General features: G+C 38.3%; 1 protein-coding gene across 1 annotated transcript; it reads left to right on the top strand.

Annotated features, from left to right (window-relative positions):
* Positions 1 to 36,655: 36,655 nt before the first annotated feature.
* LOC140623585 (rho GTPase-activating protein 20-like) lies at positions 36,656 to 112,648 on the top strand. The gene is made up of 13 exons (XM_072810032.1): positions 36,656 to 36,660; positions 37,529 to 37,578; positions 39,696 to 39,810; positions 50,688 to 50,855; positions 54,421 to 54,570; positions 57,075 to 57,116; positions 57,745 to 57,826; positions 63,665 to 63,725; positions 66,266 to 66,454; positions 68,031 to 68,200; positions 71,040 to 71,149; positions 108,494 to 108,973; positions 111,394 to 112,648. The coding sequence occupies exons 1-12, from the start codon at positions 36,656 to 36,658 to the stop codon at positions 108,729 to 108,731; spliced, it is 1,380 nt and encodes a 459-aa protein (XP_072666133.1). The 3' UTR covers positions 108,732 to 108,973; positions 111,394 to 112,648.
* Positions 112,649 to 142,804: the final 30,156 nt, after the last annotated feature.

Raw genomic sequence — 142,804 nt, 5'->3', positions numbered from 1 at the left:
ATATATATTGAGGATTGCTAAGTCTTCTTCTTGGATAGATCCTTTAAGTATGATATAGTGTCCCTATTCACCTCTCACTACAATCTTTGGGATAAAATTTAGTTTATCTGACATGACATAAGGATGGCCACCCCTGCTTTCTTTTGAGGACCATTTGAATGGTAAATGGTTCTCCAACCTTTTATTTTCAGGCTGTAGGTGTCCTTCTGTCTAAAGTGAGTCTCTTGTAGACAGCAAATAGATGGGTCCTGCTTTTTTATCCAGTCTGCAATAGCGCCTTTTGATAGGGTCATTGAGCCCATTGATGTTCAGAGTTACTATTGAAAGACATGAGTTTAGTGTCATCATGATAGCTATTCAGTACCTGCTTTTGTTGATTATTCCATTGGACTTCCTCTGAAAGAGGAATTTTAAGACTCCCTCTTAAAATTTCTTGCAGAGCTGGGTTGGTGGTCACATATTCTTTGAGTTCCTGCCTGTCTTGGAAGTTCTTTATCTCTCCTTCCATTCTGAAGAAGAGCCTTCCTGGATATAGTATTCTTGGCTGCATGTTCTTTTCATTTAGGCCCCTGAATATATCTTGCCAACCCTTTCTGGCCTGCCAGATCTCTGTGGAGGGGTCTGCTGTTAATCTAATATTTCTCCCCATAAAATTTAGAGATTTCTTGCCTCTTGCTGCTTCAAGGATATTCTCTTTACCTTTGGAATTTGCAAGCTTCACTATTAAATGTCGAGGTGTTGAATGGTTTTTATTGATTTTAGGGTGGGTTCTCTCTATTTCCTGGATCTGATGCCTGTTTCCCTTCCCAGATTAGGAAAGTTTTCAGCTGTGATTTGTTCAAATACATATTCTTGACCTCTGTTCATTTTGCCGCCCTGGAGAACCCCAATTAAATGTAGATTTTCCTTCCTCAGGCTGTCACATATTTCCCTTAATCTATGTTCATTATCTTTTAATTGTTTTTCTCTTTTATCCTCAGTTTCCTTCTTTGCCATTAACTTGTCTTCTATGTCACTCACTCATTCCTCCACCTCTTGAAACCTTGTCGTTAGGACGTCTATTTTGGATTCCGTCTCATTTAATTGATTTTTAATTTCTGCCTGATTAGATCTAAATTCTGCAGTCATGAAGTCTCTTGAGTCCTTTATGCTTTTTTCTAGAGCCATCAGTAGCTTTATAATAGTGCTTCTGAATTGGCTTTCTGACATTGAATTGTAAACCAAATTTTGTAACTCTGTGGGAGAAAGGACTGTTTCTGCTTCTTACTTTTGAGGTGAGTCTTTCCTTCTAGTCATTTTGCTCAGTGCAGAGTGCCAAAAAACATGTTGTATTGGGAAAAGGAGAAAAAGAGAGAAGAGAAAGATGAAAAGAAAAAGAAAAGAGAAATGAAAAAAAAAGAAGGAAAAAAGAGAAGAGAAGAAAAAATAGGGCGGGAAGCAAACAGAAATCAAAAAACAAAAAACAAGGGGGAGTATACTCTCATTCTTCATTCTGTAATTCTCGTGATTTCCCCTGGGACTTTTCAGTGCTGCTTGGTCAATAATTTGTTTATCTCTTGTGGGTCTATCTGGTCTTCAGGGGATGGGTCTGCTGTGCCCTGGATTCAACTCCAGCAGTAACTATGGAGGTCTCAGTCTGCAGGGGCCTGGATGCTCTAGGGTTGGGGGCTGCCAATCTGCTCAGCTCTGGCCATCCTGGAGGCTGGAGCGTCCTTGCTGTTCTGTGCCCTCGCACCCTCTGCTTGTCCCGGTGGGGAGCGCCAGATCTTGGGATGTGTCTCATGTGCTCTGTGCTCCCTGGCCTGTGCTGTTGGAATCACGCTCCCATTCATGCAGCTCTCTCTGGGTGGAGCATCTGCCCAAGCTGCCCCGGAGCTGCTCCCAGGGCTGGGCAGCCACCTCCACAGGAAGCCTCTGCTGGACCACCTCCAAGCTATTCCCAGGTCCAGCCAGGCATGTGCTGCAGTCCTTTAGGGAGCTTGGCTGTGAGGTTTGGGGTGTTCTCCTAAGGGCTGAGGTCCTCTGTTAGTATCCCTGGGAGCCTGAGGGCATCCCTGCCCCTTCTGGGATCTCTCTCTAACTCCCTGCTAGTGCCTTTCCATCTGGGAAGATTGGTGAAACTACTGCTTCTCAGACACGGGGCTCTCCTGTACTGGCGGCACTGTCCCAGACCTTAGCCTGGCTCCTTATGGAGCTCCACCCCCTTGGATGCCTTTTGTCTCTTTATTTCTTTTTCTGCCCATCTTCCTCCTTGATAGAAGCGTGCACTCTTCTCACTGTAGCATTTCAGCTGTTCTCTCTTTAAATCTCAACCCTAATTCATAGGTTTTCAGGATGATTTGAAAGTTATGTAGGTAATTTGGTGGCGTCAGGTGACTTGGGGATCCTACTCTTCTGCCATATCGCCCCTGGATCTGAGAGAAACACTTTGGATCAGAAACTCTATTATGAGCTTCCTGAGGACACTCCACACCATTTTCCATAGTGGCTGTTGTAAGTTTCATTCCCACCATCCAGTGTCAGAGGGTTCCCCTTTTTCTCCACATCCTCACCTATGAAGGTTTTAAAATCTAGCAATTGCACCAATGTAATTTGGTATCTCATTGTGGTTTTGATTTATATTTTTCTGTTCACAAGTGATGTGGAGCATTCTTTCATGTGCCTTGTGCCTTTGGCCACGTGTAGGTCCTCTTTATTGAAATGTTTGCTCCAATATTGTGGGAATTTTCATGAGCTATTAGAATATGGCTTTAAAATATAGTAGTTAAAATGAAAGATTTTAAAAAGATGTGATAAATCAATAATCTAGGTTAGACAAGAATTTTAAAAATTGGATAATTTTATCTTGAAATAATATCATATCATAAAAGGAAAACCTTGAGCTGCTTTGCTATGTTCCCCTGGTGCTGGAAGTTCCAGTTCTGTTTGGTCAGGAAATGTGCTGGTCACCTGTTCTTCCAGGTGATCCTCCTAGGAAGGGCCTGCTGCACATATTCTCAGGGGTCTGTGCCTGGGTGCTATTGCAGCGAACTTGTCAGGGTGTTAGGCTCATTGTAAGCTGTTTGCTCTGTGGGTGATTTGTTCCCTGAATCCTTTCATATATTTTCGGGGTGAGAGGAAAAAAGACCACAATCGATCTCCAGCCCTGGAGATGAGTGAAGTGGTGATTGACAAATCTGCAGACTCCAGTGATGCCTCCTACAATTCTCTCCTAGCAGACATGGGGGGACACTGAAATGTGCAATGTTTACATTTCCTCAGGGAGAGGCTTTGCAGCTCTTGCTCTTACCCCCTCTTCCTGGAGGAAAGGGAAGTTTGTCCCTTTTTGTGTGGTCACTGGTCCCCCATAAGGAACGATCAACCTGTCCAATGGTCACACAATCTGCCTCCCAGAGGAAGGGGGAAGATGTGTTCCAGTCCCTTGTATGGACCCAGCATGGACCATGGTCTCCTGGCCAAGCATGAGACCGTGGATAATGGCACCTCAAGTTGAACATTCTCCCATGCTTGCTGATCCAAACCCATTTCCCTGAACCAATACATGGGGTCTGTGCTTGCTCAGGTGCTTGGGTACTTTCTGGCTTCCAGGAATATTGAGACTCCACTCACTTACCTGTGGTCTGGGCCCTTTCACTTATGGCAGGGCAGGGAATTCTCTGGAGAAACACATTTCTAAAGGTCCAGATTTTGAACATCAGGGCTCTTTCATTTTCAAGCAACTGGCTTACACATGCTACCTCCAAGCCGCTCATTATCTTCTGATTAATCCCTTCCATTTTGCTTTTCCATTCCACCAGACAATTTTTTTTAACTTTTCTATTTAGTAGTATCAGCCATTCTTGATTAGATTTCAGCTTGAATTCTCTGGTGTTCAGGATGGCTTGATAGTTATATAGCTAATTTTAGGGGACTAGCTGACATTAGTACCTCTACCCCACCATCTTCCATCCATCTGAAAAAACAATTTTAAGGGCTTCACCCAAAGTTATTCAGATGGTTAGTCCATGAAACTGTCATTTCCCAAGAAATTCAAGTTTCTTTTGCAAATAAATTCACCTTTATTTAGTATCATCCAAACTAGAGACTACGAAGCTGTCCCTCTTTAAGTGAATGAAAAAGAATCTTCAATGTAATTTCTACGAGGAATTGTTATTCTGTAATAAAAAGAGATTGAGCCTTGGAAAGCCTCTATGTCTCAGTTGGTTAAGATTGTGACTCTGGATTTTTGTACAGGTCATGACCTCAGGTTCTTGAGATGAAGCCATGTGACAGCCACTTGCTGTGCTTGGATCCTGCTTAAGATTCTCCCTCTTGAAAAAACATGAGAGACAACTCACTCTGAGAAACAAACTAGGGGAACTGGAAAGGGAGTTGAGCAAGGGATTGGGGTGACTGGCTGATGGTCACTGAGGGGGACAGCTGGCAGGCTGAGCAGTGGGTGTTATGCTATACATTGGCAAATTGAACTGAAACAACAAGAACGAAATAAATGCTACACTATGAGATACTCAACCTGGATGTTAAAGGACCAAAATAAACTATTTTCCTGGAAAAAAAAGAGATGTCTCTTTGAGTAGCTTTTTATTACAACCAATTCTGAATTTTTTAAAATTTTGTTAAAGTTGGAAAATCCTAGAGTTCCATTGCTCTTTTTACATAGACATCATAAGGTCCCTTTTAGTGAGGTGTCAGGGTAGTTTTTCATATTTCTCTCTTCCTTTAGAAACATCTCCAGTTGAAGAACAGACAAGGCTTCTAGGAACATTTGAGGAACATTTGCCTTAACTTGGTGGTGAAAAACTTGGGTAATATCCTAACTGTTCTTTAAGATGTTGCCATCTCTGCATGTAGTAAAGTAGTGCCTTCTAGTCTGGGTGCTGAAATTCCTAGATTTATGGATATTCCAGCTCCTAATTTACAGTGAAAGAACCAGGATTACTGAAGGGAATGGACTGGGTAACCATCTTTGCTACTGTGTACTTGCACCAAGGGAACTCACAGGATTCTGAAAGCTTTTCCTATTTAAATGGACAACTGAAAATATTTTCCTCTCTTTAAATAGGTTATATCCTAAATAATGAACTGTGTTCCAGCAAAATTGTAATTTCTTTGAACTCTATATTACTTCTTGTGAAGATTGAGAGCAAATACATGAATACATTTCATATTCTACAGTTTTCTTTTTTTGAATATGTCATATACTTTGAATCATGAACCATATTACTTTCTCAGACTCATCTCCTTCATTTTGATGAATACACATAGCATTCATTGAGATCTTTTGGATGGCTTGAAAGCTCCATTATTTTTTATTTCATTCTTGTTTTATTATTTTCTTCTTGAAAGAGGGAAAGAGTGTTTCTAGTTAGGGTTACGGATAGATGAGGATGAAGGGAATCTCTTAGCAGGATCCTTGCTCAGCATGGAGCCTGATTAGGGGCTTGATCTCAGAAGCCTGAGATCATGAACCAAGGAAAAATCAAGAGTCTGCCCACTCCCATTCTATGTATATGTTGTTGACCATTAATTTTCCATTGAAAAGGGGATCTTGTAGGTAACTTTCCAGGTCAGTCCAAACAGCTTTGCTATTCAAAATGGGTCATCTGAATATCAAACCATGAGTGTGTATAAGCTGATAATGGACAGGTAACACCAGGTCATACCTGCATCTAAAAGAATTCTATTAGCATATGAATACACCTTGGCTTTTTTGGGGGGTTAGGGGGTTAGAAAAAATTCCAGTGTATGTCTTCATTAAGCTCAGTTCAATGTTTCAACTGTTTACTCTTTCCTCACACCTGGCTATGGGAGGGGTCTATTTTTAGAAGCACGTGGCACTTTGATGCTTCAGATGAATTGTTGCAGAAAGTTAGGTATCTGGAGAAGGGGAGGAGTGGGTAGGAGGTGCAAGAGGAAACAAAACAGGATAATAAGATAGAAGTGGAGAAAAACAGCTAGAGGAAGGCGAGTAGGAGCATTTACTAAAGAGGTGCCTCTAGTTTATTCTTCCCTAGCATTGTCAAATTGTTCTTTAGCTTTGGCCAAAAAAAAAATGGTTAATGAAACAAATTTGATGCCTATTTCCTTTGTGAGGCCTCAGTGTATCAACCAACGGTGCTGCCCTTTCATCCTCCTTCTTTTTTAAGAGATTTCTCTAGGGAATTAATTTGTTCAGTTCTATTAATCCAGAGTTGGCCTTGAAGTCCCAAAACACATTGGTGAAGTGGTGTGGATCAAGAATTAAAATCGTGAGAACCAGACATAGGAGAAACAAACATGATTTCAGGTAGAGGGGAGGATTCAGGTTAGTTGGTCCCAAGACAGCTAGTAACATTTGATGGAATTTGTGTACCTCATTCCATGAGTCCCCCAAAATTACAACTGGTCAGCACGGAACAAACAGCTAATGATGTGTCCACCCCAGCAGGCACAACCTCAGAGTGAATACTTTCAGGACACAAAACTGAGATAGTCAGAGAAACTCAACTGATGGGATTTCTGAGCCTCAGAAAAGTTCTTTTTCAGGGTGGATGCCAGTCCTGTGAGATCCTCACACTCACTGCTCTGTGATGCTGGCTCAGTGAAGACTCATAGGGCACTATTCCTGCTTCTATGCTCAGATGCTTCTTCTTATGACACACACCAGTTTTACACAGCACAGCGATGCACAAAATGGTAACCAAAAACAGCATAAGGGGACCTAAAGGAATAGTCTGATTCCATAAGAGTCCAAAGAAGTGGGAACAAAAATGGTATCCAGGTGCCATACTGAGTACAAGCTGTCTAGGAACTGCCTCAGAGAACACATTTCAGATTGAGGGCTCCCTCTTCATGGGAGGGCTCCTCCCATGGACTCGATAGCTGCCAAGAGCAAGGCACAGAGGGCCTCTTTGAGTGCCCTTGCTCAAAGCAATAGGATGCTCTGAACATGTCCCATGGATCCCTTATGATGAACGATGGCCAACTAAATGAAAGTAATTAAAGAATATTGACTCAGATCATGTTAGAGCAAGGGAGTCAGCCACTATTATTTGTGTTGAGCAGAGCCCCAGCATCAGACTGAAGGGTGCAAACTCACTGTAGGGTTTAAATGGAAGGCTTCAGTTATGCCTTGATGAGAAGCTATTGTATGCAGAGGGTATAGAGAGCTGTCCAGAAGTGAGGCACCATATGTAATTGTGAATGATGATTCTTACTGATCGGTGGTACTAGGTAGGAACTTGGGACAAGTGTTAGGAAAGCTCTCAGTTATTCATAGTTCTCAGTGTGACAGTGGTTATGGTGTGGAATCCTGAGCCTGTGGCTAGAGTGGTATAAGGTTATTCGGTAGAATCTTGAATCAGGTGGACCAAATATTCTGATGTAAACAAACACCAGGTGCTGGGTACAGCCGCCAAACATTCTACGCTCTATCTGATATAAACAAGGCCTTCTCCCTTGAATAACTGCAAGATAATGAGCTGGTTCCATGATTGGCTGTGGGTCAGAAATCTCTCTGAATGAACTATCTGGCTATTATTTATACTTTCAATTTTCCAAGTTCCCTGGGGACCTTCTACTAGGAGAAGGCTAGGGAAGTTTTTGGGCTAGGAAGAAGAGAGAGATTATACATTTAAAGATCCCAAGTTGTCAAGTGCTGGATGACCGCAAATGCTGCAAGATGAGAATCCTCCATAGGAGCATATCATTAAGAGAGACGATGGTGGTGCCTGGTGACTTAATAGATCAGGTTCTTATCAAGGAATTAGCTCATGTCCTGAACTCAGGGTGCTGGTTTGAGCTCAATAGCAGGATTTGCAGCCTATCTTCATGGGGTTCTCTCACACCTTCTGCCCCACCCCGCAAAAAACAGAGTCTCTCTATCTCAAAATGTAACAAATGACTACTTACAAAACAAAATAGTATAAAATGAATGACAGGAAATAAGTTACATATGAAGTTGATTTAATACTGAGTCTCCACAGTCACCAAAATAATATTCCTTGTGCAGCAGCATACGAACGGGGATGGATGGTCTGATGAAAGAATAGAGGGCAGTTAAGGGTACAGGAGGATGAGTCACAGCTCCTAGGATCTATGTCCTGAACCCCAGAACTCAGTTTTGCCTTCTGCTCTAGTCTTCTCATCCACACATACCTAGAAACAACATCCTTTCAAATCTATGATGGGAATGGCCTTGAGTCTCTGTGCTTTCCCTGGTCTCATATTCAATATCCTGAACCAGGAAACAAGGCCTGTCATCCCATTCTTCAAAGAAGCCAGCAAATTTTCTATGACTTTCTCATCCCACGTTATGATCCCTCTTTCTGCTCACTCCTGCTTCACTCTCTTGTTTCTCCCAAGCATTAATTGCTCATTTCTCTTCTCCTTCACCTCCAAAAGCCATTATATTCTATGGTGAGGGAATGCTTGAGATTGATCAGCTTCTTATGCGACCCTCCTTAATCAGTTGATCAAAGATCCAATACAGGAAACGCTGGAGTAGTTGCAATGGGCTGCGGGCCTATGGGCTGGGGTTGCATGTGGTCATGAGGGTGCCATCTCACTGGGCTATGTTGACTGCTTTGTGCTTGGGGTGCTCTTAGATACTTGAGACAAGCTTAACATTTATATATATTTTAAATGCTTATTTATTTAGTTTTATGTAAATTCAATTTGGCAACATCCAGTGCTCATCTTATCAAATGCCCTCCTCTTGGCATTTAAGAAATAGGGAAAGGCATTATGAGGGAAAGGAGTGGAATTGAGTGGGAAAAATTAGAGAGTGACACAAACCATGAGAGACTCCTAAATCTGGGAGACACTGAATCTTTAGAACAGCCCATACATATTGTAGCCCACAGAGGAGGTGAATGTGATGGTAGAGGTAAAATATCTTCCCAATATCCTTTAGTTTAAATCTGGGATTATGGGTTTTCCAAAGCAGATGAGGCCGCATCAATACCAGCTCGAGCCAGCATTTGCCCTGCTTCTGAAAGACTGGGCCATGGGCTCCAGGCAGGCATGAGGGAAAGTCTGAGGCTGGTCCAAGACCCTGGTATGGGGAGCAGGCCCTGTACTGTGTGGTTATAGTAGTGAAATCAGACAGGAACAGAAACCCTGGCCGCCCTGCCTAGAGCCTGTCCTAGGCCTGGTCAGACCAGGAGACTCACTCTGCAGAACCTTGAGCACAAGTGTGTACCACCCGACCAGGAGCTTTCAAATTTTCCTCCAGATTCTGTCCACCCAGCGATGGCCTAAGGTGGCTGCACTTGAGCCTCTCTCACAGACAGGCAAGTACAGATTTTATTTTTGTCCCAGGACTGAGGATTGTGCAAGGAAAGGAGGAGGGAACTGAGCTACTGACCGTACCTCCCAACTCACTTCTGCTGGAACCTGAGGCATGTGCTGGGAGGGAACATTTCTATGATGTCCATCCCTAGAGTGCCCTTACACCCCTGGCCAGAACTGAGCGTAGCCCGACACTGCTACGGTGTGACATATAGGTGCAGAGGGAGTGGGTCTCTAGCTCTACCAGTACCTGGCAGCAACAGAAACACCCTTTGTGCAAGTTCAGAATGGTATGGCAGTGTGTATCTCAAGAGATTGGATCCATCCAAGACCAAAGGCAATCACCTGGAACAAAAGCTCTCCTGCTCTATTCCTAAGAAATTCTAACCAAACATAAGTTAGGACTTTAGTGCTTCCCAGTGACAAAGGGAGCGGGATCTGGTCTTCAGGAATGATAATTAAATAAGAATCAGAAGAATATGACCAACTCCATAACCCAGGTCAGAATGTTTCTTACTATTTTACCAAAGTAACCTTGTTATTTATGATACAATAGACTAAAGAAGAGCACCTTTGTGTCTCAGTAAGTAAATTTTCTGACTGCAGCTTAGAACATTATCCAAAGATCTTAAGGGCAGAACTGTGTCAGACTCTGTTCAGTGTGGAGTCTGAATTTCCATCTCCCTCTGCCCTTCATCTCTCTCATATAAATACATAAATATATAAATAAATGATATAGATAGATAAATACAATTGCATTCCTATATTAATCTTTCTGATATCATCCAGCCCACCCTCAGTCTAAAAATAGCATGTATAGAAAAAAAAATAAAAAATAAAAATAAAAATAGCATGTATAATCCACCTCCTCCCAGGGATGCTCTCCATATTTTCCTGCCTCATTGTAACACCCTACCTAAGGATTCTTTTTCTTCAGTAATTGCATCCTCAATAGTCTCCACCGCCCAATCTTTAGAGACATAGCATGAGAAGGTGATTCGAGAGTGGGGCCCTGTATTCCTGCTACTCCAGCTAAGGCCAGCTTGGGAACAGCTGTCAACACATGCTCTCCCTCCAGATCCTCCGACCTTCTCTGGGCTTTGCGAGTTATAGCCATTCAACAAGACATTGGACACAGTTGCAAATATTCCTTGAGAGAAAGGACCCCCTCCACCTGTCATTTCCCCATTTCCATAGGATCATGATAGCTCTCACTTGGGCATGGATCCCCCTGAGTTCCACCTGTGATTGATGATGGACACACACTGGGTTAGAAGGTTTTGTGAGCAGCTGCTGTGTCAGACTCAGAGCAGCTGCCAAGGAGAGCCATCTGTGATGATCAAAATCATCTGTGTTTAAAAATACTCTACTGGACACCAGAAATGTGGTTGTATGATGAAGGATGGAACATGTAACTTCAATGACTTTAAGTAATTTCAACATATGTAGACATGTCTGGCTATTGGCCGCCTCCTTAGATAGCTCAGGTCTATCCAAAAATGAAGCAGCTATGCCATCCCTGACCCCGGATTCATGAGTGGAATTTGCTGCCCTGACATGATGGTTCATTTCCGTTGGTCTCTGGGCTCTTATCCATCAGGTGCCTAATCACTACGTGAGGTCCTGGCAACACTCAGAAAAGAATGTCCACTCTCATGACCCAGAGGAATCCCAGAACGTGCTGATGGTGGGCAAGGACAAGACTATGACCCCACACATCTGTGCTGGTCATATTCAGATGAATGAGGCAGAAAGGGGACACATCACCCTTTTCAGGACCTCACACTTTCCTTCCTTATACAGGCTAGAGCCTGGGTAGGTACCTAGTTTAGTGTGGGGCCCAACACCCCAGAAAAGCTGTGCACATACTTTGCAACCTGGAACTGGATCTCTGTCCAGGGATTTTAGATCAGGGACTTCTCAGGGCTAAGTAGTGTAGGGACAAGAAATGAGGGACGTTTTGCTGATGACTTTGCAGGGACAAATTGTAATCAGTGCTTTTGTCATCTTGAGTATGAGGACACAAAGTTTGGACCTGAGGAATCTAAGAGCATTTCAGGGAAACACTCAAACTGATGTCCCGTAGACCATAAAATGGAACTGCACAGAGTACTTTGACTCTGGAATCAGCCTCCATCCCTTGGCTGGGCTCAGTGAGCACTGGAGTCCATGTCCTTCCACTTCCTCTTACCTCCATGGACACAAATTTGTTACATGAATGATACATCTTTGCTTGAAAATAAATGACCATGGGTTTCCACCTGGAAGACTGCTTTTCTGGTGGTCACTGTTTTGTGTATATTTATATTGGAGTTTGATTTGCCAACATATGGTGTAGCACACAGTGCTTATCCCATCAAGGGCACCCCACACTGCCTATCACCCAGTAACCCCATCCTACCACCAATTCCCCTTCCAATACCCCCATTTGTTTTCCAGGATAGGAATCTCTCATGTTTGTCACCCTCACTGATGTCTCCTACTCATTTTTTTTGTTTTTCCCTCTACACCTGTGATCCTCATTCCAGTGAGAACCCAGAATCAGATTGTTGCTCCTGACGAAATACAGGAAGAGCCCAGTTGCAGAATACATACTGCTTTCACAAGTTCGTGAGGCCACCTGCAGGTACAAAAGAGGACACCATGAGGCTCAGCTCCCATTATACTGTCTGTCTGAACTGATTTTAAAGCTCCCGATGACATAAAGAAGCCAGATGGAACATCATGTTTGAGATATTGGTGCCCAAATAAATGACAGGACAAATGGAGGAAGTTGCTTTTCCTGAAGGAGGTGTCACTACCCATGACCCAATCACCTAGACACCCCACCCACTTCTCTTCCACTACCCCAAGTTAATTTCTCAGAGTTATCTGTCATGTTTTGTCACCACCACTGATATTTTCACTTATTTTCTATCCTTTCCCTTTATTCCCTTTCACTATATTTTACATCCCCCAAATGAATAAGAGCATATGATGTTTGTCTTTTTCCGATTGACTTACTTCACTCACCATAATACCCTCCAGGTCCCTCCATGTCAAAGCAAATAGTGGGTATTTGTCATTTCTAATGGCTGAGTAATATTCCATTGTATACATATACCATATCTTCTTTATCCATTCATCTTTTGAAGGACAAAGAGGTTCCTTCCACAGTTTGCCTATTGTGGACTTTGCTGCTAGAAACATTGGGGTGCAGTTTACCCAGTGTTTCATTACATCTGTATCTTTGGGGTAAATCGCCAGCAGTGCAATTGCGAGGTCATAGGGCAGATCTATTTTTAACTCTTTGAGGAACCTCCACAGTTTTCCAGAGTGACTGTATCAGTTCACATTCCCACCAACAGTGCAAGAAGGTTCCCCTTCTCCACATCCTACTCAACATTTGTTGTTTCCTGTCTTGTTAATTTCCCCCATTCTCACCGGTGTGAGGTGGTATCTCATTGTGGTTTTGATTTGTTTTTCCCTGATGTCAAGTGATGGTGTGCATTTTCTATCTGTTTGTTGGCCATGTTCTTTCTATATCTTGGATACTAGCCCTTTGTCTGATAGATCACTGGTAAATATCTTACCATTTTGTATCTTGTCTTTTACATTTTTTGACTGTTTCACAGTGCAAAAGGTTCTTATCTCTATGAAGTCCCAATAGTTCTCTTTTGCTTTTGTTTCTCTTGCGTTCATGGATGTGTCTTGCAAGAAGTTATGGTGGTCAAGTTCAAAAAGCCTGTTGCATGTATTCTGCTCTAGGATTCTGATGGAATCTTGTCTCACTTTTAGATTTTTCATCCATTTTGAGTTTATCTTTGTGTATGTGTAAGAGAATGGTCCAGTTTCATTCTTATGCATGTGGATGTCCAATTTTCCCAGCACCACTTATTGAAGAGACTGTCTTTTTCCAAAGGAAAGCCTTTCCTGCTTTGTCGAATATTAGTTGCCCATAAAGTTGAGGGTCCACTTCCGGATTCTCTATTCTGTTGCATTGATCTATGCAACTATTTTTGTGCCAGTATCACACTGCCTTGATGACCACAGCTTTGCAGTACAACCTGAAATCTGACATTGTGATGCCCCGAGCTCTCGTTTTCTTTTTCAATATTCCACTTGCTCTTTGCAGTCTTTACTGATTCCACACAAATCTTAAGATGATTTGTTCCACCTCTCTGAAGAAAGTCCATGGTATTTTGATAGGAATTGCATTAAATATGTAAATTGCCCTGGGTAATATTGACATTTTCACAATATTAATTCTTCCAATCCATGAGCATGGAATAGTTTTCCATCTCTTTGTGTCTTCCTCAATTTCTTTCAGAAGTGTAGTTTTTAGGGTATAGATCCTTTAATTCTTTGGTTAGGTTTATTCCTAGGCATCTTATGCTTTTGGGTACAATTGTAAGTGAGGTTGACTCCTTAATTTTTATTTCCTCAGTCTCATTGTTAGTGTATAGACATGCCACTGATTTCTGGGTATTGACTTTGTATCTTGCCACACTGCCGAATTGCTGTATGAGTTCTAGCAATCTTGGGGTGGAGTCATTTGGGTTTTCTACGTACAGTATCATGTCATCTGTGAAGAGGGAGAGTTTAGCTTCTTTGCCGATTTGAATGCCTTTTTTGGTTGTTGTTGTTGTTGCTTAATTGCTGCGGCTAGGACATCTTGTACTATGTTGAATAGCAGTGGTGAGAGTGGACATCCCTCTCTTGTTTATGATCCTAGGGGAAAGGCTCCTAGTGTTTCCCCATTGAGAATGATATTCACTGTGTGCTTTTCTTAGATGGCTTTTAAGATGCTGATGAATATTCCCTCTATTCCTTCACTCTGAAGAGTTTTGATCAGGAATGGATGCTGTATTTTGTCAAATGCTTTGTCTTCATCCAGTTGGAGGATAATATGGTTCTTGTTTTTTCTCTTGCTTATATAATCAATCACATTGATTGCTTTACGTGTATTGAGTCAGCCTTGAATCCCAGGAATAATCCCATTTGGTCATTGTGAATGATCTTCTTAAAGTATAGTTGGATCCTATTGACTACTATGTTTTTGAAAATTTTTGCATCCATCTTCTTCAGGGATATTGGTATATAATTCTCCTTTTTTGGTGGAGTCTTTGTTTTTGAATTAAGGTGATGATGGATTCGAATGGAGTTTGGAAGTATTCCAAATATTTCTATCTTTCTGAACAGCTCTAGTATTATAGATATGGTTTATTTTAAAATGTTTGATATAATTCCCGTTGGAAGCCATCTGGCCCTGGAGTATTGTGTCTTGGAAGATTTTGATGACTGCTTCTATTTCCTCCCTGGCATTTGGTCCATTCAGGTTTTCTATTCCTGTTCCTGGTTTGGTAGTTTGTGGTTGTCCAGAAATGTGTCCATTTCTTCTAGATTGCCTATTTTATTGGCGTATAGCTGCTAATAAGCTTTTAAAATCATATTTATTACCTTGGTATTGGTGGTGATCTCTCCTTTATCATTTATGATTTCATTAATTTGAATCTTTTCACTCTTCTTTTTAATAAGGCTGGGAATGGTTTATCTATATCACTAATTCTTTCAAAGAACCAAATCCTGGTTTTGTTGACCTGTTCCACAGATTTTGTGATCTCTATTTCATTGAGTTCTGCTCGAATCTTTATTAACTCTCTCCTTCTGCTGGGTGTAGGATCTATTTGCTTTTTTTTCTCCAGCTCCTTTGGGTACAGAGTTAGCTTTTGTTTTTGAGTTCTTTCCACTTTTTGGATGGATGGTTGTATTGCGATATATATCCCCCTCAGGACTGCTTTTGATGTATCCTAAAGATTTTGAATAGTCGTATCTTCATTCTCATTAGTTTCCATGAATCTTTTTAAATCTTCTCTAATTTCCTGATTGACCCTTTCATGTATTAGCAGGATGGTCCTTACTCTCCATGTGTTTGAAATCCTTCCAAACTTCTTCTTGTGATTTAGTTCTAGTTTCAAAGGAGTATAGTCTGAAAATATGCAGGGGATGATCCCAATCTTTTGGTATCGGTTAAGACCTGATTTGTGACCCAGCATGTGGTCTACTCTGGAAAGAGTTCCATGTGCGCTTGAGAAGAGTAAGTAATCAGTTGCGTTTGGATATAACGTTTTGTAAGTATCTTTGAATTCCATCTGGTCCAGTGTATCATTTAAAGCTCTTGTTTCTTTGGAAATGTTGTGCTTAGAAGATCTGTCTATTGTAGAAAGCACCGTATTCAAGTCGCCAACTATAAGTGTATTATTATCTAAATATGTCTTAACTTTGGTTATTAATTGATTGATATACTTTGCAGCTCCCACATTTGGGGTATAAATATTTTTTTAGGGCTATAAATATTGATGATTGTTAGGTCCTCTTGTTGGATAGATCCTTTAAATATAATATAGTGTCCCTCTTCATATGTTATTATAGTCATTTGGATAAACTTTAATTCATCTGATATAAGGATACCTGCCCCTGCTTTCTTTTGAGGACCATTTGATTGGTAAATTGTTCTCCAACCTTTTATTTTCAGGCTGTAGGTGTCCTTATGTCTAAAATGAGTCTCTTGATGACAGCAAATAGATGGGTCTTGCTTTTTTATCCAGTCTGACACCCTGCGCCTTTTAATGGGGTCATTAAGCCCATTCACATTCAGAGTTACTATTGAAAGATATGAGTTTAGTGTCATCGTGATACCTATTAAGTCCCTGTTTTTGTGGATTCTTTCCTTGCCATTCCTCTTTGTAGTACAGAGTCCCCCTTAGTATTTCTTGCAGAGTCAGGTTGATGGTCACATATTCTTTCAGTTTCTGCCTATCTTGGAAGCTCTTTATCTCTTCTCCTATTCTGAATGAGAGTCTTGTGGATAAAATGTTCTTGGCTGGATATTCTTCTCATTTAGGACACTATATATATCTTGTCAGTCCTTTCCAGCCTGCCAGGTCTCTGTGGAGAAGTCTGCTGTTATCTTAAGGCTTTTCTCCATAAAAGTTAGGGATTTTTTGTCTTTTGCTGATTTAAGGGTCTTTTCTTTATTTTTGGAATTTGCAAATTTCACTATTAAATGATGGGGTACTGAGCGGTTTTTGGTCTCTGGGGCCTGCAGTCCTGAAATGCATTTCTAAGTCTGCCCAGCTCCATCCCCGTGGGGCCGCTACCTGAGATGCTGGACAAACTGTTCCAGGAGCTGTGCAGCTCTTCTGCATGGAGCTTTTGCCTGAGCCACCAGCTGAGCTGTGTCCATGTGTGGTATACCTTAAACAAATGTATCCTTGGGGGTCATCTTGACCCAAAAGTAAAAGCAGTAGTAACGTGGGCACCATAGTGGTTCCTTTGCAAAGCACCTCCCTTTGTCTTGGGTCATGTTTTCAAGCTCCTGAGATACATTATATTATGCATACATCAAAATGCACACTAATGCATAGCACAGAGCAGTCCTTAATATTAGTGGTCAACAGCAATGATAATAATATGACCAAATCACTTTGTACTTTGTGGTGAATGTTGCCCAATAGTGTAGGTATGAATAATTGTGGAAATTATGTGCCAAAGGATTTGGTGATAGGAAAAATGTTTATATTATATGCTGCATTGTGACATCAGACTAACTCTAATGTCAGTAGTGAGGTCTATTTATTAAACCACAATAATAGTTTTATGTGTTAATATTTAACATGGACTAATATATCCAAATGCTATCTTCTCAACAGCTACCATTTAATCTGATGTAATTAGATTTCTCAATATGTTTTACTATGCCAGACCATTTAAATTTAAATTAAGATGTTCACACATGAAACATAAGGAATATGGCTTAGTATATATGGTTTAGTATATTTTTCTTTACTTGGCAGCCTAAGCAAAATGTAATAATGATTTTTTTTCAGAGAGAGGCAAAGAGTTAGTGTAAGGAGCAGAGGGTCAGAGGGAAAGGAAGAGAGAATACTAAGCAGGCTTCATATTGAATATTGGTGAATCTGATGACTTTGAGATCATGACCACAGCTGAAAACCAGGAGGCAGAAACTTAGCTGGCAGAAACATGCAGTAGCCCTAGAACAATGTTTCTTGAGTCAATTTAATGAATGATTTTTTTATTGTACCTTCCATTGACTCATTGGATGGGTGTATTTTTCTTTTTCTGCAAACTTGAAATATTTTCACCCACTTTTCAGGCTAATTGTATCCAGTTGATTTCATAAATAGTTTTTGTTTTGGGCTTTTAATTGTACATCCTAGGAAATGGATGAGCATAGAAAGAGCTGTTGACATCTTCATGTTAGAAGACAATCCAAAATGATTGGTAACATTATCAGAGTTCAAACTATTGATCCCATTACACATCATTGTCTTGCAGAGCCACCTGGCTCAGTAGGCTGTACAAAGGCTTCGGAGTTGCAGTATTCTTAAGGTAGCCAAACAAGAATATAAACTGATAAAGTCAGAATGAAAAACAACATTGAGTGCCCTCACAATATTTAAAAAGATCTGTCACATTAATCTAGAAGTCTTAGGTTTGGCAAATAGACTTCAAAGTGTTGAAATCTGATTTTTACAAAGGTTTCTGCACATGTAGTGCAATAGCATTTACAACGTTGGAGAAAAAAGAAACAACATCATGTTCATTGATGAACAAAAGGATAAAAATTAATTTATCTCTAATAAAATAATGAAATATTATTCATCTCTAATGAAATATTAATCCATGTTATGAGAAAGGAAATCTCAATAATTGTAATGACATGCATGCCTATGGAGGCCATTATGTAAGAGAAATAAGCAGGCAGTGTAAGACAGATACTGCATGTTGGGACATATATGGGGAACCTAGAATAGTCAATACACAGCATCAGAGAATAGTATAGGAGCTAGAAGGAGGAAAAGTGGGAAATGATGCAGGTAGGGTACAAACTTCAATGATGCAAATTCAGAATGTTCTGGATTTCTATCTGCAATCAAGGGCCTGTAATTAACAACACTGTATTATAGGCTTGAAAATCATGAAGAGATGAGATGATATCAAATGCACTTACTGTCAAATGGAAAGGAAAATCGCTAGCAGACACTGTGTGGGCATATATCTTTCTTTAGATGAGACAATATGGAAATACAGAACAACATATTAATTGAGATCTGAAATCATTGTGTTGATGACTTGCCAAGAGTTACAATATGATGAGTAAGGGGTCCAGGAGAGGAGTGGGGTTGAATATGTGTGTAGAGAGTACCTGAATACCTGAGACCTTCCAAGTGTCATGGAGATCATGCTCTGCACTCCTGGTCCAAAAGCTGCCTCTGCCTATGTCTCAAATCTTCCTGCCCTTGATTCTCTATGGAAGACATTTCACAAACTGGGGGACTGCCTGAGCCAAGAGTAAGGTCCATATCCTAACTCAGTCATCTAACTCCTGGTTTCAATCCCTGACCCAAAACACAAAGCAGTTGACCCAAAGTAAAGATGTGGTATGGCGACAGTCACCCAATTGTGGTCAACCTTCCCCAGTGTAAACACTGCCAGCTTTCTCACACGGAGTCATCCTGGGCACCAGTGGACAACCCTCAATTACAAGTGGACTGCTCCCAAGCTGACGTAGAACCCAGGACGTTCCAAGAATGCTGTCCAATGAGGGCTATTCCAAGAACTAGCTTTCCTTCAACTGACCAAACATGATGAACAGTTATTCTGAATTCATGACATTCAAGCATGTTTTAGGCCTCAGAGTGATGATGTTATCAGACATACTACCACATGTGTCTCATAATTTTTTTCCTTATAGAGGCTCCATGTCCAACATAGAAACTAGACACATGACTCTAGATCAGGTGTCACATCCTCCACCAATGATCCAGCCAGGCACTTGCCATTCTGCTGAAAATTCTGAGTATTTTTGTGATATGTCCTGAAGTCAGATGATGCCATGACACTGATTGAACAGGCATTGATTAGCTCTGTATCTCAGCTGTACAAGAGAAATCAATGAGGTTGGTGGATAACAAGCTAACAAACTGGCCATTGAGTCTAATCTTTCCTTGTCCCAGGGGTAGAGTCACAGGATTTCAGTATTACTAGTGCTCCCCATACATACGATACTATCAAATACCATGAAAGAAACTCCTTTATTCTGAGCAGATCAAGGTCACTTGCTGAAGAACAGCTCAGCACTGACAGACATCAACTGTGTATCTAATCGTGCCTCCAAGCACTCAGAATCTTCAAAATGACACAACCATGGATTTGAATTGACCACTATCTTAGCTTTAAGCTGACCATAGTCATGTTTTGACTGACCAGTGCTATAATGCAGAACTTACCAGGTTTCTGTGTCCTTTTCCTATTAGTGACTATGACAGGATCTGTACTACTACAGCTCAAGAGCTCCCCTGTGCTTTGTAACCACTGAGATGATGTCATAATGACAGTGTTGGGATTTCCCTTGGTACAGGTGGTTCCTGACATAGACTCAAATGCTAAATCTCCTTTGCATAGTAAGCAAAGATCCCATGCCTGACTAATCACTGCAGTTTAGTTCTCTAATTAGAATATGAGCTTTGGAACCACAAGCTTCAATTCATATCCTGGATACTTAAAACAGAGTTCATGACCCTCATCACTGTGCCTCTTTTTCTCCTTCCTCCTGAAGAGGAGGAAGAATCAACAGAACATCACATATGTGTTTGTTGAGCATTGAATGAATAAATGTTTGGATAGAGATCAGGAAGGTTAAGTAGAAGCTAAATATCCTCTCTGAAATCTCATGTTTCACAAGTTCCAGAGCTGGATTGAAATCTGGCAGTCTGATTTCCTAGACCATTACCCTCTAAGATGAAAGAGGTTCACCTAAATACAATATTTTACCTTAACACAAATTAGTAGTGACAGAATTAAAGGCGTCAGGAAAAAAAAAAAAGCTATTGCTCCCTCCCTGAATATACTCTTGGGAACCTTGATCAAAAATATACATGACTCTCCTGTACATCCTTCCACCCCCTTCATTGGAAAAACATTAAAAATTGTTTTTTATATATTAAGCACTATGCACAGTATGTATCCATGAAAATAAAAATGACATGTAATAATAAAAATCAATAACCTTTCTGAGGGTTTTCACACATTATTTTGAATTATTCTCACAACAACATACATGGCCAGCATTGCTTGTACGTCTACAGATACAGATGCACATAGAAGATGCTAGTAGAGTGTGAAGTTGGCACTTGAACTTAGTTCTTGAGACTACAGAGCAGTATGGCCTGGGCCCTTAGGGAGGAGCAGCTAAGTATAAAGAGGCAGACACAAAACCAGCCAAGTAGAATTCATGATCAGTTAAATAATGGAAATACTTATAAGAAGTGATTAGAGTCCAGAGGAGCTATAGATAAGATTTCACAAAAGAAGTGGTGCTTGAATTGAGTTTTGAAGAAAGACTAGGACTTCCAGTTCCATCCACGTTGAAGCAAATGGTGGGTATTTTCATTTCTAATGGCTGAGTAATATTCTATTGTATACATAAACCATATATTCTTTGGAGGGTATTATGCTGAGTGAAATAAGTCAATTGGAGAAGGACAAACATTATATGTTCTCATTCATTTGGGGAATATAAATAATAGTGAAAGGGAATATAAGGGAAGGGAGAAGAAATGTGTGGGAAATATCAGAAAGGGAGACAGAACATAAAGACTCCTAACTCTGGGAAATGAACTAGGGGTGGTGGAAGGGGAGGAGGGTGGGGGTGGGCGTGACTGGGTGATGGGCACTGAGGGGGGCACTTGACGGGATGAGCACTGGGTGTTATTCTGTATGTTGGCAAATTGAACACCAATAAAAAATAAATTTATTATTTAAAAAAAGAATAATGATTGAAAAAAAGAAATGATTCAACCACTTTGTCCATGTAAAAAATTAATACGCAAATTGAATGTAAATATAAATAGTATCCCTATAATAAATAGTTACAAGGATATGAAATCTGTAATATATTATGATTCAACTTTTCATTCTGATGTATTTCACATATACGGATAGCTTAGAAGCCATTAAATACATTTTTCCTTCATTTTACTTTGAGCTGAAGCACAAATTTAAACATATACCCTGATCACATGTAAACAGTGTCATCTTCTGGCAGTTGAAACTATTTGTATATTGACATACAATTCATTATGGATTGTACTGCCATTTTCTTGACAAATTATGTGTACAGTTTAATGAATAAAAACCCTTAATCTTGGGGCATCTGGTTGGCTCAGTAAGTTAAAGTTCCGACTCTTGGTTTTGGCTCAGATCGTGATTTCAGAGTCCTGGAATTGAGCCCCCTATGGAGCTCAGAGCTCAGTTCTGAGTTGGCTTGAGATTCTCTCTCCCCTCTGTCTACCCTTCCCACTCATGCATGCTCATAAATAAATAAATAAATAAATAAATAAATAAATAAATAAGTCTGGGGGTAATAACTTTAAACTAAAATCAGTTGATTTCTTTAAATAGCCTTTAAAAATAAAAGCATTCATTACCATGTCTTTAAATTGATAAAATTTAAAAAGGGACTAAGTCATGAACTCTAGATTCTACTACTAAATCTTCTAACTAGATATTGAATCTTAAACTAATCACATGTCTCCTCAGGACCTCAGTCTCCTCAACTGAGGAAATAAGACTGTTCAACCAAGTCATTAATTAAGTTTCTTGCAGTCTAAAGTTCCATTTGATTTTAGCTTTAGAAATTTCATTTCTGGTTTTAGCATCCTATTACTGAATATAGGCCTGTTTATGACACTTTCTCATAGTTATCTCTTTTACTTATGCGGTTTTGTCTGGTTATGCTCTCTGCTTGAATTTTCTATGGAAATAAATCTTAATTTATATTTATCCTTCTCACTGCCCAAATAGCCTTCTCCTACACAGTAGAAAGACAGCACTGAATTGTAAATAAAACTAAACTGAAGTAACTGAAAACAAGTTTTTAAAAACATTCATGATGATTTAAATAAGATGTCAATGTCAAACAGAGCAATTAAAATAGCAAAGACATCTCTCAGGGATGCCTGGATGGCTCAGCAGTTGAGTGTCTGCCTTTGGCTCAGGTCCTGATCCTGGGATCCGGGATGGAGTCACATCAGGTTCCTTGTGGGGAGCCTGCTTCTCCCTCTGTCTCTGCCTCTCTCTGTGTGTCTCTCATGAATAAATAAATAAAATCTTAAAAAAGAAAAAAGAAATCTCTCCAAAGCTTCTGGAATCTTAAGTGTTTACAAAATAAATAAGAAACAGAATAGGCTCAAGTTTGGGCAGTTCTTCCTAACATCCCCATAGATTTTACCAACACTAGCCTGTATTACAGGCTTGTCCCCTTGGATTCATTTGGTGTACCCTTCTTCCTTTGAGTCATTAACTCAATTTTCAAAATATCTTGTTCTAATACACATATACCTTCTTATTCAAACTCTTTGGCATCCATCTGTCCAGGCTCTCAACTTCCTAGGCCTGCATTACTAAAATATCCATTATGGTTTCATGCTTTTCTAAAAGTAATGTAAGGATCATCTGGGATGCTGGTTAGAGCATGTCATCATCTATACCAGCACTGTTGACAGGAATTTCAGATGAGTCACAAATATAATTTTAAATATTCATGTAGTCAGATTAAAAAACTAAAATGAAACAAGTAAAATTATTCTGATGCATGTGAAAATATTATTTCAATATGTAATCAATTAAAAACCATATCAGTGTGAAACTTTACATTCTTTTTTTTTATATACTAGTCTTTGAAATTTGATATTTTTATAATTGTAGCATATCTCAGTTCAGACAAGCACATTTCAAGTGACTACGAGCCAGCTGTGGCTAGTGGCTATGGTACTGGACTGAATTAGATTTGGAGAAAAGAGAATAAAAGTCAGGAATCTACATATAGCAAAATACCCAAGTGATTCTTTCACACTCTCAAGTTTGAGGACCACCACTCTAGACTGACCTATATACAATCCACTCTACAACACTACCTTTAATTATGTCAGTTCTAAGAGCCTAGAAATCCCTGGTACATCCAACTAGGGTGGATATTTGAAGCTCTCAAAATGTGGCCTCACCTCATCCATCCAACCTGCTCTCCAATTTGAAAAGGCCTTGAGTTCTTCCATGAAATTTTCCTAGGAAAATAGTCAAATGATCATTCATTCAACAAATATTGATGGAGTACCAACTAAATGTCATCATGGATCCTCCATGGCAACAAGGAAGATATAACACAAATCATTACAGAAGTATTACAATGTCATCGTTTTCATTGTAACAATGAAAGCATTGCTTTGAAATAGTGCTCTGAAATGCTAGGAGAATGCATAAGGGTAGGATCTTATAGTCTGAGAGGCCAAAGGAAATCTCTAAAATACAGTTACATTTAAGTAAAAATCAATCAATCAATCAATCAAGTAATTTGAACAGGTAGAAATTTATAGGCAGCAGTAAGCACATTATGAAAAGCCCTGAGATGGAAAAGTGACTAAAGGAATATGCAGATTGGTAAAGTAATCTGAAAGACAGCCATAGAGTTAGGCAGGAGCTGGATAAAGCCAAGTTTATAAGACTTCAATTTTTGTTTCTTTTCAAGTGTGCATATTTAAACAACACTAGATTACAAACTCCTCAAAAGGTACAGACTGGTCTTCTAAACTTAAATATTTCACATCTCCTCATAGTGCACAAAAAAGTATTTAATAAGGGATGTCTTGGTGGCTCAGTGGTTTACTGCCCACCTTCAGCCCAGGGCATGATCCTGGAGACCTGGGATCGAGTCCCATGTTGGGCTCCCTGCATGGAACCTGCTTCTCCCTCTGCCTGTGTCTCTGCCTCTATCTCTCTCTTTGTGTCTCTCATGAATAAATAAAATATTATTTAAAAAGCATTTAATAAATACTTCTTCTATACATGAAAAACATATTTTGCCAGGCTTTTAAATTCTAGAATCTCAAGGAATGGATGCATTCCTAGAAAGCCACAAACTACCAAAACTGGAACAGGAAGAAATAGAAAACCTGAACAGGCCAATAACCAGGAAGGAAATTGAAGCAGTCATCAAAAACCTCCCAAGACACAAGAGTCCAGGGCCAGATGGCTTCCCAGGGGAATTCTATCAAACGTTTAAAGAAGAAACCATATTCTACTAAAGCTGTTTGGAAACATAGAAAGAGATGGAGTACTTCCAAAATCATTCTATTAGGCCAGCATCACCTTAATTCCAAAATCAGACAAAGACCCCACCAAAAAGGAGAATTACAGACCAATATCCCTGATGAACATGGATGCAAAAATTCTCAACAAGATACTAGCCAATAGGATCCAACAGTACATTAAGAAAATTATTCACCATGACCAAGTAGGATTTATCCCTGGGACACAAGGCTGGTTCAAAACTCGTAAAACAATCAATGTGATTCATCATATCAGCAAGAGAAAAACCAAGAAACATATGATCCTCTCATTAGATGCAGAGAAAGCATTTGATAAAATACAGCATCCATTCCTGATCAAAACTCTTCAGAGTGTAGGGATAGAGGGAACATTCCTCGACATCTTAAAAGCCATCTACAAAAAGCCCACAGCAAATATCATTCTCAATGGGGAAGCACTGGGAGCCTTTCCCCTAAGATCAGGAACCAGACAGGGATGCCCACTCTCACCACTGCTATTCAACATAGCCAGAAGTCCTAGCCTCAGCAATCAGACAACAAAAAGACATTAAAGGCATTCAAATTGGCAAAGAAGAAGTCAAACTCTCCCTGTTCGCTGATGACATGATACTCTACATAGAAAACCCAAAAGCCTCCACCCCAAGATTGCTAGAACTGATACAGCAATTTGGTAGCGTGGCGGGATACAAAATCAATGCCCAGAAATCAATGGCATTTCTATACACTAACAATGAGACTGAAGAAAGAGAAATTAAGGAGTCAATCCCATTTACAATTGCACCCAAAAGCATAAGATACCTAGGAATAAACCTAACCAAAGAGGTAAAGGATCCCTACCCTAAAAACTATAGAACACTTCTGAAAGAAATTGAGGAAGACACAAAGAGATGGAAAAATATTCCATGCTCATGGATTGGCAGAATTAATATTGTGAAAATGTTAATGTTACCCAGGGCAATGTACACATTTAATGCAATCCCTATCAAAATACCATAGTCTTTCTTCAGAGAGTTGGAACAAATCATCTTAAGATTTGTGTGGAATCAGAAAAGACCCCGAATAACCAGGGGAATTTTAAAAAAGAAAACCATAGCTGGGGCCATCACAATGCCAGATTTCAGGTTGTACTACAAAGCTGTGGTCATCAAGACAGTGTGGTACCAGCACAAAAACAGACACATAGATCAATGGAACAGAATAGAGAACCCAGAAGTGGACCCTGAACTTTATGGTCAACTAATATTCAATAAAGTAGGAAAGACTATCCACTGGAAGAAAGACAGTCTCTTCAATAAATGGTGCTGGGAAAAGTGGACATCCACATGCAGAGGAATGAAACTAGACCACTCTCTTGCACCATACACAAAGATAAACTCAAAATGGATGAAAGATCTAAATGTGAGACAAGATTCCATCCAAATCCTAGAGGAGAACACAGGCAACACCCTTTTTGAACTTGGCCACAGTAACTTCTTGCAAGATACATCCACGAAGGCAAAAGAAACAAAAGCAAAAATGAAGTATTGGGACTTCATCAAGATAAGAAGCTTTTGCACAGCAAAGGATACAGTCAACAAAACTCAAAGACAACCTACAGAATGGGAGAAGATATTTGCAAATGACGTATCACATAAAGAGCTAGTTTCCAAGATCTATAAAGAACTTATTAAACTCAACACCAAAGAAACAAACAATCCAATCATGAAATGGGCAAAAGACATGAAGAGAAATCTCACAGAGGAAGACATAGACATGGCCAACAAGCACATGAGGAAATGCTCTGCAACACTGGCCATCGGGAAATACAAATCAAAACCACAATGAGATACCACCTCACACCAGTGAGAATGGGGAAAATTAACAAGGCAGGAAACCACAAATGTTGGAGAGGATGCGGAGAAAAGGGAACCCTCTTACACTGTTGGTGGGAATGTGAACTGGTGCAGCCACTCTGGAAAACTGTGTGGAGGTTCCTCAAAGAGTTAAAAGTAGACCTGCCCTACGACCCAGCAGTTGCACTGTTGGGGTTTACCCCAAAGATACAGATGCAATGAAACGCGGGACACCTGCACCCCGATGTTTCTAGCAGCAATGGTCACAATAGTCAAACTGTGGAAGGAGCCTCGGTGTCCATCGAAAGATGAATGGATAAAGAAGATGTGGTCTATGTATAAAATGGAATATTACTCAGCCATTAGAAATGACAAATACCCACCATTTGCTTCGATGTGGATGGAACTGGAGGGTATTATGCTGAGTGAAATAAGTCAATCGGAGAAGGACAAACATTGTATGTTCTCATTCATTTGGGGAATATAAATAATAGTGAAAGGGAATATAAGGGAAGGGAGAAGAAATGTGTGGGAAATATCAGAAAGGGAGACAGAACATAAAGACTCCTAACTCTGGGAAATGAACTAGGTGTGGTGGAAGGGGAAGAGGGTGGGGGGTGGGGGTGAATGAGTGACAGGCACTGAGGGGCGCACTTGACAGGATGAGCACTGGGTGTTATTCTGTATGTTGTAAATTGAACACCAATAAAAAATAAATTTATTAAATAAAAAAATTAAAAAAATAAATTCTAGAATCTCCAGAATTATACCAACAATTATTTACATATTCAGAAAAATGAAACCGAAAAAAATATTTCCTTAAGTGCTCAGTATCGATATAAAATTCCTCAGAAAGAGAAACAATTTTTATTTTTGTAAGCTGAGCATGTGGCTCTACCAGTATCATGCCTGAGTTCTGCCTCTACGTTCCTGGTGGAAGGAGTGAAAGATGGTGATTTAAACACACCTGTGTATACACAGGTACAAAAGAGTAAAGGGTGTAAGGAAAATATTTTACGGCTACTTGGCCTATTAGCTATGTTTCAAACTGATCAAAATCTGATAACACGGTCATAGGCAGCATTCTAAGATGGCAGAAAAATCCATGACTTCGAAGGAGCACATTTTAGATACTCTCCTCTGTTTGAGTGTGGCCAGAGCCTGTGACTATGATAGGATTCACTTCCCGGATTAAATTCATCAAAGGTTAAAAAAAAAAAAAAATCAGCTAAGGGGAAATTAACTGACTAGGTCTAACCCAATCAGATGAATCCTTAAAAGGGATCTCCATGAAGTCAGAGAGACTCGCAGTATGAGAAGGTCTATGGAAGAGCCATCTGGCTAAGGCACAAGACTCCCCTCTGGCCAACGAGCAAAACAATAACGCCAGTCCAAGAAACACAAGGTTATTAATTCTGCCAACAACCAAGGGGCTTGGACGAGAACCCTGGATCTTCTGGGTTGATGGATGCAAGCGGATGAGATTCCACTTGCAGAGACACCTGTATTTCAACTGCGTGAGACTCTTAAGCTGAGCATCCAGCTGTGTCACACCAACCCCTGATCTACCCGACCATAATAAATGTGTGTTAAGCCATCAATTTGCGGTCACTTGTCATGCGATCATAGAACAGTAAGACACTAGGGCATTTCTCATTTAAGCAAGTAGGATAGCATGTCTGGTAGGTAGTTTTCGAGGCTTGAGTTTTACAAATAATATTTCTAGCTCCTTCAAGGACTACACTGTTTTTGCAATTGACATGGATTGTGCGCTCTCTGCCAAGCTTCTCATCCTAACGTAAAATCAGTGAATTCGTGGGTCAAAATTCCCTGACAACTTCTTCACTGTGTCTGGGCCTGTTTGGTGGGGGAACTTATTCCCGAGCAACTTATTCCCGGGCACAGAGGCTGCCCCTGCGGCTCCCGGCTGACAGCACAGGACAAGGGCTGCGGCTCACCCCTTTAACCCCAACCCGATTCCTTTGTTTTTGAAGAAGAATTTATTTATTCATGATAGACACACAGAGAAAGAGAGAGAGCGAGGCAGAGACACAGGCAGAGCAGAAGCAGGCTCCACGCAGGGAGCCCCACGCGGACTCCACCCCTGGGCTCCAGGGTCAGGCCCAGGCTGAAGGCGCCTCAACCGCTGGGCCGCCCGGGCCGCCCCCAATTTCTTAAAAGCTGCGCGGGCAGACAGTCACCAGGCCCTCTCAAGCTGTGCTCGGTGCCACGCAGGCGGCTTCTTGACTGGCTCGAAGCATCTAAGCAAAAGTTTGCGGGGGGGGGGGGGTCCCTGGGGCCACGTTAAGATGCAACCGGCGCGCAGTTCACATCACTTTGAAAATAGCTTTGGGAAAAAAAAAAATGAAAATCGCTTTGAAACTGCCGAACCGGGATCCTGGGCCTCACTCCGCAGGCCTCGGAGCGGGCGTCAGAGCCAGGTTTTGCAGTCCTCTCGCCTCAGCTGCGGCCCCGCGACCACAATTCCAGGTGCCCGCCAGGACCCTTCGAGCCCCGACAGCCCGGAAGCGCCTGACCACGCCTACGCACTGCGCCTGCGCGAGGCGCCCCCCTCCGGCGAGCGGGGAGACTGGCGCTGGGCGGGCCGAGAGGCTCGTCGCGCCTGCGCGAAGGCCCCGGGGAGCAGCGTCGTTACTTTCCAAAGGACTGGCGGGAACCGTTGGAGGCTGTGCGGTCGCCGTCTGGTCTGCCGGGCAGCAGCGCGCTCCCTCGTCCCTAGGCCTGGCCATGGCGCCGCAGCTCTCCCGCGAGCAAGGCATCACCCTGCGCGGGAGGCGGAAATCGTGGCCGAGTTCTTCTGTGAGTCCCCCTCCCGCAGGCCAGAGGGCGGGGACAGCTGAGGCCAGCGGCCCTGGAGGCCCGGCCGGCCCGGAGGCGGGGGCCGGGGGTGGGGGCGGCTCTGCTCCAGCGCCCGCCTGGCTGGGGAATCTAATCTAGGCGCCTTGCTCCTGGGGGAGCGGGAAGCCCAGGTGCTGCCCGGCCTGCCTCGCGCCGCGCCCCTGCACCAGCAGCAGCCTTGCGGGAAACTGCGGATCCCACAGGCCGCCCAGCCTGGCCGCCCGGCACCACCCCGAGCGGTGGAGCCCAGTGCACTTTGAACAGCCCATCCACCAAGCTTTGATTCCGGTACTGAGGGCGATGGGCTAGATTTAGGAAACTCTGTCCTGGACCAGGCCGTGTTTGTACCCTCTGATAGACTCTGGCAGGAGAAGAGGAGGGAAAAGTGAGGGAGAGGCTTGCTCTGGAGCATCCGACCGGTTAATCAATCAATTGCTAATCCAGACGCAAAAGCCTATTTCCACACCCTGTGATCACGTAACCTGAATTGGGGCTTGCATTACCCTGAGCTTGTAGTTCTACTTTGACGCTAGGTTAATGCAGTTTGGCATTTTTATTTCCGCATAAACGCAGGTATCGTGTTCTTTTGATTTAGAAGCAACATTTTTAAGGATTTTCGGTGGCACTTTTCACCTACTCTGCTTTCAGCAAGACACGCACAAACTCACGTTTAGGCTTTTTCAGTTTGACGCCATGACTGAAACCGCAGCCACATCTAAATAGGCTTTATTTTCCAGAGTTACAAAGTGGAAATAACTTTAATATTCCTTTTGTTTTCAGCATTTGGCATCAACAGCATTTTATATCAGCGTGGCATATATCCATCTGAAACCTCTACCAGAGTGCAGAAATACGGACTCACCTTGCTTATAACAACAGATCCTGAGCTCATAAAATAATCATGTAGTGGAACAAGTGAAAGGTATTTAATTGTTGAAAACCAATTTGAGTTTTGCAGGCCTTCTTGGACCCGTACTTTCTGGCATCTTGGTGTTCATTTTTCAGCTCTATACAAAGAGGTGTAGAACACTGCAATCTCAAATATAGTGATTCTCCATCGGAAGGAAGCAAATAAGTTGAAAGAAAGTCCACTCTTCCCTACCACATTTTGAGTGAGTTAAATACGTTGATGTTAGGAATCTGATCTGGCTTCACAAAACAATCTCTATCAACTCCCTTTGAAGTGATTTTTGCAGTTCGTGTAGCCAGGTGGAACGAGTTGGAATTTTACATAACTATGATGATGTTTATTATTGGAGAGAAATCCACTATATATTTTTCACATGATGTATTTTCTATAGCTGCCTAGAATTCAAAACCATCATTATTTTAAGATAAAAGAAAATGAAATTGTATCCAGCCTGGGAATTAAACTTAAAAAAAAAGAAAATACTACTAATAGAGTACCCAATAAAGTTTTTTTTATTATTATAAATTTATTTTTTATTGGTGTTCAATTTGCCAACATATAGAATAACACCCAGTGACATCCCATCAAATGCCTCCCTCAGTGCCCATCACCCAGTCACCCCGTCCCCCCGCCCACCTCCCCTTCCACCACCCCTAGTTCCTTTCCCAGAGTTAGGAGTCTTCATGTTCTGTCTCCCTTTCTGATATTTCCCACTCATTTTTTCTCCTTTCCCCTTTACTCCCTTTCACTATTTTTTATATTCCCCAAATGACCATATAATGTTTGTCCTTCTCTGATTGACTTATTTCACTTAGCATAATACCCTCCAGTTCCATCCACGTCGAAGCAAATGGTGGGTATTTGTTGTTTCTAAGGGCTGAGGAATATTCCATTGTATACATAAACCACATCTTCTGTATCCATTCATCTTTCGTTGGACACCGAGGCTCCTTCCACAGTTCGGCTATTGTGGCCATTGCTGCTAGAAACATCGGGGTGCAGGTGTCCTGGCGTTTCATTGCATCTGTATCTTTGGGGTAAATCCCCAACAGTGCAACTGCTGGGTCGTAGGGCAGGTCTATTTTTAACTCTTTGAGGAACCTCCACACAGTTTTCCAGAGTGGCTGCACCAGTTCACATTCCCACCAACAGTGCAGGATGGTTCCCCTTTCTCCACATCCTCTCCAACATTTGTGGTTTCCTGCCTTATTAATTTTCCCCATTCTCACTGGTGTGAGGTGGTATCTCATTGTGGTTTTGATTTATCTTTCCCTGATGGCAAGTGATGCGGAGCATTTCCTCATGTGCTTGTTGGCCATGTCTTTGTCTTCCTCTGTGAGATTTCTGCTCATGTCTTTTGTCCCAATAGGGCATGATCTTGGAGACCTGGGATCGAGTCCCACATCAGGCTCCCTGCATGGAGCCTGCTTCTCCCTCTGCCTGTGTCTCTGCCTCTCTCTCTCTCTCTCTCATGAATAAATAAATAAAATCTTTAAAAGAGAAGAAGAAAAAGAAAACCTTAAAAAACAAAACAAAACCAAAAAAAAAAAAAAAACAACAACAACAACAACTGTAAGCATCATGTCTCATTTCCATTCTCTTTCTCCCAATGAATGGATCAACCTTCCAACCAGTGGTATAAACCAGAAAGTTGGAAACTATCCCTGAGTATTTCCTCTTCCTTAGTCTCATAAGTATCCAATAAATCTTAACAATTTTAACCATGAAATCTCTTGACTCTACCTATAATGATCCATCTCTACCAATTTATCCTTCCTTAAGCCTTCAGTACCTCTTGCTTGAATTACTAATCAATTAGCGTCCCTAGATCCTCTCTTTACTTCCACTCTACTTTCCACACATCACAGCCTAAAGGATAGTTCTGAAATATAAGTTTAATCACATCACACCCTACTTCAGACACAGTAATGACTTCCCTGATTCTTGAAGTATAAGTTCTTTAATTTAGCCCATGTGACCTTGTGTGGTCTGACCCCTATGTATCTTGCACAAACCGACCTTGTTCATTCTCCCTTTCTTAATTGTATTTGTATTACCCTTTCAATCCTCTGGTCAGATACTTTTTGCTTTTCAGTATTTTAGACCTGTACCCTTTTCTGTAACTTTTTGCATATTTAATGGTATTTACTTGTAGAACTGAAGTCAAGTGAGAATTCCCTGAGTCAAATTTTCCCATATTCTCTCATTGGATCACATACTGCACCTTCTTAATATTTATTACAATTAAAATTTTACATTTATTGCTGCAGTGATTAGATTAATGCTCATCTTCTGCAGTTTACCTTGGATTAGAGTATACTGCATGTTCACTACTCTGTGCTTAGCATTCAGTACTAACTACATCTGGTACAGATACTGAGAATTGGACAACAGGAGCTAGGTTATTGTGAGGCAAGTTTTCTGTACAGGTTGGAGGAGTTCCAAAATACCAGTGGTAGAAATTTGCTAAGGGTAGAAAGTGAGACCTGGAAAGAGTTACTTTGTAATGCAGTGAACCAAAAAAGATGCTTGTTATGTATTGCAGATTGGTTATACAAGTGTTCAGTTCAGAAACTGGTGGTATTCATCTCAAATATTGAAAGCGGTGAAGTCCTTGAAAGGTGGCAGTTTTTTTTTTTTTAAAGATTTTATTTATTCATGAGAGAGAGAGAGAGACAGAGACAGAGACGCAGAGGGAGAAGCAGGCTCCATGCAGGGAGCCTGACATGGGACTCGATCCCGAGTCTCCAGAATCAGGCCCTGGGCTGAAGCCGGCCCCAAACCGCTGAGCCACCCGGGCTGCCCGAAAGGTGGCAGTTTGATAATGAGTGCGACAAGACTACAAAAGATGACAGGTAAGTATGAATTAAATTGCTTCCACTTTTCATAGATTTTTTTTCCCTAAAACTTGTTTTCTTGACTAAATGAGTTCTAACTATATTGAACTCGTTTCGTATAAGGTAGTTTGTTTCTAACTATGTTAGATCTCCCGTGGAGAAGAATAAGACTCACAGACTGTGCTCACAAAAGAGTCGTGCCTATTATGGACTTGTATAGTGTACTTTTAACATAACTGCCCTTAGTCTAAAATCCTTAAATTTCAACCTTTAGTATTTATGGTGCTATATGTAAGCTACACATGATGTATTAGGTAGGCCATTTAATGGATTGTGTCAAGGTACTTTTAACCATGAAGTATTATCCTAGATTTTCTCCTAGCTTGATATGCAGCTCTACTGTATTTCATTTAATGCTATGAACTTCCTAAGACACTCTGAACTGAAGTTCTTAGATCCTCTGGATGGGAAATACCCCTCATTATATGCTAATTCTTAGCATTGTCCTAGGCATGCTTACCTGTAAACTTAGAACTCTCTCTCATAATGAAATGTAGTTTGTTCCTGAAGCCTTTGGTCTATTTTAGAAAACGTTTAATTATAAAAACAACTTGATAGAACATCTTATTTGAAGTACTACAGAATTAGACATTTAGGTATTCCTAAAAATGCCAAAATGATTATGCCAATTAAAGATCTTAGATACTAATTGTTATCTTTATTTTACAATATGCTGAATGTTTCCTGACTTGAAGCACTTGGCAGGTTTTCTAGTCATCTGTTATTTAATGACCTGATACTAAGATCAGCCTTAAAACCTGGAATAATAAATGAAATTATGATCATTTTTTAAAAACTCCTTTTGAATGCATTACTTAATTTGAGTTTTGAAGCATTTAATCAAACAAATAATCTTACCGGTGTTTTAAATAACTTGTTAAAGCTTAAAATGAATCAACTCATTTGCTTTCTTCAGTAGCACACCCAGAGAAAAGTCTCAGAAGGCCATCCAGGATGAGATCCGCTCTGTAACCCGACAGATCACAGCTACCATGACGTTTCTGCTACTGTTGGAAGTCTCTTGTAAGTATTATGTGACTTCACATTGGTTCAGACTTGTTGTGGAAAGACTAAGCTATTTAAGAATTAACAGTTTTGTTGAATTTTTTCTTAATTATCCATGTCATGGTATATAAGTGAGAAAAACGTCATGAATCTAAAGTAATGCTGGTTGCATTTTATTTGCAAGTGCTGAATAGGGAAAGAATGAAAGTTTCCTACAGGAATGAAAGTTTCCTGATGAATATTTTGATGTAATTTCTTCCATTATTTTTATTTTCTACACATTTCCTTGTATATAATTAAGACTTACAGGTATAACTGTGTCTTTCTTTTCTAGCTTAGTTACTCCTTCATTCATCAGATATACCCTAAATGCCTACTACTGTATGCCTGACACAGTTCTGGGCATTAGGATACAGCGGTCACAGAACCAAGATGTTCTCTTTCTCTGGCTTAGATTCTGCTGTCTCGTGATTAATTATATGCTTTCTGCAAATATCTTTAATGGCTTTTCTCTTTGAAGAAAATAAAAAGCTTGAGTTTTTCATTAAGTAAAAAGGAGTACAGTATTTTCTGTACTAAAATTTCCATTGAAGAAAAGCAATTAGCTAATATAACTGATTAAAGATCAAGCTAAACTAGCTTTTCTTTTTTTTTTTTTAATTTTTTATTTATTTATGATAGTCACACAGAGAGCGAGAGAGAGAGAGGCAGAGACATAGGCAGAGGGAGAAGCAGGCTCCATACACCGGGAGCCTGACGTGGGATTCGATCCTGAGTCTCCAGGATCGCGCCCTGGGCCAAAGGCAGGCGCTAAATCGCTGCACCACCCAGGGATCCCTAAACTAGCTTTTCTGACATGATAGGTGGCTCACATGTGAGGGAGACAGGAAGGATAGTTGTACCTTTTAAAAAATAATTGTACTTTAATGATCTTATCCCCAATTTAAGTTCATTTGACCTACTGATTTATACAAAGATTTGGTTGTACCTGAAAAATGGGAAGAGTCAGGACCACAGTTTATTACCAATTCTGAGGAAGTCTGTCTTCGTTCATTTACTACTACTATCCACAAAGTAAATAGCATGGTGGCCTATAAAATTCCCACCAATGACTGAGGATGAGATAAGGACAGTGATGTACTTGTAGTTCTCAGATACGGTTTTCCTGAAACCAAGTCAACTATAGTTGATAAATTTTGTTTCACTGGTTAATTTTTAGACTGGGAAAACTTAACATTATACATCTATTGAACTGTGCACAATTGTTCCATTTTTTGTTACCTGTATGACTTTATACAGGGTTGGCATAAATTATTGCACGTTGTTCAAAAGGGAACTAGCAGATCACATCGGCATTGTTGTCAATTCCTTAAAAGTGGTAACTGTAGATGGATAACTTTTGCCATAAAGCTAAATCAGACCTTCTTAAATCAGACCTTTTGGTCAAGGACTTTGACTCTGGAATATAGGTAGGGAGATATTAAATGTAAAATACAGAAACAGAAGTCTGAATATTGAGAGTCTTTGTTTAGATTCTGAAATTATCTAATGATAACCTGCAAGTAATGAAACATTGCTCATAATAAGTCTCTGCCATTTATTTCATTTGTATATTTTCCATATTGAAAACATTTCCAATTATTTGATTTTAATTTGTTGTAGAACTCGAACCTACAAATGTATGTATATGCCACTATGTATATTGCCACTGTTTAAATTCTTGTGATACAGAACTTTTAATTTTTTTATGTTTTATAAAATCAAGCTTTAAATGATGATGAAATAAAGTTAAATATGTATGTTTAAAATTTGTCTTAAAATATGTTTATATTGGTGTGGTATTATCACATACAATAGAATGGATTCAGTATAGCAAATAATATCTTGTGCCTACTGAGGCCTACGGATACAAACTTTAATAAATCTGGAGGTACTTTCAATTTAACGAACAAGCTTTTATTATATCCCTTTAATCTTATAACCTTAGACTTAAAATAAGCATCATTCTCTGTATAAAATAATACATGTCATTTGGAATTAATTCATTTTAGCATATAGTGGACTGGAGAACTTTTCTATCCTCTTAGCCTTATTGCCAGCCTAGTTTTCCTTATTTTTTAAGGGTCAGTTTAAGGCAAATTTTTGAAGTCTTTTCTAATCTCTATTCTAAATGTTACCTTGTTTTGTAATTAAGTGCTTAATATCATACACCGCTCTAAGCTTTTTATATGAATTAACTCATTAACCTTCACTATGAAGTAAAAACACGTATAGCCTGTATCACTCATTCAGAAATTACAAAGTGAGCACCTGTTAAAGTGCCAAGTATTAGGATGAATGAAACAAAGTCCTGGTCTTTCTGAAGCTTGAGATATGGAGAGGAAAATAGATGGCAAACTTCCAGGCAGTTACTACACAGGTTTATCTCATTATGTATTTGTCTTTGTTTTTTCACCTGAGTAATCTAATCTCTTCGATCCAGTTGCCTGCTTGTTAAGAATAAAGGGCAATTCTCTCATTGCAAGACAAATAAGTGCCAGTATTTGATGACAGGTATAGTGAATGCTATAGTGAAAGCCCATTGCCTTGAGAATTGTTGAAGCTATCTAATTGAGGTCCACCCATATATGTCTTTTTCCTGAATAAGAAAAGCAGTTCTGCAGAAATGAAAATGATTTTGAATTAAGGTATGGTCAAGAGTCTGGTTTTCCAAGCATGAGGTATGTTACAAAGTGGACACTAGTAAGATTAAAACATTTAAATTCTGGGCTGTTTGTAACCTCTAAACATGAAACATTTGGTTGAGGAGAGCAGAACTGGAAGTTCAGTAAAAATATGAAGAGTTAAAAATTTTGGCCCTACTTTTGGGACAAAAGTTTGAAATTCTTTTTAGAAAGCAGTAACTGCTTTAGGAAACACTAAATGCCTCTGCTAAATAACCAGAAATAATGTGGTCATTCCCTGAAAAATGTTCACCAGTAACAACTTTTTTAATAGATCACTGATAATACTTAAATTTCTGTTAGTTGTTTTTATTCGCCAAATTAAACGATCCTAATATTACCACTCATAATTTGTGGCTTATAACACTACTGACTCCTACTAGTACATATATTGGAGCTGAGTAGGAGCCAAGCTACGAGCTTTATTGGTAAAGCTCAATTGGAAAAGCTTTGGCCTATGGCTCTAACTAAACTTGTCCTGCCCTCTTATACCTTGAAGTCCACTTTAAGAGGAAGATATTTAAACCAACAGATGCAAGAATTGCGAATGACCTATGGACAGTGGGTATTATATGTAAGTGATAAATCACTAAATTATACTCCTGAAACCAATAACACTATATGTTAACTAACTAAAATTTAAATAAAAATTTGGAAGAAAAAAAAAGCCCTACATGACTTCCACACCATGTTAAACAGAGAAACCAAGATTCTAAGAGAGTCTGATGAGCCTGCCCTGGACTCTTGACTCAGTTTTGCTTACCATAGGTAGAGGAATGGAAACATGTTCCGACTGGACCTATCAGGATCTGAAATAGAGCCCCAGAAGGGGCTGAACCACATGTCTCCAGGATTCTTCTCCCAGTGTCATCAATTGGAGAGAGGAGTCAAGCCTCCATGGGAATTCATACAGAGGTGTGTAATAGTCTCATGTATTAATTGGCTTTTGCAGCAAACAACCATAGAATAACAACTTTTTTTCCTGTAAGTCTGTGGGTTATCTGTAGTGCTTGTCTTCTTCTCATGCAAATCTGCAGGGCACATGTCTCCTTCTATCATTGAAGGGGCAATGCCTCACCAGGACTCTTAAAGCTTATCTTCAGAACTTTCACACTGACATTTTTGCCCATATTCCACTGATGCAGGTAAGTCTTAAGGCTAAGCCAAACTTCAATGGGGCCAGAAAGTACACTCTTCCCATGGACTTGGGGAGAGGGCTGTGTGAAAATCTGATGAAAGTGATAGTATACAGGAAAGATCAGGATACCTAAATAATGCTACACTGTAACGCGTTTTCCACCAGATGTCACTAATGCTACAATATTCAAGTTAAGGTAAACTTTTAACTTTAATATTCAGCTTTTCCTATTGGAAATTAACATTGGGATTTCTTGCTACAAAGATATAAAGACATCAGAGGAAGAAAACACATCACCTGTATTGGCTAGGTAATATTTCATTTAGTTTTCCTGCTTTAGTGCACAAGTAGAAATGCAGGATCAATGGACACACAAACAGCTCTACATTTTTTAAATTTTAGATGGTCTCTTCTGTCCATGATCAAGAAGCTCATTTGGCTCCTCAGCAAGCACATCAAGAGAAGTGTTTCTTCACCTTTCCTAATGGCTCCTACCCTTTTACATCCTTTTAGCAATTGAATGTCCATAACACATTACTTTCCATTTACTGTACTTTACAAAACTCCAGGTTTCTTTGGGAGCATTGTAATTACACAGTCTTCAGATGACTTTAACCAATTAATGGCAGGAACCAAAAGACAGAGGACTTAATCCTGTAACTTATCTATATCTTCAAAGAATAAATCAAGTGTGAATTTGTGAGCCGTGGTGCAACACTTTCCCAACCAGTCAAAAGAATTGTTCATTAAATAACCTGTTCCTTTTGAAGGAATTAATTTTTGGCTAAAGTTGTAAATAATAATATCTTCATCTTTTTATTAAATATGTAAAGTTCTGTTTTAAGTTATTTTTGTTCAATGTAACCATGATAAAAACTTGTGTGTTGGAATAACTATGGAATAGAAATGCTGCTAAATTTCAAATTTTATTAGTTATATCTTCTTAGAGCAGATCTTTATTTTTTATTTATTTTTGTTTATTTTTTAATGGAGTTCAATTTGCCAACATAGAACATAACACACAGCGCTCATCCTGTCAAGTGCCCCCCTCAGTGCCTGTCACCCAGTCACCCCATCCCCCCAGCCCACCTCCCCTTCCACTACCCCTTGTTCATTTCCCAGAGTTAGGAGTCTCTAAGAGCAGCTCTTTAAAGATCTTTCCATTCTTCATGAATATGGCTTTGAAAGCCAGCAGCATTAACTGATGCTTATTTAAAAAAAATCTAGTTGGGAAAGCTACTTAATCTTCATTAGAGTTGACAATCCTGTTCCAATCTGGCAAAAACATTGTATTGTAGCCTTAGCAACAAAACTATTAGAAAAAGCTTAGAGAGAAAAATGTCAAGAGTTGACCCTCTGATTACACAAGTCAGTTTATGTTACCATTTCACCTATTTTTGTGCTCTACCATTTGATCTATTTTTATACTAGAGAAACATAATTTCATTTATTTGTATAAAGTCCATTTTCATCTGCGTTTATCTGCACCGTTTTGCTAGGCAAGCTTGTTTGCACAAAGGAACACATGAGATCAAAATCTTTATTGTTTTGGCATTTTATCTGTGCTAAAAAAAGCCTCTGAGTATAAGCATGACCACTCATGCTCCACTTCCATGCAAGGGAAAGATCTCAAACTGCTTCAAAAACTATCTAGTTATGGACATACCCAGTGGATACCTAGACATGGATCTGGATTTCTTTCTGAATGGCAGTGTCACTGTCTCACATGCATTATTACTTAATCCTCACAACAACCCTAGAGGGGGTATTGTCCCATTTTACATGTATAAAACCTGAGACTCAGGAAGGCTAGGTAATTCGCTGAACTTCATACATCCAGGGTCTAGCCCCAGGCTGAACCCCAAAACCAATATTCTTTCTCACTGGTTTTCAGAAACTAGGCAACAGGAGAAGGTGCCATGCTCCAGCGGCAGGGACTCAGCCAGAAAGACTGGAATACTACATGACTCTGGAAGCAAGTTGGGGAAGAAGAACTCAACACTATTTGAGTATCGAGTTGCAATTTTTTAAAACACTTAAATTTTTTAAACACTTTTTCAAAATAAGCTTTCATTAAATGTTTATATATACATAGTATTTTGCTGTATAATAGCAGCATGCATTTTCTTCCATCAACGTTTTCTTCTCTCATTCTTTCACTTGTTTTTGTAACTACATGCTGTGTTGGAATTTGGGCTTCTTTACGGGTTGGAACCAGTTTGAGAAAGAGGGGAGACAGAAGGCGATTGAGATATATGTTATCATCCAAATTATAGAGTTTCCTAGTAAAGCTGGGTAGAGGCTTAGACCTCATGCAAAAACAGGGTTTGCTACTGCATCTCCATAAACAAGCCATGGGATGGCCAGACAACTGCAGTTGTCCTCATTCAAGCCCACTCCAATAGGGGACCAAGAAGCTCTTTAAATACAAAAGCACTTTACACAGGTTCTATAGGTCTTAAAAAGGTCTGTTCTACATTGCTTGGGATGGTGTGAGAAAGTGAAGACAGCGACCCCAAATATCTTCTCCAACACTGTTCTGTCCTCAGGATTGGAGAAAAATCCTGAGGAGTGGAATAACATGCATCCCTTCTAACATTTGCCAGCTTTTTAATTTTTTAAATATATTACATTGTGGATTCCACTGGCATCATGTGAGTTTTTTTTTTTTTTTTATGATAGTCACAGAGAGAGGGAGAGAGGCAGAGACACAGGCAGAGGAAGAAGCAGGCTCCATGCACCAGGAGCCCAACGTGGGATTCGATCCCGGGTCTCCAGGATCGCACCCTGGGCCAAAGGCAGGCGCTACACCGCTGCACCACCCAGGGATCCCCATGTGAGTTGTTTTAAGTAGCATACTCACAGGCATTTTTTTTTCAGTTTTAGTAATTATGTATGTATTTTCATCTGTAGTCAGAAAAATACCTGTTTTTTTTTTCCTAACATGTTTTAATGCATATTATTACCTGAGCAAAGATTGTAAAGTCCATGCTGAATACTTAAAAACATGTCAGTATTTGTAGAAAAGTCATGAAGGCGGTGTACACATGATGGAAGGCTGAGAAACAATGTCATAACCCTTTGTACTCAGGCATCAGAGGGGGACCAGGCAACTGTCCCTCTCAGCTGAGTGGTGCATGCTCACAGTGCTGCTGTGCTCACACAGTCCCCAAGTCTGCTTCTCCCTACACAGAGTCCTTCTGGGACTGCTTGAAGGGCATTTTGCTTTTTGCCCATAAAAGACTAGCACCATGAGTCAGATAGTACTAAGCTGAAAGTTCACTCTCTAATTCTATTTCTTATCACTAATTATGCCCAGTCATGTTGTCCAAAATAGCTCACCAGACTTTATGAAATGAATACAGAGAACTGTATCAACATTAAAATGTCCCAAATTTTAACAATATGAAACTCATTTTTGTTACTCAACTTCCCCACAAACTAAATCCCCTTGCAAATAAAAGCTCATAGAAATTAAAGTCCAAATGCTCTCACTCTCCATTTTATACAATTGGCTCAGTGTCAGCCAGAGGCTTTTACTCTGAGCCAAGGTTCCTATAGCTAAAGCTGTGTCCTGGCACAGGAAAGAGTATAGCTTCTTCAGCCTCCTCAAAGTTGGTTCAAATCTCTAATTAGTTCTAGTCTCCAAGGGGTCAGCAGTCAAAAAAGAAACTGCATATCCACTATAGAAGTTGTCACAAAACTGTGGTACCCCAATTAAGTGACTAATGTCATCTGACACTGCTATCGGCCAAAGAGCACAGCAGATAACTTAGTAGCACCTATGCTGGAGACAGCGAGGACCTGGTCTCAGTCCGGTGGCAAGCCAGCCAGCTGCACCCGCACTGAATCCACGGCCTGTGAATCTGTATGACTGAGCAGAAAGTGCTCATCAATAGTTGTGCTTCCACATGTTTAATATAGGTATTCCTTTGCTTTGGCTGTTATTGTTTTGTTTTGGTGATGTGTGCGTGGTTTCCCATATATATATTACCTATTTTCTCTCAGAGAGTGACATTTGAGACATTATTGCCTTCTTCAAAAATGTAGGTAGATATTCTGGTTTCTCCATTTCTTTGTGTCTTGTGTCTCATGTTTTGGCTACTTTGGTACAAGATGGTGAGACCACAAGTCTAGAGAAAACTTCTACTCCCAAATTCTTCCAAGTCTGTTCTCTCCAGAACAGTGAACTGGAACAGTCACTCTCCTTTATAAACACATGAGGAATGGGATAATGAACATCACCCTACTCCCTTAGTACTATGTTTAACTTACTAGTATATGACTTTTTATTTATTCTGAAAATGGTAATTGTCATCTCTCTTCCATAGACGTTTCATTCCTACCTAGGCAGGTTGAGTTGGGCCAGGCCAAGCAGTAGTTGGCCAGAATCAAGAATCTAAGAAAATAAAATACTGTGATCACAGTAAGAGGCAATGAGTCAGGATTAGTCTTTTGTCAAGGAGTAAAAGAAGGATAACAAAGTTTAGCAAAACGTTAAGGAGATTCTAGATATCACAGATTAAAGTAGTCAAAAGTTAGTATTCCAAAGAGTTGCACCATTGAAAAGATAGAACCTGAGCACAAACCAAAAAGATTCCAAAAAACTTAAATTCAGGGCAGAAACTTTTCTAGTCTCTTTTACTCCTTCCTGTCTCCGTAGAATCGGACTACTGGTGTAAGGAGAGAGATTGCAGCTGGAAAGGGAGTGGTGCCAAGAGCTGCAGCTGCAAAAAATCGAGTTTTTTTTCTTCTTTTATACTTAAAATTACTACATACACCTGTTTTAAAAATCAAGCAGTACAGAGTGATACCAAGTGAAAAGTAAATTCTCAGCCTGAACTTGTTCCCCGGCTCATTTCCAGCTCCCTATTCTTAAGTATTTTCTGTTCTCCTGGTGGTTATCACAGTACCTCTGAAATATATGTTAATACTTGATTTCTTCTTTTATCTTGTTTATCAACTTTAGATAGTGTCTATTGGAAGATGAGAAACTTATTTCTTTGATCCATCCATGTCTACGTTTTTCCAGTTACATTGCTTTGATATTTCTGGTGATTATCATTTTAAAGAGTATACTTAAACTCTATTTTGTTACATCAATTTTAGACAGTATATAATTGATTTCTTGCTATATAAATAAATAGGTGAGAAAATTCTGTGACATTATCTTCCATATCTCTCTGCTGCTTTAATATTCAGACTTCCATTGTTTCATATTATCAGTGTTAATATTAGTCAGATTCTCTTTTACAGTTGTTGTCTTCCAAGCTTTGTTTGTATGTTGATTCTACAAATTAAAATGGCATTTCTGTTATTCCAATGATTAAATTACTCCTTACTGAAGGACTAAATAATTCTATTTATTGAGAAAAAAAGGGTAACCTTAGGTCATTAAAACTGAAATGAATGTTCCAAGTGTCAAGGTCAAATGGGATTCCTTGAACTCAATCTTCAAGACTTTTTATTAAATTCAATTTGGTCGATGATACCATTAGTATACAAGAAATATTTATCTGCCTTTGTTCTTATTTCATAGCCACCTCTTTTTTGGCTTCTTGACTCTGAAGATGTTAGTTGGTTTTGTTTTCTTAATTTTTTTTTTCCGTTCTCTTACTCGTTTTCCTCAGAAGTCATAATATCTGTTCCACTTGCACCATCTCTCTCTCTCTCTCTCTCTCTCTTTTTTTTTTTTTTTGGTTTATTCTAAATTTTCTGGGTCTTTTTCCCATATATGCGAGTGATGAAAAGGGTTCATCAGCACTGGTATCATGATTTTCCACTGTGGTATTAGACCTCTTTCTTTAATGAAAAGATGGATGGCAGGGTCTTTGTACATATAAGCTAGTAGTACTGTTTTAGGGTACATTTTGGTATTTTGTTCATCATGTGTTTTTTGAAAATTGACTTCTAAAAATGTTAAATTAAAATATCATATCTTATTTACTTAGTTTTTTGATGCATCTCAAATTTTGTGTGCCTGGTTTCACTCACTGCAGTATCTCTATCTGCTTTGGGACAAGGACCTGGAAGGTTAAATGTAATTTCCAGATATGGTCAGTAGACAGCAGCAAAGGGTAGTGGAGTGAACACTCAACTGCCAAGGCCTGGGCATCCTTTTTTTCCTCTTTATAGAGATCAATTAGTGGTAGTAGAAAATCCAGAGTGCCAGAATCAGGAGAGAAATTACTCATAATACTGATCCAGGATGGGTATCAAGCTTAGAAGGCAGTGGAAATGTTTAGCCACAAATTCATAGCCTGGTATATATCAAAGAGATGTGAACCGCTGGACATTAGGCGGGGAATCATTAGACTTTCAAAGTCCTGACTCTTACTCCCAGCCTGTCTAAAGCCTAAGATCTCATTCTGTAAAGTCCCAGGAGTCTCCTATGCGTTATGATCTCATTTATTTCTCAGAACAACCCTATGAAGCAGGTGCTTATATCACCTCCTGATTTTATAAATGACAACAGTGAGGCTTCAGAAGTGTAACTAGTTTACCCAATGTCATGTAGGTAGTAAATTATGAGGAAGGATTAAAACTATGTAATTTGATTCCAGACCTCATGCTCTTGCCATTACATAATGTTTTCCAATGTGCACATGTAATCAAAGATTTAAAATTTTAAGAGAAGAAATCAAAGAAGTTTAAAAATACTTGGAGACCAATGAAAATGAAAACACAATGGTCCAAAAACTTTAGAATCCAGCAAAATCTGTTCTAAGAGGGAACTTTAGAGCAATCCAGCCCTACCTCAAGAAGCAAGAAAAATATCAAATAAACAACCTAACCTTACACTACAGAAGCTGGAAAAAGAACAAATAAAACCCCAAACCAGCAGAAGAAATAAAATAATAAAGATTAGAGCAGAAATAAATGAAATAGAAATTAAAAACAAAAAACAAGAGAACAGATCAATAAAACCAGGAGCTGATTCTTTAAAAAGATCAACCAAATTGATAAACCTTTAGCCAGACCCATAAAAAAGAGAGGGGATGCCTGGGTGGCTCAGCGATTGAGCGTCTGCCTTCAGCTCAGGTCTTGATCCCAGAGTCCTGGGATCAAGGCCTACATTGTGCTCCTTCCGTGGAGCCTGCTTCTCCTTCTGCCTGTGTCTCTGCCTCTGTCTCTCTCTGTCATGGATAAATAAATAAAATCTTTAAAAATTTTTTTTTACCAAACATATAAAGAAGAATTAACACCTACTCTTCTCAAACTACTTCAAAAAACAGAAGAAGGAAAGCTTCTGTGTATTCCATGAGGCCAGCATTACCCTGATACCAAAACCAGATAAAGAGACTACAGAGAGAGAGAGAGAAAGAGAGAACTACAAGCCAATATCTTTGATTAATGTACATGCAAAAAGCCTCAACAAAGTATTAGCCAACCAAATCCAACAATACATTAAAAAAGTCATTTACCATGATCAAGTGGGATTTATTCTTAGTATGCAAATGTGATTCAATATCCACAAATCAATTAACATCATATATCCCATCAACAAGAGAAGGGTAAAAATGCATGATCATTTTAATAGATGCAGAAAAGCATTTAAAATCACAACATCCATTCATGATACAAACTCAACAAAGTAGGTTTAGAGGGAATATACCTCAACAGAATGAAAACCACATATGAAAAAACTACAGCTAATATCGTACTCAATGGTTAAAAAGTGAGAGCTTTTCCCCAAGATCAAGAACAAAACAAGGATTTCCACTCTCACTACTTTTATTCAGCATAGTACTGGAAGTCCTAGCCCCAGCAATCAGACAAGAAAAGAAATAAATGGCATCCAAATGGGTAAAGAAGAGGTAAAACTTTTACTATTTGCAGGTGCCATGATACTATACATAGAAAACCCTCAGGATTCTACCAAAAATTGACTAGAACTGATAAATGAGTTCAGGAAAGTCACAGGATACAAACCAATATACAGAAATCCACTGCATTTCTATACACTAATAATGAAGAGCAAAAAGAGAAATTAACATTCCCATTAACAATTGCACCAAAAATAATAAGATACCTAGAAATAAGTGAAAGACATATATATATACACTGAAAAACTATAAAACATTGGTGAAAAAAATTGAAGACAACACAAATGGAAAAATATTCCATGCTTATTGATGAGAGAACAAGTATTAATAAAATGTCCCATACTCAAAATAATCTACAGATTTGATGGAATCCCTAGCAAAGAGCCAATAATATTTTTCACACAACTAAAACAATTCATAAGCATGTATGGAACCACAAAAGACCCCAAATAGCCAAAGCAATCTGAAAAAGAAAAAAAACTGGAGGTATCACAGTCCCAGATTTCAAGATACATTACAAAGCTGTAATAATCAAAACAGTATGGTATTGACAAAAATGGTATAATAATATGGTATTATGGGCATAAAGATCACCTTACAGTATCTCTTCTATTTGATATTTAGGCTGAAAACATGTGTTTGGTGAAATAGATGAAAACAGACCCTAGGGCAGCCCGGGTGGCTCAGCGGTTTAGCGCTGCCGTCAGCCCAGGGCATGATCCTGGAGACCCGGGATGGAGTCCCACGTCGGGCTCCCTGCATGGAGCCTGCTTCTCCCTCTGCCTGTGTCTCTGCCTCTCTCTCTCTCTCATTCTGTGTCTCTCATGAATAAATACATAAATAAAATCTTTAAAAAAGAAAAGAAAACAGACCCTATCACTATTATTCTATTTAGAGTTCATTCATCAAATTAAAATAAAAATGGTATTATGGAAGAAATTAAGCTTTAGCTATTACTGCAAAGGTAACTGTGACATGGTAAAACAAAGCTCCCTTTATCTTTCTCAAACTTTTCTCTCCTTTGCTTTACTATTACTACAAGGAGAAGATACTATCAAACACTGTATCTTTCTCAATTAATTCCTGAAAACCAGTGACTCACAATCCTGGTTACATGTAAGAATCACTCAAAGAACTTTTTCCAGATCTGATGAATCAGAACCTCTGGGGGAGGCAGTTTCAGAATGAGTGCCTGAAAAACCTCCCAAGTGAGTCTTTTGCATATCAGAATTGATCAACAGGACTAGATTCTAAAAGGAGAGGTTTCCCTGGCCTCTAAATCTCTAACCTCTCTAAAGGGAGATGCAGAGAATGGGACATAATCTGAGTTTGGGGAAGGTGCAGAGATAAGTCTGCCTATATTTTTTTACCTGAAATAGATTACTTTTTACCTGAAATAGATTTTGACAGGTGCTTGATGGGAGGACAGAAGGTGTTGCCCAATGAGCCTCCATGGTTCTAAATACAGTCAAGCATGGCCACACTAGCACTTGTCCTTTAAAAGTGGTGAGAAGTGGCGCCTGGTGGCTTACTTGGTTGAGTTCCCGACTCTTGATTTCAGCTCAGGGTTATGATCTCAGGGTCATGAGACAGAGCCCCAGGTCAGACTCCACACTCAGCACCATTTGTGCTTCTTCCTCTCTCTCTCTCTCTCTCTCTCTCTCTGCCCCTCCCCCCACCTCTTGTGCCATGCACTGTCTCTCTCTCTCTCAAATAAATAAAATATTTTTTAAAAATAAATAAAAGTGGTGAGAACTCTGGAGGCTACTATCTACATGCCATTTTTTTTGTGCTAGTTTGGTTTTAAGATAAGAAGCCTTAAAAAAGCCTAAAGTGGGTGGACTACCAGGACTTGTGCCCTCGCCTCTACCTAATTTACAGGCTGATTTCCGCCCCCCATACCTTCTGCCTGTGTCTCCAATCCAGCAAAATCTTCCATGTTTCTGAAACATCAGTTAGTTACATTCTGTCCCTTCAACTGACAAATGTATCTTCCCTCCCTTCCCCCTTCCTTCCTCTTTCTCTCTTCTAAGTAATCCCAAGTTATTCTTTAAAGGTCATTTCAAAAAAATAAAAAATAAAGGTCATTTCAAATGAGCTCGTCAAAGAAGCCTTCCTCTCCATAATTGAAATCAGGTGTCAAGTCCCTCTCTAAATTTCTCATCTCACTCTTTAATTTTCCTCTGCAGTATGTTCCAGAGGCTGTGTTAGGCAGTATTGATGGCATTCTCTGTTTAATTTCTGTCTCCACCTCCCCTTATTTAAATCCTGGTTTTGTGAGAGTTGGGCCTGGCTCCCTGTTGCCCAGACCTATCAAGTGCCTTTCTCCTAGTACAGGTTCAAACACTATCTGTTGAATGAATGAAGTAAATAAGAGAAAGGCTATTTTATGTCATGCCTTTTTCCCTGTCCATCCCCCAGAAAACCATTTCATTCACTTGTTCAATACAGAATTTTTTGATTCCTCTGATGTGCCAATGTTTGTGAGAATTTAATGGTAAATCAGACATAGACTCTTTCCTTGAGGTCCATAGAGTCTAGTGGGGAATAAAAGATAGGTTTTCACATGCCTGTTACAGGAGCCTGTAAGGGAAACCACAAACTTTGTCTGTAGGATCAAATTTCAGTCCTCCAGGGTTGTCAAAGAAAGACACTGCACATATGGGAAGAGTGGGGGAGGGGCCCTCACAGAAAGCTGCGTGACCTCCTGAGTCAGCTGGATTTGAATCCTTCATGTTACGTCACGGCTGCTTGGATTCAGAGTCCAACCTGTATGCGCAGGAGGCTCATCATCTGTAAAATCGTCAGTTTCCTAGTGGAAAGGGAACACTGTCTTCATGTAACATGTTTTTAACAGGCTCCTGTAGGTGCTTTGACACTGAAGGAGATGTCCAGGTGGCAAATCAATGGTTAGTATCACTAACCATTTGGGAAATGCAAGTGAAATCCACAGTGAGATATCACACTACACAGCTATCAGAATAGCTAAAATAAAAAATGACAACACCAAATGCTCCTGTGGATGAGGGGAAACTGAATGACTCATACAGTACTGGGGAGAATGTGAAACGGCACAGCCATTTTGGAAAACAGTTGGACAGTTTCTTAAAAAACAAAACCTAGCAGCTACCATATGACCTGGCTCTTCCCGTCCTGGGCATTTAGCCCAGAGAAGTGAAGACTTCATGCTGACACTGAAACCTGTACACAGATGTTTATAGTAGCTTTATTAGTGACAGCCAAAACCTGCAGACACTTCGAACTCCTTCAACAGGAAGTTAAGCAAACTGTGATACATCCATATCATGATGTACTACTAAGGGAAACCAAGAAATGAACTGTGAATACTTGCAGCCATCCAGATGAATCTCCAGTTACATCAAATGGAAAAAAGCAAATCCCCGAATGTCATAAAGTATATGATCCCATCTGTATAACATTCTTGAAATGGTAACATTATACACGTGGAGAACAGATTTATGATTGCCAGGGATTAAAGAAGTGGTGGAGGGGGAAAGAAATTTGTGTGGTTGTAAACGGGTAATAGGAAGGACCCTTGTGGTGATGGAAGTGTCTCTGGAAGACTGTAAAAAACTGATGTCATCTCTCTGTGTTATTTCTTATAGCTGCAAATGTATCTACAGTTATCTCAAAAAGATTACTTTTAAAAAATCAAAACTTGGAGGCCAAGATAGGGAAACCAGTATGTCAGTTTGGCAGTTATGACATGAGCTCTGAATCTGTGACATCATAATTGCAGTGACCAGGGACCACTGTGGAATCTTCAGGCTTCAAGCATTTGACAGTACTCTGCCAAGTGCTGTAGACTCACTCGATTTCCCGTCCCTTGAATTGAAGACAAAAGCATGTTCCCGTCAATCAGAAAGCACGCTGAGCTTACAGGTGGACATTCAAGGCTTCAGCGCATGAGGTAGTCTTCTGATCCACTATTTCTGACCATCCAAACAGACCGGCAATAACAGGAACTGTTGTTTTGTTTCCTCTAATACATAGAAACTAATTAGTAACTCCAGCACCAGCTTCCTGAAAAGCTGCTCCTGTTCATAAGATTCAGTGCTGCTGAGCAGAAGGGAGCAGGCTTTATACATCCTTGGGGGAGGTGGAGACACTTTCTTGGCTCCACGAGAGAGCCAACTCTCTCTCTCCATGAGACAGAATTTTCAGCGGGTCTATGAAAATACCTGTCCTAGTTATGAAAGAATTTTTACATTCTGTTCAATTGAGTTGTTTTACCTATTTTGACCAGGAAGTCCTGTCAGACCTCAGCCAACTAATGGCTAAACTCTTGTGTTCAGAAACTTTCTGAGGTTTCCAGTATTTTTGCTGATCTTTGAGAATTTTTACCCCAATTTTGAATATTGAATTAGATAAGATGGGGGTCAATTTCCAGGATCTTCAGTTATCTTCATTTTTATCTTAACATAAAAGCAAATTGTAATTGATTCTTCACATGTTGTTTATTTTATATTAGGCCACAAGTTGTCCTGTTTGTTGTTGTTCATTCACCTTCTTGTAATCTGCTCTACCTTTGGCTTCTTGGCTCTTGCCTACCTAATGGCTCATGATTAGCTTTGCTGCTTTCTCCACCACACCTCTAAGTGTTGGCATGCCCAAAGGCTTTGTCCTTGAAACTGTCCTCCCTCTGCATCAGTTCCCCAAGTGACCTCACCTCTTTCTATAGCTTTCTGTAACTCAGGGATCCCTGATTCTGAGCTCTGGAGCTCTGTTTTGGGGGTTGAGACTGAATTTTAGTGTTGTGTGAACCTTGACACTTGGCATTAAACTATGTTGTGTATTTGACTAGTAACTAGGGGATCCCTGGGTGGCGCAGCAGTTTAGCACCTGTCTTTGGCTCAGGGCGTGAACCTGGAGACCTGGGATCGAATCCCACATCGGGCTCCCGGTGCATGGAGCCTGCTTCTCCCTCTGCCTATGTCTCTGCCTCTCTCTCTCTCTCTCTGTGTGACTATCATAAATAAATAAAAATAAAAAAAAAAGATTGACCAGTAACTAGCTGCTCTGTGTTTGATGTGTTGCAGGAAGAGCTCATCTGTGGAGGTGGACACCGACAGCGAAAGCACTACATCATCTGAGGGTGCCACTCGTACCTTGCTCATCCATGGCCCTGTTGAGCTCAAGAGAGGCTGGAGGAGGCAGAAGCAGCAGCTTTTCTTGTACAGTGATTTGTTGCTGATGTCTAATACCAAGTAGGTGTAGCATGTTTCGTACTCTTGTGATTCTCAAGAAAATTGCCTTCCCGTTAACCCTTACTATAAGAAAACATTACATTTTTTTTTCCTTTTGTGTTTGCCAATGGTTGAATCCTTCATTCCACGAGTACTTCTGGAGGTCTTGTTTCGTGTCATGTCCCTGCAGCGAATACAATTGACAATGTGACAGGCCAGTGTCTCTCCTGCCTGGGACTTACAAATGATAAAAATAAGAGGGGGAATGATAATGATTAGTGCTGCTGATAGAAGGTGGATAGGGGGCTGTGCCGAGAGGGTGGGAACGTGTTAGAGAGAAATAGTCTAGGAGGGCCTCTCTGAAGTGGAGCATTAAAACCAAATCTATGAGAGGAGAAGCAGCCACATTCCCAGACAATGTGCCTGAGCCATCGAGGCACAGGCCTAAGTGGGTACAATCTGACCCCTCAGAGAGAGGGGCTCAGGGAAGCTAGAGCATGGGTCATGCTATCAGATATGATAACCTCAGAAAGTTTCTGAACACAAGAGTTTAGCTATTACTTGGCCGAGCTCTGACTAGAGCCTGGAGCATGGGCCATGCTATCAGATATGGTACTGTGCTCAGGGGTCTAGTCACACAGGGTCTTCACAGGCCATGGTAAAAAATGTGGAAATATTTTGCTGAAGGAGTTTTAACTAGGGGACTGACCAAATCTGATTTATATTTCTAGCAAATTTTTCTGACAGTTGGTAGATAATAGATGGATGGGTAAGCAAGAGTGGAAGCAGGGAGAGTAGTTAGGGGAGGCAATAGTCCTGATGGATGGTATCAGGTCTCTACCTTAGCAGTTTAGTAAAAAGGAAAGATGGAGCAGGGTAGCCCGGGTGGCTCAGGGGTTTAGCACCACCTTTAGCCCAGGGTGTGATCCTGGAGACCCAGGATCGAGTCCCACGTCAGGCTCCCTGCTGGGGGCCTACTTCTCCCTCTGCCTGTGTCTCTGCCTCTCTCTCTCTCACTCTCTCTGTGTCTATCATAAACAAATAAATAAATAATTTTTTTTAAAAAAAGAATAGACTATGACCCCTGCTCCCAACATTTGTAAGAGAATGCCTCTATCTTAGAACAGAGGAAATCTCCCTAGAATCCTGCAAATCTCCACAGTTCACTGGGGCTTACTTTCTGGTATAAAGGTTAAGGTAGTGGAAAGCAAGAAGGACATCCATCATGTTAATACAACTATAGTAAAGGACTATAGTTTAGAAATAAAAACTGCAGTTTTCCTCCTCTTCCTTCTTGAGTCAGTTTACAGTAGATTAACACTTTCTAATTTCTGCTGAGATAATCCAATTGGGTCAGTGATTGAGAGTAAACACAATAAGACCTTAGAAGAATCTATTGAAGTATAAAGCTTTGTTGTAACACATTTTAAAGATTTCCAAGCTAGCAACTGGCTTTATTAATATAATGCCTTGAGATTTACCTTCTCACTCCCAAGATAAATCCCATGAGAAAGCCTGATGGCTCTGGGGACAGAAATGAGGCTGAGGGTAGGAAAGATGGAAAGGTTACTTCATTGCCAAGTGGTTACAAACATGGGCTTATGAGTTAGGCTGTCTGGGTTCAAACCCCGTCTCCTGCATTTGACAATTTATTTAACCTTTCTGTGAGTTTTGTTATTTGTAAAATCGAGCTAATAGAGACCATCTAGTGTAGTTGCTTGAGGATTAAATTTTTTATATTTATATTTTTAAAATATTTAGAACAGAGCTTGGCATATGATAAGTGTTCAAAATGTTATAGGAGAGTAGAAACCACACTCTGGGCTCTAGGATAATTCCTTGGTTCAACTAATCCTGGTGCTTTATTGAACTAAGGTTATTGGATGGCTTTTTCCAGGTCAATGTATTTGAAAGTTTCCACACAGGATCTTAGGTGTCTGTATATACACAGATACCTATATTAGAAAGAAAAAAATCTGTAAAATCAAACAGATATCTATCATTCCCCTTGGCCATATATTTTTGATGTGACAATGCCTTTGGAATTACTATCTAGAAAAATGATTTTATCTGTTAATTGATTATGCTTCATAAAAATCTTCAAGTACACAGATACAGGCACTTGGATGTAATGTTGAAATAAAAAAATGTGGAAAGATGTTGGTATCCATCATATTTATATTCATTCTGTCCTAAGCTTTGAATCTAGATTATACTTCAAGTGGGCTTCCTAAAAGATTATTTTTATTTCATAAATCCCATCGAAGAGTTTTAGCTCTAATTGTTCCATGAATCAGTGGAGTCATAGGGATTTTTGCACATGAGGTGTCTTTCATCTCAGTTTAGTTCAGTGTTTTCCACATGTGTTTCTGAATATTAAGGAGTTCCAGAGTGGAAGATCCAAGTTCCCCAGGCATCCCTTATAGGACTTGTAACTATTTAAATCTCAAGCCCACCTGCGAGTCAAAGTTGTGAATTAATCAAATTAATCAATTAATTAATCAACCAAAATAAATCAATGGTTGTTTTCATCTTTGAGGTCAAAGAAGATTAGGCAGAAATTATCAAAAAGCCGTTTCACCCCTTCTGACTCCTCAGAGAAATGGGAAGTATCCATGACTTACATATAAGACCTCCGGACCACTGATCTGGAATTGATTGATGGATGGATGGATGGATGGATGGATGGATGATTTTTCAGTCGGGCTCAGTCTGTAGGCTAACAGTTTTTTCGTTTTAGCCAGAATCTAAGGGAAAATGATATGGACAAAATTTTAAGAAGGGAAATTGAAAATAACCTATGCTTTAAAGGCTAGAAAATATTTTTTTAAATTAAGGTTGAAAGTACCTTTTAAATCTTTCTGATTTAAAAAGCTTATTTTTTTTTGTTTTGACTTCATCTCTCTCCCTCTCACTCTTTAAAAGATTCATTTATTTTAGAGAGAGAGAGAGAGCAAGCATGAGTGGGGGCAGGGGCAGAGGGAGAGAGGAAGCAGACTCCTCATTGAGTGGGGAGCCCTACACAGGGGCATGATCTCAAGAGCCTGAGATCGTGGCCTAAGCCAAAACCAAGAGTTGGATGCTTAACTGACTGAACCACCCAGGTGTCCCTGGTTTGTCTCTCTTAAGAAAAAAGTTGTATAACTATATTTATAAGTCATGTATCAGGTACCTTTGTTCAGCCCTTCAAACACTTTTTGAAGTATGCAAGTCATAAATGAATAATTAACTGTAATAATAGCCATAAAAATTATGTGTAATAAGTAACAAATCCAGCAATAGCAAATGAATTAATGGTTTTCTTACAAAGCTTAAAATATACAGTGGTTACTCAACACTCACCATTCAAAAATACGGCTATTTGCTGCCATTAGAGTAAGTGTTTTCAGGTTTCCAACCCAGAGTATGCTCAACACACACATTGCAAAGGCCCATCTAACCATTTGCTGTGTGTGCACAGAGGGTAATAGAGATGCGGGAGGCATGATTTTCCCTGGAGCAGTGAGAACTGGTCTCTAATGAGCACAGCTGCTCCCATAACATTTTTGAAACGAACTAAGAGAGGTCTTGTTTGGGATCTTTCTAGGTATAAAAAAAACTTTAAGATAAAAAAGAAAATACCACTGAACACCATGTGGATTGCCAACTGCATGGATACAGTGGGAGATGCCAACAACCATTCTGGGAGGTCCTTTGTGTTGGGCTGGCCCATGGTGAACTTTGTGGCCACCTTCAGGTAAGACCGATGCCTTGGTGTCCTGTATCTACATGGCTTGAAAAGGATAACATTGTAATCTATTGTCTACCAAGCTGGTGACTCGCTTTTTGACCTCCCATGACACTTGTTTTGCCTTGTACTCTGCCAAAGAAGGTGCTTATAATCACATGGAAACAAGTAGATAATATATAGTGGGAACTACTGGAGTAATTTCCTTCAGTTTTGATCAGTGGTTTTTCAAATGGGCTCTAGTAGCCACTTGAGGAGTTAGGAGTTCTAGTTATGTGGAAGGAGAATCAACAGAGTGAGGTTCAAAGTCTCCTCTCCAAGATCCTGCCCTCTGATTCCCAGGGAGTATCTGCATTTTTAAATCACCGGAATAGATTTCTTGAGCAAGTACTATTAAAGGGTCCAATTAAATTTGAAAAATTGCTTTCACACTCCCAAGTTAATTCCCTTAACAACAGTATGTAATTATATAAATAAATTGATCATGTCATTGGATACTAGGTTGCCTGAATTGCTGTGTACAGATTATCTTAGTTGGTGACGATCTAAAACAAAAATATGATTCCATTGAGTAGAGTTTAGTTGTGTAAGACACATTCTTAGGCTGACATGAGGATGGGGAATGTGGATCTCTACCCTGGATATCCTGAGCAGACACCTCTGAGTTTACAGGGATCATGCCACACTTGCATCTCTGTTTGAAACATCCACACCCCAAGCCTCATTCCTGTTTTACACAGTTGCACTTAACACACTGCTTTCTTCTCCTCACCCCACTCCACCAAAATCTCACAGGTCATCATCAAGGTAAGACAACAAAAATGTTTACAAGTTGTTAATTTATTAATCCTATAATGCAGCTGTTGACTTTGTGAAAAAATTTCAAAGCTTATTGGGAAGAAACATGTATTTATATCCTCTCTGCAGGTCTTCTTTTCCATAAAGATCATCAGTTCCCATTGCTTATGTCTTCTCCAGGTCGCAAATGGAAGGAAATAGTTTCAAATGGGAATATATAAAGTCTTTGGTAGGGGAGTTTCCAAGACAGTTTTTTTCCCCTAATAGGAGGAAAATGTGGAAGCCAAGTTTATACATGTTATATTAGTTAAAAAGCTGTATAAATACATACAAGGCATTTATAACAACACCTGGCACCTAATGCTTTTGTTACTGATTATTATTACTGTTCTGCAGATTGGCATGAGTAACTAGAAGCTGTGTCTATGCACCTAGACAGGTTGGAACACTAAATGGGCATTCTACTTTCTTGACGCGACAGGTCCTGAAATGGTGATGGAGGGGGTGGGGAGCAGTGTTGCTGGTAGAAATATAGAATGTGACAGCCACGGTGGACAGTTTGATGGCTCCTCAATAAGTGAAACAGAATTACATCTGACCTCCAGACACATATCCAAGAGAAAGGAAAACATATGTCCATGCAAAAATTGATACACAAATGTTTGTAGCAGCATTGTTGACAATAGCAAAAGAAAGAAAGAAAGAAAGAAAGAAAGAAAGAAAGAAAGAAAGAAAGAAAGAAAGAAAGAAAGAAAGAAAAAAAGAAAGAAAGAAAGAAAAGAAAAAAAAAAGAAAGAAAGAAAGAAAGAAAGAAAGAAAGAAAGAAAGAAGAAACAAACCAAGTGTTTATCAACAAATATACAAAACGTGGTGGTACAGGAGCTAGGGACAGGAGGGAAGGGAGAGTGACTGCTTAATAGACACATGTTTGCTTTGGGGTGATAAAAATGTTCAGTCACGATGATTGCACAAAACTGAATGTACTAAAGGTCACTAATGGTCAATTTTCTTTTATGTGTAATTTACCACAAAAAAAAAAAATGCTGGTGAGTGATAAGTCCACGTGTGAATGAGCCTTAAAACATTCGCGACTTTGGATATTAAATGCTGTGAAAATTTTAGCAGAGAAAATACTGATCTTTAGTAATTTTGCATCAGGGGATCGATCTTTCTCAGAAGATCACAGTGATGAAGAATACGGTTTTTAGGAACTAATTTAACATATTACAATCTGCCATATGTATAAAGAAATAAAAATATTACAGGTGTTTTTTTCCTAAAAAGATATTCTTGTTTCTGAGCCAAGACAGTTCCATCAAAATGCTAAATTTCTTAAATATGATTTAATTTGAATGGTAATATTCTTTATATCCGAGTAGCCCTTGCAGCTGCAGGAACACTGAGCTATAATTAACCCTTTTCCAGTTCTGGAAACTAAATATCAAAGTGGTTAACAACGTGCCCGTGATCACATAGCTTGCATCACATAGTCACAATTAAGCTTTCAGATTTGAAATCAACTTCCCATTGCTTTAATACCACTCACAAAAGAGTGGAGTCCATCAAAAGCCCAACTCTAAGGGGAGTACAATTTATACATCCACATCCCTTAACAACGGGCTCCTGATATTTTTAATCTGGAATGGTGATCTTAATATGTTAGTAGGAGTATTGTACGTTCCTCAATTTTTTTCTTCTCATTTTTTAAATTGCAGTTCTTCAGAACAAAAGGAAAAATGGCGTTCTTACCTTCAAAGGTATTTTGTCGGTGTACTATTATAAGTCTTTAACCCATGATGGAAAAAATGTAGATCTCTTCAAAGCAGTGCCCCCAAACTATGTTCCCTCCCCTTAGTAGAAATTGCTACACTATCCTCCAATGATTTCTCATATAATTGTACCCTGGCCATTACTACAAATAACCTGCTCTCCTTTACATGCATATATTGCTTATTTTTTATGAAATTCTGGTTATCACTCTCATCTTCCCCCACTCTCCAACTCACGATTATAGCTAACATTATTCTCAAAACATATTAAATTTCCGTAAGTGCAGCTTACTCTACTGAGTAATGCTCAAAGCAGCTTCTCATTCCTACATTTGAAGGTGCTAGTATGCCCTCCGGTGTAGGCAGGAAAGCTTTGGTGACTGGATCTGCTGGTCAAATCTCAGATGACCAGAGTGATCTATTGTTTTCCGAGTCACAGTTTATTTTCCTGAAATATTTTTGCATGTTTCCTTCCAACCCAAAATTTGGTTTTGCTGAGCTTATTTATATGCATTTAAAAATAACAAAGTATGTTGAAAATATGAGCAACATAAATCGATTTAAAAGTAAGGTAATTTATCCTACTCTATTTTGGGTTACTATCGAATTCGATTAGGTACATCATGCTAGCCAAAGAGAAGGAGCAGCCAAAAAGCATTCACCTCAAAATCTTCACAGACGACAAGAACAGTGCCTGTGTAAGTATTTTTAAGACCAACAATTGAATTCCGAGTTCCTAATTCTGACTGAATGAAACATGGAGATAGAGGTGGAGAGACAGAGAGGGAGGAAGCAATGAGTTGGGGAGGGAGCAAGGAGAGAGCAAAAGATAGGAAAAGAGAGAGAATATTTAGAAAAGTACCATGCAGAAAAATGTATTTTCCCCCTCTACATGTACTTCTTTGTAGACCTAAAAACTGTGTCCTAGGTAATATGAAGCAAGAGGAATACATACTACAGGCTTAAGCAAGGAAAGAGTATTGGATGTTAAATGTCTATAACATTTCTCTGGATCCTTCTAATTGCTTGTAGTGGCTTGTAATACAGTGATTTAGAATCAGCCATTTTTTTCCAATGGCCACCAATGGTCTGGATTGTCTCCACAGTTCTTTATCCCCTCCATGATATTTTATTTGGTATAACTATAAACTCAGAGAAAAGTTGTAAATATAAAAGTAATACAAAAAACACCCCATATACTCTTTATCTAGATTCACTATTGGTAACACTTTATTCCATTTGCTTTATGATTTATTTTCTTTCTCTGTGTCTATTACATGTATGTGTATACTTACGTTTGAGGGTCATACATATACTATGGCCCTTTTTCCTTAAACCTGAGCATTTCTTAAGAATAAAGATATTCTACAGTTATCACCTTTAGTGAATTTAACCTTGGAATAATACTTTACTCTGCCATTCCCATTCTCATTTTGTCAGTTGGCCTCAATAATGTCTCCTTTCTAGTACAGGATCCACTTAAGGATCAAGTGTTTCATTGAGTAGTTATGTCAAATGCAGAGGAGTTTTGAAAAGTCTTTTGTTCCAAGGAATATCAGGATTGAATTGAACTAAGAGGGATGACACTTTTAAGGGATCAGCATATTTCTATTTCATTTTCTTTATACCGTGGAGAGAAAAAAATCAATTGGCCCAGTTTTGTGTGTAAAATTCGATTTCTGAAATTGTAATACAGTAGCCAAGACATTTACAATGATGAACAAGATACTTTGGGTATCTTTAAGTGGTATTTTTTGTAGTTGTTGTTATAGTTTGAAGTAGCTCTAGATCACACAAAACAGTATTTGAAGGTGGGGGAAAAAAAAGGTATTCCTGGCTAAAGCAAAAGCCATGCAAATATTTTGATCTAAGTGCTGGCTAGATGCACTGCATGAAGGAGACAGAATTCTCTAGCAGCAGAGCACATTGTCTCTGCCTTTGATATCAGTTGTGGCAGTGGTTTACATTCAGAACTTTCCTTGGAAAATTACCTTGAAATTTTTAAAAATCAACTTTATTGAGGTATAGTTTGTATGAAATAAACATTTCTGATGTTCTTCACCCATTCTTAAAGATCCAAGTTTCCCACTGCACTGTTTCACTTCATCGTAGAGAGATGATTCTTGTGCAGATGATTTCTTGTGCAGAACTGGTGCAAACAGATTTACTTAATTTCTTTTATCTGAATACAGCTTTATTTCACACTGACTCTTGAAGGATATTTTTGGGGATGTAGAATTTTGTTTGCAAATTTTTTCCTTTTAGTCCTTTAGAGATGTTCCAGTCTTTTGGTCTTGATGCTTTCTGATGAGTAGTCTGTGATTAAACATTAATCCTCAGTAGGTGATTTGTCATTTTTTCTCTAGCTGCTTTCAAGTTTTCTCTTTATTTTGGGTTTTTAGCAGTGTGGCTATGAAGTACCTAAGCATGGATTTCTTTGAATCTGTCCTATTTGACATATTCTGAATTTCTTAAATTTATAAATTTATGTCTTCACCAAATTTGGGAAATTTTAATCATTATTACATCAAATATTTTCTTCCTCATTATTTCTCTTTCTCTCCTCCTGACAGTTCCATTCTTTGTATATCAGACACTTTCACATTGTTCAGAGATCCCTGAGGCTCTGTTAATTTTTTCAATCTTTTCCCCCTTTTCTTCTTCAGACTGGATAATTACTAGTATCTATTTTCAAATCACTGACTTCTTTTCATCATCTCCATTATGCAATGTAGCCTAGTCAATAAATTTTTAAAAAATATTTTTCAGATAAAAATTTCTATTTTTAAATATTTTTCCTCTCAAAAAAGGAAAAGTCATAAATACTTCTTATTTCTATACTAAGATGCCTCTATTTTTGTTTATTGTGTCTTCAATTCTGAAACGTTCCCATCCCTATTGGCCCTAGTTATCACATAACTATCATACATATTTTCATTTGTATCATTGAGCATTATTGTAATAGCTGTTTTTGGCTAATAGTCTAAGCATCTAGATCATCTCAGGTGTGGCTTCAGCTCTTGAAAGTTGACCACATTTTCCTGGTTCTTCATATATTAAGTAACAGTTTGACTCATGAACAAAAACTAACTTTTCTTTTTCTTTTGAATTATTTCAAAAAATAGTTTATTTTTCTGAAGTTATTTGTTTAGAGACAGTTCTATCTAATGGAATTTGTCTGTTGGGAGAACCTACAACATGCAGGAAAATATACATACATCCCTTGAATTACTATTTGAATGACTATTGTATTACTTTTGGACCATCTATGATATCAAGGAATTGCATTCAATTCATAAGAAGAAAAATACAATGAAAGGACAAGGAATGAATTATGAAAGAGTTTCTTTTAACTTTGTTTTTAATATTTTCAAGGCCTGTGGGTGTCCACTTGTGCTGTTTGGATCTTCTTTATGCACTGTTTCCCAAGGACACAGGCCCCATTGCCTAAAAATGTTATAAAAACTGTATGCATAGTAAATGTTCTGGTTACATATTCTCTTATTTTAAAATGACTTTTGTAATTCAGATAGTTTCATAGATCCATCTCAGATTCCTATTAACCCCTTTCAGAAAATTTTCTGTAAACTTTTCCTAGTTGTATGGAGCAGTTTCTCAATGTATGGTCTGATAGAGAGCTATTGTAAGTATCTACTCGCTGGCAGAGTTGTGAATGGAACATAAACTTCTAACATTTCCAGTCTCATTTCCTAGACTCATTGGTTTTATTTGTCTTAACAGATTTCAACAATGGAAGTCTTAGTTAACCATGATGTCTGACACAAAGAAAATACAGACTAAATAGTAGTTTTTAAAAAGTGTTTCATAGCCAGTTCTTACTCTGATTTTACTGAAACTATGTAATTACAAAGGAACTAAGCCATAATATAAAAACACAACTCAGTAACACAGAAAGTATCTAGTGCCTTCCTTTAATACTACCCCCCTCCCTCCATTTTGGAAATAGCCTTATGGAGCTGAGGGTCACCCCATGTGCCCTCTTGGAATTCTCAGTTTTTCTCTTCCTCGCTTCAGCTGCTGTATTTTGTATGCCACAAATTCTTGGAGGGAAATATATGTTTTACTGACATGTTTCCTACTAGCTTCATGTTATATAAAAAAATGAAAATATAATTAAGGGTTCATGTTCTACACGTGCTTTACTTTGTCCTTACCTGAAAACAATCTTCACCTTTGGAGTATGGGTAATAATTTGACAACAATTATTCAGTCACATGCTTTAAATTTAAAAAAATTTGTAGCAATTTTTCTTATTTATTTTTTACACTCTGTAACTGTAACAGTGACAAATTCAGACACAGCAAATGACACTATCAACATGTTACTACCAATGCTGAGAATAGCCATAAGTTGCCTACAAACTGTTTTTAGCTTAAGAACCAACTTTGGCTTTTGAGATTTGTGTTTGTGTGTGTATGTGTGTGTTGTGCACCTCCCATCATAAGACAGCTGATTATTATAGATAACATAATCATATTTGTCCTTCCAAATTTAGAAATTATAAGGCAGCAAAGCTATAGTATTAGCTTATACATGAGTGCTATTCTTATATTCCCATTTTAAATTTTCAGCAAATTCAAAGTCATAGCTTAAAATTAGGCTATAATTTTAGAGTACAAATAACAACATGCAGTTTATTGTATATATTTTAAACACAGAAAATAAGATGTTTCTAAATTTCTAAATATTTCCTCCTCTATCGGACTCTTCTTTCTGTGTCTTCAATTCTGAAACGTTCCCATCCCTATTGGCCCTAGTTATCACATAAGGAAGGACTCAATCTGTTTAATGAATCCTAAATTACATGTTCTGTTGTACATTTTGACATAAAGACTACATGGCTACAAGCTACCTCCTTTTGATTCAGATCCTGAGGATGAGGCAGCTCATATCCTTTATGAACTGGTAAAGACAAAGACAAGTTCTGAATAAGACCATGGATCTGGGGCATTTGTACATAGCACTTTCATCGTGTTTTGGTTTTAACTGTTCTCCTTTATGCTTTGATGGTGCTGGTGTGAGTTGCTGATATCTTTTTATGAAAGAGAAATATATTTGAGGATGAGGTTTTATAAGGGAAAAAAAGGGACAGTGATAGATGGAGAGAACCAAAGGGAGCACTTGGAAAGTACGGATTCTTATCTAAAATCCTCTGTAAATGTGACATGACATAATCATAAGATTGTAAGTTCTATCTGACCCAATGGTATAATAAAGCCCTTTAAAATTTCAGAGCAACTAGAATTTGGCAGAAGAAATCAATGATTTCTGTACAAAAAACATTTAATAATACATCCAAAATAAAATTGAATTTATATTACTAAAGCACATCTCTACATACTTTTCTAACCTGTATGATATATAAACCCTAAGTAAGAATTAAATCCTGGAAAAGAGTGAGTGGTTTAAGGGATGAAGCTGGGGAGACCGATTAGTGATATAACTCATATTATTTCATGTTTGTGATTTTCTTTGCTTAAAGTGATCAATGTCACTAGGCAAAGAATTTCTATTTTAATGAGGAACTGGGGTTATTTGGCTTTATGTATACCTGATTTAATGGATTCCAGCATAGCATTTCCAAACCCTACCCTACCTTATTAGCTCTTACTTATTTGCAACACAATCTTGAGCAGATTTAGCTATGTGTGTGTGTGTGTGTGTGTGTGTGTGTGTCTGTGTCTGTGTGTATCTGTGTCTGTGCCCATCCATACCTATGATAGGTATGTTGATTTTTAATCAACAGTCAAGGCAAGCATGGTAACTATTACCAATAATTCCATTTCAAACATTTTTTGCTTTAGTCTCCTGGAAGACTCTTTAAAATAGTTCAGCAATCTTTATAATTTAGAATTGTTTGTTTCAAGTGGGATTTCCAGTATTACTGGGCAATAATTCTGCTGGGAGTAATCGTTTTCTGCATCTGACATGTCTAGACTCCTCATCCTTTCTCTCCCTAAAGTGGGGCTAGCCTGCACCAAAGCCAGTGGCTGACTTCAGTCCACTATCTCCTCAAGGTCTCTTGGGCATTTGTCTCCTTTTGCTCAGGGCTGCTGAGCTATTGATGCCTCTCAAGTTACTTTGCTCAGGATTAGTCATAGCAGAGTATACGGCTCTCTGGACAATATGCATGTCTGGGCAGGGACATTTGGAGACAAAAGCCAATGCTATCCAAGGAGTCTAGAGACAGCAGAAGAGAGGACTCTGAGATGAGACTTTTCCTCCTTAGTAAAGGGGTACAAATCTCATTTCTTATGCCATGGGCCACCCACAAAGTGGGGGGCTAGCTGTACTGTGGTTTCCTGGTCTTTATCAAAAATGACAAAAATCTGGGACAGTCTATTGGAAGCTGTGAGGGGAACTAGTTAACAAGTACTATAGCTACCTCCATGGACCAAATAACATTTATCCTGGCCCCAATTCTTTCTTTTTGGAAACACAGACATGCTAAGGAAATGTGTTCTTCAAGTACTGTGAAAGATTTGTTATGACACCTAGTTCTTTTTGTTTCCAAGGGCTCTGAGAAAGACTACCAGCTGTGGGCAAGTTCTGGCAAGGAAGAAGTTCCACTAATTGGTAAGTGTCAGGGAAAATCTAAGATGGGATTGATTAGGTTCAAAATTGTAACTCTAAGTTTCAAAGTAATGGTTGTTCTTTCTTAAGCTTCAAAATCCTTAAAAGTGAAAATCACATGCTATATTCCCTCACATGTTTATTAAATAATTACCAGGTACTGTTTCCCAGGCATTGATAACATCTCTTCATTCAGCAGCTATCATCTAGTGAGGGAGAGAAATGTAAATTTTTGTTTCTACTTCTTTTTACCTAACAAACAGAGCTGTCCTGAAAAAGTGTGATTATTTATTATTTACTTACTTATTTACTCACTTAGGTATGAAACCAAAATGGTTTGGAATTTTTCCCATACATTTATTTTTCATATTTCAATCTTGAATTCTAGTTCCTAACTACTAAGAAGCCTCTATTTTGTGAGAATCCTCTGAAATCCAGTTATGTCTCTGAATCCAGGTATAGATATGTATTTAACACCCTTGCCCTGTGCCCAGTTTTCTCTGCATCATAAAGAAAATGAGATAATCACATTTAAACTCCTCTAGTCTTCACTGATGAAATTGCCTGCACTTTGCTGTTTCTCAGTTTTTTTCCATCACTGTTCTTAAGGTTATTGATAAGCAGATTGCACTTCTTCTAAAATAGTTATTAGCACAAGTTCTCTGAAAAAAAATGTTTGGATTAGCAAAATTGTTTAGTGTTTCCAGTAATGGAAGGATTTTTAAAAAAGAAAAAGAAGACAGGATCTGTAGCAGACCTTGAAGTATAGTAATGGATGGTAATGGTGACAATAATCTCTTCTAGAAACCTTAAAGCATTCTTTCTTACATGAATTTTTTTTTATCCTTTTAATAAACCTGTGAAGCTATAAGTCTTTTTCAAATAATCTGGAAATCTAAACAACCAATTTCTTAAAAAAAAAAAAATTTCTTTCTGCAACTATATATTCCCAGTCTTAGACTATAGAGTCACAAAGTGCATCACTGAGAACAAAATCCCCCAATACCACTTCCTGTTTTAAATTAATGTTGACATCTTTGTAAAAGTTGGGAAGGGGCAGCCCTGGTGGCTCAGCGGTTTAGTGCTGCCTTCAGCCCAGGGTGTGATCCTGGAGAGCTGGTCGACTCCCACTTTGGGCTCCCTGCATGGAGCCTGCTTCTCCCTCTGCCTGTGTCTCTGCCTCTTTCTCTCTCTCTGTTTCTCATGAATAAATAAATAAAATCTAAAAAAATAGTTGGTTAGCAGTAAAAAGGAAAAAAGCTAAATACTTATATATGTTTTAATAAAGTGCATTAATTTAGACAAAATGATGTAGATGATAACTTTTTAGACTTTGAATAGCTTCACACACGAACGCAGCTCTAAGGAATCTGAAGAGCCTGTTGTTCATGATGATCCATTACAGCATTCAAAATGCATTTTTTTTAACATACTCTCAATTCTTAATTGTGGATTAACTCCTGGTTATCTTGGTTTGGTTGTATTGCTGTCATAGAAGCTTCTTTTTCCTTAATGGAGGGAAGTCCCTGTGATTCTTGTGAACATTGCATTTATGACGGATGAAAAGAACAGCAAAAGCTCCTTTAGGTACATTCAATAATATCTGAAATGACAGACTGAGAATTTTCATTCTATTCTTAAAAAATGAAATCCATATCATTGCATAGGGTCTTTGAGAATTCTCTAGAGAGGAAAAACAATTTAAAGCATAAAAGAGCAAAACAAATCACTTGGCAGGCAATTCTGGATGGCTCTGGGTGTGGTTTTCTATTCTCTAACCATCGTTTTACATATTGCTTCTGGGTTTCCCACTCTGCACACCCTTCCTTCTGATCATTGCCTGGTCAGACTCCCCTTGGAGGGAGGGCAGCAGTGGGAGGGAACCATAAAGCATAAGGGCAACCCATCCTACTACTCTAGAGTAGCTCTGGCTTGAGAATTGACAAAAGGAAATGAAAAAAAACATCTGTTCAACTGACATTATGTGGGAGAGAATAGTGAAGATAAGAATTCTTAATATATATATTCCAAATATTTTTTAAAATATTAACCAAAAATAATAATAAATAAAAAATAAAACATATTAACCACCAATGCTTATTAATATATTCACTCTGATAAGTTTGTGTGTGGACAAGCATTTCAAAGAATGAATGTAAGGCTCGACGGGGTCAAGTAATTTGCCCAAGATGTGTAGATCTAGTTAGTGTCAAGGCACAAACTAGAAAACCTTAAACATTCTCAGATAGAAACACAGCAAAAGTCAGCATTGTTTAATGCATTCATGAATATATGTATTCCAAGCAAAGTAACATGCTTTAACTTTTTTTCTCTTCTTAAAATCTTTCCCTTGGGCACATGCTTTCTGTAGGGTGTGCCTGACAAGGGTGCATATGATGCTCACTCAGGAGGCACAGCCTTCCTTATCTAGAAGTCCCAGAAAAATAGCAACATATACCAGGGTGATGCTTAGACTCATGGTAAGGTAGGTTTGATGACAGCCATCACCACCAGCCTGAATATTCAGGTTTATTTCCATACAGGACACGAACATCCCTATGGAATTAAAATGAGCCATATTCCATCTACTAAACCGCTGTCAAAGGAACCAGAGGACTCCATCTCTCCTTCCACAACTCAAGAGTCCCTCCTTCTGGAGCAGAAGATCATAGAGATGCAAATTCAGTTCATGCTGAAGCCCAGGCACCCAGCCCAGAACAAGCAAGGGAGAGGTGAGCCACTTGCCTTTCTTCAAGTGCCTTCCCTTGGCTCATGTCTCCATGCTTAAACACAATTTATGACACACAGTTTATTCTTTCTGGGTGAGCATATTGTCATCGATGAGGAGGAACAGTATAGGCAAGAACGCAAAAACTACCCAAAATCAAGCTTAGAAAAACTCAAAAATCTGACATCAAGACCCAACTCATTTCTATGAAGGTTGTTTGCTTATTTTAAATCTTCTAGGTAGACCATTATTCCTTTCTTTCCCTATATCCCCAGAGCACTTTCAAGGCTGCCCTAAGCCATGCCTTCTGCTGAGTAGTATATTATATATTTAGTTGATTGAGTTGTAGGCAGAATAATTTATATTAAAGTTTAGCAAACTGAAGTTTTAGAATGTTGAGCTTCCTAAGTGGCAGAACCAGGATGCTTCTGGTGCAGTGCTGGCACCCACATGAGTGGAGGTGGTGATGCACGCACTACTTCCCAGAAAAGCCAAGTGTCCAGGTGTTTAAGGTTATTTAGTGAAATGTTGCTATCTGTTTATCCTTCAACAGCGTGGCTCATCTGTTGACTATTAAAGAATTCAGTTATTTAAGCAGATACTTTAAGCAAGGTATCTTCAAAGGGAAACATTCACAGCTGAGCAGTAGAAACTTTGAACTCAGCTTTTCACTGCTGATCACCTCTTCTTTGGAAAGCTCTTCCTTTGATAGGGAATGTTGACTCATTAAAAATCACCTCTGAAAACTGGTGGTAAATAAATGCATTCATAACCTCTCATTGTTTTTCTATGTTTTCTTTCAAGCCTTGTACTTGTGTGTAGGTGTATATATACATGTATATTTGAGTGTGTGTGTGAGGAAGTGTGTTTCCACACTTCCTTGTGGTTTAGGCTCTTTTCAGTAAATGTTAAACCTATTTAACCGAAAACATCATCTCTGGGTGGGTTGGTGGGGTATGACAAGAGAACACAGACACCACATAGCCAGCATGTAATGACTACTTCCCAAGGACCCTGACTGCAGAAAGTCATTCTTGGAGATGGCTCAGAGCAGAGGAACCAGAGAAGTAGGGGTCAGGGAGCTTGTGTCCTTAGAGACAGATCCTTTGGATGGTAGAAGCTTGAGCACTGAGAAAGCCAAAGAGGAAATCTGAGGCTGAGGGGAGACTGGCTGTGAAAGCAGAGGATTACCACACTCAGTTTGATTTGAATACCAAATCCTTCTAGCTTTTAAAATAAGATCTGACACCTGAACCCAATGATCACACCAGTAGAAAACAAACATCTATAGGTTCAGTGCCTCCTGATGCAGTGTAACAGACAGTAACTGATGGCACAGGAAATACTGACCTTGAGTCTGATCAAGTCTCTAGGTTTAACCATCAGTCTGAAGGATATGGGCAAGAACTCATCAACACCATGAGGATGCTATTAGTTAAAATCAGAATGTGGAGAGTTGTACACAACAAATGACTCCCTTTCATTCTTCCAGCCACTACATACACGCTGTATGATGGCAATGGTGAAAATAAGGCTAAGGGAATTAAAATACACTGATCTCCCTTCTTCCTTAAATTCAGGCCAGAAGACCACGAAAAGCAGTGCTTTCAGAAACTTGGCCTTTTGGCGGCACACTGGCACTTGCCAGAACAACCTGTGCTCAGCTGCTCCTTCTGCAAAACCCAGACAGCTCTTTGGAGTTTCCCTCACACATATCTGTGATAATGACAACTTGCCCGTCCCAATTCTGGTAGGTCTCAATTTGGTCTTTTATTGCCTTCCTGAGGAGGGGGAACACGGAGAGGCCAAGTGTTCCCGTGCAAACCTACCCCCAAATGGAGAAAGCATTAGACAGCCCCTGGCTGTGGCTGAGAAGCTTTGGTAGTGTCATTTGATTTAGCTACTGCAGAGTCATGAGGCCAATATGACAGGACAACGTTTTGTCCATTCCACTTGTTTCCACAGAGACCCTTGCAGGCCTGTTCAGATCAGTCAAAATGGACTCTGTGTGCATGAATCATCTTCACATTCTGCCATTGTCTTCCTGAACTCACAGTAGTCTCAAGTCTCCTTCAACTGAGTCTACTTAATCTAACAATTGAAAACATCTTACCTAAGCATAAAGACTCATCCTGCATCAAAAATGAATCCATTAATCCTAACAGAATATGTTAAATGACAGCCACAGAGTTTAGCCTGTGTTATCTCAAATCGGTGTACTGAATTGTCAGTGTGGAAATTTACTGAGTGCCCAGTACCTCTGCAAGCACTGCACTAGATTTGGGAATGTTATGCTAGGTGCGAAGAAATTTACCATGTTAGTTACATGCTAGCTACTACCCCAGTCCTTGCATCACAGCAGTTTTAGGGGGTAGCTAGCACTATCATCCTCCACACTTTACAAATGAATTAGAAAGGTTTCACGACAGTTTGCATGTGTGCCAAATCACACAATAGATCAGAAGCATAATAGGTTTCCGATCCCTTGGTCTTTCTGACTCCAGCCTTTATTATCTTTCTATGCTGCAGGGAGAGGACATGAAGATAGAGAAAAGGACAGTGAAAGACTCATGAAGGGAATGTAATCGGAGAATAAGAAGAGAGCATTTGAGCTTGATTTTAAAAGAGGAAGGGAAATATAATAGGAATGGAGGATGCAATCACTTAAAGAGGAATCAACAAATGGGAAATGAGTATGGCAAAAAGATTTCCATACTTGGGCGAAGAGCATCTATGTACGGGAATAAGGAGAAAAGACTGGTAAAGTAGGAGATAGGCGAGGATTCCACAAAGGCCTTGAAACAGGGAAGTTTCATTTAAAAGGGTAAATTCAATGAAAAAATCTGATTAAAATAAGTGATTACAATGTTTCAGTGTATGAAGTAAGGTGGATTTTTGGGTAGAAACAATAGACATTAACTGAAGAATCTAAAAAAAAAAAAAAAAAAAACTGAAGAATCTAAATTGACTTCTGTCCTTCCAGCTCTAAAACTGTATACCATCACATTCCTTAGGTCTTTCAAAAAGGAAGCAAACTTTTGCTCTGAGCTTGGGATATGAAATGCCATATACTCTTCTTTTTATCCTACAGGATATGCTTTCCTTTATCAATTGGAAAGGACCACTCATGGAAGGCATCTTCAGAAAATCAGCCAGTATGAAATCATACAGAATCTTAAAGGGGAAACTAAATTCTGGGGATACTTTGAACTTGGACAGTGAATCTGTTCTTGTGGTAGCATCTGTTTTAACGGTGGGGAAAGTTCTAGCTTTATCCACACATGAGCACCTGAGGCTGTGATTGGTGTCTTTCATTTTGATTGCCCAAGAACCATGATAGGCATAACTGATTAAGTACTTGTCACACTGGAAGACACCTCATGAAATCAAAATTTAAGGAAGCTACTGTAGGAGTTAAAAGCCCCATACATTAGAAATACTTTGTTTTCACCACACACCACGAACCTGAAGTTTCCGTGCAAAATATTAATACTAATATGACTACTAGCAATCATATTAAATTTCAAAATTAATTCTGAAAATTCAATAGATCGACTCAAAAAATAGATTACCTTTGAAATTATACAGCTAAATGACAGATATCCAGTTCTATTCCTAAAAGAGAAATGGAGAAACAAGTGAGAATTAGAACAAAGAATTTAATCCATCTACCTTGGCACTTGTTAACAGCTCTGAACAAAACTATGATAATGCAGTAATGATGACACTCTTAGAATCAAGGTCATATTTGGTCCTTCCTTCTCACATTTGGTCTTTCCTTGTCCCCCATTATTGTTCAACTATACGATAAATATCAATAGTCCCTGACCACTACTACACTGGGCTACAGTAAAACACACCAGTAAATATATATATAGGCATCAAGAGACAGGGGAAAGAATGATGATACATTAGGTACTCGGATATCATGGTAAGTGTTGCCCTCCATAAGGTGCACACATGGAATTGACTTTTCTAGCAAGACTTAGTAGGGTCTTTTCTATTTCCGTGTTATAAGCACGGACTAGGAAGATGGTGACCATGTGTGTGTAGAGTTCTTAGACATTTCAAAAGTTTTCCCTTCCTAAAGTTGACTAATCTTTGTGGAGAATCAGACTCTGCAACCTTGGCCTGAATAGTATCATGAAAACTATCTGGAGAATTGGCCTACACTAGAAATGAATATATCCTCAGGACCATCATGAGTTTGCCATTAGACTCTCTACTTTTGTACAGTTAAGGAAAGGAAGATTGAAGCAATTATGAGAGTAGCTTTTGTAGTAGTTTGCAAAAAAGCACACAAAAGAGTAAGTGCCATATGATAGAGGGGAGCTTTGTCTTCTTTTCCACTTAAGCCTAGGCTCTGCTTTGATGATTTCATTTGTTGGAGAAAATCCACACACCTGCTTTTGCATGTGCAATAGAGAGTCAGAGCTGAGCTCCATGTTGGTCACAGTTTGGGTATCTATGAAGGAAGTAAGGACTGAACTGAAGTTTTCTACTAAGTGTTTTCTCTGTAATATTTCCAATATATATATGCTATTATATATATGTGTGTGTATATATATATATTTTTTTATCTCCATAAGGATTTTCTTCAAAACACCCAAGGAGGTATATTTTCCTTCGACCTCTATGACAAATGGCTTGGTGTTATTAATGAAGGGACCAAGGAGGAGAAAATAAATGCAGCCCAGAGGTAATGATGCAATAATTACTCTATTCTGGTCATGTCTCAGAAATATAGCCAATATACTATTAAGAATATATTGGCTTACATTTTGCCACTTTTTCCACCAAAATAATGATCAATGCCAAAGAATTTCAATTCTTCACACCCATGGAGGCCAGTTTCAGAATATATGCATGCTTTATGGCTATTATTGCTCTTCTCCTGACCTTATTAATGTGGAATCCTTAGCCATTGTACACAATCTGAATATGTAAAACTGGTAGACAAGATTCAGTGTCCTAAGAGAGACGCTAGAACATCAACAGCCAGTAGTATAACCTTGTGCTTGTCAAATATTTAGCCAGAGAGGGTTAGCTCAGAAATTGAATTCGGTGAAACATTTTTATATACATTCATGCCTGGAACTCTGCTACAGCGGGTTGTATACTAGATCTAGAATGATATTCTCTGTTCTCCGTCTCTATACTTCCAGCTTTCTAAGTGCAATAACTTGCCTTATTCAAAAGTACATCTTTCTGACTTTAGGCTTCTAGCCCAGCTGCCAAAAGCGAATGTTGTTCTCTTGCGATACCTTTTTAGAGTGTTATACAACATTGAGCAATAATCCTCATCCAATCAGATGACAGCTTATAATTTATCAGTGTGTATAGCTCAAAGCATTCTTTGTCCACCTAATTCCTGCAGCTTGGAATGGGAAGACATCTTCATAAAAAAGGTAGAGAGCTCTCATATGTGTCCCCTGGGGTTTAGAATCCATGCTTTGAATCTGAAAAGTTTAGTCGTAAATCAGATGGATCAGTTCTGAAAAGTGCACATCTTCATAGGATTCCTTGGAATGGCAGAGTTCGTTATCCTACTCTGGTTTAATATGGGAAGGGATGTTGTTAAGTGGGAAATGCAGAGCAGTTGGGTCGCTTCTTTTCCATCCAGGAGATACAATACTAGACTGACTAAACAAAAGAGAGAGAAGAGTGGTGTAATATGATAGAAAAGAACTTTGGCTCTGGAGTTTGACAAGCCAAGGATCAATTCAGCCTGATCCTTGAGCAGGGAGCTTGTAACCTTGGGCAAAGCATGGCTTCCTCATGACACAATGGTAACAACACCTAGCTCCTCTGGTCATTACTGGCACATCTTAGGTGGCTTGGGCACTATGAGCACCAATGGCTCCAAACACATTGGCCTTCCTCTGTAAGTTGTGGCTCATTTAGAAAAGTTGTGGGCTACTGTTTTGCCTCTGCTACATCAGACAGAAACTAGAGTATTCCAGGACATCCTAATGGAACTACACATGCCTAGTAAGATGATAGAATTTCCCCACAGTCATATTGAGAGCTAGCATTAGGCAAAGCAAGACATGAGAAGGGACTGCACTGTAGTAGGACAGACAGACATGTTTTCTCTCCAGCCATGTTTTTCTTAAACACACACACACACACACACACACACACACACACACACAAGAATCTCCACTTTCCAACTAAGATATTTTCTCATTTAAGAAATGTATTTCATAAGTTTTTGTTTCTGCTTTATACATTTTAATAAGATATTATACAGAAGTTACAACCCAATTGTACTGGAAACAAAATTTAAAAAAATAAGTAAATTTTAATAAATTAGGTTAATTTGAAAACTATCCTAGTTTTAAAAATGTAACCATTGGTATCACAATGTAAGTTATAAAAATAGGCCACAAATGAGAACTTTAGCCCAGTGACTAGTAGTATTTCAAATCTGTACCCAAAGTACACCGGAAAGTATCACTCTATGTTATTTTTCTTAGAGGACTCCGGTTTCTATATATTTTTATCAACTCTGAATTCTTCTTAGAAGTCTTTCACATTAATGGTTAGATCCAAGATTTATAAACAAAATGTGACTTATAGCTATGTCCTATGAAAAAGAGCACCCCATTGTTGTCTTTTTCATTACAGGTTTCTCTTGCACACTTTTTTTTTTTAATTTTTTTTAATTTTTATTTATTTATGATAGTCACAGAGAGAGAGAGAGAGAGAGAGAGGCAGAGACATAGGCAGAGGGAGAAGCAGGCTCCATGCACCGGGAGCCTGATGTGGGATTCGATCCCGGGTCTCCAGGATCGCGCCCTGGGCCAAAGGCAGGCGCCAAACCGCTGTGCCACCCAGGGATCCCTCTCTTGCACACTTTTTGATTGAAAATTGCCTCAAGATATTTGGAGAAGACATCACTTCTCTCTTGGGAGAGAATTCAATGAGTTGTGATAACAATGAGAAGGCTGCAGGTACTGTGAATAATTTAAGTGGCTTTAGCCAGATGGAGACAGCAAGGTTGCTGGGGGTCTGGCAGATACTTAGCCCTGTTCTGGAGCCCAGAGCATCCCCAGGGCAATGATTCCCAGCTGCTCCTTCTTCCGAAGGCTGGCTCACAGGTCAAGGGAGGTTTCACACTGTTGGAGACCAAAGGAAGCATAGAAACTTCAAGCAGTTTCTAACAGTATTAGGAGATAGCATGTATGATACAGTGTTTGGGAATTTTTTCTAACAAAATTTTAAATGGATGCCACTTATACATAATATTATATAGGTAGTTAAGCATATAATATGTAATTAATTATATTTGTAATATATAAATGTGCTCTGGTTGAAACCAGAGCATGAAGCTTTTAATTCTCCTCCCTCTTCTTTTTATTCAGTGGCTCTAGAGCCAACACTGGATTCACGTGCTCTGTAAAATGAGTTGAAAAGAACCAGCATCACTGAGAGAAAAGGACTTGACTTGATGTCAAACAACCTCCCCCAGAGTACAAACTCCAGTGCCCCCATTTATCAGCTATATGACCTTTGGCCAATTATTCTAGCTCAGTATCACTTTATTCATGCCTAAAATGTGGATAAAAATAATGTCTAAATCTTAGAAATGTTGTCAAGATTCAATAAGATAAAGGATGTAAAACGCATTTCTAAAAAAGCAATTAATAGAACTAGGAGAAGTTCCCCTGAGACTAGTGCGAGTACTATTGGAGCCTAGCTAATTGTAGCTAACTGGCAACATGCCATTTTGTAAAACAGAGTTTAGATTCAGAACCTAGAGGCAAATATCATCAATCCCTCCATAGTTTTGACATGTCTTCGTTTTTTCTTTAGTGTAATCCATGTCATCAGGAATTAAGAGGAGTCTAGTGTCATGTCTGAGAGTACTCTGATATAAGATAAATGTTTGTTTTTTTATTTCATCAGTGACAGAAAAACCACCTGTGAATCCAAGCACTGAGAGTGACAGTAATTTCCCAAAAGGCACAACTGCAGAATGATACCAAGTCCCCATCTGGCATGGGTCCATCCACCTACATGTCTACAGTTTACTAAGTTACTAAAGACTGGAATCTCCATATGACACTTGATACTTCTTTTTATTTTTCCAATGAATGAAAAATGAACCCCTTCCAAGACCCAGCTATTTCCATTTAAAGTTTTTTCCCTGCTCCCATATATTCATATTGAGGATATCTTCCCACAAAATATCTCCTCTATCTTCAATGCCTACCATATCTATCTTATTACATACTTTTTTGTCTGCTTGAGATCCCTTCTCTCCCTCTCCTTCACTGCTCTCTCTCACTCATGCGCACTCTCTTAATTAAATAAAAATCTTTAAAGAGATCATTTCATTCATTTTCCCCTCTGATTTTGGTACCAAGAAGTAGGTCCTACTGTGACAAATACCTAAAAATGCCAAAGCAGCTTTAGAACTGGGTAAGGGGGAAGGCTGTAGAAGTTTGGAGGGCCATGCTGGGAAAAGCCCACATTGCTATGAAGGAACTATTGGTAGAAATAATAGATTTTGAAGGCGATTCTGGTAAGAGTTCAGAAATAAAAGCAAGAGCTTCAGAGATAGACTCTATCTTCTTAGAGAATACATAACTAATCAGAAACAGATTGTTCGAAATATGGATGTTGAAGATCTTTCTGTGAGATCTCAGAATGGAAATAAGGAACATGTTATTGGAAACCATAAAAAAGGAGAACCTTGTCATGAAATGGCAGAAACTTGGCTTAACGAGTGTTCTAATATTTTGTGGAAGTTTGAACTTGGAAACAATAAAATCGGATATTTATCTGAGTAGATTGCTCAGGAAAGTTTTAAAGGAGCTTGTTTCCTCCTGACTCCTTATACTAAAATGCAAGAAGAGAGAAATGAGTTGAAGGAAGGTATAAAGCAAAAAGAAGTCAGGACTCAAAGATGTGGAAAATTCTCAAGTTTCCTAATTTCTCAGTTTGTCATTTCTGCTCTAGCACTTGTGCTCATGCTCTTGCTACCCCTAGACAGTTCCCTTCTTGTCCTCTTCCCATCCATGTCCGACCTATAGAGTCAGCTTCCCAACAAAGTCTGTCTTGATTTGTTTAGTCATGTTGGCATTTTCTCTTGTGAATTTCTGTAGCCTTATAATCATTTTCCTGTGATTTTTGTGACATGTAGTCTTTAATGCCCGTTTCTTTTTTTAATTTTACATCTTCTGAAATTGAAATTTCAATTTTACTCTTTTTTCTATGTATATACATATATCTTTTCAGCAATTCTAGGTCCAGCCTCAATGCTTTTTATGGATAACACATATGTAATCCACAGGTTCTAGAATATGAGGAAATAGAAAATGTGAGTTCTGAATGATTCTCAGATGGTTCTCCATGGCACCTACAAGAGTAGGGCTAGAGCAGTGGGAAATTTAAGCAAACCAGTGGAGCCTTGCTCTGGTCACTCCACAGCCTTGAACAAGCAGCTCAACTCTTTTTTTTTTTTTAATACTTTTTGCTTTATTATTTTATTTATAGATCTGAGCAAAAAGTTTTGTGAACCCAAAAATATTGGTATAAATGTGTAGTATGTTTTAGCTTTGTCTCTCTTAGGAGAACACAGGCTTCTGCACCCAAAGAGACTGGCACAGTTATGTCTAGATAATTGGGTCAGCTTATTCTTGATTGGATTGTGTGCAAACATGCAGACTACATCCATAGTCTTCACTCCTCTTAATCTTTCAAACAACTCTGTGCCAATCTCCTAAATGTTAGTTCCCATCTAATATTTTCCTTAAAAAAAAAAAAGGTGCCTCAGAATGAACACGAATTTTATAGCATTAATAGTTCTTTATAGACCGCAAATTTTAGATTTCTTTCCAAAGCACATGAATGGATTTTAAGAAAATCTGTAAATGGCTATAATTTAAGAGGAAAGTATTATCCTTAAGAGAAGATTAGAATTTGGAGGGAAAAACAACCACAACTTTTATCTAGAAACTTGTTATCTTCTCCCTCTGCCCCTTCTCCTGCATGCTCTCAATCAATCAATCAATCAATCAATCAATAAAATCTTTATTTCAAAAGGGGAAATGGGCTCACAAAATTGTGGAGTCTGGCAAGTCTAAAATCTATAGGGCAAGCTTGCAGGCTAGAAATTCAGGTAATAATTGATGTTATAGTCTTGAGCCCAAATTGCACAGGCAAATGAGAAATTCAGGCAAGGTTACTATGGCACAGTCTTGAGGCTGAATTCATTCTTCTATAGGAAACTTGTCTTTGCTCTTAAGGCCTTCAACTGTTTGGATGATGCCCACCCACACTACGGAATGTAATCTGCTTTACTCAAAGCCTACTAATTTAAATGTTATTCACGTCTAAAAAATATATTCACAGTAACGTCTACACTAGTTCTTGACCAAACTATTGGGCACCATAGCATAACCACGATAACATATAAAATTAACCATCACGGTGTGTCATTATCTATTAGGCTATGTTTTCTACCTCTTTTCCTCACTCAGCTCCACTTCGTTTCACCTTACTCCACCAAATAAAACGCAGTATGATTTCAGCCTTGTAAGGGTCTCCAATCTGCTACAGACCTAAAATCTCTGAACTAATCAGGAGTTCAAAGAGCTCTCTAGATGACACAGCCACAAAGACCAAATTCCCAACAGCTTTGTGTATCAGAGGTTTTCCTGCATGGTAGGTTTGGTGGAATAGACAATGAGTGAAAGAAGCAAATGGATATGAGGCAGGCTGATCTCAAAATGTTAATACACATTTGCCACTGAATTCACATCATGGATGGTGTATCATTTGTGTCATTATTGCTCGAAGTAAATTTTCATGAAGTCTATGTCAAGACTGATGGAGTGTGGCTAGGTAAGGGTGGATCTGAGCTGCTCTTTCATTCTGTATTTGGAATCTCAGTAGTCATCTCCTGGGTTTTTTTAGAGCAGAACTGATACAGCATTCAGGGGCATTTCAAACTCTTGAAATGACATTTGAAAGCATTCAAATGAATGCAAGTAGCTGCATAAAGTAAGCACTAAAACGTGAGATTAACTATTGCTCTGCTTTATGAGCCCTTTCATGTTTTTCTTCTAGCACCGTGGTAATAATAAAACTTAATTGTAGCAGCCTTGGCAGTTTAAAAACAGCACATATGTATTTCCACATTTGATTCTTCCTCCAAATAGCACCATGGACAAATATTGTTCTACAGATATGAAACTGGGGATTCAGAATTCAGATTTCACTTGCTGAAAACAAATAGTAAATATTGGGTCAGAAGTAGATCACAGCTTTATCCACTACATCATCTAGTCTGTTAAACATTCTCAATTGCTGTTCAGGGAAATAAAAATCATTATGTTTCTAAAGTAAATTATGAACCAACAGCCCCGAACGACTTGTGTTTGAGGTAAGAGTTCTTACACAAGAAAAAAAAAAAGCAACTATTTGTGGCATTACCATGAAAGTCTCTTACTGTGAACTGTCAGAGAAAAAAATTAAATTTACATGACTCTCATTGATTTAAAATGTAACATAAAAAAACTAGAAGAAAAAAGAAATGGTGTTTTGCGTTATGATAATAAAGGAAGTAATTTTCTTTTGTGTCTGGTAATTGCATTGGAAAACGTTTAAAAAATAAGTACAACTCAAACTTAACTAGATCTTTGAAGAAGTAGAGGAAGGAGGAGATTCATTCTGAGGATCAGCTTGATCTTTGCTTCTTTCACAGAGATCAAAAGACTTATTGTTATTTGAGAGGGGAAAAGCAGAATTCCATTAGGACTGAGATGAAGGATGGTGGGAGCAGAGTAGCTGCTTTCCAGTACTTCCTAATTGGGTATCCTGTCTCCAACAAGATACTCTTAATTGATTCTTCAAAATCTTAATTTCAGTAATTAAGCCATTTAGACATTGGAAGGATGTTAAACAGAGTCCAGTAAGAGCAACAGGATTCAAAGTCACTTCAAATGACTAGAGTGGCAAAGAGATGAAGGGATTGGAAAACAGGAAACTTTTTTCCTGGCCCTCTAAAGTTAATCTGCAGTGCCTCAAATGAGTTCATTTATCATTCTTGGGCCAGATAATAGGTCTCAGAAATCTCAGAACTGGTTCTCTCTATATAAATCCATCCTTTGTTTTAGATACAAAACTTAATTATTCCCATTCTGTCCTCAGCACGCTGACTTCTGAGCCCAGCCCAACTCACAATCTGCGGACTGAAAGTGTAGTTAGGGGCCTGAATTATGTGACAAAATGTTCTTAGTTTTACTAAAATCAAACTCATCACACATAATACAGTAAGTTCTGAAGTTGGTTTTGTTGTTGTTGTTTTTTTGTTGTTGTTGTTGTTTTTAAAGCACAACCACAACAAAAGTAAGTGATAAAGCCCCAACTGTATTTCCTTTCCATGACAATGAACAATGAAATGTTCTCTGTTTCTGAGAGGATCATTTGTTCTATAGAAAGTAATTTAATAAAAAAAAAAAAAGATCATTTAAAAAGGCACATCTTAGAGCAGTACAGACATTTAAAATTTGGGCCACGTATTTATGTTTTAAACTGCAGTTATTACTCATTCTCTATCTTTTGCCATTTGCTTATCTCATTTGACAAGCATATTCTCAATAGCCTTTATCTCTTTCTCCATATATGGAATACCAATCACATACAGTTGAAAATCCGGAAAATTAGCATTCTATAAACAACAGTCACTTTCTTTCATGGTGCTTCATTTTATTTACTATAGAGCTTTTATCGATATTGCCTGGAATGACTTGCTCTTTTGTTGAGTTTATGGTTGATTTTTATCTCAGCAGACCGTAAGTTCCATGAAAGCAGAGCCATTTTCTGTCACGTGTTCTAGAGCCTGAGCCCCAAAGAGGTGTGCTTGGCACATAGTTTTGTTTTGTTTTTGTTTTGTTGTTTTAGAGAGAGAAAGCTTATGCATGGGTGGGGGAGGGGATGGGCAGAGAGAGGGAGAGAGAAAAATCCACGCTCAGCATGGAGCCAATATGGGGCTCCATCTCATGACCCTGAGATCATGACCTGAGCCAAAATCAAGAGTAGGACACTTAACCAATTGACACTTAGCCCACCTGGGTGCCCCAAGTTATTCATGTATTTTAATAAATTCCAGGCACAGGACTAGACACATTGTGGACATTACCTCATTTAATTCTCAAAGTGATCTTGAAATGTAAATATATTATCCCTTTTTCACAATGAGGAATCAAGGCTTAAAGGAATTAAGTAACTTGTGAAAAATCAAACAATAAGGAATTTAGGTCTTCTGTGTGTTCTGTTTGGGGACCATGTTATAAGAAATGTTCCCAAAGTAGGCCATGGCTATAAACAAGATGATTGTGGGTACTAAACAAAGTGGCATTAAGTAACAACAGCATCAGACCATAAAAAAATTATTCCCTTTAAAACTTCTTTGTAATTAACTTTATTACATCAATGATAAAGTCTCAAATTGGTGTCAGTTTGTATTTATTGCTCCTGCAGTAATTACTACTCTCCTCTCTCTCTGTCTCCTTATTTCACTTAAGGGCAGGTAAGAATATAAACCCAGATTTTGTTTGCAGTGTATAAATTTTCTACAACTTAAGGCAATTAGTTCTGGTTTCTGATTTGCAATAGTTACATAGTTCCATCATAAATAAAATTTTAGATAAAAGCCTTAAATTTACTTAAGGAAAAGATTCATTAGATAAGAGTACAGGTGGGCAGCCCGGGTGGCGCAGTGGTTTAGCGCCGGCTTCGGCCCAGCTCGTGGTCCTGCAGACCCAGGATCAAGTCCCACATCGGGGTCCCTGATGGAGCCTGCTTGTCTCTCTGCCTGTGTCTCTGCCTCTCTCTCTCTCTCTGTATTTCTCATGAATAAATAAATGAAATTTAAAAAAGATAAGAGTACAGATGATACATTTGGCAAAAAATATGGAGGTGGCACACAAAATCTGGTTTAGAAAACTCTGCTCTAAAGCAAATTTACAAAGCCCTAAAATAGAAACAATCAATATAAGGGATTGCTATGATAGGGAAACTCAGACACCTAAAATAATTATCTCCAAAGAGCTTTAAAAGTGGTGTGCTTGAGGTACAAAAAACTAACTCTACATAACTAGGGAAAATACCACTGTGATACAAATGCTGGGCATATGATTAAGTTATAGTTCCTGACTAATGCTGCCAAAAATACAGTGGGGGCATATATAAGTAATCAGAATACAAGTTAGGAAACAAAAAATGCCCAAAAGAAGAAATACATGTGATGTGAATCACACCTTGTTATCATTAAATTTGTTAATTGTAATTAATAATGACATATCAATTATATATTTGCTTAAAGTTATATATAAATATTATAAATTAACTTACTTAATTTCAGTTAATCTTGTCATACATGCTCAGAATAATGAATATCCTTTCTAAGTCTATTAGGTAAAAAGAGAAATAAAAACAGCTTTAATCTCGGGATCCCTGGGTGGCGCAGCGGTTTGGCGCCTGCCTTTGGCCCAGGGCATGATCCTGGAGACTCAGGATCAAATCCCACGTCGGGCTCCCTGCGTGGAGCCTGCTTCTCCCTCTGCCTGTGTCTCTGCCTCTCTCTCCCTCTCTCTGTGTGACTATCATAAATAAATAAAAATTTATAAAAAAAAAAAAAACAGCTTTAATCTCATTTTACATAGTACACAAATGTGAAATATTCCCACTTGCAAAAGTGCTGGGCACTCTTATAATTGCAAGAAAAGCCTCGATGGGTTTGGCAAACATGACCTGCTAAATTGCCAACCATCTAAAAGTAATCAAATTCATAACCCTGGTAAAGCTTCCCAATCTTTAATATGGCACCAAGTCAGTGCTTCACTAAGGTATGGTGCTGCCTGAGAAACTGTCCTCACTTATTCTACTTCTGGGTAAACCTTTAACAATGAAGGGACTGGATTTGCTCTTATATTCTTTATGCTGACATCTGTTTATAGGGAGTAGCAGAGTAAATTCACGTGGTCCAAAAGCCTGGGCTTCCTGTGAGGCCACCTGTCCATCGCTTGCTACTTTCTGCAAACAGCTTCAAAGGTATAAGCTAACATAGGACATCTGCTGCTGTCCTACTCCAGAGAGGCCATCTGATGACATGGAGAGCATGGACCTGAGAGCATAGGCTCTACGTTCAAATTCTAACTCTTCCATTTATTTGAGCAAGTTGCTTAATTTCTCTTGGCCTGAATTATTTCAACTGCAAATTGGGTGAAAGAATCTTATTAGGAGATTTTGAACATTAAGTGAAATAAAGCAAGAGAATATTCGGTGAGGTTATCCAGCACATAATAAAACCTCAATTATCATTAGCTATGATTAGACTGCATTATGAAGTACAGTGTTTTCTCCTCAGGGCTTTCCAGAGCCCTTGGGAAACATGAGCCTTTTAATCTTCCCCTCTCGTGCCCCTTACCTAGTGGAGTGCTTCAGGCATGTGACTCTGGGCTATTTCCTCAGCCCCTCAAGTTCTCTCTCTCTCTCTCTCTCTCTCTCTCTCTCTCTCCTTCTCCCTCTCTTTCTCTGCTGTATCTCCCTTGCCAGGAGAGTCAATCTTGAAGTACTACCTCCCCCAGTGGCTCAAATACTTTTCCTTCTGCTCTACAAACAAAGAGAAAGGTGGCATTAAAATTCAAACAGGGGGGATCCCTGGGTGGCTCAGTGGTTTGGCGCCTGCCTTTGGCCCAGGGTGAGATCCTGGAGTCCCGGGATCAAGTCCCACATCAGGCTCCAGGCATGGAGCCTGCTTCTCCCTCTGCCTGAGTCTCTGTCTCTCTCTAATAAATAAACAATAAATTAATAAATAAATAAATCTTTAAAGTTCAAACAGGGATTTTGTGATTTTTCCAGAGAGGCGACTTTCACATATCCTCTGTAGAATCAGTCTAGAATGTTCATCTCATTTGCCACTCTCTTCATTAGCTGGCTAAGAGTTAACATTTAATACAATGCTTGCCCTAATCTTTTTATAGCCACTGACTGCGCCTCCCTGGAAACTTCCACATTTTGTTTCTGATAAACAGCATGTTAGACATTTGCCCAAACAAAACAAAGAAAGTGTTTGAACTCAGCCTGTGCTATTTTTGCATACTTTTACTTTATAGACAAGTGCTACAATAAAGACAACGTGTAAGTTTAGGGAGATAGAGCATGTAAGACCCCCAGACTTATTGGCCTGCGTACAGAACAAAATGTTTAATCCTTCAGAATATCTATCTGGAGAAACAATCATTCCTGAAATGTTATAGCTTCAGTTGTGTGTGCTGAGTGTGAAACAGGCCCCCAGTGGCTGTAGCCATTTGGCTTTTGGAGAATCAACTGGACCTGAGAAACCACAGAACAAGATCTTCTCTTTAACTTGGTTTTTAGTGGTAAAAACCTGAGGCTGGATTGTTCAAATATCCTTAGATTCTCAACATACCAGAGTCCCCTTATTGTAAATTCCCTCTTGGGGCTTAAGCAAGCATAAGTGGGTGTCTGTTACATATATACAAAAGAATCCAACTTTAAAACTGAAATTTTAAAACCTTTAAGGATATTAAACTGGTCATCAATATATTAGGCTTCTGTATGTCTTAGTACATTTTTTTCACTATAAAAAACTCATCTACTTGTTTCAAGAGCCAACAGGTAGGGTCAACTACCTCTAAAAAAATATCAGTAAAGAAAAACACTCTTATTCAGTGAATTTCTCAATGTAATGGGGCATATAAAACATGCACATACATAGTATTTCAGATTTCATTTTACCTTCACCAAAATTATGTTCTCATTAAAATGACCTAAATCTTTTGAATTAAAAGAACAGGAGTTTCTTATAATATTCAATATTCAATAATCTTGTGATATTACTAATATTATATATATAGGATTTTAGGCAGTGACATGATATACTTTTGCAAATGTGTATCATTTATTTGAGGCAGATTTTCAGGAATTTGTACTGGGAAGTCATAATAGCTGTTTTACTTCTTTTTGTAATGTATATCTTGAGAAATTTACTCCCCCTATACTTCCTGAAGTTCTTCTTTGACTATTACAATTATCCTTCCAACATACCACACACTTTCCTGTCACTGCATCTTTTTTTGATGCTATCTCTCCCCTCAAGTAAGTTTGCAAGGAAAACTTTGATTTATCTTGCAGAACCTGATTTAAATATCACCATCTCTGGCAAGTATTCCCTATGTACTTTCTATCTCTACCTCTTTGAGTAGAAGCAATTTTTTACTTTCCATTTATCTTTCATCATATCACTTTGTAAAACCATCTAGTATTTTTATGATCTGCTCTATTAGTAATTTCAGGTCTGTCATCCAAAGTTATCTATAAGTCCCTTTATGGCAAAAAACAGGTCTTCTTCATAATTGCGTCTTTCTAGCACACTAGACAATTTCTCATTGATAACCGACGTTTAGTACATGTTTGTTGTTGCAAAGAAATTTCAGCTCAGAAAAATGTGAAGAAAATTTCAGGTGATCCTAGAGTAATGGTTCTGAGAATTATTAAAAGGTTCTTAAATACAGTATTAGGGCTTTTTGTGGTTTAGATGTATTTTTTCCATTTATGATTCTATTAAAGTTTTAAAAGTGGTTCAAAGTAGTTTTATCAATTTCTATTCCAAGCAACAGTGTATGAGAGTTCCAGTTGTTCCATATCTTACGAACACTTAGGGTTTTCACATTATATTTATATATTTATATACACACACACACATATTGCTGGGCTTGGCTTGACATCTTATTCAGTATTTTTGTTTCTAGTGTTTATAAGTGAAGTTAGACTATATTAATCTTTTCTTAATTTGATCATTTATTTCCTCCATTCCACTTTGTTTTTTATGTTTTTGTTTTTGTTTTTTGGGGTTTTTTGTTTTTTTTCTCCATTCCACTTTGTGTATATTCTTCCTTTTTTCTAGTTTCTTATATTGAAAACTTAGATTCACACAGATTCAATCTCTGTATTTGTGTATTTATGTGCATATATACATATGTATGTGTGTATACATATATTTATGTATTAGATACATCGTAATATATTTATATTGTATATCAATCATATATCCTATATATTCTTATTAATCTTTACTTCTTAATATGTATATTAATATGTAATATAATTAATATATCAATATTGGCTCTATTAATGTCAGGCAAAATAGATCTTAAGATAGAATTATTTTCTGAAGATGTTTAAGTTCTAATAATATATATTTAATATATGTACTATATATGTAATATATAATACATATATAAGCTAATATATGAGATAATATATACTAATAGCATAAGAATATCTTATATCTATATCCTGTTACTTATATAACATGCATTTAATATATGTACATTAATTATATATTATATAAGTCTATAATATATAAGTTTAAGATCTAAAGATATCTATCTAATATATATACAAATAAATATTAGAATTATATATGAAAGATATTTGATTATATATTCGACTATAATTTTTCATTTATATGCAATTTAATATATAATCATGTTACTATATGATATATAATTGATATATATTATGCGTCTATTCACTATATATTAATATATTATATAATTTATACTTTCTGCATAATCTGCCCAGATAGGTGAGATTCTTTCTCACCACATTAACTTTCTGTGCTTATGCTACTTGTTTTGTCTTGATTACTTAAAAAAATAAAACTCAGAAGTTCTTACTTCTGAGACAGCTAAGATTGCTTATAGTTACCCTAACTTCTTATGTTTATTTATAAATACTGTGTTGTCATTTCAATTAGCAAGAAACCAAGCTACAACCATTCATTGTTCGCAGGTATTTATGTTAAAAGTCAAGCGACCAATCTCTTTTGCTAATGCTTTTGAATTTTCTTCTCAAAGCCAGCCACAAAATTTAGAAAAATCAAGGGTAAATGAATGAACAAATCCAAGATATCTCTTTAAACTATTTTGTTTTCTTTTTTTTTCTTACCTTACAAACGGTAACAGTAGGAAATACTACTAGAAATAATCTTTTTCGTGTGTGTATTCTATTTCATTATTAGCTCAGTACTATCACAAAAGCTATGAGAGAAGAATTATGAAATTAGACAAGTTTCAACTTTATTGGTTGTTACATTCTGGTAAAAGTGTTATTAATCTAAAAATATTTATGAGATTATATACTTTTTTAAAAAAATATTTATTTATTTATTTATGATAGAGAGAGAGAGGGGCAGAAGAGACACAGGAGGAGGGAGAAGCAGGCTCCATGCCAGGAGCCTGACATGGGACTCGATCCCGGGACTCCAGGATCGCACCCTGGGCCAAAGGCAGGTGCCAAACCACTGAGCCACCCAGGGATCCCTGAGATTATATACTTTTAGAAAAGTACTCATATTTCACGCACAACATGTTACTACCCTAAAGGAAAACAGATATAATCCTTATATAACATTTGTATATCATATCCAAAAATAGGGTTTTACTTTCCTCCATTCTGATGTTGTTGGTTACTGATTTAATTAACCATTGTAGTTCATCCTTATCCTCAACAGGTAATATTGATTTCCTTTCCTGCTTGCCCAAAAGCTCTGACATGAGGCAGAGGCCAAACACTGTTTTTTTATAAGGTAGGGGAGTTTCACAGCCTCATGAAAAGGACTGTACTAGGAACTCTAATAATGCCTCAAGAAATGGACTCAAAATATAGCACAGAAGCAGCAGCTTTTTTTTTTTTAAGATTTTACTTATTTATTCATCAGAGACACACATAGAGAGGCAGAGACATATGCAGATGGAGAAGCAATCTCCCTGTGGGGAACCCCATGTGGGGCCCAGTCCGGGACTCTGGGATCACTCCCTGAGTCAAACGCACATGCTCGACCACTGAACCACCCAGGCATCCCATGGAGCAGCAGTTTGAAACACACCTAGATTGATTTCCTCATATCACAACTTGTGCTGGGGGTGTAGGGATCTTCAGGAGACTTCTCCAAGAACAAAAGAGCTGATGGATGCAACTGCACTCCCCTACCCCTCAGCCTGTATATCTGGACAACTGCAGGATTCAGCATGAATACTGTCCATTTAGCTTTCTAACACTTCATTCCTTACCCCAGTATTCTCCTGAGGACCTGTCCACTTCAACACACCCTCAGCAGGAGTCAATCCAAAGCTGTGTCACAAGACTGGCAGTGTGCAAGCAGCCCTAACAGGGACCAGCACCACTTCACAATGACTCCTGCCCTGCGGAGAGGGAAAGAAACCACACATACAGTTTGACTGCAGCCCCAGCAGTGGGCTGGGACCAGACATCTGTTCTATAGGCTCCAACCACCAACAAATTTCGCAGGGCACAACATAGGGAGCCTGCCCTGCAGTTCAGTGAGACTGAAGCTCTGGAAAACTGCTGGTCTGAGTAAACTCAAGCCCAAGGTGGGCCCCAGACTGACCTATTAACAACACAGAGACCAAGCCCTAGCCACAACAGGCAAAGAGAACCATTGCAGACTACTGGACTAAAGACAAACACGAGTGAGCCACAATAGTAGGGCACAGACAACCCACATAGGAGACACTTGGGAAGCATCAAGTTCTGGGGAACAGGGGACATTGCATTGCAAGGCACAACAGGACCTCTTTTTCAAAAGGTCACTATCGTTAAGAGCAGGATATGTAGCTGACATTCCAAACACACAGAATCAGACACAGAGAATTAGACAAAATAAGGAGATAGAGGAATATGTCCCAAATAAAAGAGCAGTACAGTATCAAAACGAGAGCTAAATGAAATGCAGGTAATACGCCTGATAGAGAATTTAAAGTGATAGTCATAGAGATACTCACTAAATTTGAGAAAAGAGTGGAAAACCTCAATGGGACACTCAACAAAGAGATAGAGAACATAAAATGAACCAGTCAGAGATGAAGAACTCAATAACTGAAATTAAAAACACACTGGATAGAAGAGAGGAAGCAGAACTCAAGGAAGCAGAAGAATGAGGTCAGTGACCTGGAAGGCAGAGTAACAGAAAGCAATCAAGCTGAATAAGTGGGAGAAAAAATAATAATAAATGAAAATAGATTTAGGGAACTCAACAACACCATCAAGCATAATAACATTGTTATTAACCCAATTTTTTATTGTCCATTTGGTCAGGGACTAATTCCCACCTTAAAATCACCCTCTGTTAGCTATTTTTTTTTCTAATGTATATTGATTTCTTATTTAATCAGACTTACACATTTTATTTCCACTGAATATGGAATTCTAATTCCTTATTATTTAACCTTAACTCAAATCTTACCTTCTCTTTTAATAAATTAGGACATACTAGTCTTGTAAAATATTATTTCTAATTATCAGTTAGTACATTCCTCTCTCTTGTTTCATCTGACAGGTGAGACATACAATCACTCAATCTTCATGCAAAGATATATGATGATGTAATACAGATTTTACAGAATACTGTGTTTGTTATTTCTATTACATAATTCATTTTAGTGTTTCCATCCATCAAAATATAGCATTCATCTGAAATTTCTCTAATTTTTTTGCCTCTTATGTACAGACATATATAAATGAAGTAACTGTCTTACATGTTGTAAGACATTTATTTGTATGTGGGGATTTATAGAGTGATTTGTCTCAAAGAGCAATTGAAATAATTTTTAAAAATGGAAAACATAAAAATTTTAATGTGAAGACTACAGGGAAGGCTTTAATTAAGGAGAAGGCTGACATATTTTCCTGATAATGACAACACAGACATTGTAAAATTTCTTTGCAAGGACAATGAGAAAAAAGTTAGGGAGGGTGCTTTTATAAAGTCATTGTTATTATTACTCAAGTCAATGAGCTGTTAAGTACAAGCTTAATTATGACGTATGTTCATCATCTTGATACTTAATAATGCACCAGATGCACTTTTCCTGCTTTGTCAATTGCCTGATCTATCAGTCGACTGAGCCTTCCCTGCCAAATGTGACTGTCTTCCATCTCCAGAAGAGAGAGTTGGTTTACCCACATCTAGACTTCATCGTTTTCTTCCCAAAGTATTTTGTTCCCTGAGACAGGTTCCATCGGAAATTAGGTCTGAAATTTGTTGTTTACTCACCACATCTTAGGTCAGAAAAAACAAAGGAAACAATATCTCATCTTGATAAATGATTGAATTATGTCAGATGACATACTAATTTTAAAAGTTAAACAATTATTTTTGACCTGGTGTCTTTCCAGAAGATTCACTAGCTCCAGGAGCTAATGATTGTGTCCTACATAGATACAGCAAAGGAGCACAACTAATTGAAATGCTGTTCTGCAACTAACAATTCCTTGAAAGTCTTCCATTTAATTCTCAGAAAAGATGAGCTCAAATTGAATAAAAAATTGTATTTTTTTAAAGTTAGAAAGAGATTATAAAAAGGAGTAATGTAGAATCTTCTAAATGGAAAGACATGAATTATCCTTCAACTACTTCATGTACTCATTATTTTTATCTTTGTTTTTTGTTTGTTTGTTTTTATTTTTTTATTATCAATCATGATTTTTTTTCGTTTTTTATAATAAATTTATTTTTTATTGGTGTTCAACTTGCCAACTTCAGAATAACACCCAGTGCTCATCCCGTCAAGTGCCCCCCTCAGTGCCCATCAACCATTCACCCCAACCCCGCACCCTCCTCCGCTTCACCACCCCTAGTTCGTTTCCAAGAGTTACGAGTCTTTATGTTCTGTCCTCCTTTCTGATATTTCCCACACATATCTTCTCCCTTCCTTTATATTCCCTTTCACTATTATTTATATTCCCCAAATGAATGAGACCATATAATGTTTGTCCTTCTCCAATTGATTACTTCGCTCAGCATAATACCCTACAGTTCCATCCACGTTGAAGCAAATAGTGGGTATTTGTCATTTCTAATGGCTGAGGAATATTCCATTGTATACATAAGCCACATCTTCTTTATCCACTCACCTTTCGATGGACACCGAGGCTCCTTCCACAGTTTGGCTATTGTGGACATTGCTGCTAGAAACATCGGGGTGCAGGTGTCCCGGCACATCATTGCATCTGTATCTTTGGGGTAAATCCCCAACAGTGCAATAGCTGGGTCGTAGGGCAGGTCTATTTTTAACTCTTTGAGGAACCTCCACACAGTTTTCCAGAGTGGCTGCACCAGTTCACATTCCCACCAACAGTGGAAGAGGGTTCCCTTTTCTCCACATCCTCTCCAACATTTGTGGTTTCCTGCCTTGTTAATGTTCCCCATTCTCACTGGTGTGAGGGGGTATCTCATTGTGGTTTTGATTTGTATTTTCCTGATGGCAAGTGATGCAGAGCACTTTCTCATGTGCATGTTGGCCATGTCTATGTCTTCCTCTGTGAGATTTCATTCATGTCTTTTGCCCATTTCATGATTGGATTGTCTGTTTCTTTGGTGTTGAGTTTAATAAGTTCTTTATAGATCTTAGACACTAGCCCTTTATCTGATACGTCATTTGCAAATATCTTCTCCCATTCTGTAGGTTGTCTTTTAGTTTTGTTGACTGTATCCTTTGCTATGCAAAAGCTTCTTATCTTGATGAAGCCCCAATAGTTCATTTTTGCTTTTGTTTCTTTTGCCTTCGTGGATGTATCTTGCAAGAAGTTACTGTGGCCAAGTTCAAAAAGGGTGTTGCCTGTGTTCTCCTCTAGGATTTGGATGGAATCTTGTCTCACATTTAGATCTTTCATCCATTTTGAGTTTATCTTTGTGTTTGGTGAAAGAGAGTGGTCTAGTTTCATTCTTCTGCATGTGGATGTCCAACTATCCAAGCACCATTTATTGAAGAGTTTGTCTTTCTTCCAATGGATAGTCTTTCCTCCTTTATCGAATATTAGTTGTCCATAAAGTTCAGGGTCCACTTCTGGATTCTCTATTCTGTTCCATTGATCTATGTGTCTGTTTTTGTGCCAGGACCACACTGTCTTGATGACCACAGCTTTGTAGTACAACCTGAAATCTGGCATTGTGATGCCCCCAGATATGGTTTTCTTTTTTAAAATTCCCCTGGCTATTCGGGGTCTTTTCTGATTCCACACAAATCTTAAAATAATTTGTTCTAACTCTCTGAAGAAAGTCCATGGCATTTTGATAGGGATTGCATTAAACGTGTAAATTGCCCTGGGTAACATTGACATTTTCACAATCTTAATTCTGCCAATCCATGAGCATGGAATATTTTTCCCTCTCTTTGTGTCTTCCTCAATTTCTTTCAGAAGTGTTCTATAGTTTTTAGGGTATAGATCCTTCATCTCTTTGGTTAGGTTGATTCCTAGGTATCTTATGCTTTTGGGTGCAATTGTAAATGGGATTGACTCCTTAATTTCTCTTTCTTCAGTCTCATTGTTAGTGTATAGAAATGCCATTGATTTCTGGGCACTGATTTTGTATCCTGTCACACTGCCCAATTGCTGTGTGAGTTCTAGCAATCTTGGGGTGGAGGCTTTTGGGTTTTCTTTTTTTTTTCTTTCTTTTTTTTTTTTTTTTTGGCTTTTGGGTTTTCTATGTAGAGTATCATGTCATCGGCGAAGAGGGAGAGTTTAACTTCTTCGCCAATTTGAATGCCTTTAACGTCTTTTTGTTGTCTGACTGCTGAGGCTAGGACTTCCAGTACTATGTTGAATAGCAGTGGTGAGAGTGGACATCCCTGTCTTGTTCCTGATCTTAGCGGAAAGGCTCCCGGTGCTTCCCCATTGAGAATGATTTTTGCTGTGGGCTTTTTGTACATGGCTTTTAAGATGCTGAGGAATGTTCCCTCTATCCCTACGCTCTGAAGAGTTTTGATCAGGAATGGATGCTTTATTTTGTCAAATGCTTTCTCTGCATCTAATGAGAGGATCATATGGTTCTTGGTTTTTCCCTTGCTGATATGATGAATCACATTGATTGTTTTACAACTGTTGAACCAGCCTTGTGTCCCGGGAATAAATCCTACTTGGTCATGGTGAATAATTTTCTTAATGTGCTGTTGGATCCTATTGGCTAGTATCTTGTTGAGAATTTTTGCATCCATGTTCATCAGGCATATTGGTCTGTAATTCTCCTTTTTGGTGGGGTCTTTGGTTTTGGAATTAAGGTGATGCTGGCCTCATAGAACGAATTTGGAAGTACTCCATTTCTTTCTATCTTTCCAAACAGCTTTAGTAGAATAGGTATGGTTTCTTCTTTAAACGTTTGATAGAATTCCCCTGGGAAGCCATCTGGCCCTGGACTCTTGTGTCTTGGGAGGTTTTTGATGACTGCTTCAATTTCCTCCCTGGTTATTGGCCTGTTCAGGTTTTCTATTTCTTCCTGTTCCAGTTTTGGTAGTTTGTGGCTTTCCAGGAATGCGTCCATTTCTTCTAGATTGCCTAATTTATTGGCGTATAGCTGTTCATAATATGTTTTTAAAATCGTTTGTATTTCCTTGGTGTTGGTAGTGATCTCTCCTTTCTCATTCATGATTTTATTAATTTGAGTCTTCTCTCTCTTCTTTTTAATAAGGCTGGCTAATGGTTTATCTATCTTATTAATTCTTTCAAAGAACCAACTCCTGGTTCTGTTGATCTGTTCCAAGTTCTTCTGGTCTCGATTTCGTTGAGTTCTGCTCGAATCCTTATTAACTCTCTTCTTCTCCTGAGTGTAGGATCTATCTGCTGTTTTTTCTCTAGCACCTTTATGTGTAAGGTTAGCTTTTGTATTTGAGTTCTTTCCAGTTTTTGAATGGATGCTTGTATTGCGATGTATTTCCCCCTTAGGACTGCTTTTGCTGCATCCCAAAGATTTTGAACGGTTGTATCTTCATTCTCATTAGTTTCCATGAATCTTTTTAATTCTTCCTTAATTTCCTGGTTGACCCTTTCATCTTTTAGCAGGATGGTCCTTAACCTCCACGTGTTTGAGGTCCTTCCAAACTTCTTGTTGTGATTTAGTTCTAATTTCAAGGCATTATGGTCTGAGAATATGCAGGGGACGATCCCAATCTTTTGGTATTCGTTCAGACCCGATTTGTGACCCAGTATTTGGTCTATTGTGGAGAAAGTTCCGTGTGCACTTGAGAAGAATGTGTATTCAGTTGAGTTTGGATGTAAAGTTCTGTAGATAAGTGTGAAATCCATCTGGTCCAGTGTATCATTTAAAGCTCTCGTTTCTTTGAAGTTTTGTGTTTAGAAGACCTATTGAGTGTAAAAAGCGCTAGATTGAAGTCACCAAGTATAAGTGTATTATTATCTGAGTATGTCTTAACTTTGGTTATTAATTGATTTAAATATTTGCAGCTCCCACATTCGGGGCATATATATTGAGGATTGTTAAGTCCTCTTGTTGGATAGATCCTTTAAGTATGATATAGTGTCCCTCTTCATCTCTCACTACAGTCTTTGGGGTAAATTTTAGTTTATCTGATATAAGGATGGCTACCCCTGCTTTCTTTTGAGGACCATTTGAATGGTAAATGGTTTTCCAACCTTTTATTTTCAGGCTGTAGGTGTCCTTATGTCTAAAATGAGCCCCTTGTAGACAGCAAGTTGATGGGTCCTGCTTTTTTATCCAGTCTGAAACCCTGCGCCTTTTGATGGGGTCATTAAGCCCGTTCACATTCAGAGTTATTATTGAAAGATATGGGGGATCCCTGGGTGGCTCAGCGGTTTTGCGCCTGCCTTTGGCCCAGGGTGCAATCCTGGAGTCCCAGGATCGAGTCCCACATCAGGCTCCCGGCATGGAGCCTGCTTCTCCCTCTGCCTGTGTCTCTGCCTCTCTCTCTCTATGTCTATCATGAATGAATAAATAAATATATCTTTAAGAAAAAAAAGAAAGATATGAGTTTAGTGTCATCATGATATCTATTCAGTCCTTGTTTTTGTGGATTGTTCCACTGGACTTCTTCTTAAGGGGAATTTTAAGAGTCTCCCTTAAAATTTCTTGCAGAGCTGGTTTGGAGGTCACATATTCTTTCAGTTCCTGCCTGTCTTGGAAGCTCTTTATCTCTCCTTCCATTCTGAATGAGAGCCTTGCTGGATAAAGTATTCTTGGTTACATGTTTTTCTCATTTAGGACCCTGAATATATCCTGTGTGCCCTTTCTGGCCTGCCAGGTCTCTGTGGAGAGGTCTGCTTTCACCCTAATACTCCTCCCCATAAAATTCAGGGATTTCTTGTCTCTTGCTGCTTTAAGGATCTTCTCTTTATCTTTGGAATTTGCAAGCTTAACTATTAAATGTCAAGGTGTTGAACGGTTTTTATTGATTTTTTTTGGGGGGGGAAGCTCTCTATTTCCTGGATCTGAATGCCTGTTTCCTTTCCCAGATTAGGAAAGTTTTCAGCTAGGATTTGTTCAAATACATATTCTGGCCCTCTGGCCCTTTCGGCGCCCTCGGGAACCCCAATTAAACGTAGGTTTTTCTTCCTTAGGCTGTCATTTATCTCCTTTAATCTATCTTCATGGTCTTTTGTTTGTCTCTTTTTTCCTCAGTTTCCCTGTTTGCCATCAACTTGTCTTCTAGGTCACTCACTCGTTCTTCCACCTCGTTAATTCTGGTCATTAGGACCTCTAGTTTGGATTGCATCTCATTCAATTGATTTTTAATTTCTGCCTGATTAGATCTAAATTCTGCAGTCATGAAGTCTCTTGAGTCCTTTATGCTTTTTTCTAGAGCCACCAGTAGCTGTATAATAGTGCTTCTGAATTGGCTTTCTGACATTGAATTGTAATCCAGATTTTGTAACTCTGTGGGAGAGAGGACTGTTTCTGATTCTTTCTTTTGAGGTGAGGTTTTCCTTCTAGTCATTTTGCTCAGTGCAGAGTGGCCAAAAACAAGTTGTATTGGGAAAAGGAGAAAAAGAGAGGAGAGAAAAAAAGAGAAAAAGAAAGAAAAAGGAAAAAGGAAGAAAAAAGAAAAAAAGAAAAAGAGAAAGAAAAAGAAAGAAAGGGAAAAAAGGGTGGGGGAAGCAAACAGAAAAAAAAAAAAAAACAAACAGGCTAGTATCTTCTGATTCTGTATCCTCTAAGTCCCTTGGCTTCTCCTGGAAGTTGTCCGTCTAGCTGGTCTTCTGGGGGAGGGGCCTGTTGTGCTGATTTTCAGGTGTGAGCACTTGGGGGAGCTGCTCTGCCCCTGCCTGGTGCAGGGTTCAGTGGGGGCTGTTTACCCCGTGAGGCCCCAGGAGGAACAACCCCAGTGGCGGGGCCAGCTCTGGAGCCCTGGAGTCAGCCCCCGCAGTAGCTCCAGAGCTCTCGGTCTGCAGGGCCTGGAGGCTCCGGGGCGGGGCCGCTGATCTGCTCAGCTGGGGCAGGAGCGTCCTCGCTGTCCTGGGCCCTCCCGGCCTCTGCCTGTCCCGGGGGAGGCCGGATCCTGGGCTGTGTCCGGGCGCCCTGTGCATTTGGGCCTGCGCTGTTGGATTCGTGCTCCCACCCTGCAGCCCCCTCACGGTGCCGCCCCCGAGCCCCCCGAGCTGCTCCCGCCCCGCACCCCCTCCGCGGAGCCGCCCCCGAGCCCCCCGAGCTGCTACCGCCCCGCAGCCCCCTCCGCGGAGCCGCCCCCGAGCCCCCCGAGCTGCTCCCCCCCCGCAGCCCCCTCCGCGGAGCCGCCTCCGAGCCCCCCCGAGCTGCTCCGGGTCCCCCGTGCGCGCTGCAGCCCTTAGGGAGCTCGGCGCACTCTCCCGGGGCGCAGGTGCCTGTTAGTGTCCCCGGGAGCCCGAGGGCATCCCCGCCCTCCTGGGCCCTGCTCCACCTCCCCGTGAGCCCCTTTCCCCCGGGAAGGTCGGTGCAGCTCCTGCTCCTCCGGGACGGGGCTCTCCTGTCTTGGGGACACTCGCCCCGGCCTCAGCCCGGCTCCTCGCGGGCCCCTCCCCCTTGGAGGCCTTTTGTTTCTTTATTTCCTTCTCCCCGTCTTCCTACCTGGATAGAAGCGCGAACTCTTCTCACTGTAGCATTCCAGCTGTTCTCTCATTAAATCTCAGGCCGAATTCGTAGATTTTCAGGATGATTTGAAGGTTATCTAGGTAATTTGGTGGGGACAGGTGATTTGGGGACCCTACTCTTCCGCCATCTTGCCCCTCCTCCCTATCTTTGGTTTTCACAGGAAAATTTAGATCACAGTTTACATAAAACAACAGTCTTAAATTTTTTTGTTTTGTTTTGCTTTAGTTAGGTAAAGTATTCTTTACTCAAAACTCAAGAGTTAGTTGTCAACATTGTACTAACAAATATGGCCACACACACACACACACACACACACACACACACCCCTATAACTTGAAAACTGAGCTTCTGTTAGGCCCCTTAGCCATCTGTCGATAGAAGAAATCAGTAATTTGATAGGTTTTGTCTTATAGACTGACCATCTGCAATCCTGGTAACAGTACTTAAGCTCTGAGATACCAGTAGGAAATCTGTTCAAATGTACTTTATCAGGTCATCCAGTGTTTCATATTTTCAACTATTTTAAAAGGAAATAAAAGGGAAACCTTGGTTATATTGCGAGAAATATCCTTTTCAAGCAGAATGATCCAAGTAAGCACTTCTGAAGATTATATCTGGATGCATACAATTTGACATTGTGCATTTCTACAAAAATATGAGATTAGTTTAAGATATCAATCAACAAATAGGGATTATGAAAAGTTACTTTCAACAAATACATAAGTTGACTTTGATATATTCACAGAATTAATAAGATTTTGGATACAATATTAAATAATTTTAGATCTTCAAAATTAACATAAATTAACATAATTACTTTCAGTAAATTTAATCCCAGAGCTGAAATAAGGTTGCCTATGCCAGACTATCAAATATATAGCTAGCACAAGCAGAATGTGGTAGAGAACAAAATTAGAAGATAACTTCATAAAGAGTTCCATGGCAAAAGTCATTTCTACAAATTGTAGAAAGAACTATTAGTTTCTTCTTATAAATATACGATAAGAATATTTAGTTTATTTAAATTATGAAAGGCCACCCATTCACGAAGGCTATCCATCAAATATTTAATTCAGTATAAGGCATATTTTACAAAGGTACATTTTATTTCTAATATCCAATTCAATATTACAAAAATGCCTCAGTGTCCCTCAACCTTATAAAACTTAATATTTAAGAATGAATCTGATGTCACTGTTTGTTCTTCATAAAACAAGAAACACAGATAGTTCAAATAATGCAAACTTGCTTCTTCTATTATTAGGTCTTATAGAATCACTGCAGCAATTATGGCTACAATAATCCTGCTCTCTAACTATAGAGAGTTACCATGGGCTAGCAGATACCTATATCCAGTAGATAATGTAGAGAAGAGCAGAGGGTAAACACCTGTTTTTCAGGATCAGCGCTCACTAACCCTGGAATCCTTCCTAGCAATTCTCCTACCTCTTCCACTCTACATCTGGCCTTCTTTACTTGTCTCTAACCTAAGCCAAGTTCCCTGGAGGTTACTCTTTGTCTCCTTAAATCTTTTACATACAGCTCTCTCCTTCAACTAGATTCCCTATTGAACTCTCTTGCCTTGGCCATCTCGCCAAAATGCCAGTTAACATCGCAGGATGATAGTCTGTGTCTTGTCTCTCCTCCTAGATTTAAAGTTCCTCCAGGGGTATACATGGTATTTTATGTTTCACTGTGATACTATACAAAGTATTTTGATAATTTGATAATTAAACAGTACGTTTACATTAAGTTGATTGTAGGGCCATCCAGTTTCAACATAAAATTCATCGGACTGGATCAGAGTCAGATTTTAATTTACATGGTTTATTGGAGTTGGCTGTCTGAAGAGTTGTGTGGATAAAGACTGAGCAGCAGTATCTGCTGTGTCTGTAGGACGTGAGAATGATGACACACACACATTTGTGATCTTAGCATGAATTCAATGCAATGAGTTGCAGCTTCTCATCTAAAGGTTTTTGAAAGATTTTGCAGAAGTTATCTTGGATGAACTTTTATTTTTTATTTTTTTTTATTTTTATTTATTTATGATAGTCACACAGAGAGAGAGAGAGAGAGGCAGAGACACAGGCAGAGGGAGAAGCAGGCTCCATGCACCAGGAGCCCGACGTGGGATTCGATCCCGGATCTCCAGGATCGCGCCCTGGGCCAAAGGCAGGCGCCAAACCGCTGCGCCACCCAGGGATCCCTTGGATGAACTTTTATAACACAATATGTGCTCTTGGTGATACTCTGTTTCAGTATTGGTCAAATGAGTATTTATTTATTTCCTTTAGACTGATGGGGCCAGACTCTGTCCAGGAGTCTGGAAAAGGCGCTGGGCATAGCACAAAATGAATGTTTTCTTTTGGGATGCAGGCTTTTAGGATTGCATAATACTATTCTTTATAAAAATTACCCCACTCCTAATTTGTAATGATAGGCCATGTAAAATGATATCCAGCCTCCACAAAAGACTGACTCTCCATGGTTCCAGACTTTACTAGAAACAACCATAACGAGGATTTCCTGATTCAGAATAAAGTGCTCTAATTTTCAGAGTAAAAATTAATATTAAATTGCATATTTTCTTACCAAGTGAATCACCCTTCCACTACTTTAGGTGCTTATCATTGTTTTATTGATTCCTTGTTTCAAGTTTCATTTTATCATATTAAATAGCAATTATTGACATTTTTATGACTTCTAATAAAACTGGAGGCCAAAGCAAGTGGACTCACTTGCAAAAATTCTGAAAGTAAAATCAGTAGTACTTCACCCTTTCAGAACTTCCTAATCCCACATACACCAAAGGAATCTGAGTGTCACTCACTAAATGTGAGGCTTGGGCTCTCATCTCTCCATCTCACATCCTCCAACTGCACCAACAGTTAAAGCCAATCTTGATAAAAGTTGTTTATTAGTGTGTTCTCATTACAAAACACATACTCTACACAAAAAGCTAAGAAGTCAGCCAAGTTAAAAAAAAAAAAAAAGAAAGAAAGAAGTCAGCCAAGTTACCATTTGCTTTTCATCACTGTCTTAAATCTTGGAAGTTTAGATTTCAGAAGACCAAACAGTACCCCATTTGGAATTATAAAGCATTATGAAATCAACTCCATTACCTAGGAAAGTAAAAGCTAATGTGACAATTGCCTACCTGTGCCAAATGACTACAGGTGCCTTAATTTCACTCAATTTACGTGTGGGACCTCTCAGCTGCTATTTGTCAAGAGTTGCTGAGAAACAGTTTTTACTAAATCTACAGAGCATTTTTAAAAAGGTGTAATTTTCCTCCTACAACATAGAATGTAAAGAAGCTAGCTAATCAAAATCAGGCTTTTTGCTAATGTAAAAGTGATACAAACAATGTTAAACATAAGAAGTTTTATTCTTGGATAAATACTTATAAGTTATAGAAAAAACAAACACATAAAAAGTATAAAAAGTAACCACAAAATTTAAAATATTAATAGAATATAAAAACAAATGGGTTAGCCTGTATTGTGAAATGGTAAATGGACTGAACAAAATATTATGTTCCATTTTCTCTTATCTACACTCATCAAGGTGAATATTGTGCAAAATGCTGGCCTATATTAGATGTTACCATTTGTAAAAAAAAAAAAAAAAAGACTTCTGCACACTTTTAAATGTCCTTTCTTCCTTCTTATCTTTTTGGTAGGCACAAAGCTTCATATATATAATTTGCTTATTTTTCTGTTAATGGTTTCTACACATCAGTGTAAAACTGGAATGATTTGATCTTTTTTAAATGTGTGCTGCTTTTTGAAAGAACTTTTAAAGAAAATTTTTCATTTGTTTATGAGGGAGCTGGCACAAGTTTAGAAAGATTAGGCATACTTTATTCAACGGATTGACATGATTTTATTTCTCTTCTGATACACTGAGGTATGAGCCATTTAAACACTCAAATGGGGTGAGCCTATGGATGGTAGGTACAATGACAAATACCTTTAAAAAAATTTTTTTTTAATTTTTTATTGGAGTTCAATTTGCCAACATATAGCATAACACCCAGTGCTCATCCCATCAAGTGCCCCCCTCAGTGCCTGTCACCCTGTCACCCCCACCCCCCACCCACCTCCCTTTCTACCACCCCTTGTTAGTTTCCCAGAGTTAGGAGTCTCTCATGTTCTGTCTCCCTTTCTGATATTTCCCACTCATTTTTTCTCCTTTCCCCCTTATTCCCTTTCACTATTTTTTATATTCCTCAAATGAATGAGACCATATAATGTTTGTCCTTCTCTGATTGACTTATTTCACTCAGCATAATACCTTCCTTTTTAAACAAACAACTCATTAGTGCTTAGCTTTGAGAGGAGAGTACCAACCTGAAAGCAGAACCTAACTTCCTTTTTCAGCATATGCATTAGGAAGTAATTGTACATCAATCTCTGTAGGGTCCACTTTCATGGCTCTGTCATTATAAATATGCCATGTATGGTTTCTCTTCTTAAAGAGCTTAAATATAAGACACACGTATACTTTTCTGTCAGCACAGTCCCACTCATGTCATCTCCCTCCCACTAAGTACTTACATAAGGTTAATTTTTACTGCATTTGAGAATGTTGGCACTTTGTATCCATATGATGTTAGTTTTGTAGAATATTAGGTTCTCTTACATTCTCTCTAGTGAAATGCAGAAGGAGATAGAAGTGGCAAACATTTTTTTTCCAAAACTGGATTCAAGTTCAACTGTATTTTAAAACTTACCAAAGAATCTTGGAAACTTACCAAGGTCTACTTGTATGAAAGGACCTTGATTTTCTCTGTTGAGGACCTATCAGATAAGTCTGATTTGGATTCAAATACATTTTGCAAGTGAATATTTGCCAATGTTAATAATACCATAAAATGTAGTTGTACCAGATATGCAAGTAATTTTTTAGCAAGATCTCTTTATCAATTCACTTTGATAGAGCTATCATAATATTAATAATTTGGTTTCAACACTTTTCAGGTTTAATAGCATTTATCGTAATAGCTACAGCTTTGACCATACTGAGAAGACTGAGTGAATATTACTGAAAAAAAATGTTAGAAACTACCACTGTTCTGTAAAAAATGTAGCTTGTTTTAGATATATTTTGCGCGTGCATAAAATGCTTTGCCTGTCCCCCTTTTGTCCCGTTGTTTTACTCCTAGGGATGCCTGGGTATTTGTTTATGCATGTAAATATTAAGAATTATACCTGCATTGGAATTTTGTTTTAAAATATTCATCAGGTATCAATTACTTTCTATAAACATTTTACATGAAGTTTTTCTGTGATTAATTGATTTTTCATACCCACGTTTGCACTGTTTTTGCAGTCATAAATCAAATCAGAATTTCTCCATTCAAATTTTGTAGTTTTGCTGTGTGCAGTATTTACTGTCAATTTAAACTTTTAAATTTATTTTATTATTATTTACTGTAAATCCTCACATATAATTAAGAATTTCCATATTTGTCCAGGATAAATTTACTGTAATAGTACTTAATCAACCTACTTATTTTGTTTTATTTTATTTTATTTTTATTTTTTGAGAGAGAGAGAGAAAACAGGGGAGGGGCAAAGGGAGAAGAAGAGAGAGCATCCCAAGCCCCAACATGGGGCTCAATCTCACAACCCTGAGATCCTGATCTGAGCCGAAATCAAGAGTCAGATATTTAACAAACTCAGCCACCTATGCAGCCCAAAACCTACCTATTTGAGTATAGACTTTTGAAAAAAATTGTTTTCATAGAGATATGAAATATTGATATGTCTTGATTGACTTTTTAGATCCAATGAAAGAGTAAATAATTCACTTTGGATATGAAGTACAAATTTACTTCTGCGGACCAAATGAAGATCAAAATAGCAGGGGTAAAGTACATTCAAGATCACATTATTAGCTACAAGTTGGTATGTGCTCATTTTCCCCATTCTGTATGGCAGCTAAGCAACCAGAAGTCTGTTCCCTCTCCCATTATGCATCTTATATTCCATTCAAATTCCTATCAGCCAACTAAAATAATTAGTCAAATATTCAAGGAGTCACCTTTTTTGTAACCTATGGGTTACATGAGCTTAATAAATGTGTAAAAGTAGGTAGATTCTAAAGATGTAGAAACAAGTAAATTTCTAAATTAAGGGAATTGTATGTATTTATGACATTAGACATCAGTGTGGAAATACTACATCATCTCAAAATTTTGCAAGCCTTTAGATATAAGCATTTTGGGGCAGCCCAGGTGGCTCAGTGGTTTAGCGCGCCTTCAGCCCAGGGTGTGATCCTGGAGACCCAGGATCAAGTCCCACGTCGGGCTCCCTGCCTGCTTCTCCCTCTGCCTGTGTCTCTGCCTCTCACTCTCTCTCTGATGAATAAACAAATAAAGTCTTTTAAAAAAATAAATATAAGCATTTTGGATTTCTTGGTACTGTCTTACACTACCAGTCTATTGGTGCATCTGTGAAAAAAAAAAAAACTGTAAACAAAGATAAGCTTTATTTTATTTGTGTATTATTTTAAGCAAATTAACAACAGGGATTATAAAACACACACACACAACAGGGATTATTCAAAGGAGTGTAGAGTTCAAGCAATCAATTGGAAACAGCTGGAAAAGACCCAACTGATACTAAAAGCATCCTTTATAAGGGAATTCTCCCTTCATAGCAAAAAAAAAAAAAGGAGACAGAAAAGCCAGTCTCCTTTCTTGATAGAATAGTCCACAAACCTGTTGTCTCTGAAAGAATGTAGAAACCATTTAGACGAGAATGGAAAAACATTCTATACTCATGGATTAAAAAAACAACTATTATTAACATTTATATACTACTCTAAGCAATCTATACATTTAATGCAATCTGTATCAAAATATTATGAGCATTTTTCACAGAGCTAGAGCAAACAATCCGAAAATTTGTATGGAACCATAAAAGACCTCCAATGGCCAAAGCAAAGCAAAGCTGGAGGCATCACAATTCTGGACTTCAAGCTATTTTAGAAAGCTATAATCATCAAGACTGTGTGATACTGGCATAAAAGGTCAATGGAACAGAAGAGAAAACCCAGAAATGGACCCACAGCTATATGGTCAACTAATCTTTGACAAAGCAGGAAAGAATATTCAAAAAGACAATTCTCTTCAACAAATGGTATTGAGAAAACTGGACCACTTTCTTACTCCAAACACAAAAATAAATTCAAAATGGATGAAAGATCTAAATCTGAGACAGGAAATCAAACAAGAGAACAGAGACAGCAACCTCTTTGACTTCAACTGTAGCAACTTCATACCTGATACATCTCTAGAGTAAAGGGAAACAAAAGCAAAAATGAACTATTGGGACTTCATCAAAATAAAAAGTCTCTGCTTTTTAACAAAGGAAACAATCAACAGGGCAGCCTGGATGGTTCAGTGGTTTAGTGCTGGCCTTCGGCCGGGGTGATCCTGGAGACCTGGAATCGAGTCCCACGTCAGGCTTCCTGCATGGAGCCTGCTTCTCCCTCTACCTGTGTCTGTGCCTCTCTCTCTCTCTCTCTCTGTTCTCATGAATAAATAAATTAAAAATCTTTTTTTTTAAATCTTTAAAAAAAGGAAACAATAAACGAAACTAAAAGGCAGCCTACAGAACGGGAGAAGATATTTGCAAATGACATACCAGATAAAGGGTTAGTATCCAAAATCTATAAAGAACTTATCAAACTCAGCACCAAAAAAACAAATTATCCAGTTAAGAAATGGGCAGAAGACATGAACAGACATTTTTCCAAAAGAAGACATCCAGATGGCTAACAGACATATGAAATGATGCTCAACATATTCATCCTCAGGGAAATACAAATCAAAACCATAATGAGGGCAGCCCTGGTGGCACAGTGTTTTGGCACCGCCTGCAGCCTGGGGTGTGATCCTGGGGACCCTGGGGATCCTGCTTCTCCCTCTACCTGTGTCTCTGCCTCTCTCTGTGTGTCTATGAATAAATAAATAAAATCTTAAAAAAACATAATGAGACACCACCTCACACATGACAGAATGGCTAAAATTATAACACAGGAAAACAGAAGATGTTGGCAAGGATTCAGAAAAAGGGGAACTCTCTTACATTGTTGGAGGGAATGCTAACTGATGCAACCACTCTAGGAAACAGTATGGAGGTTCCTGAAAAAGTTAAAAATAGCACTATCCTATGATCCAACAACTACACTACTAGGCATTTAACCAAAGGATACAAAAAAAAAAAAAACTGATTTGAAGGAGCACATGTGTCCCAATGTTCATAGCAGCATTATCAACAATAGCCAAATTGTATAAAAGGCCAAAATGTCCATCAAATGATGGATGGACAAAGAAGATATAGTGTGACTTGACGGGATGAGCACTGGGTGTTATACTATATGTTAGCAAATCGAACACCAATAAAAAAAATACAAAAAAAGAGAAAGATATAGTGTGTATATATGTGCAATGGAATATTACTCAGCCATCAAAAAGAGTGAGATCTTGCCATCTGCAACAATGTGGATAGAGCTAGAGTGTAGTACTTTAGGTGAACTAAGTCAAAGAAAGACAAATACCATATGATTTCACTCATGTGGAATTCAAGAAACAAAACAGATGAACATAGGGGAAGGGAAAGAAAAAGAGAGAGGAAAGCAAACCATAAAAGATTCAAATTAGGGATCCCTGGGTGGCTCAGCGGTTTAGCGTCTGCCTTTGGCCCGGGCGCGATCCCGGAGTCCCGGGATGGAGTCCCATGTCAGGCTCCCGGCATGGAGCCTGCTTCTCCCTCCTCCTGTGTCTCTGCCTCTCTCTCTCTCTCTCTAAATCTATCATGAATAAATAAATAAATAAATCGTTAAAAAAATAAAAATAAAAAAAATAAAAGATTCAAATTATAGAGAACAAACAGGGTTGATGGAAGGTAGTGGGTGGGGCACGGGCTAAATGGATAACGGGTATTAAGGAGGGCACTTGTTGTGATGAGCACTGAGTGTTACACCTAAGTGATGAATCACTAAATACTACACCTAAAACCAATTTTACCATATATGTTAACTAACTAGAATGTAAATAAAAACTTGAAAAGAAAAAATCAGTAATGTAATTCTTCATATAGAAAAAAAAGTCTAAAAAAAAGGAAAAAGTCTATCTGCATTTTAAGTCGGGTCATGATAAAAAAATGCCATAAATAACTATGGAACTGGAAAAATTATGTAAAGCAATTGTTTTCAGGCATTGGACAACAAAAAGACACGGGATATAGTCCTTCAGAGAAAAGATATGCACGAGGTAAGCTATATATTCACTCTGATTTTCTCCTGGGAAGTCTTCTTTCCATAATGAAATGGAGGGAAGCAGAGTTCAAAAAGAAAGCAGCAATCATGCAGGTTGAAGGAAACAAATCAGTGCTTGGGGCTGCCACGCTAACTGGAAGGTACCAGACAGGAGAAAGATGTTCAGAGAAGGAATATCAGAAATCAATGTAGTCACTAGAAAGAGTTTGTGCCAAATACTATTTTATGCTATGTACAGAGCAACATTTTACAAGGACTAGAGTAGAACAGTTACTGGGTAACTGTGAGTTGAATGACTCTGGAGATAACACAGTGCTGGAAAAAATGAATTTCAACTATCCACAATGGAGAGAACTTGTTGACTATCTTGGGCATTCAGCTGAAAGCCTAGAAGCATATACTTCAGGAGGGTTACACTAAGGCCATTTTAATCCAACTAAAAACAGTCTTAAACCAACCTCAACAGGATCAAGCTGATCCTATAGTAAATTAACTGCCCAGTGGTATGATTTTTACAGGAAGAAAAGAAATTAGATTCTCAGTAATATGACATCCACAATTACCTGCAGATTATCAAAAGTTACTAGATGTGTATCGACCCAAGAAAATATGACATCTAACTATGAAAACAGCAGATGAAAGACACAATCTCCCAGATGATGTAGACTTTGGATTTTTTTTAATTCATTCATAGAGACACAGAGAGAGAGAGAGAGAGAAAGAGAGAGAGAAGCAGAGACACAGGCAGAAACAGGCACCGTGCAGAGAGCCTGACGTGGGACCCGATCCAGGGTTTCCAGGATCACGCCCTGGGCTGCAGGTGGCGCTAAACCGCTGTGCCACCAGGACCTAGACTTCGGAATTGGCAAATAAGGTCTCTAAAAGAGTTATTATAAACGGATGAAGAGATAAAGATGTGTACATTTCAAGATAGTGAAGGGTCAATCATCAAGAAATCAGGATGCTCTTTTATATGCATGTAGTAACTGAGTTTCAAAGTACATGAAGAAAAAACTGACAGAATTTTTTTTTTTATTTAGACATGGTTTATTTTTTTTATTTTTTTATTTTTTTTATTGGTGTTCAATTTACTAACATACAGAATAACCCCCAGTGCCCGTCACCCATTCACTCCCACCCCCTGCCCACCTCCCCTTCCAACACCCCTAGTTCGTTTCCCAGAGTTAGCAGTCTTTACGTTCTGTCTCCCTTTCTGATATTTCCCACACATTTCTTCCCCCTTCCCTTATATTCCCTTTCACTATTATTTATATTCCCCAAATGAATGAGAACATATAATGTTTGTCTTTCTCCAATTGACTTACTTCACTCAGCATAATACCCTCCAGTTCCATCCACGTTGAAGCAAATGGTGGGTATTTGTCATTTCTAATAGCTGAGTAATATTCCATTGTATACATAGACCACATCTTCTTTATCCATTCATCTTTCGTTGGACACCGAGGCTCCTTCCACAGTTTGGCTATCGTGGCCATTGCTGCTATAAACATCGGGGTGCAGGTGTCCCGGCGTTTCACTGCATCTGTATCTTTGGGGTAAATCCCCAGCAGTGCAATTGCTGGGTCGTAGGGCAAGTATATTTTTAACTGTTTGAGGAACCTCCACAGTTTTCCAGAGTGGCTGCACCAGTTCACATTCCCACCAACAGTGTAAGAGGGTTCCCTTTTCTCCACATCCTCTCCAACATTTGTTGTTTCCTGCCTTGTTAATTTTCCCCATTCTCACTGGTGTGAGGTGGTATCTCATTGTGGTTTTGATTTGTATTTCCCTGATGGCAAGTGATGTAGAGCATTTTCTCATGTGCATGTTGGCCATGTCTATGTCTTCCTCTGTGAGATTTCTGTTCATGTCTTTTGCCCATTTCATGATTGGATTGTTTGTTTCTTTGGTGTTGAGTTTAATGAGTTCTTTATAGATCTTGGAAACTAGTCCTTTATCTGATATGTCATTTGCAAATATCTTCTCCCATTCTGTAGGTTGTCTTTGAGTTTTGTCGACTGTATCCTTTGCTGTGCAAAAGCTTCTTATCTTGATGAAGTCCCAATAGTTCATTTTTGCTTTTGTTTCTTTTGCCTTCGTGGATGTATCTTGCAAGAAGTTACTATGGCTGAGTTCAAAAAGGGTGTTGCTTGTAAAAACTGACAGAATTAAAGAGAAGCACTGACAAATCCACTTGTATAGTTAGATACTATAATACTTTTGGTTTAGTAATTGATAAACTGAAAAATCACAAATAATATAAAAAATTTAGTAACATTATCAATGAATTTAATCTAATTTCCATTTATGGAATACTATACTCAGCACCCAGAGAATACACAGTCTTTTAAAGTGGATATGTAACATTCACCAAGACAGATCATGTCTTGGGCAAAAAGAATGAAGTCTCAATAAATATATTAGAATTGAAATTAGCTAGAGTATGTTTTCTGACCATAATAAAATTAAATTGAAAAAAATTTTTTTCTGATTCAGGCACTTTCAAGATCATAGTTTATTTATTACTTCAGATAAAAAGATAGTATACATATTAGGGAATCCCTTAAAATTCAATTCTAAAGTTATAACACCATCTAGTACTTTTGCATTGAATGTTAACCAAAAAAATCTCTAAACACCTGAAAGCCCCACTATTAGCATGAACTATGGTAATAAGAATTTTGACATTTAATTGTTCAATATATAGTATTTGCATTATGAAACCAATGCTGATACCATAAACAGTAATAAAGAAATAGTAAAAATAAACTTTAAAAAGCAAAGGTTTATATGCTTACAATGTGCTAAGCATCATAATTGTATAGAAAAATTAAAACATAGCAGAGCTTTCTGTTACAAAATTCTTAATCATCTGAGTTGTAGTCATTACTTGCTAACAATTTACATGCAACATCTGCTAAAATTGACATTTGATTTTTTTCCCCCAAGAAAGTATAAGTAGATAAATGACATTTAAAAGCAGACATTAATTTACTTGTGGATAGAAAAAAACTGTACTCACGATTAGTACTGGTCACAAGCCTCTTCCCTACAGATATGATTAAAAAAAAAAAAAAAAACAGTTAAGACCAAAAATAATTCCAAAAGGAGATGCATAGGCAAAGAGTACCACAAATGGCACAGCTCAAAAACTCTTGGGACCAAACACATCTTTTCTCTTTCCTTCAATGATGAGTGTTCTGTTTTGTCATCAAACAATATTGACGGAAGCAAGTGAGGGGCACCAGGTGTACAACTAATTAAATCTTGCAAAATACTAAGACGGAGGCAGGAGTGGCCAGAAGGGGCAATTTATATAGAATTCAAACTATATACAGCATAACTGGAATGCAGCCCATCCCAAACTGGCTTTGTGAAACAATTGGACCTTTATGATTTAATAGTTAAAATCACATCAAGTATAATAATACAATAGATTTACATGGGAAACAAAATCCAAGGGGCATTTTATATTACTTACTGTGTTGTTTCAATTTAAAAATAATTTTGCTAAGTATACATCTCAACTGAGGTCTATGTATAAAATGTCCTAATAGATACAGATATTTACCTGTGGTGAGTTAAAGGCCTTTTTGTGACTTCTGTCTGGATTGTAGGCAGAATGCTAGATGTACATGCACACGTGGGAAAACCTCAAACCGGAGGTAATCCAAAAGATGTGCGTGTGAGGCGACTGGAGTTATTTGAAAGTCAAAGCATACCAGAAACCCAAAACAGGTGAACAGTGAGAATGGCAACAAGGAATGGATTGCCAATATGGCAGTAAAACTGTTTTGTTTTTTTTAACAGGAAGAGGAAGGCCTCTCGTACCAGCAGAATCCTGCATACATGCAAAAAAGAAAAAGCCATCCACCATTTCATAAAACAAAAGCCAATTATAGTGTGGAAAATACAAATTGCAGAAAACCAGAAGTCAATAGAAGAAAAACTGCTGGTTTACATGGCGGAAAGGGCCTTCACTCTGAGCCGTTACTTGGTGGCCGCTGCCAGCACGAAGGCAAGGAGCTGCCGCAGTCCTGGGGGCTGAATCGCGCCGCCCCTCCGGAAGGGCCGAAAGCATTCTCCGGGGGTGTGGGGGCCTGGCCAGGCCGATGAGGGCCGCGAGCGCTTGTCCACACGCTGAGGGTCATTCACGAATTTGTCGACAACAGCTTCCTGTACCTTCTCGATGAGGCGCTACTTAATCTTGTTGGTGGTGAGTGGATGTGTCGTCACGGCAAAAAGTAGGAAGTTCTGCTTCTCTGTGGTCAATCCGCCCTTCTCCACCAGGTTTGTAGCTTACCGATCCCGCACATTTCTCAATTAATTGAACTTTAATGGATTCCAGGCCTGCCACTAAGTAATTCAACCCAGTTCTGGACCGTTCCTGGAGGTGGAGTCTCCTGAACATGCCCCAGGGCTCCATCATCTGACTCGCAGGCAGATCGCCTTTCTCGTTAACAGACTCTTCCTTCTCGTTCCACAGCCTCTAGTGCTAATTCAGTCTACAGGCAGCCACGTCATCCGGATGACGTCATCAAACGTCATTCCAAAAGGATGTGCAACCCTCTGGGTCCTTGAGGCCCACAGGGGCACCTCCTCCCTCGGGGTCGGCCGGGTCTCCTTGAGTCGCCCTTGTCGTGCTCCTGCTCCTCGCGGCGGCTCCGCGGTCGTCCTCGCCGCCGCCTCCAACCCGCTCCTTGGCGGCGCCGCCGCACCAGGCCCGAGCTGCGCTGGGCCGGCGAGGCCAGGGTTCCCGCCGGGACGCCGCGCGCGAGGGCCGCGGGACCTGCCGGGCCTCCCCCTCGCCCCCGCCGCAGGGCCTTCCGGGTCAAATCCCGCGGGCGCCGCGGCGCAGTCGGTCGGCAGCCGGGCCGGGGGCAGCCGGGCCGGGGGCAGCCGGGCCGGGGGAGTCCCGGGGAGACGCGCGGCGCGAGGAGGGCGGGCGGCTGCCGGCGGGGCCAGGCCGAGGGCGCTCCCCGCTCGCGCCGCCGCAGCCCGGGAAGCCGGGCTCCAGGCGGCGGCCAAAACTAAATTTAAAAGTAATTAACACAAAGCTATGACGACACTATCAAAGTATTTTAAAATTAAGCAATATATTTCTAAAGAATCCATGGTTTCAAAAAGAAAACACACAATGATTACAAACTATTTTGACTTGAGCGATGATGAAACCACCACAGGTCCAAAGTTGTATGATACTAACTACGGTAGTGAAGGGAAAGGTATGGCTCTAGGTTAGAAGAGAAGACTGAAGGCTATAAAAAGAAGACTGAACATTTATTTGCATTTAGCCAATAAACAAAAGGAAGAAAATAAATATAAAAGCAGAAATCAATGAAATAGAATATAATCAGGGTGCCTGGGTGGCTCAGTTGGTTAAGCGTCTGCTTTTGGCTCAGCTCATGATCCCAGGGTCCTGGGATCAAGTCCTACATAAGGCTCCCTGCTCTTTGGGGAGTCTGCTTCTCCCTCTGCCCTCCCTGGCCCACTGTGACTCCTCTCTCTCTCTCTCTCTCTCTCTCTCTCCTCTCTCTCTCAAATAAATTAAATTAAAAAAAAATAGAACACAATCAAACGGTAAAGGTGACCGACAAAGCCAAAGTTGATTCTTTGAAAAGATTAATGAAACTGATAATCCATAACTAAAGTGATCAAAAATAAGAGATGGAGAAACAAATATTAATATGAGGAATACAAGAGTGTATCACTAGGGAAACTGCAGACATTAAATATATAATAAGGTAATATTACTTGAAAATTTCTGCTAAAATACTAGACAACTCAGATTAGATGTAAAACATTATATGTTCTCATTCATTTGGGAAATATAAATATAGTGAAAGGGAACAGAAGGGAAGGGAGAAGAAATGGGTAGGAAATACCAGAAAGGGAGACAGAACATAAAGACTCCTAACTCTGGGAAACGAACTAGGCGTGGTGGAAGGGGAGGGGGGCGCGGGGTGGGGTGAATGGGTGACAGGCACTGAGGGGGGCACTTGACAGGATGAGCACTGGGTGTTATTCTGTATGTTGGCAAATTGAACACCAATAAAAAATAAATTTATTATTAAAAAAATAAAAAAAAAATTCCTTGGTGGGGGAGGACACAAATTGCCAAAAGATGTAAGAAGTTAGTGGATCTGAATGCCCTAATATCAATTTGAGTTTGTAATTGAAAACTTTTCCTTAAAGAAAATTCCAATCTAGACTCTCTGGTAAATTATACTAGCATATCAGGAAGAAATACATTGCTTTCCTTTGTTCAGAAAATATAGGAAGAAGGAGAGGCAGCAATTTTATAGGGTTAAAAAAGCTTGATACTAAAGCCAGGTAAGAACATAACAGTAAATATTTTACAGACCAGTATCTCGTGAATATAGACACAAAAACCTGTAACAAAGTATTGATAATTTAAGTCTAGCTTTTATAAAAAAGCAAATATATCACAACCAAGTGAAGTTTTTCAGAGGAAAACAAGGTTAGCTCAACACTAGAAAATCAATTCACATAGTCAACCACATAAACAAAATAAAAAGAAAAATTACGTGATCATCTCAATAGGTGCAGGGAAAGGATTTTGAAAAAAATTCAACACTTATTCACGATAAAAAAAATTTTAACACCTTAAGAATAGACTGATCAAAGGTATTTGTGCAAAACTGCAGCTACAATTATTGATGGTAAAAGACTAAATGTTTTCTCCTTAGGATTGGAAAGAAGCGGCATCTCTGGGTGGTGCAGTGGTTTAGCGCCTGCCTTTGGCCCAGGGTGCGATCCTGGAGACCCGGGATCGAATCCCACGTCGGGCTCCCGGTGCATGGAGCCTGCTTCTCCCTCTGTCTATGTCTCTGCCTCTCTCTCTCTGTGACTATCATAAATAAATAAAAAATTTAAAAAAAAAAGGGATTGGAAAGAAGCAAGAGAGTCCATTCTCACCACAACCACTCAACATTTTTTTTGAGGTCCTAACCAATGTAGTAATGCAAAAAAAGAAAGAAAACATAAGTATTGGAAAGAAAAAACTAAAATTCTCCCAATTTATATATGATACAATTTTTTATATATAAAATACCAAGGAATCTAAATACCCATTACAACTATTAAGTGAATTTAACAAGGTTCCATACAGGATACCGATACAAGTCAAATACAAAACTAAGTCGTTTTTCTAAATTTTAGCAATGAATAACTTGAAAATGAAATATAAAACCGTAATATACATAATAATAAAAAACCCCACTGTCTTCTTATTAGTGATGTATATCAGGCAACAGAACACTGTTAAGCAATACAAAGAACAGCTGATGTATACAACAATATGAATGCATCTCCAAAACTTTAAGATCAGCAAGAAAAACCAGACACACAATTACATACATTTAGTGTATAACTTCAGTTATACGAAAATCTAGAAATGGCAAACTACTCTATGGTTTTAGATTTCACAGCAGTAGTTTCCTGTCGGAAAGGGGGTTGACTGGAAAGGAACATGAAGGAACTTTCTGGGATGAGGGAAAATATTTACATCTTGAAAATGGTGTGGATGAGAGTCATGAATTTGTCAAAACTCTCCAAACTGTACACTTAAGATCGGTGTATTTCACTGCATATAAATTTTACATCAAAAAAAATTTTAAAATACAGCTACCTGTGATTTTCTCCAAGATCACAATTCTTTCTGAAAGCCTAACAATGTAATTGCACACTCAGACAAGTTGTTTTGTTCATTTCCGTCAAGGCTTTTGGTTTTGCTGTAGTACCTGGTGTTGACCATATTTTGTATAATTAACAAATACTTTTTAAACATTATTAATTTTTCTCTATCTTATTAACTTTTGTCACACTTTTTTCATCACTTGATAAACAATAACCATTTTTGTTGTGGAGCGTCTAGTCAATAGTAATGGAGTTGTTTTTAGTGGGGATTGGTTCCCATATAACCTGTAGCTCAGTAATAAAATAGGTGCCATTTAAACATAATTTCTTGTGTCCTTGAACTTGGGCAGCTCTTTTCACTGCTGCATTTTGATCTGTGCCGTGCTCACAATATGAAACATCTTTTTTGCTTTTGTCATTTATTCAACAAATATTTATCACAGTTACCATGTATCAGGTGGTGTGTGACTGTATGCAAGGTGGTAAGCCCTCAATGCTTTAAAAAAAAAAAGCAGGTAAGTTCCTGTTCCTTTTTAATTTACAGTCTAGAGTATTTAGGTTGAGACTGTAATCAAGTAGTTATGCAGGTACACATGAAATTAGAACTATGAATCAGACCAACATAAGCACTGGGAAGAAGAGTGGTACACGACAGCATTTAAGCAGATCTCTCTTACAATGCCACAAGTGGGGGCACCTGGGTGGCTCGGCCTGCAAAGTATCTGCTTTTTTTTTTTTTTAAGATTTTATTTATTTATTTATTTATTTATTTATTTATTTATTTATTTATTTATTTATGAGAGACACAGAGAGAGGGGCAGAGGCAGAGGGAGAAGCAGGCTCCATGCAGGGAGCCTGATGTGTGACTTGATCCCGGTACTCTAGGATCACGCCCTGAGCCAAAGGCAGATGCTCAACTGTTGAGCCACTCAGGCATCCCAAGTATCTGCCTTTGACTCCGGTCATGATCCCAGGGTCTTGGGATCAAGCCAAGCCCACAAGGGCTCCCTGTGCTCAGTGGAGTCTCCTCCCTCTCCCTCTATCCTGTCCCCCTGCTCATGCTCTCTCTCTCAAATAAACCCTTAAAATAGCACACACACACACACACACACACACACACACACACACAATGTAACAAGGTGATTTTATCTGAGAAAATAAATTTTGAACTGAAATTAAGAGGATCTTAGGACCCAAATAGGAAATACAACTGACATGGTAGTGGAATGGGTTTGAGGCAGAGGCAGTGGAATGTACAGAGACCTTAAAGGGAGGGAGCATGACATTGTACAGGAGCCAAAAGAAGGCCTAGGTAGCCGGAATGCAGAGAGTACAGGAGAAGATAAAGTCAGAGAGGCAGGCATGCTAAATATTTTAGCTGTTGTTCCTAAAATGTTCCAAGCCACCAAAGGCTTTTAAGAATATGTTGGGGGGTGGGGGGAGTGGAGAATATGTTGGGAAAAAGTAGGGTTTTTTTCTAAACAGATTTGGGTATTGAAAATGTCACTTTAGCAGTCACAATTTATAAAGGTTGTTTTACAGACTACCTAGCCCATTACGCCTTTCCTCTCAAGCAGAGGTGATTTCTATTTTTGAACCACATACCCATTTTCTGTATCCCTTATAGATTCCTTGCAATAATTTTGTCTTGTACTATTACTTCCTTGTTTAATCCTTGCTACACCAGAAACTGTTTAAGGGCCCAGATATTTTTATTTCACCTTAGAATACTCTGCTGTACCCAATAATGTAGTAGGGAAGGAAAAGGTACTGATTTATTCTCATTCAGTGACCAAACACAAGATGAGCCAGAGCATGCTCATACCTGGGGCATAATCAGTGTTGCAGTGAAAATGGAACATAGGACATTGAGGTCAATTGTTTCTTAGGAATCTGTTGGATTCCCATAGGTCCATGCAGTCAGTAGGACCTTAGGGCTGTCCTCTCATTCTGGCTGAGGTTAGGAGGTCTGCATATTTAATTTCTGGTACATCTATAACATAAAACTATATGTCAACTAATTGGAATTAAAGCAAAAACTTAAAAAGCCGAAAGAAAAAAATTCTGGCACATCCAGAAGGAATCACAACAGAGCTGGAGAGCTAACTCACAATTAACCAGATGGTGAAGCAAGTGGCATTAAAAAAAAATGATGCTATTTGTATTTTTCTGAGGACAATACAATTATGACTTGTGTTCCTTGATTAGTAAATAGTTTTCCTATAGGTAAAGTCTACTCAAGATGCCAAATTATATGCACAAAAAGCAAGGAATCAGAGCAAAGTAAGTTAATTGTCTCCTCTTGATTGCTTGCTTTCAAGCTATCCCACTGGTATGTAGCAAGGGCTACATAATCACACATATTGACCAAGGTAAGCTTTTCCTGGTGAGTACTAGGAACACAGCAGGCAAATATACATTATGAATTTTCCTTTCCTAAAAGAGGCATGTTATTCTTTGCATGATAGTCCTTTTTCTTCAATGTGTTAAAACTTCCAATTAAGTTATGGGTTAAGTCTTAACTGAGGGGTATGCAGATAAAATATTAAAATAATGCCTAATAAATTATCTGATTCAGATAAAGACAAATTAATTTCTCTATTTCCATGTTCTCTCTCCTTTCCAAGGGAAAGGAGAAGGTCCCTTACCATTCCTCATTAGGAGCAAGCATGACATTTGAATAAGTAGAGCATCTTTGCAGGAGTCACCTAAGGGGTATTTCCTAAATAGTGCCATAAAGTACCCTACTAGCTCAAAAGAGTTAGGTAAGAATCCTAGAGTGCCTAAATTACTTCAAACTTTATTAGGAAGTAGGAACATAAGACTGTAAGAGCCCACACTTTTAACCTTCAACTTTATGAAGGTTCAACTCTTATATTTTACAAAATATCTGGCATTAGTAATAAGAGTGTCAGCACATCACTAGGTCGATTAGAACAAGCTTGTTTATTTTGTTGTTCACTTGTCTGAGAAACTAGCAATCACTTAGAGATTATGTGTAAACATATTTCACTCTGGTTATGTATTTATCACTTTTGTCACTATATATATTGAGGCTATTTTATTAGGTACATTATAAGTTTAGGATTGTTGTATGTTCCTGGAAAATAGTATAATATTGTTATCTAATCTGCAATAATGCATTTTGCCTTAAAGCCTACCTAGCATGACGCTAACATACACATATTTATTCGTCTTTCCTTGTACTTTCTTTTTAAAATTTATTTTTCCTTGCAGTTTCAACTTATCCTTATGTTAGACATTTTTCTTCTATGTGGCACATAGCTGTACTTTTTTTAGTCCAGTCCTATAATCAAACCCTCAAAGTTGATTTTCAAATTGTGGTCTGACCTTGTGAAGATCCCCAAGAAGATGTCTTTGTGGTAGAAGATGTCTTAGTCTTTTGGGGCTGCTATAATGAAAATATCATTGGCTGGGTAGCTTAAACAACAACATTTATTTCTCACAGTTCTGGAGCTGGAAAGTCCAAGAGCAAGGCATTAGCAGATTTGTTATCTAGTGAGAGCCCACCTCCTGGTTCACAGACGAATGTATTCTTGCTGTGTCCCCAGATAGGAAGGGAGCTCTCTGGAGTCTCTTTATATAAGCACTAATCCCATTCATGTGGGTGCCATCCTCATGATCTAATCACTTCCCAAAGGTTCAACCTTCTAATATTACACTGGAAGTTAGGATTTCAACATACGAATTTTGAGGGAACAAAAACATCCAGTCCATAACTTGGGGTACGTAAAATTCTTTTCAATTAGTATTTTTTCCAGGTTTATTGATATTTAATTGACATATAACATTGTATAAGTTTAAGGTTGACAATTTGATTTGATACATGTATATATTGCAAAACATTACCACAATAGTTAGTTAACACATCCTTCATCTCACATAATTACCATTTTGTTGTTATTGTTATGGTGGTGGTGGTTGTTATGATGAGAATATTTAAGAACTAGTCTCTTAGCAACTTGCAAGTATACAGTACAATGTCATCAGCTATGATTATAACTGGTATACGTTAGATCCCCAGAACATATTCATCTTAAAACTGGAAGTTTGTATACTTTGAACAATATCTCTTCATTTCTCCCAATTCTTGGCCATTGGCAACTACTGTTATATTCTCTGCTCCTATGAGTTCTTTTTTATTTTTATTTTTTGGATTCCACATGTAAGTAATATACAGTATTTGTCTTTCTCTGATTTATTTTGCTTAGCATAATACCTTCAATTTCATCAATGCTGTCACAATGGGCAGGATTTTCTTTGGTTTTTCTCATGGCTGATTAATAATCCATTATTAGGGATCCCTGGGTGGCGCAGCGGTTCGGCGCCTGCCTTTGGCCCAGGGCGCGATCCTGGAGATCCGGGATCGAATCCCACGTCGGGCTCCCGGTGCATGGAGCCTGCTTCTCCCTCTGCCTGTGTCTCTGCCTCTCTCTCTCTCTCTGTGGTGTGACTATCATAAATAAATAAAAATTAAAAAAAAATTAAAAAAATAATCCATTATTATATATGGAATATACGTGTATATATACACAATATACATGCACTACATTTTCTTTTTTTATTTGTCCATTGTTAGACATTTAGGATGTTTCTACGTCTTGGCTACTATAAATAATGCTGTGATAAATATGAGAGTGCAGATATGCTGCTTTCATTTTCTTCAGATAAATGTTCAGAAGTGGAATTCTTGGATGATATGGTAGTTTTATTTTTAATTTTTCAAGAAACATCGACAGTGGGGGTTTTCCATAGTGGCTATACCAATTTACATTTTCACCAATAGCCACAAACATTGCCTTTTCTCCACATCCTTGCCAGCATTTATTATATCCTGTCTTTTTGATAATAGCCATTATAACAGGCATGAGATGATATCTCATTGTGGTTTTGATTTGCATTTATCTAATGACTAGTGATGTTGAGCATCTTTTCATGTGGCTTGTTGGCTATCTGTATGTCTTCTTTGGAAAAATATCAGATCTCTTGTCTATTTTTAAATCAGATTTTTTGCTTGTTTTTGTTTTGCTATTGAGTTGTGGGAGTTCCTCATATATTAGGGTTCTTAACCCTTTATCAGATAAATGGTTTCCAAATTTTTTATGGAATTTTTATTGGGAGGCTATTTCAGTTTACCAAATCCATCAATTGTCAAATTATCCTCAAAAAAATTACGTTCAATCTTCTGGCTGTATTTTTGGAAACTATTCATACTGTATAATTGGCAGGTAAGAAATAGATATAATTCTACGTGTCACCTTTTAAAGGTACATTCAGGAATGCCTGAATGGCTCAGGGGTTGAGTGTCTCCCTTCCGCTCAGGGCATGATCCCAGAGTCCCAGAATCAAGTCCCGCATCGGGCTCCCTGCATGGATCCTGCTTCTCCCTCTGCCTGTGTCTGTGCCTCTCTCTCTGTGTGTCTCTCATGAATAAATAAATAAAATCTTTAAAAAATAATAGTACATTCATCTGTTTGGTTTTTTTTTTTTTTTAAGATTTTTATTTATTTATTCATTCGAGACACAGAGAGGGAGAGAGAGAGGCAGAGACACAGGCAGAGGGAGAAGTAGGCTCCATGCACCAGGAGACTGATGTGGGATTCCATCCCGGGTCTCCAGGATCAGGCCCTGGGCGGAAGGCAGACACTCAACCACTGCGCCACCCAGGGATCCCTTCTTTTTCATTTTTAATATTACCATAATCTGATACATATTTTATATACCAATAATAATAAAATTAATAATTAGAATACTTATATATTTTGATATGTAAGATTATGAGAGTTGGCAAAAGGAATTAGAGATCTCAATACAGAAGGGAAAACACATTTAGGAAATAAGTTTTCCATAGCAACAGAGTCTTATTTATCTCATAGTGATTATTCTAAAATAGCTTATCTGAAAGCCCTGGACACTTTGAATTAATGGAAAAATTGAAAAGAATATTAAAGTCTCATTACCCTAGATAGTGATTCATGAATTAGGTTTAATAGCCTAAGTATTCTCCCATCTGCTGAGAAATATATCTAGAGAGGATTAACATTAATTTTAATAATTCCAGTTTTAAATGCAGTTTTTCACAAACAGAATTTGCAACACTCCTTTGGAAAAATCCCTAAAGTTTCATATGACTGAAATCTGCTCAGAAATATAAAAACAAAGAAATCATGAAAATAGATGGAAATATCAAAGGAATGAAAATGACTTCATAAGAAACTACATAGTTCACTGACTATTAAAGGACTGATCTTCCTGTTTGTCGATTATGATAATGCCCAGATTTTTCTTCTGATTTTTTTCTATTAACTAGTTATATTCCTGTTAATTAACAACTGGATCAAAATGTAGACAACTGAAAATTTTTTAAATCACAAAATGAGTAAAAGAAGTCCTCAGAGGGGATCTATTAAAGCCATTCAATGTACAAATGAAGAAATTGATGACAGGTGAAGTAAAATATTTATTCAATGTTGCAGTGACTTGGTGGTTTCATCCCCCATTTCAATTCCATTCACTTAGAGCAATTGTTTATTAATGTTAGTTATCATACTATTGAAGGTTTTCAGTGATACATAAGTAAGTGGGCAGGTAAACTGATAGGTAGGTAGGTAAATAGATAGGCAGACCACTAAACCCTCCCTCAAAATATTTCATTCGTGTGTGTGTGCATGGGTGTACATCTGAATGTGTATACCACTGACCCTCCAAAATTTCAGATCTAAATAAGACTCTGAGTATCAGGTACTGTACTATAGGACCAACTAGTAACTCTCTCTAAAAAAAATTAAGTTTTATCTCTTTTTCCATCTTCATCCATCTCTATTCTTTCAATCTCTTAGTTTCTGAATTGTTTAAATTTTAATAAATTTCATTCTCAAAAATTAATAAAACTTAGAATAAAATGACCTTGTGAGAAATCCCATCTCATGGTAATTCCACCCAGACAATTGTCAAGAATTATTACACTGCCTTAAAAGAATTCTGTTTTTGCAAAATATATGACTGCCACTGATCACATTTCTCTAATAAGGAAGACAGCACCTACACTAAGAATACCACAGTTGTGCTTCAGGTTTTTGTTTTGTTTTTGTTCTAAATCTTAAAATCTTGCCTCCCTCTTAGGGCTATCATGAAAATTAAACTAGATAATGGAATCAGAGTACTTTGCTAAGAGCCTGAGGCATAGTAGGTAGTGAAAATAAATATTGCTTTACTTCACTCTCTGCTTTGTAATTGTATAATTATTTTAATTCCATAAAGGGAGAAAAAAATGTTTGGTTGAAATGTAATAAAAAGAATAAAAATAGATGAAAAAGTATATAACCCACTTCAAATTACTTTCTCCGTGCTACTCAGGGATTCAAAATGAATTGAAACATAAACATAAAAGAAAAAGAAACAAAGAAATGTCCCACCTTACTTGTCCTTATTTGGAAGAAATAAGACAAATTATGCTTAGGCTCCAGGTTTGTCACTGAAATCACAAGCTACTAGTCTATCTTTTTTAGTACCAGAAATAATCTGAGGGAGATTTAGACATTTCAAGATCACCCAGATTTTGTCAGTTTTCAGTAGCTCTATTTTAAATCAAACATTCAGTATACGTATATTATTGAGCATCTGCCATGTACTACCCCTGGGATAATTGTTAGTGGATATAATTAATAAGAAATCGTTCCTTGTCCACAGAAAACTGACAGAGCTATTTAGCTCAGTGTAGTAAATAAGTATGAGGAAAGTGAATAGGATTGGAGCATAACATATAGAGACCTCAGCCTGCTTGAAGGTAGGAGAAATTAGATCTGAATCTAGTCTTACCCTACTCAAAGTAGGAATTGGTCTATTCAAGGGTTGGCTGAAAGAACATTCCATCTATAGACAGGCAGAGACAAGAAATCAGGTGTTGTGAAATGGATGGGAAAATGTGACTAGTACAAGCCTATCAGAAAATAGAAATGTCAGCCTATTATTGTGGAAACCTGCTGACATCTGATAAAGTACTGTTACCAAAAATTTACAAAAAATTTTTAAAACTTGACAATAAGAAAATGGGTAATCTGATTTTATTATTTTTTATTATTGAGAGAGAGAGCATGTACAAGCACGTGTATGCACGAAAGGGGGATGGGCAGAGGGAAAGAGAGAGAGTCCCAAGCAGACCCCACATTGAGCACAGAACCTGACATGGGACTCAGTCTAATGACCCTGAGATCATGACCTGAGCGAAATCAAGAGTCAGACACCTAACTAACTGAGCCATCCAGGAGCTCCAGTAATCTGATCTTAAAATGGGCAAAGAGTCTTAATAGACACATCACCAGGAAAAGACATAGAGGTGGCAGACAGGCACATGAAAAGGTGCTCAACATTACATGTCACTAGGGAATTGCAAATTAATACAACAAGGTACTAGTATACAACTATTAGAATGGCCAAAATCTGGAACACTGACAAAGCAAAAGGTGGAGAGGACGGAGAATAACAGGAACTCTGATTCACTACTGATGGGAATGCAAAATGGTTACAGTCACTTTGGAAGGCAATCTGGTAGTTTCTTACAAAACTAAACATACTTTCCCATACAACCCAAGATCACTCCTTGGTATTTACCATAGCAGTTTTATTCACAACTGCCAAGACTTGGAAACAACCAAGATGCCCTTCAGTAGCTGAATGAATGAATAAATGTGGTACATCCAGACAACAGAATATTAGTCAGTACTAAAAATAAATAAGCTATCAATCCACAAAAAGACATGGAGTAACCTTAAATACATATTACTAAGTGAAAGAAGCCAGACTGAAAAAGCTTTCTTTATACTATTTGATTTCAACTATGATCTTCCAGAAAAAGCAATACTGTGAAAGCAATAAAAAGATCACTGTTTGAAAGGGATTAGGGAAGAGGGAAGGATAATAGGTAGAGCACAGAGGATTTTTAAGGCAGTGAGAATACTCTGTCTGATAGTGTATTGGTGGATACATGTCATTATACATTTGTCCAAACCCACAGAATGTGCAACACGGAGTAAACCCTAATGGAAACTATGGACTCTGGGTGATAATAGTGTGGGAGCGTACCTTTATCAGTAATGACAAGCATACGTTGGTGGAGTATGTTGATAATGTGGGAAGCTCTGCATGTATAGGTACAGGGGATATATGGGAGATTTCTGTATCTTTGTCTTGATTTTGCAATGAACCTAAAGCTGCTCTAAAATTTTGTTAATTTAATAAATAGATAAATAAATATATGTATGTATGTATACACATATCAATAGTCCTATTTCCAGGTGTTGAGACATTGGTTACTCAACTTTTTCAAATTCCCCAGATCATGTAATTCCTTTTTTGTTTTCAAAGAATGGGTATTTTGGATCACTAACACCTTTAAAATATCTGAGATATTTTACCACAATTAATTTAACCCCTAAATGATAAGTATCTCAAATTACCTGAGTATAGATAGATAAAAGACTAGTCAGAAACAGTTATTTTTACATTTCCATTTAAAGAAGCCTGCTCATTCTTGGAATAAAGTCAATTTCTTCAGATGAAGAAAATTAGGTTGCCATTGATATAGGTAACAAAATCGCATTCAGAACTGTGTGATCCTGAGAGAAATTTAATCCATGTCTTAGTGTTATACTGTGTATTCCAGGTTCTCTTCCTATATGTATCCATTAAATTTCCAGGAATGTGAGGGACATAATAATTGAAATTACTGTCCAATTATAAAATATAAGTATGTTTTTCCTAAGTCTGTGGTCCTGAAAATGCATATGTGAATACATTCTTCCCAAATTGAATCATATTTAAATATTCTATGAAGAAACTAACACTTAAATAACTATGATAAATTAATTTGTTGGAAGAAGATAATATAATATATATCCTCAATATATACAATGTATATTGAGCTGTGACTAGATTATTATAAAAATTTTCTAGGACTGGGATCCCTGGAATAAATATGAAAGGAGAAGACTGTCTTATAATTAGAACCTTAACTAAATCTACAATTAAATACATATCTTCTATATTGTCCTCTTGGCTTGAAGAAAAGCTAATTCTATAGAAAATATATCTCAATAGTTTTACTGTCACATAAACCTATTCAAATCCACCTACTTCATGTGCATCTGACTGAATACATTCTTTGTATATGACAATATTTATGTATTTAAGTCTAAGAATCACACCTGAAGAACAAATATTGGTAAATAGGAATAAAGATAACTTGAAAACCAACAAATTAACATGTCTATTTTTATTTCTGTTGTAAAAAGCAGCTATAATTTTCAATATGACTTCTATTCTTTATTTAAAGTATTGTTATGAATTTCCAGCTGTGGTAGACCAAATGTTAAGGACTAAGAAACAGGAGAAGAAAGAAACACAGGAAGGGAGTCTAGCATTTTCCATTGTAGTGTCTCCTGATTCTCTTAAAAGTGATTAGAAGCTGAGCAGTGCTTTTGACAGCCTTGGGGCCATAGCAGACAGTGTAAGAATTCAAAATAGTGGCTTCTTGGAAGGAAGGAGGGAGTAAGGATTGAGAAAGGACAATGATCTTTCCTTTTTCCTTAGTGGTCGTTATACAGGTGTTACTTTGCCCTAACTCATCAAGCTGCACATTAGTATTTTGTGCACTTCTCTCTATGTGTGTTGTACTTCAAAGTAGACAAGTAAAAACTTACCATGATAAGAAATGTCAACTCATGGTTACACTCTTAAATTCACTTCAGTAAACACATTGAGCATCTTCTCATGCCAGCCATGATGCTAAGTGTTAGCCTCACAACTCTAAATAGAAGACAAATACCATATGATTTTATTCATGTGTTGAATTTAAGAAAAAAAAAAACAAACAACATGGGAGAGGGAGAGGAAAACCAAGAAACAGACTTTTATCCATAGAGAACAAAATGATGGTTACCAGAGGGGAGATGCCCAGCAGGATGGGTTAAATAGGTGATGGGGATTGAGAAGTGCACTTCTGATAAGCACTGGGTGTTGTTTCTAAGTGTTGAATCACTAAATTCTACACCTGAAACCAGTATTGTACTGTTAACTAACTGGAATTTAAGGAAAAATTTTGTAAAAAGGCCATAATTTTTTAAAAATAAACTTATGTGTAGAAACAAGAACAAAAACAAAAAGAGAGAGACACGTCCCTAATTTCATCAAGCTGACAATCTAGGAAAAATATGGCATTAAGAAATGCCATAATAGGAAAATTCAAGACTTTAGCACTTACATTGAAAGCCGCTAATTTAATAAAGAAATCATGTCAGTTTGGAATGGTAAGTTCTAAAGCCTAAGTTATAAATTTATAAATTTAATATTTTGTTTTCCGTGGTCATGTTTTTGCTGTGATTTTTAAAAATATTTTATTTATTTGAGAGAAACAGAGAGTATGAGTAAAAGGAGGGGCAGAGAGAGAGAGTTAGAGGGAGAAGCAGACTCTCCATTGAGTGGGGAACCTGACGGAAGGCTCAAGCCCAGGACCCTGAGATCATGACCTCAGCCAAAGTCAGACCCTTAACGAACTGAGTCACCCAGCCCCTTTGCTGTGATTTTTAAAACATATTTACTACAAATTCCTTGAGCTAAGAGGTTATGTTTTATTCATCTTTCAATCCACTGTTCACTGCACAAGGTCCAACTAAGATACTTAAGTAAATAGATTGGATGAAGGAAAAAAATCAAGATATATAGAATGTCTTCTTTAATGTATCTGGTTGTGTGATTCTTTCTTTATAAATATAAGCCAATTCAAGGCAAGAGACTTTATTTTTTACATTTTCTTGAAGAAATTAAATGTCATGCATAAATTTAGTGCTTAATAATTCTTTCATGATTATTAAATATCCATTGTTCAACTTTTAATTTTTAATCTTAGAGGGGCTCATGGCAATCAAACAATTACTAACCCTTCAGCTCTTCAAGGATTTATAATTTAGTACAAGTTTTTAACTTCATAGATGAGGTAAATTAAGCCCCAAGAACTTGTAAAGTAAGGCATAATACTTAGCTCTCACTTGCAAATTCTCTCTTATACTCAAAAATAAACATATGAGATCACTTTCTATGTCTCCAAATGTACTTTACTGGTGATTGTTTAATTCATAAAAGGAAAACATTTCATATTCAGTGTAAGAAAAACAATGTGATTGCTACAAACAGGAAGCAAAAAGAAAATGAGATATACTTAATTTTTATGTAAAAAAATCTACAAGTGTGTGTATTTAATACTAACAAATGGTTTTGACAGACTCAATGGTATTTTCTGGGAATAAGCAATTGCAAGTGTTTTTACAAAAAAATTGTCTTATAGGGATCTCTGGGTGGCTCGGCGGTTTGGCACCTGCCTTTGGCCCAGGGTGTGATCCTGGAGACCTGGGATCAGGTCCCACGTTGGGCTCCCTGCATGGAGCCTCCTTCTCCCTCTGCTTGTATCTCTGCCTCTCTCTCTCTGTCTATCTTGAATAAATAAATAAAATCTTTTTAAAAATTGTCTTATAAAATTTGGAAAACAATCTATATTCACAGTTATGTTTTATCTGCAATGAAGGAACTTACAGTCTACCTAACCACAGATTTCATATTTGTTGTTATTTTAATGATTGCACCACTAGTTTGAAAAGATTCAGCTAGAGAATTGAATCTCTACCTTGAACTATGTTACATTGAGAAGGAAAAGTCAAATTGACCAACAAATACATTAAATTAGACTCTTGGGATATGTGACCACTTTCTAAAAGAAAAACCACATTACATTCACAAAGCAGAGGAAGGCTTTCACTTAGAAGGCTTTCTCACAAGATAGAGCAGAGAACTGACAGTGAGGGCCTCTGGAGACCATCACACTAATTAATCTCTCTGGTATCCAAGGGTTTATCATCTCCACTGGGGCCTATTCGTAGGTGGAAAATAATCCTGAAGGCAGATTCATTTCCAAGTTGTTATGCTAAACAATGAAACTAGTCATGATCCAATATATCATTTACCCTTACTAAGGAACTACTTAAGAGATTTGAGATAAATCTTCTATATTTAAATATAGAAGATTTAAAAATTAATGTCATTTAATGAACCATGGGTTTAATTATGAGCATATGAAAGAAAAGTATTTGATTATTAAAAGATTATCTAAAATCACAGATTATACTTCTTGGGCACTTGATCAAATTCAGTTAATAAAAACTGAATAATGAATCATTTAATAGGAAAATTCTTGCACCAAAGAGATAATCTTCCTAGGTTCAAATGTTTCTTAGGGTTAAAGGTTGATTTAGAAAGAGATGAATGTTTCATGAAGACAAAACGGATAATACACTCAGAGAAAAATCTTGCTTTGCCAAAGCATTTTTTATTTTATTTTATTTTTTTTTTGCCAAAGCATTTTATAACCTAATTTTGAAATTAGAATGGAAATCAGCATATGGAATATTTTCATTATCATACAGTTACAACAAAGTTTCTATCTATTCTCTTGTGCACTGTATTAGCTCCTGGGTTTTCTCAATTCACATTTCACAATACTCTTCCACACATGACTATTTTTGGTATTTTATACTTAGAAAAATATGTTAGCTTCTTATTTTTCAGAGATAATATCCAGAGGGAGTTAAAGCAACTAAAAACTTCATAATCAAAATCCTTACCCTATGACATAACTGAAACAGTATTTCTTGGAGTTATATTCTGGCACCAAATAATAATTAAGGAGAATAAACAAATGCTAGTAAGAGCCCTGGATGTCATTAGCAACAGAAAGGGCTATTTGTAATACTGTCTCAGAGCTTTGCTACTTTAAAGATAACAAGCCATCCAACCTTTTGGGGAAACTCTCAAAAGAGAAGGAGTATTGCATGGAAATAGCAAAAGTGAGCAAAAATAATGCTCCCACTCCTGGCCACTATGGCATGTGAGGGGAGACAAACAATGTTCCAGTCAAGGCAAAAATAAAACAAGCCGAGATAACTTTTTTTTTTTTAAGATTTTATTTATTTATTCATGAGAGAGGCAGAGACGCAGACAGAAGAAGAAGCAGGCTCCATGCAGGGAGCCCAATGTGGGACTCGATCCCAGGACTCCAGGATCACGCCCTGAGCCAAAGGCTCAGCTTAACCGCTGAGCCACCCAGGCGTCCCCAAGATAACATTTTAAATATTGTTGAGGATATTGGGAGAGTCTTGTTACCTTAGCAAATGAATTCCCTGAGACACAGTGAAGAAATTTTGAAAGGCAAGATGAAGTAGAGTGATAAATAAGAGATAAACAAACATACAGGAAAGATGACCGCATCACTGGACGATGCTACTATAGAGTTAAGGAGGGCAGTAATTACCGTAGGGTTTTGTCTAATGAGAATAACAAAAAGTTCAGTGGAATTATCCTATGAAGGCCCGCTCTTTCTTTCTTTCTTTCTTTCTTTCTTTCTTTCTTTCTTTCTTTCTTTCTTTCTTTCTTTTTCTTTTTCTTTTTCAAGGCTCTTTCTACTCACAATCACTTCCCGTTAATTTTTACATCCACTTCATTCCTGATTCTTTTTCCACATTCCACTGAAATTGCTCATGCTAAGTTCACCATTGACTTTGACATTGCCAAATCAGTGAAATTTTTCTTCCAAATGCTCTAACCTTAAGCATGTTTGACCACTCTGACTTTTTCCTTCTTTTCCCAGCACCACACACTCATGCATTTTTTCTTATTTCACTGGCTTCTTTTTCTACCTCTTTTTTTTTTAATCTTCTCCTCTTACCCTAATATAATATTTCCTTCTCTTTCTCTATCATCTACTGAGGTAATACCAGCCAATTTCATGACTTAACACCATTGTTTCATGATGATCTCCAAATTTATATCTCCAGTCTAGACTTTTCCTCTGAGTTTGAGTTACATTTATCCAACAGTTTACTTCACCTACTTGGATGTCTAATAAGCATTTCAAAATTAATGTGACTCTCGAATTCCTTCCTCTTCTATCCTCCTCTATCATCACAATACTGTCAGCAGAATAAACAATTGAAGGAAAAACTACTAAGTTTAAAGATTATAATACTGTGTTTCTTCTTCTACTTTAAAATTCCTATTTCCAGCAGTGCCTTTCCAGTTCCACATGGTCTGCTAACAAAAATGTAACTATTACTGTTGCTTGATATCTTTTTAGTCATTATCTTTCTCTTTCCCTTTCCCGCCTCTGTTTCACAGTAAAGATCTATGAAATCAGTGACTTTGTTATTTTTGCCATATGTTGCCATGAGAAAATAAATTATCAATAGGTTTTTGCTCCAATACTCTTATTATTTATCAAATGTGGGAAGTTTAATTTTTTTAATTAATTTATTTTTTATTGGAGTTCAATTTGCCAACATATAGCATAACATCCAGTGCTCATCCCACCAAGTGCCCCCCTCAGTGCCCATCACCCAGTCACCCAAACCCCTGCTTACCTCCCCTTCCACTACCCCTTGTTCATTTCCCAGAGTTACATGTCTGTCATGCTTTGTCAACCTCACTGATATTTTCACTCATTTTCTCTCCTTTCCTCTTTATTCTCTTTCACTATTTTTTATATTCCCCAAATGAATGAGACCATATAATGTTTCTCCTTTTCTGATTGACTTATTTCACTCAGCACAATACCCTCCAGGTCCCTCCACGTCGAAGCAAAAGGTGGATATTTGTCGTTTCTAATGGCTGAGTAATATTCCATTGTATACATAAACCACATCTTCTTTATCCATTCATCTTTCGATGGACACTGAGGCTCCTTCCACAGTTTGGCTATTGTGGCCATTGCTGCTAGAAACATCGGGGTGCAGGTGTTCCAGCATTTCACTGCATCTGTATCTTTGGGGTAAATGCCCAGCAGTACAATTGCTGGGTCTAGGGCAGATCTATTTTTAACTCTTTGAGGAACCTCCACAGTTTTCCAGAGTGGCTGCACCAGCTCACATTCCCACCAACAGTGCAAGAGGGTTCTCCTTTCTCCACATCCTCCCCAATATTTGTGGTTTCCTGCCTTGTTAATTTTCATCATTCTCACTGGTGTGAGGTGGTATCTCATTGTGATTTTGATTTGTATTTCCTTGATGGCCAGTGATGCAGAGCATTTTCTCATGTGATTGTTGGCCATGTCTGTGTCTTCCTCTGTGAGATTTCTGTTTATATCTTTTACGTATTTCATGACTTGATTGTTTGTTTCTTTGCTGTTGAGCTTAATAAGTTTAATAAGTTGGATACTAGCCCTTTATCTGATAGGTCATTTGCAAATATCTTCTCCCATTCTGTAGGTTGTCTTTGAGTTTTGTTGACTGTTTCTTTTGCTGTGCAGAAGCTTCTTATCTTGATGAAGTCCCAATAATTCATTTTTGCCTTTGTTTCTTTTGCCTTCATGGATGTATCTTGGAAGAAGCGGCTATGGCCAAGTTCAAAAAGGGTGTTGCCTGTGTTCTCCTCTAGGATTTTGATGGAATCTTGTCTCACATTAAGATCTTTCATCCATTTTGAGTTTATCTTTTTTTTTTAATATTTGATGCTCTTTATTACGAATTTCATATAGTCAGTTGATTCTCACAGAATACTTTTGTTGCCTTTTTATCGTTAATACAGCTTTATTTATTTTTAATAAAATAATTTTTTGTTGGTGTTCAATTTACCAACATACAGAATAACACCCAGTGCTCATCCTTTCAAGTGTCCCCTTGAGTGCCCGTCACCCACTCACCCCCACCCCCCGCCCTCCTCCCCTTCCACCACCCCTACTTCGTTTCCCAGAGTTAGGAGTCTTCATATTCTGTCTCCCTTTCTGATATTTCCCACACATCTCTTCTCCCTTCCTTTATATTCCCTTTCACTATTATTTATATTCCCCAAATGAATGAGAACATACACTGTTTGTCCTTCACTGATTGACTTACTTCACTCAGCATAATACCCTCCAGTTCCATCCACGTTGAGGCAAATGGTGGGTATTTGTCGTTTCTAATGGCTGAGTAATTGTATGCATAAACCACATCTTCTTTATCCATTCATCTTTCGATGGACACCGAGGCTCCTTCCACAGTTTGGGTATTGTGGACATCGCTGCTAGAAAAATCAGGGTGCAGGTGTCCCGGCGTTTCATTGCATCTGAATCTTTGGGGTAAATCCCCAACAGTGCAATTGCTGGGTCGTAGGGCAGGTCTATTTTTAACTCTTTGAGGAACCTCCACGCAGTTTTCCAGAGTGGCTTCATCAGTTCACATTCCCACCAACAGTGTAAGAAGGTTCCCTTTTCTCCGCATCCTCTCCAACATTTGTGGTTTCCTGCCTTGTTAATGTTCCCCATTCTTACTGGTGTGAGGTGGGATCTCATTGTGGTTTTGATTTATATTTCCCTGATGGCAAGTGATGCAGAGCATTTTCTCATGTGCATGTTGGCCATGTCTACCTCTTCCTCTGTGAGATTTCTCTTCATGTCTTATGCCCATTTCATGATTGGATTGTTTGTTTCTTTGGTGTTGTGTTTAATAAGTTCTTTATAGATCTTGGAAACTAGCCCTTTATCTGATATGTCCTTTGCAAATGTCTTCTCCCATTCTGTAGGTTGTCTTTGAGTTTTGTTGACTGTATCCTTTGCTGTGCAAAAGCTTCTTATCTTGATGAAGTCCCAATAGTTCATTTTTGCTTTTGTTTCTTTTGCCTTCGTGGATGTATCTTGCAAGAAGTTACTGTGGCCAAGTTCTAAAAGGGTGTTGCCTGTGTTCTCCTCTAGGATTTTGATGGAATCTTGTCTCACATTTAGATCTTTCATCCATTTTGAGTTTATCTTTGTGTATAGTGCAAGAGAGTGGTCTAGTTTCATTCTTCTGCATGTGGATGTCCAACTTTCCAAGCACCATTTATTGAAGAGTTTGTCTTTCTTCCAATGGATAGTCTTTCCTCCTTTATCGAATATTAGTTGACCATAAAGTTCAGGGTCCACTTCTGGGTTCTCTATTCTGTTCCATTGATCTATGTGTCTGTTTTTGTGCCAGTACCACACTGTCTTGATGACCACAGCTTTGTAGTCCAACCTGAAATCAGGCATTGTGATGCCCCCAGATATGGTTTTCTTTTTTAAAATTCCCCTGGCTATTCAGGGTCTTTCTGATTCCACACAAATTTTAAAATAATTTGTTCTAACTCTCTGAAGAAAGTCCATGGTATTTTGATAGGGATTGCATTAAACGTGTAATTGCCTGGGTAACATTGACATTTTCACAAGATTAATTCTGCCAATCCATGAGCATGGATAATTTTTCCATCTCTTTGTGTCTTCCTCAATTTCTTTCACAAGTGTTCTGTAGTTTTTAGGGTATAGATCCTTTACCTCTTTGGTTAGGTTTATTCCTAGGTATCTTATGCTTTTGGAAGCAATTGTAAGTGGGATTGACTCCTTAATTTCTCTTTCTTCAGTCTCATTGTTAGTGTATAGAAATGCCATTGATTTCTGGGCATTGATTTTGTATCCTGCCATGCTACTAAATTGCTGTAGGAGTTCTAGCAATCTTGGGGTGGAGTCTTTTGGGTTTTCTATGTAGAGTATCATGTCATCGGCGAGGAGGGAGAGTTTGACTTCTTCTTCGCCAATTTGAATGCCTTTAATGTCTTTGTGTTGTCTGATTGCTGAGGCTAGGACTTCAGTACTATGTTGAATAGCAGTGGTGAGAGTGGACATCCCTGTCTTGTTCCTGATCTTAGCGGAAAGGCTCCCAGTGCTTCCCCATTGAGAATGATATTTGCTGTGGGCTTTTCATAGATGTCTTTTAAGATGTCGAGGAAAGTTCCCTCTATCCCTACACTCTGAAGAGTTTTGATCAGGAATGGATGCTGTATTTTGTCAAATGCTTTCTCTGCATCTAATGAGAGGATCATATGGTTCTTGTTTTTTCTCTTGCTGATATGATGAATCACATTGATTGTTTTACGAGTGTTGAACCAGCCTTGTGTCCCGGGAATAAATCCTACTTGGTCATGGTGAATAATTTTCTTAATGTGCTGTTGGATCCTATTGGCTAGTATCTTGTTGAGAATTTTTGCATGCATGTTCATCAGGCATATTGGTCTGTAATTCTCCTTTTTTTGGGGTCTTTGTCTGGTTTTGGAATTAAGGTGATGCTGACCTCATAGAACGAATTTGGAAGTACTCCATCTCTTTCTATCTTTCCAAACAGCTTTAGTAGAATAGGTATGGTTTCTTCTTTAAACGTTTGATAGAATTCCCCTGGGAAGCCATCTGGCCCTGGACTCTTGTGTCTTGGGAGGTTTTTGATGACTGTTTCAATTTCCTCCCTGATTATTGGCCTGTTCAGGTTTTCTATTTCTTCCTGTTCCAGTTTTGGTAGTTTGCGGCTTTCCAGGAATGTGTCCATTTCTTCTAGATTGCCTAATTTATTGGCGTATAGCTGTTCATAATATGTTTTTAAAATCGTTTGTATTTCCTTGGTGTTGGTAGTGATCTCTCCTTTCTCATTCCTGAGTTTATTAATTTGAGTCTCCTCACTCTTCTTTTTAATAAGGTTGGCTAATGGTTTATCTATCTTATTAATTCTTTCAAAGAACCAACTCCTGGTTCTGTTGATCTGTTCCACAGTTCTTCTCATCTCGATTTCGTTGAGTTCTGCTCGAATTTTAATTAACTCTCTTCTTCTGCTGGGTGTGGGGTTCATCTGCTATTTTTTCTCTACCTCCTTTATGTGTAAGGTTAGCTTTTGTATTTGAGTTCTTTCCAGTTTTTGAATGGATTCTTGTATTGCGATGTATTTCCCCCTTAGGACTGCTTTTCCTGTATCCCAAAGATTTTGAACGGTTGTATCTTCATTCACATTAGTTTCCATGAATCTTTTTAATTCTTTCTTAATTTCCTGGTTGACCCTTTCATCTTTTAGCAGGATGGTCCTTAACCTCCACGTGTTTCAGGTCCTTCCAAACTTCTTGTTGTGATTTAGTTCTAATTTCAAGGCATTATGGTCTGAGAATACACAGGGGAGGATCCCAATCTTTTGGTATTGGTTCAGACCCTATTTGTGACCCAGTATGTGGTCTATTGTGGAGAAAGTTCCATGTGCCCTGGAGAAGAATGTGTATTCAGTTGAGTTTGGATGTAAAGTTCTGTAGATATCTGTGAAATCCATCTGGTCCAGTGTCTCATTTAAAGCTCTCGTTTCTTTGAAGATGTGGTGTTTAGAGGACCTATTGAGTGTACAAACCTCTAGATTGAAGTCACCAAGTTTAAGCGTATTATTATCTAAGTACGTCTTAACTTTTGTTATTAATTGATTTAAATATTTGGCAGCTCCCACATTCGGGGCATATATATTGAGGGTTGTTAAGTCCTCTTGTTTGATAGATCCTTTAAGTATGAGATAGTGTCCCTCTTCATCTTTCACTACAGTCTTCGGGGTAAATTTTAGTTTATATGATATAAGGATGGCTACCCCTGCTTTCTTTTGAGGACCATTTGAATGGTAAATTGTTCTCCAACCTTTTATTTTCAGGCTGTAGGTGTCCTCCTGTCTAAAATGAGTCTCTTGTAGACAGCAAATAGATGGGTCCTGCTTTTTTATCCAGTCTGACACTCTGCCCCTTTTGATGGGGTCTTTAAGCCCGTTCACGTTCAGAGTTACTATTGAGAGATATGAGTTTAGTGTCATCATGATATCTATTCAGTTCTTGTTTTTGTGGATTGTTCCACTGAACTTCTTCTTAAAGGGGAATTTTAAGAGTCCCCCTTAAAATTTCTTGCAGAGCTGGTTTGGAGGTCACATATTCTTTCAGTTCCTGCCTGTCTTGGAAGCTCTTTATTTCTCCTTCCATTCTGAATGAGAGCCTGGCTGGATAAAGTATTCTTGGCTGCATGTTCTTCTCATTTAGGACCCTGAATATATCCTGTGTGCCCTTTCTGGCCTGCCAGGTCTCTGTGGAGAGGTCTGCTGTTACCCTAATACTCCTCCCCATAAAATTCAGGGATTTCTTGTCTCTTGCTGCTTTAAGGATCTTCTCTTTATCTTTGGAATTTGCAAACTTAACTATTAAATGTTGAGGTGTTGAATGGTTTTTATTGATTTTAGGTGGGGGGCGGGGGAATCTCTCTATTTCCTGGATCTGAATGCCTGCTTCCTTTCCCAGATTAGGAAAGTTTTCAGCTATGATTTGTTCAAATACATATTCTGGCCCTCTGTTACTTTCAGCGCCCTCGGGAACCCCAATTAAACGTAGGTTTTTCTTCCTTAGGCTGTCATTTATTTCCCTTAATCTATCCTCATGGTCTTTTAATTGTTTGTCTCTTTTTTCCTCAGTTTCCCTGTTTGCCATCAACTTGTATTCTATGTCACTCACTCGTTCTTCCACCTCGTTAACCGTCGTCTTTAGGACTTGTAGTTTGGATTGCATCTCATTCAATTTTTTTTTTATTCAATTGATTTTTAATCTCTGCCTGATTAGATCTAAATTCTGCAGTCATGAAGTCTCTTAACTCCTTTATGCATTTTTCTAGAGCCACCAGTAGCTCTATAATAGTGCTTCTGAATTGGCTTTCTGACATTGAATTGTAATCCAAATTTTGTAACTCTGTGGGAGAGAGGACTGTTTCTGATTCTTTCTTTTGAGGTGAGGTTTTCCTTCTAGTCATTTTGCTCAGTGCAGAGTGGCCAAAAGCGAGTTGTATTGGGAAAAGAAGAAAAGGAGAGGAGAGAAAGAAGGAAAGAAAAGAGAAAAATAAAAAAGAAAAAAGAGTAGAAAAAGAAAGAAAGGGAAAAAAAGGTGGGGGAAGCAAACAGAAATCAAAAAAAAAAAAAAAAAACCCACGGAGGAGTATCTTCTGATTTTGTATACTTTAAGTCCCTTGACTTCCCCTGGAACTTATCCCTCTAGCTGGTCTTCTGGGGGTGGGGCCTATTGTGCTGATTTTCAGGTGTTAGCACTTGGGGGAGCTGCTCTGCCCCCTGCCTGGTGCAGGGCTCAGTGAGTAACATTTATCCTGTTTATCCGGTGAGGCCACTGTGAGGCTCAGTGGGGGGGTTGTTTACCCTGTGAGCCCCCAGGAGGAAGAACCACAGTGGCGGAGGCCAGCTCTGGAGACCTGGATTCAGCTCCTGCAGTAACTACAGAGGTCTCAGCCTGCAGGGGCCTGGATGCTCCGGGGCTGGGGCCGCTGATCGGCTCAGCTTGGGACAGGAGCGTCCTTGCTGCCCTGGGCCCTCCTGGCTTCTGCCTGTCCCGGTGGGAGGCTGGATCCTGGGCTGTGTCCCCAACGCCCTGTGCTCACGGTCCTGCGCTGTTGGATTCGTGCTCCCGGCCGGTCAGCCCCCTCCGTGTGGAGCCTCCGCCCGAGCCCCTCAGAGCTGCTCCCGGTCCCGCCGTGGGTGCTGCAGCCCTTAGGGAGCTCGGTGCACTTTCCTGGGGGCGCAGGTGTCTGTTAGTGTCCCAGGGAGCCTGAGGGCATCCCCGCCCTCCTGGGGTCCTGCTCTAACTCCCTGCGGGGGCCTTTTCTCCCGGGAAGGTCGGTGCAGCTCCTGCTTCTACGGGACGGGGCTCTCCTGTCCTGGGGGCACTCGTGGGACCCTTAGCCCAGGTCCTCGCGCAGCCCCTCCCCCTTGGATGCCTTTTGTTTATTTCTTTTTTCTCGTCTTCCTACATTGACAGAAGCATGAACTCTTCTCACTGTAGCATTCCAGCTGTTCTCTCTTTAAATCTCAGGCCGAATTCGTAGATTTTCAGGATTATTTGAAGGTTATCTAGGTAATTTGGTGGGGACAGGTGACTTGGGGACCCTACTCTTCCACCATCTTCGCATGGAATATTTTTCCATCTGTTTGTGTCTTCGTCAATTTCTTTCGTAAGTGTTCTGTAGTTTTCAGAGTATAGACCCTTTACCTCTTTGGTTAGATTTATTCCTAAATAGCTTATGGTTTTTGGTGCAATTGTAAATGAAATCAATTCCTTGATTTCTCTTTCTTCTGCCTCATTGTCAGTGTACAGTAATGCAACTGACTTCTGGGCATTGATTTTATATCCTGCCAACTTTGCTGAATTCCTGTATGAGTTCTAGCTATTTTTGTATGGAGTCTTTTCAGTTTTCTATAAAGAGTATCATGTCATCTGCAAAGAGTGAAAGCTTGACTTCTTTGCCATTTGGATGTCTTTTATTTCTTTTTGTTGTCTGATTGCTGAGGCTAGGCTACTCAATATTATGTGGACAACAGTGGTCAGAGTGGACATCCCTGTCATTTTCCTGACCTTAGAGGAAAAGCTCTCCATTTTTCCCCGTTAAGGATGATATTGGCTCTGAGTTTTTTGTATATGGCTTTTATGACATTGAGGTATGTTCCCTCTATCCCTGCACTGAAGAGAGTTCTTGCGCTTTCTTTTATTAATGTAGTGTATCACATTGATTGATTAGCAAATGTTGAACCACCCCAGCAGCCAGGGAATAAATCCCACTTGGTCAGCAGGTCATTAAGCCTTTTAATGTACTGTTGGACTCTAGTAACTTCTAGTATCTTGGTGAGAATTTTGGCATCCATGTTTATCAAGGATACTGGTCTGTAATTCTTTTTGGTGGGGTCTTTGTCTGCTTTGGGGATCAATGTCATACTGGCCTCATAGAATGAGTTTGGAAGTTTTCCTTCTATTTTTATTTTTTGAATAGCTTCAGAAGAAAAGGTATTAATTCTTCTTTAAATGTTTGGTAGAATTGCACTGGGATGCCATCTGGCCCTGGACTCTGTTGAGAGATTTCTGATAAATAGTTTTAAGAAAAGCCAAAAGTGCTTGCTTCTTGAGAGGGGAATCAGATAGTGAGAGTTGAGTAAAACTGTGTCCAGAAACTAAAGTGTTTTCTTAGACACAGCTGACTAGAGATATTGGACTGAAAGATTAGGAGAAATTGTACACTACCAAGAAGAGGGACAAATGAAAACAAATATGGAAGAGAAGGTGAGACAAAGAGGATAAAATGTGAAGCTTTTTTTTTTTAAGATTTTATTTTTAAGGAATTTCTACACTCAACATGGGGCTCAAACTTATAATGCTGAAGTCAAGAGTCTCATGCTCTACCAAATGAGCCAGCCAGGCATCCCTAAACTGTGAGGTTTTAAAAAATCTCTGACTAGAGTTCCAGAAAAGAGGCAAAGAGAATGATGAAAAAAGCAATATGTAGAGATAATACCTCAAGATGTTGCATTTGTAGAGAAGTATAGTGCACCATTAGATTCAGGATGTACAACTCATCCAAAGCAGGATAATTTTTTAAAAGATTTTATTATTTATTCATGAGAGACACACGGAGAGAGGTAGAGGCATACGCAGAGGGAGAAGCAGGCTCCATGCAGGAAGCCCGACAGGGACTCAGTCCCAGGAGAAAGAAAGGTAGCATATATAGAAAACAAAAAATAAGATAATATTAATAAATTAAAATATATTACTAATGACAGCCAATCTAAACTACCTTTCTGGGTAAAAGTAAAAGACTTCCGGATTTGAAAAAAAATTAAGCTACGTGCTTTTTAAAAGAAACATTGAAAACATAAGCATACAGTTTGAAAGGAAAAAATATATAAAAGATATGTATGGCAAATAATAAACAAATGAGTTTGTTTATTAATAAAGCTACATTAATGTCAACAAAGTAGACTTCAATGCTAAAACCCTCACTAGGGATGAAGTAGGTCACCATATAATACAAAGCATACATGCAAGTAATAATACAGGACTAAATATATAAACAAACATTGATGGAACTAAACCAAGCAATAATCATAGTAGAGATTACAACACACTTTTCTCAGAAATTAATATACAAAGAACATTTTTCAGAAGCATGTGGCTTCTAATTACAGTCAACAAGCTTGATTTATATGTAAAATACTACTAAACAATTATAGAATATATATGCTTTTCAAGTCCATATGTAATAATTTAAAATTGGCCACATGCTGTGCCTTATGTTCACATAAGGCCTTTTACATGAATATTCATATCGTCATTATTCATAGTAGCTTAAATGTGGAAACAATCCAAATGTCCATTTACAGGTGAAAGGCTAAGCAAGGGATGCCTGGGTGGCCCAGTGGTTGAGTGTCTGCCTTTGGCTCAGGGTGTGATCCCAGATTCTTGGGATCAAGTCTTGCATCAGGCTCCTTGCTGGGAGCCTGCTTCTTCCTCTGACTGAGTCTCTGACTCTCTTTCTGTGTCTTCCATGAATAAATAAATAAAATCTTTAAAAAAAAAAAAGGCTAAGCAAAATGTGGTATATCCATATAATGGAATACAATAAAAAGTGGGACAAACTACTGATACATGTAATAAAGGTACTATGGCCACTGAGCAAAGCCACTTACAAAAGTCTGCATATTGTATGACTAGACTTACATAAAATTTTTAGAAGAGGCAATACTATACAGTCAGAAAACAGATATGAGGTTGCTTGAGGCTGGGAGTAGGAAAAATGACCAATTGCCAATATACAGAAGGGGGATGCCTGGCTGGCTCAGCAGTTAAGTATCTGTCTTCTGCCCAGGGCATGATCCTGGAGTCCTGAGATGGAGTCCCACACCGGGCTCCCTGCATGGAGCCTGCTTCTCTCTTTGCCTATGTCTCTGCCTCTCTCTTTCTGTGTGTCTCTCATGCATAAATAAATAAAATCTTTTAAAAATATATACAGAAGGGAACCTCTGGGCGGGCGGGGTGGGAAGATTTTGAATAGACTACCTCATGTATTATTCTAACATATTCATGACATTTTGGAAAAAGCGTAAGTATGGTGATAGTAAGACCATCACTGTTTGCCAGGGGTTCAGTGGATGGAGGAAGAATGAATAGGTGAAGCACAGGGTACTTTAGAATGGTGAACGTATTATGTATCAAACTGTTATGGTAAATACATGAGATTATGCATTTTTGAAAAGCCACAGAAACTTAAACAACACAGATGAATTAGTTGACTTTATTCTGTTCTGTTGCTTTTTTTGCTTATGCTTACACCCAAACCACACTGTCTTAATGACTGTAACTTAGAATAAGTCTTTAAAACTCATTACATAAACTATTCATTTTTTTTCTTTATTCTTGGTAGTACTCATTGACTTGAAGTCTACTTTACTACTCAAACAGCTAAATGGATTATTTAAAAATGGATTTCCAGTCTATTTCCAACCTCTTCGTGTCCTTATTTTTAAAGGCTGAATGTCAGAATGGCTTATAAGACAAGACCCAACTATAAGCTGTTTTGTTGGATCTCATTTTCAAATCCAATCTGACATTTTCTGCATTTTCAGTGGAATTTTTATTCTATCAATGTTTATGTAGTTATTGATATAGTTATGTCTTTTACCTTGCTAACTGATTTCTACTTGTCCATCTCTTTTTCCTTTGCTCTACATTTCTTTCATAGCTTCTTATGTATTATTTGAACATTTTTTAGTATTTCATTTTATTTATTTCATTGGGCTTTTCATTGTGTATCACTTTTTGGTAGTTACTTGGAGACAATAATATCCATCCTTAATTTATCACAGTGTACCTTGAATTAATAGTATACAACTTCACAAACAATGTAAGAACCTAACATATGCCCTCTTCCCACTGTGCTATTGGTATACATTTTATGTCTATATATTTCAAAATTCATAATGCATTGTTATTGTATTTACCTTGTGTAGGAGAGATTTTTTTCTTTTTCCAAGTTTTTATTTAAATTCCAGTTAATTGTATTTTCTCCCAACAGTAATCTTTTAAAAATTTTAAAATATATTTTATATTTATCCACATATTTACCCTTTCCTGTGCCCTCCATTTTCTTCCTGAAACTCCAGCCTCGCATCAGGGATTATTTCTCTTCATCCTGAAAAAACTTCTTCAATCTATTTTTCACGCATGTCCTCTACTCTGTTAATATAGAATAATCTTATTTTTTGTTTCATTTTTATTTTACTGTGATTGTAGTAGATACTTTCATCAGGTAAAAAGTATATGCTGACTTTCTTTTAGCATTTAAAAGATGTTATTCCATTGTCTCTGGCTTCCATATATTTAGTCAGCCATCTATTATTCTCATCTAAGATTGTTTTTAAGGTTTATCTTGTCTCAGTTTTGAGTAGCTTGCCTATGATGTACCTAGACAAGATGTTCTTTGTATTTATCTTGCCTGGTGTTTACCGAACTTTTTAGTTCTGTGGTCTGAGACTTTAATCAATTGTTAAAATTCTTCAGCTACTCTCTTTTCACTTTTTTTTCCTGCCTCATTCTCCTTCTCATTTCCTGGGACATCAATTACATATATACAAGGCCACCTTATGTTTTCCAAAGATATTTTCTTTTAGTAATTTTATTTATTTATTTTTTAGAGAGAGAGAAAGAGAAAGAATATATGAGCAGGACGGAGGGGCAGAGGAAGAGGGAGAGAGAGAATCTTAAGCCAACTCCATACTCAGTACAGAGCCTGACTCAGAGCTCAATCTCACAACCCTGAGATCACGACCTGAGCCAGAATGAGTCAGATGCTTAACTGACTGAGCCACCCAGGTGCCTCTGCATAGTAATTTTTGAATTACCTTTTCCCTTCTCTGTTTCAGTTTTGATTATTTATATTGACCTGTTGCAATAATTTATTGTTTAATTCAGTCTGGTATTAATCCAATCCAATAAATTTTACTTGTCAAATGTATTTTTTAATGAAGTTTATTTTCTGGGCAGTTTGGAATTCACAGCAAGATTGAGCCTACTTAGTATAATAGGGGGGCTCTTAAGGCTTTTTCAGATTCCAATCCAACAGTCCAGTTTAGCTGTTTTCTCCTCTCCTTCACAATTTTTCTTTGACTATAGTAAGCTCACTATTGCATCTGCCTATGATTCCCAGACTACCCCAAGAGGCAAATGGCCACTGACCTGGGAAAACTAGGAAAGATCTGCTTATCTTTGGAATTTATTTAGACTTATTTAATTCCAGAACTCTGATGACTTAAAGTAAAATACATTTTTTAGCTCATCCATTTATCTCTCACAGCAACAATGGAGTTAATGATCTGTTTGATGTCTTTCATCCTAACCAGAAGTGAAAAACAGTGTTTGATACACTTGACTATTCACTCGTCTTTTTCTTTGGCATCCAGGATGTCGTCATTTTCAAATTTTCCCTTGCCTGAATTTCTTTCTTTTTCCTAATGTTGGATTTCCTCAGGGCTCTCTCCTCTATTCTAACCTTTTTCTAATTCTGTTTTCTCTCTCCGGATGATCTGTCTCTTCCATCTGTTAGTGATCCCCAATCCATTCTTTGTCTAGGCTTGAGGGGACCACATGAGAGCGTTAAGCCTTTTTGAAACATAGAATAGCTTTGGAAATTAGAGACTTCTTAAGAACAAAGAATAAATGACTCTAGTTTCTAAAGAACAGAAAAAAGTAAGATTTGGGGCAGGAGTGTTTATTTAAGGAAAAAAACCCATACTTATTGACAATCTTATGTTTAAATGTTTCACTATAATTTGCAGTCTAAGGAGGAAATTATAAATTTTATACAGATTTTTTCATTACCAATTTACAAATATAATTTGCTTTCAAAGAATCATAGTTTTATAAATAAAGTGAAGTGTCATAGTGGTTAGGCAGCCTTGTAAATAGCTTTCAAAAATCATATTTAAAAATTGCACTTGGTCATGAAACTATATTTATGATGACAACACAAATTATTGTGTTATACTCCAATTTACCAATTTCTTAGGAAAAACAAATATGGATATAAAATACCACTTTTATTAGACCATAAATATGTTTCTTGTTAGACCTGCCATTATGTTTGGACCATGGAAATACACACTAATGCTTAATGTTACAGAAAACGAACTTACACTAATCTTACTGTCATTTGTGGAGCTTAAATCAAACTCTACAATAAAGCTTTCCATTTTAGATAATAGACAGATAATCCTGCTCTTATACAGTTCAGAATAATCAAATATTCAAAATTTTTAAAATTAGGCATAAACACCTTATATGTATTGCACATGAATTATTAAAAACAAACCCCCCCCCAAAAAAAACAAAAAAAAACAACAACAAAAAAAAAAAACCCATATCCACTTCAACTTTTTAAAGAGCTATATTTCATAAGTTTGTACAGTGAAAATATCAAAGCAAGGTCTTCCATAATCTCATATTCAAAGCTATCCAAATAAGCACCAAATCCAAGTAAAAATAATGGCCTTGTTATGAAAACACAGCTTCCTTAGACTCTCCTTCCAAATAGATTCAGGAATTCTGGAACTACCACTCCATAGTAGTTTTGCTTCCCAGCTAGGATATAAAATTAGACTTAAATCTCAATATGGCTTAGATTTAACAAATACTTGTCTTGAATCCTAGAATCTCTGACTTGGAACTTTATAAGCCATGAACACTTATAATCTCGGAAATTTGCAGAATAACAAGTGCACATGTGAAATTTGCTTTAAAATACTTCGGCATTGATAGTATAGTTTTATGTATCTGCTCTTTAGCTTAAGTTATACCCTATATTCAATAATTATCATAATTGAAAATTCACATCCAAGGGATGGTCCCCTGAGCATTATATGAGAAAGTGCACACTTCAGATGTAGCTACTCCAAGAGTTTCAGCTATCTGTATTTCTAATCAATACTAGATTTTTCTAATTAAAATAATGAGCATCAAAAATTGGATTTCATTAGGGAATTAATGCTTCTTTGTTATCATGAATATTAAAAGTGAGCTCTCAGGTAATATTACTGATATTCAAGGTATGTGGGTTTCCTTAGGTTTTAGAGACACACTCACTCTTGCATGAAAGGTATAATAATCTAGGAAGCCCTATTACCTGTATCTTTGGGCACAAAGCTTAAGGCCTGGGTCTTAACTGTACTGAGATCAAGACCCTGGAGTGGAGAACTCTGCTTTTCTGATGCCAGAAATAAATTAACCAAATTCTGACCAGAATATTCTTGCAAATGTTTTAAGTAACTGTTTTATTTAAGATGGTCTTTAGGGCACCTAAAAAGACGCAGGCTGGAACTTTATCAAACTTTCAGAAGAGAATTTTGTTCACCCTTGGTAATCTGTGTTTAATAATTTAGTTTGAGATTTGCATTTATTATAATCTAGTAATTAGCTTGTAGGGAAATAGCTAAACTGCACCGCACCATAAACATCTTGGCAGCTACTAATGTGTTCCAAAGGGACCTTAACAGTTGAATTCTATTTGCATCAGTGTTTATCTGTAAGCTGAGAGCTCTGACACTAAATGTTTCCTAAGACTTATTTTATAAGCTTCTCTGAGAGGCTAGGAATTAATGCATGAAAATACACCAGGAATTAGTGTATTGGACAGGTGTTAGTAACTAAACATCTCATAAGGTGTAAAAATTTTAGCTGTTGGGATGCTTGAGTGGCTCAGCAGTTGAG

The sequence above is a fragment of the Canis lupus genome, chromosome 33 (genome assembly GCF_048164855.1).
Source record: "Canis lupus baileyi chromosome 33, mCanLup2.hap1, whole genome shotgun sequence".
Lineage (NCBI taxonomy): Eukaryota > Metazoa > Chordata > Mammalia > Carnivora > Canidae > Canis > Canis lupus.
Note: the sequence above shows the minus strand (reverse complement) of the source record. Positions and strands in the feature narration are given on the sequence as shown.

Excerpts from the sequence above, each read along its gene's own strand:
- LOC140623585 (XM_072810032.1), top strand. Across the intron at positions 57,827-63,664 it reads ACGACAAGAACAGTGCCTGT|GGCTCTGAGAAAGACTACCA; the intron begins GTAAGTATTTTT and ends TTTGTTTCCAAG. Across the intron at positions 71,150-108,493 it reads AAAATAAATGCAGCCCAGAG|GAAGAGGAAGGCCTCTCGTA; the intron begins GTAATGATGCAA and ends TTTTTTTAACAG.